A 144,179-nucleotide genomic window follows, 5' to 3' on the forward strand; every position below is an offset into this window, starting at 1 on the left:
CTACAGAGATGTAATCAAAGTAAAACACCTGTGTGAGTTTGCAGGCCTTTTAATTAGCTAAATTAAGTATTCACAAGCTTAAATGTTTACTGTAAAGCATTAGATTAGTATGCATTTACTGTGTGTAGGCTCACATTTACACCTTTGCAGGCCGTATATTGTTGTTGATCTGTTGAAATGTGAAACGTGCATGTAAATACAATACTGCTATATTGCACTTTCAAATACTATATTTATTTTCTCTTCTGGGATGAACAGTCTGATATATGAATCTACAGTAAGGCTTAACATTACATTTTCAGCATAATATTTCTCTTTTCATCTAAAAACCAAAACATACAAAAAGAACTGTAGCACCATATGTTATTAATAATATTCATATTGTTCCCAAAAATAGGACATCAGTTTTGCTTTTTTTAAAGAACGGGGATTCCATGAAACAATTTACTTACATTTTATATTCAACAACAACAAAGAAATCTTTCCTTATATGTTCTCAGTTAGAACATAAGCTGTATGAGTACACTTTCATAAAGATGCTACAGATTGTAGCGAATTTGCTTACTGACATTATGCCAACTTTTGGAATACCCCGGATAAATCATATAGTCTAGGGAGTATCCTGATAGATTTGTGAAATACACCAACAAGCTAACACAATCTAGAAATTGATTGAATATAAACAAAGCAATATTTCCCAACACCTTTGATAACAATTTCAAAAATCAGCAGCAATTAATATGACAACCATAGTCGCTTCATTGGAATATCAAATACATTTTCAAACAAAATATTACAGCCAATTCTACAATAACAACAAAAATAGATACACACAGATTAAGGACATATAGATGACAGGAATTTACAACACAGCAATCACATTCTATATAATTTTTTTACCCAAATTCCATTAGCAATAGTACATTTGTGCTCCTGTGCGTTTGCCAAAAAGATGCATTTTATCATCTGCCAGTTTCAGTCTCTCAGAGAAAAGAAAGAAAAAAATCCTAGTGCAGATTGAATCATAGTAAAATTAAAACATACTGTATGCTGAAACCAGTATATTAAAGTATATATACACACAGAGTAAATGTTTTTTTTTTTTTTTTTTGTGAAGGTTGGAAAATCAAAATGGCACCATTAAGAGTTGAGTTCTGCTGTAAACTGTGTGGATTTGAGGTGCTAGCTCTAGAGCATTTTGAGACTGCAAGTTTGCGGGGCACAGGCCCTCTCAGTCAACCGGAAGGCTGCTATCAGAAAGCTAAAAAGTGGACTGCAGTCCACAGTGGTAGCACCTTTTAAATTCAGCACCAGGTTATTAACAGAAATCAAAGAAGGATCAAAAGTAAAAGAAGAAAATGCACCGTTTTATCATCTGAACATACTGCTCCAGTGGTCAAACAGATGGTCATGACACTAAGGTACATACTTAAACCAAGTCAAACACTACAATGACCTGCTGCTACACATTAATGCAGAAATCAGAGGGTTTGTTGTGCAGTTGAGAGCACTTACATGCTAAATGTTGAGGGTCACCTCACAATGACTTTTAAAGGCATGCTGGGAGGTGGTTGGAAAACCAGGAAATGAGGTTATTTAAAAGTGAATCAGTGATTGGGCCTGTTTCATCATTCCATTGTAAGAAAATGCAACATAAGTGATTTTTTTTTTGCGCATTTTGTCATCATTGACTTCCTCCATGTTTTATTCCAACTGCAGGCGTTATTATTTTGGCGAGAGAATGTTTTTTTTTTTCTTCACACGAGACAAAAGACACAAAGTTTACGTCTTGGCACTACAAATCATTCATCATTGCAAGACAGAAGAAGATGTAAAGGCATAGACAAAAGTACAAAACAATCATTGACCAAATCGCTTGGTATCGTGGCTGGCATTTGTTAAGACTATCCATCAAACAGTCCAAAACTAATGCTTTTGAGCTCAGTCCAAACTGCTAATTTGTAACTTGCTGAATCAACTGGGGCTGTTGTGTTTCAGCTTGCTCAAATGTAATAAAGATGAGGAACCCTATGTTCAAGTACAGAAGATGTTCAGTATTGCCTTACTTTTTCCTCCTATGTCTTTGATAGAGCCAATAACTGGGTTTCACACTATACCCACCACTTGGTTCTGTCACACTGTGAAGTTTAGTTGTAACACTGTAACTAGGAAACAGTGCAGTCCTATTGATGACAACTTGGATGAAACGGTAAACTAAATGTTGTTGTCGACTAAGGTGTGAGCTGACAGTATTGAGAACTTGGCTTGATCTGGTTTGAGGAGACCTACAAGAAGAATATTGTTTGGTGTTGTCATCGTCTTGGTGAATGTGGTGGCACATGAAACAAGTAAAGAAATACATTGGCATTGTTGTTTGCGGACCTGGCTGCCATGGCTGGATTAAAGCACCCAAAGTGACAAGGCACAACAAGGACTGAGAAGAACAAGCTTGCTGTTCAAATGCTCTTGCTGTGTGTTGTGGCTGTCGAGGGATGTGGAACTGGGCAGGTAACCTGACAAAAACAATTCTCTGCAGGGGATTTCTTTGTGCCCTTGATTATGGTATAAAGTGTGGCAGCCTTACTACTACACTGTATAGTAACGGCTTTTACTTGCACTCTTGTGTAGCTTAGCTCTTAAAACCCATGTATAATTTTAAGGAAAAATACAAAATCAAAACCCACTTATTAACCAGCTTTTATCTAATGCTTTTTACTAGCTACAGAATGTGGTAAAACTATAATTGTTCTGTAGAAATATGTAAAATATACTGCATGTTTCATAAAAAAATCGGACTTGTAGACTCTTTGCACTGTAAAATTAAAATCAATGAGTGTAACTAACCGCCATTACTACTATTCTAATGACACAGTTAAGCAAGCATAAATACTCTGCGTTTTACCACTAGACGAAATGCAGCCCAGTTGTACATAATCTTGTTTACGATGCTATATAATACCGTTGTCTCACACACACACACACACACACACACACACACACACACACACACACACACACACACACAAATGAATGAATCACAGTGTATTTGCACCTGATTTGGACATGTGTCCACGTCTCGAAAAAGTCAGCAGTGTTTAGAAAGGATGCACCAAATGCCAGGCAGCCAACTACCACAAAAAACGTATAATAATCATTCCCAAGAAAACAAACGTGCAAATCAAAATTTAGTGATACAATCCCAGCCGAGGAGTGGTCCAGGATGCAATATGTTAAGGAAAAAATGGAGACCCTTGAGGACATGCCTGGGGATGAGAACTGCATTGAGACACCCCTGAGTCAGCTGGTTCAGTGGTCTTGTTTGTTGGTCCTGAGGAACCCCTATATTGGCTGTTTTGCTTAGTATTTTTTTTTTAGTTTGACAATACTTATTATTCATTAATTGACTAACTATTAACATGGCTGTTCATTCACTACAACAGAGAGGAACTACTCTGGCTACTATGGTAAACAATGAACAAGTTGGTTGTTTGCATACTCATGTATATCTATACATATGGTGTGATGGATGTTTGCTCCACCCTAGCTGACCCAACAGTTCTCAATTACTCAGGGCTGAACATCGCTTTTAAGCTGAAGGGTGGAAGACCCTGGATGTTGAAGCTCTTGGTTATGGCAGTGTACCTCATTGCATGTTCTCATGTCAGGATCTCCAGTTGTTCAGCCTCAAACCCCATTGTTCAGTTACCAGAGAGTGTGAGAGTGTTTCACGGGAGTGCACCAAGGCCCAGCACCGAAGAGATGGAGAAGAGGGCGGAGCAGCAACCGAGGATGGAGCCGAACAATCGGCGAGAGAACAGAACTGTGGGAAAGGGCTGAGGAGACACACAAGACAAGTATGCGAACACACCACCACCACTCAAGCACAATTGCATCCCCTAATACATACTGTAGGTTGAACAGTATGTGCTAAGAGGTAAACACTCCTAGAGGTAAAGGAATCCTACACATATGCTCCAGTCAAGCCCTTTATCACAATCTGTCCTCCTGTTCTTTTCCACCCCTGGCAAAAACCCCCTCTCACCTTTGACCTGGACTTAACATGGCATCTGCCTTTTACAGTACGATGTTAGCAGGCGCATGTGGCAACAGCTAAGCAGAAAGCCAGTCAGCCAGGAGAAAGAAATCTCTGTTTTGTGTAGGGCTCTTGGGCACCCCTTGTTGGGCGCATTTGTACTAATGCCTCATACTAAAGTCATGGCAAACACTGCAATGTAAAAAACACACATTATATATTTGGATGAATCATTGAGTAAGTAGATAAAATTGGAGTATGAAATGCATTCATTTTTCTCATGAATTGTTCCGTAGCCCTCTCTGGAAATTTAAGTCAAGTGACTTAGAGGGCATGTTTTTGAAATTTGATTTCATTTTTGTCATGAGTGAATACAGTAGTCGTCCCGTGGGTAACCGTAGTGGAGAGCTCCCGCATGTAAATCTGGGAAATGTTTATCTGGCCTATAGATGGCACACGTTTTGCAAGGACTCATTCTATTGGTTCAAGGGGGCAGATAACTTGGAAAGACAGTACTGTTAGATGTGATTTGGCTTTGTTTCAACTGCGCTAGCTGGTGCCAGAACAGTTGCCCTGTACACCCATATAAGAGTATAACCTCTATGAGGGCACACTGATGTTGAGGAGAATAACTTTTAACACTGCACTGCACACATTTTTAGTTATGTAAAAAAGTGTGTGGTCTGGCAAAATATAGTTATGTCAATGACTATAAATGTGGACACACATATGCACTGAAGTATAATAGCATAGAAATATCTTCTCAGAATTGTCTTTTTTTCAAGAACTTATTACAAGGCTTTGCACCCAGTAAGCATATATTAATCAACCTAAAACATTTGTTGATAGGAAAACAAAACAAGGAGGTTGTATTAGGGAGTACTTTCTAGGATACAGAAGGGAATGGTGGAGGATTCCTTGAAGCCTGTCTTTGCACTTCAAACTAAAATGTGTTAACACACATTTTTACCCTCTACCCTTTAATAGACACTTACAATCTTTTAGAAAAAGGCTTTGGAATGTTTTTTTTATCATAATTTTCTACCCATCAATTTAGAAAATGTTGTGCTCATGTCAACTACATTCTACATTTGTTTCATTGTGTTTTTTTTTTTTTTTTTTTAAATCAGGAACTACTGGCAAAAATGACCAAATAAGGTGTGCTCTTACAGCTAGCCTCCACTGGAGGGCAGTATGCACTGTAGAAATTAAATGTGTGGGTGGAACTGATCGAAGGTCAGTGTGCTTCTTTTTTCTTCCATACATGATGCGATTACAATTAAGGATTTTGGACAAAAATAGTACAGCCAGGATACACTTGAGCCACGTAAGCTCACAGAGGGAAAATCCATTTTTGAAATGCTTCTCTAAGACACATCTTTGATTGTGTCCTTTCTGCAATTTACAGTATCACGATAGACATTTCAGTGCTTTGTAATTCATGGGCTAAGGACTTGGTAAACATTATCATACATTTCAATAATTGACATATACAGTGGCAGTAAATGTTGGGATGTGCAAAGACCTGCCCCCTCTGGGACTCTCCTCCATCATTCCCATCAGGCTTTGCGCCGGTCCCATGTCACAGGGACATACAATATGCCCTTCACAAGTATTCACAGGTTGAATCACCAATACAATATAATGCATTAAACACATTTCATAATGAAACATTCATATATTATCTACACACTCATACAGAACCCTCCTCTATCAATGTAGAGGGATTTATATGGTACTTCTGTATACTGTATATCACATCAGATACTGTAGGTTAAAAATTTTCTCTCTCTTTACTGTATGCTTTTTCCAAAAATAAATCATGACTGCGTGTTTAGACTGTCATGACGGACTTTCCTTTGACTAACACACATCTCCTGCAGGGAAATTGAATAATCAGAGTGGAGAGAAGGAGAGAGCTGAGATAATATCTGGAGAGGAGGAAGAGCAGTGTGAAAGAAAGGAAAGGCATGTGCATCATATTGTGTGAGAGGAGGTGACAGAGTTGAGGGAGAAGATGCCTTCAGAGGGAGGATTCGTACTGCAGGAGTTCATAAAGAAGCGGACCGTCCCTATACCTGATGCCCACCGCGTTCGGGCTAATGTACTGCAGCACATTTATGGTCCTACGCAGGCGCCGATCCACAAAGTGTGCATCCCAGGCTGGGTAGCGTTTTCTGGGCATGTCTATCTTGATGAAAGGACCCTCAGGCCGGATTGGCCTGCCAGCTGCATCCACAGGCTCTGTGGACCTCACCTGGAAAACCGGAAGGCAGGTGTCTGTGGCTGTTTCATCTGACTCTTCGTGTTCCCCTGCCAGACCCCGTGTGGGGGTGGCCTGAGAGCCACGTGGCCCTGGTGTAGGAGCCATGGGCTCGGCCTCGGGGGGTAATGGAAGGCCCCACAGAAGCTCAGCACAGCAGGAGCTGGCCAGCACCCTCAGCCGGGGGCCCATGGGGTGTAGAACCCCGTAATAGAGAACCATACAGGCCACACCTGAGGCAAAGCACAGGAAGACGCCACAGAGGGCAAAAGAAGCATAGGCGTCAGTGGTGACTGGGTCACGGTACGCATACCAAAGGAGGCTGAGGATGGCATTCTCTAACAGTACTACTGTGTAATAGGCCACCATTCTGTACCGCGCCCGGCCCGCACGTACATTGAACCAACAGAAGACGTAGACCACGCCCACCACCATGTTGAACAATACCTCCTCCCACTTGGACATGCAGAAGTCGGTGCCGCCATGGATGACCCAGAAAGCCATGGCACACCAATGGAGCACCACAAAAATGCCAAAGTAGATGTGGAAAACCGAGGCAAATAGAGCAAGGGAGAGCACCCGTGAGGAGATGGTAAAAAGGCGCCAGAACAGATGCACCAGGGCACCTCGATAACTCATACTCTTCTTGTCGTCACGTGAATCACGCAGGAGTTTGTGGTAAGACGCTAGCACCCAGGCCAGGGACAGGAGGGAGGACATGGCAGAAACACCTGGGAATATAGACAGAGAGAGAAAGAGTAAAAGAAGAATGAGCGATACTGACAGATGCTGTGAGATGGTTCTAAAAAGAAATAGAAAGAAATATCCAGTTTTCATTTTAAGTATACAGCATAACCCAAAGAATTATAGTTGAATCTTGACTTGGCTGACATTCCACTTACTGTATACAGTGGCTTTTATTTCAGCCACAGCAATCTATCACCTTTTGCAAAGCCATATTATTACCAAGATCATCATAGGTCTCTCAGTCAACACAGTCTCCATTTAGGGCACCATTTCAGTTTCCTTTAGATGTGTATAATAGTAGAGACAGCAGATATGTCAGAGCAGTAACCTGCTGCATGAAAAATGATAGAGGATTATCTGCAGAGCAGCAGCATGGTGCCTCTCAGAAAATGTATTGATGGCATTTCTATAGACACCCAGACAGGGAAGGATATCGCTTGTTATGATTGAATTGCCTTCCTTGGGGAGCTGTATTGCGCTAGGAAACTGGAATTGTAAAAATGGTTTCAATAACAAGAGTGATGAATGTTGGAAATAAGATCCAACAGTGAAGAATATTGCACACTTTAAATAAAGCGATATGTGAACTTCACAGAAAGAGCATCTCAGCATCATGCGATAACCACAGTATGACATAATGTAAAAAAGAAGGATGTGAGAGATGTCTTGAACTACACACAAACAAAATAAGACTAGTGCTGCTCGTTTAGAGCCGTAGGAAAGCCCTTACACTGCAGCCACTCAGCCTTGTTGCTCTGGATCATGATGCAGAGCTGCAGCACCAGCTGAGGGGCGCTTTCTAAGAAGGTCTCTAGCAGTCGCAGCATGTTGACATCGGCATACTCATACATCATAGCCCAGTAAAAACGCCGCTGGTTCTCCTTCTGACGGTGACTTTGTATACCGAGGTACATGGTGCGGATGTACCTGTAGAGAGAGAAAGGACGGACAGTTAGACAATCCATTAAGTATTTCACTGTATTTGACCCTAACGGCACAAGGACACTCGGCATCAATATTACATCTTTGCGACCCAAATAATATGCATAAATTCACTGTTCAGCACACCTGCACATTGAGTTTATACAACACTAGAGGGCATACTTAGCTACACTTTTTAATACACAGTAAAATATAGCACTGCATTCATGGTAAGTTTAAATGTTAAGATTTTTGCAGATGAATAAAGTTGAATAAGTTTTAATGGATTAAACATTTAAAGGATTTGACAAAAATGTGTGGACTGATTGCCACATAAACGTTTGTGAACACAAACACCTTGCAGGAAGCTGTAGTGATAAAATGGAACAAATAAAAAACAGCAATGTAATTATGATAATATAAGAAAAATTGCCCTAAACTTAAATTTAAAAGAAAAATCCTTACAGAAAACTTCACCTCTTCTCTTGCCCATCATTCTACAAAGTACATCCAACTAGAACTAGCTTGCCTAGGCACCAAGTAACTACTTGCAAATTTTAGCAGCTTTACTCCACAGTTTGACTACGTTGTGTAAAGCAGTATTGGCGAAATTAAAAACATTTGACAATCATCCACCTCTGAAGGTGGTTATTAAACTTGTTATAGTGTACATATAGTAAGCATGAAAATGGTCATTCTCTTAAGTGCACCACATGAGCCATATTGTCAGCTGGACTGGCTATTTTCATGACTTATGTGGTTTCATAACGCTGAAGTGAGTTTGGTTAAGCCAGGGAGACGGTAGGTAATGCCGCTGAGAAGTGGCAGCTAATTGAATCAAGCTCCTGTTGCCATCAAAGCTGTACCACTGCTTTGATGGCATTGTGAACTGCTGGGCAAAAATGTAATATGCCCGGGGCTGTGATATAGCTAATTAAGATCATAATCTTCTTTGAATATGGATTTCGAAAAGTAACTGCAGTCGGAGCGACGCTCTTCTGTGCACAAAACCAATTAACGCGCACAGTAGAAGACAACAAATAGCTATGAGGAAAACATTTAGCAGACAGGAACAGGACACGGCAAGCTTGAAAATGCAAGGTAAAAAACATCAATCCATCCAACAAAAGAAAATCAATGCAACAAAAACAAGGAAAACTGCAGTCTTGCTCGCTTTTATTCTCTCCAATCACAACTTTAACTCTTCAAACATGTTAACCCAGAGAGAAAATCACTGAAACCAGTATGCCAGTTATAGTGGTTTATAGTTCTCTTTACACTGGATTCAGCCCTTGCATATTGGGTGGTAGCTGCAGGGCCTATTTGCCTGAGCTGGCAGAGTGGCCAAATAAATCCAGCACTTGATGTGAAGGCAGTCAACCAAGGACAAAAGTGAAGCAATGACAGAAATAGACTAGACAGTAGCACTCCCCAAAACAAATTGAGAGACATTGGATCTAAATTCAGTTTCTAAAAGTGAGGCACAAATTCACTGCAGCATAGCAAACAAAACCAGAAAATGCTTATGAGTGGTTTTCAACATAATTAGCTTCTGCATTAGCTATTGGGGAAGAGATTACTGTTTAATTTGAATTGAGGTTGAGAGCAGTGCACTGTAAAGAATGCATCGTCTAGTAGGGTCTGATTGCTTTTGGTTATTGTTCTGGCTAAGATTTAAGCATTAACCACTTCCTACAATACAACTCCATAGACATTCAGCTAAATGCGATAATGGGATCGTGAAATACATCTGGTACACGTGGAAGGCCTGAGAGAGAATTGCTTCTCACTTTTTTGGTTTACTTGTGCTCACAAAATAGTGAATGATCTCGACATACACTTTGTTTTCCTGGGATCAGAAAACAATTATCTTACAACCACGAGAAAATGTTTTCAAGGTTATTGTTTTTGCAGAGTTTTGCAGAGGACTTCTCTTGTGATCAAATAATGGTTTCATGGCCAAAAAAAACTGCATGTTCTAGTGAGAGATCACACAAAAAAGACGTATAAATGTGACATGTATAAGGAAATGTGACACATCTGAGCACAAACTAGGAAACTAAACCGGATTGGTCTTTTTTTTTTCCCGGCCCACAACAAAGCTCCCTCTGCTTTTCTGACAAAATGTTGGCAAACCTCTATGTGGTCCACTTAGTCAGTCAGTCAATTAGCTAACCTGGAAAGACAGCCAGAGTTCCCCTCAAGGTGTGAAAGAAACTGGAGAAATGGAACAAAAACTTCCACACACAGCAACTGTAGCCACAACATTAGTGTGGACGCTTGATGACTCATGTATAGATGTGGCTGACAAATGTGCAGTGAATCATTCTAGCCAAAATTCACAAGTTTTGTTATACCATGTAGCGCAAACATACAGTTATTATCCATGTAACAAAACATACACAAAATATCTGTTCAGGCATCCTCTACCCACTGAGCCAAGGCTGCTAACACATGGTGTAATTAAAAACAGAGAAAGGTCTGGGTGAGTGAGGGAATTTAGGAGCACCGGGATGGTGGTCTTTCTCAGGACAGTGGACAAGGGGGAACAAGAGAGGGGGAAAAAAATGGACAAAAGTTTTTCGGGATCAATAGCTCTGGGCTGTAAGAGGCACCATTATATCCAGAGTTAAAGGCTGGCATTCCATGACATTTTCAGTTGCACTGGTAAATGTCAGATGGAGCAAGTCAACCCCTCTCCCTCACTAATGACATGCCACAGAGACCTACACAGGCCTTTTGTCTCCATCCCCCAATTTCCATTAGTCTGTGTGTTCCACTGATATGTCTCACTGGTCTGTAGTGCCTCCGTCAGGAACAGTAATCTTCATGAAAAAACAGGTCTCTACAGCCATGTTAGCAGCTCTGTGAGGCTGTACTGGGGCACAGCGGTGCTTTGAGCTAAATCCTAATGGCAGCCTGCTACAATGCTCACAATGGCAAAGCTAACATGTTTAAGGTGTAAAGTACAGCTGAGGCTGATATGTCATTCGTTTTGCAGGTATTTAGTCATAAACTGAAGTATTGGACAAATGAAAATTTGCAATAGAAGACAAGTTGTTAAATTCATCTGGTAGCCTACCTAATTTCATTGGAATGGATCCAACAATTGTTGAGACATCTAACTTAGAACCACAAATGCAAAAGTCATAGTGGCACTAAAGTAAAAGTTGTAGGATCACCAAAGTCATTAGGATACATCCTCTGGGAGCCATGGATGTTTGTACAGAATGTTGCACCATCCATCCAGTAATTTACATCCACAACTTTCCTTTCTGATAGTAAACGTTATTAGTTCATATTCCCTTGGTTTCAGCACAAAAAAAACTTGTACAGTTGAACACTTTGGGATTCACGGCTGTCAGAAAAATCAGAACTCACTCCATTACGTCTCCAACACACACATTGCAAGAATCTCAGACACATCCACCGATTGTGATGCACGCTTTTAACACTCCCACTGTGGCTTTTTCACATGTAGTAACACAAATGGCTCTCTAAAAATAAGCACACACACACACACACATGTGCACAAACATACTTGTCAGCGCTGTAGGTAATAGGGGATTTCCTTTCTGTTCCAGACACACGTTAGATGGATCCCGCTCTGTCTTCCTCCCCTCGCCTCCCGCCCTCGAGATACTTAGGCTGCGGCCCACTTCTTGATGCTTCCCCCCCTCACTGCCCAGCCCACTTCCCTTTTAGCTCCATAGCTCCTCTACAGGGCTCCTCATGAATTATTTGTGGCGAGATCATAGCGATCATTCATGGCTCGTTTAACAGCGTACGCATGGCCTAACAGCTAGACGCTGTGCCCGGGTCATGTTCCAAGCTCAGCGGTCTGCCGTTACTGTCGAAACACAGGCAACCATTACTCACCCCCCCCACACACACACACACACACACACACACACCATCTTCAGAAAAATTTGCCTGCATCAGTAATTGACGATCCAAAGGTAGACGTTGCTGCAAGATACATGAAACTGTAATTACAAGGTTTGCATGAGTAGACATTTTGAGATCTGAAAATGAGCCAGTGAGGGACAGGTGGAAACACACACACACACACACACCATGTGGACGACTTGGCCATGTTGTCCCTCCCTTGTCCCAAAGAAAATTGACCGATGACTCATTCAAACACCCTTACACAAATCCCTTGAGTGGGTGGTTAGAAGTATCTCTCTCACACACAAATACAAACCTAGCCAAGTTTAACAGCATCTGTTTTCTAAGTCATGCTAGTGGGAAGGCTAAGCAGCTCAGACTGCATATATCTTGTCATAAGCTGATTCATAAGAAGATCACTAGTACCATTAGAGCAGCATGAAGCAGTTTATGCATCGTCTGTTAACAGGTGGAATCCGGCAGACTGCTAAGCACAAGGGACACATAACATACACAAGGCCTGAGGGTTTATGAAAAAGTGTGAGCGTGTGTGTGTGAGCTTGTGTGTGTGTGTGTGTGTGTGTGTGTGTGTGTGTGAGCATGTGTGTGTGTGTAAGGTGCAGGCAATGCCAGCTGCAATGAGTCACACCCTGAGTCACTCCGAGCGGCCGCACATTGACTCTCAATAAGGTTTGAACCTCCTTTATCAGGGAGATTTAAATTTCTCTCCCGCTTTTGCTCGATATCTTTGCTTCTCTGTGTCTTTCTCTCCCAAAGACCCCGCCTCGCTTCCAGGACAGAATTCAATTTCTGTGTGCGGAAATTTTTTTTCTTCTTCGATACTGATTTTTTTTCTCTGAGGAAAGCGGTGGAGGGTGTGGGAATGGGGTAGCAGTTACAGCAGCTACTGATTCATGGCTGTTCTGTTTCCTCTCTACATGTACTGTTTGGCTCTGTCTTTTTCATCATTCATTGACCAGTAAGATTATATCAGCAATTATGTCCATCATGAATGCAACTTTAGAAAACACTGTCATGTTCTTTATTTCTGTTGTCTGTTTCCATCCACCATTTGAAAAAAATATTGCCCTTGACTAGATGCTGACATGAAAGTACAGACTCACTGCACAACTGGAGTAACAATTACTGTGAGAACTGAAACATTGAAAAGAGTTGCAAACCATTCTAAGATGCATTACTAGAAACTCAATGTACCTGCATATTAATGCTTGCAACGATTAGTCAATTTATTAATAAGTTAATTGACTGAAAATGAATCTGCAACTACTGTAATAATCAATTCATTGCCAAACATTTGATGTTTCAAGCTTCTAAAATTAGAGAATGTACTGCTTTTCCTTGTTTTGCATTGTAGTAAATTGAACATTTTAGGGTTTTTGGAATGTTGAAGTAATTCGAAAACGTCATTGTCTGTATGAAATTGTAATGGATCATTTTCTAAACTGTTTCAGATGTTTTATAGACAAAACGATTAATTGAAAAAAAATATTGACAGAGAAATCAACAATGAAAACAATCATCCCCACTGCATATTGATCTGGGAGCTCTGGTCAGAAGATTTCTCACGCATTTTGGTCCTACCTGAGTCTCCCTTTTTACATGAAATCCCCCTATTCAAATATCTCTAATCTAGTCGGTTCTCCATGTCCATAACATTCTAGGATTCTAGTGTGTAACTGTTAGTGTAAAGTGTGGAAAAGTGACACGATAAAGATCAATTTATTTCTCAATTCTTCCCTCTAGGTCTGCACAGTCCGCTGCCTGTCTGAAGGAGTCAGTATGCTTTAAACAGAGCAGGTGGCCAGGTGTGCAGGATTAAAAAAGTTTGCAGAATTTAAACTTTTCTTTCTCGCCTTTTAGCTGCTCTAAATTTAAAGGTCCCATGGCATGAAAATGTCACTTTATGAGGTTTTTTAACATTAATATGCGTTCCCTCAGCCTGCCTATGGTCCCCCAGTGGCTAGAAATGGTGATAGGTGTAAACCGAGCCCTGGGTATTCTGCTCTGCCTTTGAGAAAATGAAAGCCCAGATGGGCCGATCTGGAATCTGGTTACCTCCCCTTTCTCTGCTTTGCCCGCCCAGAGAATTTTGTCCACCCATGAGAGAGAGACATCATGGCTTTCAAACGAGCAAAGTGGCAGTTGGTCAAGGCCACACCCCCACCCTCCACCTTGACCCCCCCTCTCTCCTCCTCAATAGCTACAGACACAGAAATGGCACATACTAAGGAAAGTTCATTGTGGGACTGGCTCTAGTGGCTGTAATTCTGTAACCTGACTCCGCCAGATGGATTGCTTCGCATTTGCTCGGCATATCCATCTGGGAACTTTCCGTTGGAGAACTTTTGGGAAGGGGCGGAATACTGGTTATTTGATTGGATGAACCATCTGTCTATCACCTATGTTGGTGATAGATGGGCCAAATCAACAAATCAGATCCACGAAGCGTGTGAAAATACAACCACAAGCCCGCCCCTGCTGCTGCAGGCAAAGCATAGCTCGTTAGCTCAGCATGCAAGCAACATGTCGGTAAAGGATATTTGTCGTTTCTGTAACGAGAATTTAAGAATAAAAGGCACCATTTCAGGTTCCCGGACCATATTCCAAAAGAAGGATCCAAGAGAAAAAAAGCATTAGCGAGCGGCTAACAGAATTAGGGCTACCGCTGGCTGATAATACTGGTCAGCTGATTGGATAAACCATCTGTCTATCACCACCTAACCCACCTCAAAACCAACGCTGATTGGCCCGGTCGTTTGGCTAACGGCTCCAAATTTTCTCTGCCTCAAGATGCCAGACTGATCTGCGAGTGGAAAACTGGAGCTCGCGAGATCAGGACGGTCTCACGAGGCTAGTAATTCGGCACCAAGAATGAATTTCGGGAAAGAGACTTTAAGTTATCCTTCTTTTACTTGAAAATACCAGAATTATGAAGTAGCAATCATTCTCACTTAGAACAAAAAACAGACAATATTGTCCTCTTTTATAATGCTAAGCCTTTATAAACTGCATTTGTGTGAAGCAAAACGTGTTGATGATCAGTGTTGGGAGTAACGCGTTACAAAAGTAACGCAATTACAGTAATGTATTCCTTTTTGCTGTAACGCAGTAATATAACGCATTACTTATTACATTTCGGTAATATTATTACCCGTTACAATCTCAGTAACGCGAGTTACAACGCATTTTAATGCAACATTTTTTAAGAATTTCCCAAAAACCGCTAAGCATTTGTTCACAGGAAAAAAAAAAGCCGTGCGTATTATTTCATAACATCTGTGTCCCAACAGGTGACGGTACGTCAGCTCGGACAGCTGTGTGTCCGAGCCGCTGACAGATTTAAACATTTCGGGAATTAATGTTTAGGTTGTTACACGTAAATCATTGCAGTTTATCAGCCGTGGAGAGTAACTATGCCTGTAGTGGAACTGCTTCGAATGACGACCAAAAGGCTTGACTTTTACTGTGACCATTTACTGTTCAATATGTTACTGTCATGAACGGTAATAATTATTACAGTTGCAGTTTTACAAACAAGAAAGTGAGCAACTTAGCTTGACGGACATGTTGCATCCATAGTTGCATCTCAGTAAGCTAGCAAGAGTACACAACAGACAACTTCCGTGTAGGCTACTTCAAAATAAAAGCACTTCCTGTGACGGTTCGCAGTAAAACTCATGGTAAAACTATATTACTGTAAAAAATAAGGGTGTGGACCTTTTCACATATCAGCTCTAAATCAAGTACTGTAAATAATGTAAATAGTTAGTTTTAATCACACTATAATTGACCATTTCCTTTAGACTGTTTTAAACTAAACAACATGAATTTCTTATTCAAGTGCTTTAAATAAACATTTTACAACAATGCCGTACTTCAATACAACCATAAGATACTTTTAATTGAGTATTTTCATTTTCTCCTATTTGTATATTGTACGTTTTACTTATCTATTTTTTATAGCTTTAGTTACTTTGCATATCCATATTAATTATACAAAATATTATGAATAATCTATGATGTATCAAAGTGGATAAAGAGGAGACTTTATTGATCCGGTGGTGAAATTCCCAAGCTAGCTGCCAAGTCAAACTTCCGCTATTATTTTGGTGAAAGTAACTCAAAGGTAATGCAAAAGTAGTGTAACGCATTACAATTCAGAGACAGTAATATTGTAATGTAACTAATTACTCTCAAATGACAGTAACTAGTAATCTATAATGTATTACATTTTGAAAGTAACTTGCACAACACTGTTGATGATGATGATGATGATGATGATGATGATGATGATGATGATGATGATAGCAATGGGAACACACAGGTTGCTGTCTATAGCTAAATTAGTAGTATTTCTAGTGATTCTGATTTTCCCTCAGCCGTAGTGAAGTCAGCAGTATGGGTCAGCTATAGAAAAGCTGGCAGGGATTCAGTGTCTTGCTCAAGGACACTTCAGCAGGCCGTCTCACAAATCTGCCATTCTTTTGCCATTTCCACTGAATGAAAGTATCACAGCTCCAGCGGGAATTTAACAGTGATGTCAGTGTTGTGTTAATCACCATTCGCAAATGTGTACAGCGCCAAAGAAAACTGTTATATTGAACATCTCTTCAACTCAGCATCTTAGCTTTTATGGGAGAGGAATAGGTAATACAAATGTAACATAGTATGAAAAAAGGCTTACGTTTATGTATGTCAAGACGAGGGATTTTTGCACCAACCAAAAACACTTTGTGGCTCAATGGGCTTCCCCTTTAACAGTGTACCACTGATCCTACATCAAATATGTCTTTATCCTCCTTATGGCGATGAAGAGCCCTGGATGAAAGTCTGGCTGAGTTGGGATCTGAGTCCCACAGGCAAGTCAGATACACTCACATACAAACACACAACGGTCTGTGACCAGTGCCTTTGGGCAATTGCTACGCCGAGAGCTGCTGGAATGTTGAATGGAGACCAGGTTGACATGATGCGAGCTGAAAGCGATGGGGAGCGGCAAGCTGAGATGAGAGATGCTGTGTCAAGTCTGCTCCACCCTGTCAGTTCGTTGAGTGTGTACTGGTTAACCACTTCCGACGTCTTAACTAAATATTATCACTGTAATTATAACACGTCATACACATACATAATTTTGTGTGGCCTATTCGAAGAAGTGATTTGTTTACTTATATTTATTTCACTTTTATTTCTTTGGAAATCATCGAGGAATAATGGGCATTTTTTACAGAAAACATTAGAGCATGTTGCAGTAGGTGAATCACAGGTGCACACACTACAATTAATCATGGCTGAATTCCATTTAGCTGCTTCGGTTTCAGGGCCCTGGTATTGTGTATGCTGTCTCACTGTCACACAGTCATGGCTTGTTTCAGTTAATCAGAATAGGTTTTATTCAGATGGGCTTAATCTTAAAATTGAAGACAAGGCAGGCGGTGTCTACGTCAAATCGTATCAATCATCAAGTTTTTTTTTAGCTAAGTGGGAGAAACCGTTCACGTCAGCCTCCGAGTTGCGATTCCGTGTCCAAGATATTCACCTTATTCCGCCCATTTTTAAAATGTATTGTCTTCCGCTTTGTCTTTAAACTTCCGTTCGGCTAGCTACGGCTAGTTAGCTATGTGGAAAAATCCGGCGAATTAGGATGGAGAGGCTAACGTGGGAAGAGACGAAAAGCAACATTGAAAGGTCGGATGGAGGGATTATATTTCGCCACCCGAGGCTAATGAACTCCACCGAGTGGGTAGATGACATGCAGCGGTGGCCTCAGGTGTCATATGGGGATATTTTTAATTATTTAGTGCTATTGATGGGCGTTGATGGGGCAGCCATTAAGAATTATAAGAGCATGGAGGCTTATCAATATCTAAAAATTAATGAAAAATGAAAAGAACAGACGTAGGACTTTTTCGGAGGTTTCTTCAAGTTTAGCGCCTTCAGCCACATACACCAGTCCTCATCGCTGGATGGTGGAGGATAAAGATTAAAAGCTGCCCCACAACATTCTGCCCTGGTTTTCCCATGGACAACACAGTATTGTTGCAAAGATATTCGTCTTTTAATCCAATTGTTGTGACAGCCTCGCACCGACAACATAATGCTGGACATCTTCACTAAAATAGCTAATGTGCCAATGTACTGCAATGGACAGAGTTGCTCAACCGGAAGTTTGAAGACAAAACGGAACAACCATGGCGCCCCCCTTGTTGACACGTGGAATAAGGTGAATTGGAAGCTACAATATTTCCTACTTGTTGAAAAGAACTACAAAAGTGTCATCAAACCTACGGCAATTGGATGCAAGCCACCATTGCTAGCAGTTACAAAATAAAAGGCAATTTTAACATTAATACAATCACTTCAGCTCATTTACAAAAAACTATACACTGCTGTGTTGTATATTGGATGTACAGTATCTGGTTACACTTGCTAATGCTACACATATGTAACACAACAAAAGTAGCTAATTTTGGCTATTCAAATGATTTGACTACAATGCTAGCAGTGGGGGTAACGATCTTGGAATAATATGTCAACACTCCCAAAACGAAAGAAAAAGAGGTTTGGTTGTTTTTTCCCCATTTCTCCTACATTGTGTAGCACTAAAACTATTATCGTTTGACAAAACAAATGTTGGGCGGCAATCTGGAACGTGTTTGCGCTATTAGCTATTAGCTCAGTTAACCTAATGTTAGTCTGGCTCAACGGAAGTACATTTCCAGGATTAAACCAGATGTCAGGTTTTGCCCCTCACTTTCCGCTCTCTGTGAGTTGCCGTTCTCCAAATCCCTTCACTGTAGGAAACAACAACAACCTTCGAGCAAGCTACACGCTAAAAATGGCATGTTTTGAAGAAAATGTGGATCTTGCAATAAGGCAGGACTGCTTGGTTCTTACAAGGAATATGTTTGCGGTACTGTCTAACTGGAACATTTTGGGACCAATTGGCGTGGATTGCTATGGACGAAGTACACGCTCTGGTAAGAGAAAATTATGTTAAACAACGTATCCGGCTAATTTAAATAGCTCACGTTACTTTCTTGTGTGAACAGTTAACTTTGCGCCGCCCAAGACAATTGTGATTGGTTTAAAGTAATGCAAAACAACCCACAGTTTTTTTCTCCTATCCTAGAATGACGTGTGAAAAACATTCTGTTTCTGTGCACTGAGCACAAACACTGACCCCGTGCATGTTTAGTAGCTCGCCTCTCTTTCTCTTTTCCTCTGTGCACAGCCAGTCATTTGTCACCATTAGCAACGGTCCTCAGGTACCCCAACTCATTGCACTGTGATCACGTGACATTGTTTCACTACTAAGACAACTGGGAAGCAGTGAGAAGAGGGTAAAAAGAAATAGAGAGCATACGATGATGTTGGACAAGGGAGGAGGAGAAGAAAGAGGAAGAATACTGTAGAAAGGATAAGAGAAAGTAAAGAAGAAGAGGAGTGGACAATGTAAACGAGTCACATGATCAAGGCCTCTGCCTTTAGATGGACGATAGCCAGAGATTCAGGCTGATCTAAGATAATTTGGAGTCATTCTCCAATAATGGACTAAAGCATGATGCGGATAAGGAGGTGCAGATTCTGTATCAGTGCTAAAGAGAAGGGTAGTTGCCTTTCAGATACAGAATGCTATTGATCACTTCAGCTGCCTGGGCATTAGCAGCTATCAACAGCGATGGGGCTGCACTCTCCAATATCCAGATGGGTAATCAAATGCAGGACAGGCTTAATTAAATGATTGATTTGATTCAACAGTTACAATTAAAACTACATAATGTGCCTCCGACCAACAGATTACACAGAGATTGAAAATATACCCTAAATCTGCCGTTACCTTGGCCTGAACTCTAAATATAAGATAATTAAGAAGTAGATCTAGCTATGGATCAGATATCACCTGGTTTTGCACGTCTAAATCTATTTTCAGTGAGAGAACATGAATTTCTGTAAAAAACATTTACTGTAAAAAAAATCACTTTTAACAAACACTGATAAACAAATGATAACTTCCATTAACAATTAATCTGCTGAATATTGTTTTGATAAATAAATAGATTTTTTGGTCTATAAAAATACCCATAACAGTTTGCTAAACCACTGGGCATTTACATCTATTAGGATGCCCAAGAATATATTGATAAATAATGTTTTATTTTTGTGGATTATGATTCTCTATCTTTCACTATGGTGTTTGACAATCAGTCCAACACCTACAAATATTCAATTTAATAACACGTAAAAATAAAGCAGCAAATCCTTACAATTGAGAAGCTAACTAGGAAATATTTAGCATTTTGTCTAAAAAATGAATTGATTCTTAAAATAGTTGCAGATTAACTGACAGACTGAATTGGTTCAGCATTAAAACACAGAAAATGAAATGTTACTTGATGTAAAATGAACAATTCAAAATGCTTCTCACCCACTGCATGCTGGGATAACCTTCACTCTCGTATTCATTCCTTTTGATGTGAGTTTTTTCGAGAAATTGGCGGGCAATAGCTTTTTGATTTGTTTTTTTAAAGGTTAACGTGTCAGTTGCAGTGATATTTCTAAATTACATTCTCAAACACACAGCACATTATATCAAATGTACTGTAGACATTTTACTAGAGGCACACGCACACACACACTACAGGTCATTATGACATCCCCTGCCACTGAAACAAAGCCTAAATATTAGGATAAGTGATTATTACATGTTACACAGCAATATATTACTCTGTGGCCTTCTGCTTCCTAAAATGCTTTCTTTGGAGGGAAATACCCAGATAGCCTGAAGGAGCATCCTCTGTCTCTCTCCCTTTCCTTGCTATCTGTCTGTCACCCTCCATCTCCCCACCCCCCCTGCACTGTTTTTGTGGCTGCTTCAACTCGAGTAAGGGCCAGATTATGTACGGATTATGAAGAAAAGGCTTGACCCACTTGCTTTTCAAAGAACACCAAACCAAAAAGGGCTGTGGAGGCTGGCTTCCATTCAGTGTCAGCACTTCTGTTGTACTACGAGACACTTGAAGCTCACGTTTATTGCTCTTAAGACTATAATTAGCAGGGCTGGTTTATGGTGTTAAAATGCTTTCCTGATTTACTGACTGATTGAAAGTTATCTGTGTAAATCTCCTTTGTGCCTGTGAGTTTTTAGCGCCACTATAACCAAAAAATACATAACCACCTCACTGCATTTTTTTTTCAAGGTTTGATGCTTGCATGCAGTTTAGGTGGCATTATGCATTTTTCAAGCCCAGAAGATAACACAAGAATAGAGGCGAGAGCCAAGTCAGCATACAAGAAGGAAAAGAAGGTGGGGTGGGTGGGGGGTGAGGCAGAGATAGAAAAGGGAGACAGTGGAGATAACTGCCAAGAAAGTGAAGGAGAGCAGGCGAGAGGAGGAGAGAATAGAGAGAAGTGACAGTGTGATCTAGTGACACAGGAAGTGGAAGGAGGCGAGAGGCAGCGAAAGTGGCAAGACAAAGACACAAGGAAAAGCTACTAGAGGTAGAAAAGAACCTGGGGAGTGAGAGAAGGGGAGTGAGAGAGAATGAAACCCAGGAGGTAAACTAATCACCGAGCACGCAATGCAATTTTCTGGCTCTGTGCCTCCACTCCACCACACTCCTCCCTCCTTCGAACACCGCTCCCTTCCTCCCACCATGCACCCCTCCCCTCCTCTTCTCGTGGCTCTTTTTACTATTCCACTCACACACACTGTCTCTTGCTCCTCTCCTCTATCTATCAGGCTGTACCATATTGGTGCTCCCCTCCCCTCACTATTACTGCCCAGTAATCCCCGCTTGCTCCCAAAAATGGATTGAGCCACTCTGGCCATCAGCAATCCAAAAAATATTCTGTAGATGAAGGAAAAGAACATTTTTATCATTATCATTTAGTGCTTGATGTTTCTTCAGGTGTTCTTATATTACTGTATATGTTTTATGATGGGGTGACAAAGTGAATGATGGGAAAATACAGTCAAAAAGGATATTAAACAGAATTGTTTGCATCTGTGCATGCGTGTGTGTGTACTGTGCCTTTCCCCCGAGGTGACGGCATTTAGGAAACGTTTGATAACGCTGCAGTAAAGGTTTGAAAGTGTGTTCAGTCTCTCTCCCGAGAGCGGCGGCGGCGCCTGCCTGCCTCGCTGTTTTGCAGCCCCTTGATGATGATGATAGATGTTCGCTCCAGACATGCAAATAAAGGAGGCGGCTCCCTAGAACTGTGCACATGCTCTCACTCACAAACGCACACACACACCAGCACATGTGTATGTTTGACTATGATCAAGTCATCCATTGATATATTAATCTTCCTCTTTAGGGAATATACCCCCGGGAAAATGTGGAAAGCTCCCACACACAGCAGCTTCAACACTACCCTATTTTCACACTGCGCACTGACTGAAGAGGAAGATTTGTCACATGGCGTGCTAATTGGAAAGATAGGAGCTCTTCTCCTCTAAGAGGAAGGAGTGAATGTATGAGAGGAAAGCAAGCTAGCTCATTATTGACATGCGGTATATGTCACGTCATCCATCATAAGTGACACTGCTGTCGCTATTGAGGCTTTTCAGGACACACAAATACACACGCACGCACGCACACACACACACACACACACACACACACACACACACACACACACACACACACAGTAAAACAGTGAAACACAGGTACAGACTAAAGGATCAATTTCAATAAGCTTATCAAATTTTCAATCTTACACAATAGTATCAGTGCACAATATCTCTGTCACACACACACACACACACACACACACACACACACACACACACACACACATAAAATGTGTGCACAAACGCAACCATATTAGGCTTTAGCACAGACCAACATGTCAATTCCCAAAGCATGTCATGAATATGACTGCTGTGCTGAATACACATAAAACACCTTTACTAAAGACACTTGCACACAGACGTGTCTTTCCCATTCAAGTAAAACAAATGACATGCACACACATGCGCGCGCGCACGCACACACACACACACACACACACACACACACACAATCAGATTTTTACACTAGGCTTCACACCATCAGACAGTGTCACTATGGGAAAGCCCTGATCCCTTTGCTAACCTGAGGGGATCCAATGACACAAAGCATATGTGTGAGCCCCCAACAGCGAGTAACTGACAGGCCCACTGAGCAAAACCTGTTGTGACAGATCAAAATGTCAGCCTGGCAGGCGCAGGGAATGGGAGTTAGAGACAGACAGAGAGAAGAGAAAGCACATTAAGTGGTCACCATAACGACTAATCCAGAGCTACTTTAGCTCTGTGCAGGGTACTTTAAGGTCACATACATGCACTAGTGATGTATAGGGCTGAGAGATATAGTTACTGAACTTGAGGAAAAAAATTAAGAGTCATCATAGTTTGCTTGAGGAACACACACACACACACACACACACACACACACACACACACACACACACACACACACACACACACACACACACACACACACACACACACAAAGCTGTGGTGGAAAGAAATATCTCTCCTGCCCATTACAGCATTTTCAGCCCCATAAACAGCTTCCTCCCATCACCCAAACACCGGCTAACACAATATGATATAAATCCTCTGAGACAGCAGCCTGGATTCATGGTGTCAGCTTTTCCAACTCTTAAAAACGCACACACACACACACACACACACACACACACACACACACACACACACACACACACACACACACACACACACACACACACACACACACACACACACAGACACAACACACATGTACACACTCAGCTAGGATGAGAACTCCTGGGTCTGCTCTACCTTTCTGGGTTGGGGGATGGTTAGATGGAGGATGGAAGGAAAAAGGGATGGGGGGGCAATCGATAGAGGTATCCTGGGAACCCTTCCTTTGTTACATGAATCTATGAAGATCGGATGCTGACAGGGCAAAGCCCCCCACCAGACACTGGATCAAGGCCTCTGCCCCATCTGAGGGGACTCCATCAGCGCAAGGAGGAGTAAATGATTGGCTGTTTGAGCAGACAGAAACATAACTCATGCAGTCATACTTGTCGTATCGATAAAATAAGTGTGTATGATAGCAGCTAAGCTATATCTCCTTTGCTGTGCCTCAGGGTAAAAAGAAAGGGCTGTGATGTGTGATAAGATACACTGTGTATTGAAAAGACAGTAGTATGTATGATGTATTGACAACCTGACAGGAGGGATGTGTGTGTTTTCATAGAATAGTTTAAAGATAGTAGTGTAATCTTGACGGGATGTCAAAAAATACACTGTCTGGGGGCGACCTCTAGCTCACCTGGTAGAGAGTCCTTTGCAGCCGTCTGGGTTTCGAATCTGACCTGCGGCCCTTTGCTGCGTGTCATCTCCTCTCTCTTTAAGCAAGATTCAATTGTCAAAACATCACTGGCATCAGTCAGAAGATACCAGAAACACCTCACAACATCCATGCTTTCTGGCTCTCTACTCTCATGTCTGTCCGTTAAATGTGAAGCTACAGCCAGTAGTCAGTTAGCTTAGTGTAGCTTAGCATAAAGAGTCACTGCTCCTGGCCAAGAAATAGTCCAGTGCTAAACTAAAAACACAACTTGATGATTTTACGCTTAGCTTTTTATACAGAATGAACGGACAAAGTAATTAGTGAGCTTCATAGGTGCTGGTAGGGGGATTCATTTACCTTCAGACAGAGCCAGGCTAGCTTTGTGCTTTCTCCACCTGTTTCCAGACTTTATGCTAAGCTAAGCAAACTGCCTCCTAACTGTAACTTCATAGCTTCATCTTTAAGTTTTCATTAAGTTCTAAATTCATGTGTTGTAATTTTACCTTTGCCAGTTATTGCTGTTATCAGTCTGAACAGATGCTTTTTATTTTTATTTATGTCTAAACCTCCTAAACCTGGCTATTATCCAATCATAACTGAGGATTTCAGAGTGGCACCTAATCTGTTTTGTGGGATGACAAAGACCACCCTTTGCCATCTCCAAGACAGACCTCTGCACGAGTCACCTAGTTTTCTAACTGCAGTCCGGTTAAGTGGAAAGCTTTAAATAGAGTTCAATATTTTGTTCAGCTATTATGTTACAGTATCACTATCGTTTCACTCATTCCAAATTATGCATAACTTCCTACCTAAAAGAACTAGTACACGTGTAAACCTGAATGGAGCCATGTTTCTCTCCATTAAGGCTTGTTCCATCATGCGACATGCTGAAACACAGTTTGGCCATTACCGCTACAGTGCACTTTAAGTTCAGTGGGTGGACGGAGAGAGATAGGAAGAAAGAAGAGAGGGTCTGTGGTTGTTAGGATGAGAGTTTAAAAGATGTTGTGAGAGAGCAAAAGAGAGAGAGAGAGAGTGTGTGTGTGTGTGTGTGTGTGTGTGTGTGTGTGTGTTTGTGTGTGTGTGTGTTTGCCTGTAAATGTGGGTTGAGTAAGTGAATGAGAAGAAGCAGTAAGTAATGGTCAAAGTGGAAAAGATTCATTTGATAGAATTGATTTCTTTTATGTATTTCTATAGCCAAAAATATAGAGTACACATCATGAAAACATTATTTGATTACATGTATTTCTTTATTTTCTGATTCAGAAAAAAACTGCTGCTGTGATACTTGATAGGTGAAAGAAAATGACACCATTATAGTTAGTAAATATACTGTATATCAGCATTACCTCACATAATGCATTGCAGTTAACACTATGAAGTAACTTATGCATATGGCATCCTAAATTATATATAAACAATATATAATTTATTTTACAACTTTTGTATTAACTCCATGATGTTACTATGGCACTAAACCTTTAGTATTATAATATAAAATATACAAACACACATGACTAAACAGAACATACAGATAGTGCAACACTGTGTTTTAACAATCATTTAAAGCTTATTTGAATTTAATTGAGACAAAGAGACAGCGGGAGAGATGGAGAGAGAGTGAGCAATAGAGCATCAGAGAGACTCCTGGGAGTTGCTAAGTGATGGTAACTGGACTCCAACATGTTGCAGTCTGGGAAGTCTCCTGATGAATAGGAGGGAGAGAGGGCAGAGGAGGAGGGATGGGAAGGACGACAGGAGAAAACTTAGCTGCGTAATGTACAGGCACACGGCCAAGGCGTCCATTTCATTCACAAAACTCTTGAGCATGTCAAGGCTGAACAATCTGCTCCTACTCAGCCCAGGGGAAAAGGGCCTCCTTTCATCCTCTTCGGTTTCTCCTCCATGTTCGGTTGTTGTTGTTTTTGTGCTATTTTTCTTTATTAGGCTTTCCCTTGCCTTTTTATTTTCCTAAAATGTTAACTTTTTTATGCAGCATCCCTATGGATGTGCCAAGACCAATCAGCCAAACCAATGTTGTTTTGGGACTCCCACACTGAGTTTATTCAAATCTTTTCCAAGTGTGAAATTAGTCATTTTGCATGGAACATATTACATTTTCTCTTTCATTTTTAAATAAAAAATAAATGAATATTAATTGTACTTAAAAGACTGACCATCAGCAGTCTGGGCTGTGTCACTGCTGTACTTAGCTGAACCAAATTACTGAGGTCTGTGTGCCAACATTGCATCCCACTAAGGTTACAGCAGATTCTCAAAAATGGAAAAATGTGGTTTTAAATTTTTCATAAAAAGCATCCCTTCCCACATGTAGTAGCTCAACTCACCCTGACCCTGTGGTAATTTGAGACAGTTGAGTTGCTTCAGCCTGTCTGATCATCATTTGCACACACAAACAACAGCACACACAGAAATATGTGCCTGTAGAAGGTGATCTGAAACTATAACTTAAATCACTTTGGTTGAGATAATGAAGAACTTTTATTCATAAACACAACCCACACAGAGAAAGTGTACAGCTTGCAACTGCCCCAGTGACATGTTGAACGTAACGCAATCACAGCACATGAGAGCAAACTCTTTCAAATTGCTCCTTTAAATTAAAGGGGGCCACAGCCATGATACTCACAACAAGCAAACGTGTGTTTATGTACATGTCTGAGGGTGTGCATGTAGGTGTTTTGGAAAAGAAATCTAAACAATTTATTATGTCCTGTGTACATGTGGATGCATGTGTACTGTAAATGTGGATATTTTTTTTACACATGGTAAAAATGCTGCTGATCGTCTTGTAGGATAAGAACTTATGGGTTTGGTGGACAACCAACAGGGGTTTTGTAAGGAAAAAAGGCGCAAGGACAAATAAGAAAAAAATGTGCATTCAGCGTGATTTTGTGATTCTTAAGCAGCAGCCTGGAGCATGACTTTAGGAACGGGTGGGGAGTAAGGGAGAGAGGAAGACCTGGAGAAGGAGTAGGAGGAGAGGACGAGAAAGTAGGACAGAGATGTGTGGGCCTGGCTCTGGAAGGACAGTGGCTCTAATCAGGACTGAGCAGCTGCTATTACTCCAGCGCTCTCTCAGGGAGGGGAGGCAAAACCCTACTCATGCTTTAACATCAAGGAGGGAAATATAAAGCACACAGGCTCCTGTTGGAAGCTATGTAAAAAACTGGATTTTCCCCTGTCTGAGAGAATTATTTGGTAGAATTGATGTGCAGATGAAAAGGATCAAGGTGGAATTGATGAGAAACCTTCTGTGAACTTCACTCATTTGGACACTGTCTATTTCACCCAAATAGCAGTGATTCATCAAGCTAAACCCCTCACGGAAGGCCTGTCAAGCTTTGGATTTCTCAACATGCCAAAGCTGCATGCCTGGGAGTAAGAGTGATACTCTGCATTAAATGAGTTTGGGGAACTTTTTTTTCCTTTCCGAACCCAAAAACACAAGAGCAAACATGTAAGGAAAATGTAAAAAATGTAATTAACTGCATCAATTTGTGGGGTTACAAGTTAAGTTTCAAAAAGCTCCGTCCACACATCCACTATGTAGTATTTACCCACTGTGTGGAAGTTGGTTCTGGATGCTATCAGAGTTTAGGCTAACATTAGCAGCTTTGTCCTGCTAATATTGGATTTGGTGAAGTAGGCCTATGAACTTCAGCCAGCCCAGCCAACGTTGCCCGAGGCAGAGTTATGTTTGCAGACGCAACAGTCCTCATCCAAGAAGCCTTTTTTCTCTTGGAAGGTAAAAAATAAAAACATTGTTTTAACATACAAACAAATATGTAAGCTAAGCAGCTGAGTAGGCTAACGTTATAACAAAATAACAAACTGATTTTATATTTTTTTCTTGTAATACAAGGGCTAATTAGTTTTACTACACTGCAGTACAGTAAGAACAATGCTGTTCCTATGTTTACGTCTTGTGCTGTACATAGATCTTTTGGACTTGGATGTGCAGCTCTAGCCTCAGTATAGCAACATATCTTGTACTCAGCTATCAAGTGCATATAGAGAGCCGAAGTCAAAAATGTCAATGACGTCATACGCATATACGGCCAGAGATACTGCTTTACGGCAAGCTCTAAGTCGCTTCCTTTGTTCTCTCGAGGCATCAACAACACAGCTGACAGGTAAGGCTCTCCCGGTCAATACAAGAGAGGTTTGCTAATGTTTTAAAGACCACGCCAAAATATTCACGCTGACATTCTGGTTCTGCTTTGGATGCCGTCAAGCAGAGATGGGAGTAAGTCACACATGGGCAAGTCACAAGCAAGTCTCAAGTCTTAACCTTCAAGTCTCAAGCAAGTCCAAGTCATTTTTTGTGACAATCAAGCAAGTCAAGTCATAGTTTTGGTCAAGCAAGTCACAAGTCAAGTCATACCAAAGTTTCCATTTTTAAACAAGCTAAAGACAGTGATTATGAACTGCTGGAGTTTTATTTGCATTTTTTCTTACTCAATATTCAAAAGACATTGTGTCCACATACATCTGAAGAGTTTAAATTAACACAGATAAAAAAGCACAGCCTATAACTGATATTAGGTAAACAATAAATCAACGTTGTTCAATATGCCTCAAACATGACATCAAATCATGAAATTCCTTCAAACAATTCAAGTATAATGGTTCCTAAGTCAAATAATATTCTTCAAACATGCCTTACTTTTATGGGACAGAAACACATCCTTTAACCTTTCCTTCTCTTAAAGAACAAAACATATTCTTTAAGAGTAGCTGAATTCCACCACCTTCGCTTATCACATGGAATGGAAAGTATATGTTGATATTTGTCAGTGTATTTGTGAGTGAATGTGTTTGAGAGAGAGTAATGGCGTTTTTCCATTACATGGTACCTGCTCGACTCGCCTCAACTCTACTCGACTCTACTCGCCTCGACTCGCTGTGCGTCCGTTTTCCATTGCAGATTTTAGTATCGCCTCAGCTGGCTGGTCGTCATAGTGACTGCCGTGGGCGTGGCTTAGTAGCTTGCTTTTCCCATTGACATATCCCCGACGCATTTCCTGGTTCTCCGTCTCCGTAAACAACATGATATCAAAGAGATAGTTAACGTTTACTGCTCCAGATTTCCCACCGTCGTCACATATATATGACTCTAGAGTCGCTACTCGCTGCGGAGATAATCGCTGTCACTCTCTCACTTCTCCTTCGCTCACTAGCTCCCCACACACACACATACGGTGACTCGACACACACACATCACACATGCACACACCAGCGCACCAGTATAACCATCAGGCCACTTGTATGGTACGGAGAAAGCTCTGCGTGGAGCCTCCGGCAGCAAAAAAACTAAACTAAACTAAACTATTTAAAAATGCCGTCTCTCGCTAGCAATGCAGTGATCAGTGACGCTTCTTTCCGACCAATCAGCAGCCTGCAGGGTTTCACGTCACCTTCTCGGCTCGCCTCAGCTCGCTTGGAACCTCGACTGAGCAGGTACTAAAAAAAGTACCTGTTAGCAGGTACCAGGTACTTTTTTTCGTAATGGAAAACCAAAAAAGGCGAGTAGAGTCGAGGCGAGTAGGTACCATGTAATGGAAAAGCGCCATAAGTGAACAGTTCTTAATATTGGTGAGTGAATGTTCTTGTGCGTGTGTGTGAGAGTGCAGAGTGTGTTGTATGTATGCCTAGCTTTATTCACATACTAGAGAGAGAGCAGTTTGTGTTGTGTGTGTATGTGTGCATAGTTTTATTCGCTCTTACCGCCACCTTGAACAAAGAGAGGAGGGTGTTCGTTTCTTCTTTGCCTGGTCAGATGTGTAATCTTATAGCCAAACTTTATTATTTTCAGTTCAGAGGGTTCCATGACGTTAAATTACTAGCAGTAGCCAGTCTTGTTTACTGCAGGTCTGCCGCGTCATCATATCAACAGGTTCCTCCCCATGCAACAGCACTAAAATTGTAGTCTTTTATGAATGTCTATCAAGCAAGTCTCAAGTCCTAAAATTTGGGTCCCCCATGTCTGCCGTCAAGCGGAATCTCCGATCGTGATCAGTCCTTCACTGACCAATCAGCATTAATTAGCAGAATGCTAGCGTGTTATGGGCAACAACGACTCAACCTGTAAGAAATCCACATAAGTACTCGTTCATTCAACTTTCGACCTATAATCCATATTGAACTTGCAAAAACTACAATCAACTCAGGCGAAAGAGACAAATTTAGCCGTCCAGCTCCATAGAGTCCCATTCATTTTGCAATGGACCGCGATCACCCCCAGTGGAATTGCAACCAAATTCAGTAAAATGGGGCTGAATAGGGAGTGGAAAGGCTTTCCGTAGACCGGCTTTGTTAAAACACATCAGGTAAGATAACGTTACATGTGTTGTGGAACAGAGCTAAGCTGCCTAGCGAGCAAGTTGAGCATCAAGCTAGGTGATGTAAATTGTGTGAGACGAGAGATGTAGTTCACTGAGCAGTTTCACACAAAACTAAGTGGTACTACGACAAACCTACGGCTAAGTGACTTTCTTCGGTTTAAAAATTATCTTTTAAATTGACAAACATCATATTTGTAATCCATGGCTCAATTCAAACGAGATCAAAAAATGATTTGCCTCTCCCCGTTCACTAGGCCTACTGCTCATATTTTTTCCAAGTTAAGGTCCCATGAGGTCCACCGGAAAGGGGCGTGACTTTGGCTCTCTATTTAAGAAACTTAAGGTTCTCATTTTAAAATGAATCAGTTGTAAACATTAAAAAGTCAGCCAGAGATTGTGTTTTCAACCAACTCATGGAGCTAATATTAGCTTAATTAGCTAGCTTGTTAGCGCTGATAAAATCTGCTTGCCACGATCAGAAACTGTTCCTGTTTTTGTCTACTTCTGTCTTAAATCAATGTTTCAAAAATTACTACAAATGTCCAAGTGTCATATGGGCTTGACAGACATAGCAACAGTAACCATGGGGGGCAGGGAATGCAAACAGTCAATAAGTTGTCAAACCTAGAGCTGCAGTAGTTTAAATGAAAATGCAATTCTTGATTTAAAAAAAGACATTGTGTCCCAACTCTCATCAAAAAGGTATCTTTCATTCAAACTTTTTCACATCAGCTTTTATACAGCAGGCAAAAGGTTTTTCATGCAAGTCACCAAAGCCCCAATCCCTGAAGCAGACCCTGTAGCAACAACACCACAAAACACTTCACACTGAAATATTAAATAGCAAATGGGAAGCGACAATCACTTGAAAACTTAGCACTTTGTAGGGAAAAACAAGCTGTTAGTATCTGCACCCTTGAAGCACACGGAACTTGAAAGAGACAGACTAACAGTTACAGAGATTGAGGAACAGAGAGGAGACATTGACATCTCCCTCACTGTGGGCTAGGGTGCTCGTCTCTGACAAGGGAATGTCAATCTATATCTCAAGTGGAAAGCTGAACCAAAAGAGCTACAGTGTGTTGGTACCTGTGTTCGCCCAGGAAGCCAAGCAAGGTGAAAATCCTACAAAACTCTTTGCTCCTCTAGCTTGCTACGCTTAAAAGATTTGAAGTGTGAAAGTGGTTGACGGTGAAGTTTTGAAGCCATTACATTTTTAACATGGCTGTTTTGCAAGATTTTCTACCTACCAAGAGGAAAATACACTGTACATCCACAGGATATGTAGAGTAAATCAACATCCACACACTGTGTTGTTTAAAATATGTATCTACAGACAATTGTGTGTATTCATTTGCAATCGTAATACAGCCATCTGTTATGTGCCAGACAACTGTTTGTATGTGTCAGACATTGAAGAAATGATATGCTCTAATTAATTCATAAGGTTTTTGTTTGGCAAAAGTGATCACAAGAAAATTCGGTGAATTTAATAACACATACTACCGATTCTGCATCTGAAAAGCCAGTTTTCAAAGTGAGATAATATAACTATTATTATAAGACTCCTACACTTGCCTTGTAGGTGGTGTGCCTACATGGCAAGCTGCAGTGTGATTGATGCAGATATAAATGGACAAAAGAAGAATTTTGACATGGACCATCACATTAGTTCAGTCTTCAGCTGATTAATTCATGTTTCACAACAACTACTGGCTCATTCATCAGCTGCTTGGTTACCAGCTGACTAGTAATGTCCAATCATTCATTTATTTATGTATATATAATGTATGTATATATATATATATATATATATATATATTAGGGCTGTCAATCGGTTAAAAAAAATTAACTGCACAATTTGCTGTAATTAATCGCGATTAATCGCTTTTTTAAATTGAGACTGAAGCTTATAATAATGGATATTTAAATGCTAAATCATTTAACTTTGCAAATATGAAGAAAAAAACAAACAAGGAAAGGTTCTGCTAAGTTCAGAATGTTTAATATCTTTCAGAACAACAGCAGCAACAATTTGGCTTATTTAGTCCTGCTGAAGGCTCCTGGAAACGGCTAGAAACTGTCTGACTTGAGAGCAGATTTTTGTCACCGTCCCCGGCTGCTGTCGCCTGCTCTTGTCTACTTTACAGGCGAGGCGCAGTTCATCTCCAACCAGCCTATGTTCAGTCGGCAGCAGGGCAGTTGGGACTCACCCGGAAATGGCGAGCGGAGTGAGGTGACGTGACTAGTCTCTCAAAATCTGACGAAAATCTTTTAAAATGACCTTTGTTGACCTGAAATGAAGACAGATTCAGCATATTTCTCGCTTAAAATGTTTTCAGAAACATGTTTCAGTGAACTATCTTAGTACAATATGAGATTGTATTCTGAACGGATGCCATGACAGTCTGGCTCTCAATATCCGGAGAAAACAAACCCATGTGACGCGTTCGTCCAATCAGCTGCCGGTTTTCATTACTTGGGCAACAATACAGAGTAGCGCCGCCGGCTGTTATGGAGACGTATTACGTTTCTCAGCCGCCACATGAAGTAAACAAACACAGCTGCGTTAATTTCGTTAATTTTTTTTAACGAGTTAAATATAAAAAAATTAATGCAAAAATTAACGCGTTAATTTTGACAGCCCTAATATATATATACCGGATATGGCCCATAATCTTTTACCTTAGTCTGCAGAGACAGATGTGCCACACCTGAGCTGGAATCGGCCCAAATGTGGTTGCTGTGTTGCATATTCCTACATTGTGTTTAATCAAATTAGCACATAGCAAACATGAGGCCAGCTAGTGTTCTAAACTTTAGAAGAAGGAACAGGAGGGTTAAGAGGGGCCCAAGCTAATTCTTGTTACCTTATTTCCTTGTTGGTGTCTCATTATATGAATTCCCACTGTGCCAGAGTTGCAACACATCCCAAAACTAAACATCTGCGGGTGTATAATTAGCTAGTGTGTGCATGCATGCTTATCTGTGTTTGCACCCAGGTCACCTCTCCAAATCACATCAGACCACATCAAACGGCTGCATCTCAAAAATCTGTGACACACTTCCATCAAAGGCAGCACACAAGAGAGAGAAATGTCTTCAGAAAGGCTCAATATGTTACGGTCGGGTTGCGCTCCTAAAGCAGGTCGGGATATAAGCAGCACTAAAAAGCACACACCATGGCCCACAAACAGGCACACGCACACGCACACACACACACACACACACACACACACACACACACACACACACACACACACACACACACACACACACACACACACAATGCTGTAAATGGAACCAAATATGAAAGAAAAGACACCCTCAAGCTGTATTCAGTAGACATACACAAAAACTTGACTGTATACAAAATAATGCGACACAGTACAGTTGAAGGCTATAGCTCAAAATATAGTCTTTTTCAAGGAGAATTCTCCCTATACACCAGCTATATGACACAACATTCAGCTTAAAGATTTCTGTACAACTTCAGATGCTTGCGTTATCTTGGCTTCCCCTATTTTTTACTGTATTCTGCACAGTGTCTGCCTTTGTCAGAGAGTGCAAGACAAGGCAGAGTTGACTTCAGACAGTCTTGTCCCATCGAACAACACATCACAGCCCTGCCATCTCTACCTTTGAAGCACCCTGGATGGAGCATGCTCAGTGGCGCCTGGTCAATAAGTCATTAGTGGAGGCTTTAATGGCAGTTGCTCACCTTGTGAGGCTGTGCACTGACCCAGAGTCAGACCAAGGACTACCGGCGTACCACCCTTACATATCCAAAGGACAAACAGGTATGAGAAATGTGGAGGATACATTGAAGTATTGGTCTTCTATAGTATCGTCTTCTGCGTCTGTTGTTTTCTTAAAGCTGAGATCAATTTATTTTTGGCTAAGCAACATTAGTGGTGCCTTCATATTAACCATAGAGACACGAGAGTGGTATCAAAATTCAAGTCTGGGATGTCGGGCACTTTCCCATCAAGTAGGTCAAGCTATTAAAATCAGTGTAAAGATCAACATCATAACCCACAGAAGCATTCATATTAAAAGAATTGACAAATCCTTAACCAGTATTACTATTACTGTATCTAACTTTGCAATACTGAATTTGCTCCTGTGAAGTCCTCACTATCTCACAAGAGCAATTTAAGGCTAGAAATGGAACGAATACATAAAGAAATACCTCATACTACAACCATGACAGGAATAGCTTTAACCAGGTCAAGTCACACTGTGTAGACATTGTAAAAAGATGTGATGGCAGAAATAAAAAGCAAAAACGCACAGCAAGATCAGTAGGCATTCATGAGGCCTGGAGACTGAGATCAAAACCTCTATGCATAGTGCATGGGCAGAGACACTTTAGAAAGTCTCTTTCATGGCTCCTCTAGTTGTAACCCACTCTGAACCCATGTGTTTTTACTGTCAATTCCTACTTTCTTTGCTTTCCACTCTCAGTCCTTTTAGCCAACTTTATCAAGGCCCTTCTTTACTTGATGTTTTCTTAATGTGGAAAAAGCAATGTAACAGCATGCAGATCTTTTTTCTTCATTACGGAATTAACATAAACAGTGCACTTTATTGTGTATCAACAAATAGTGACATCCCTGTAATGTTAAAGAGTTCAAGTCTTTCACCATTACTCAAATGTTTTATGGGCCCACTACATCAGGAAAATATGTTTAATCACAGCCTTGTCTTGTGCAGTATGTACTTTTATTCTTTCTTGTGTACTGTACAATTGTGTCCTGTGTTAAATTTATATAATACAGTCATTGTGAGAATGTAGAAGAATGCATAGCTTTCATACACTTTCCAGTTTATGTGGACAATAAGACTCTCTCCCACAGTTGAGTCACTCTTAATTAGCGCTTCAAACATAAGAGGGTCTGGTAAAGGGACATCTCGCCTTTAGTAAATTCTGTTAAATGGAGCAACAATGGCACACATCTGAGGCCTTTTTTTCTTACAATAATGAGATGCATTGGCTTATATCCCTCCTTACTTTGGCAGTCAGATGAGATATTACTGTGCTGACAGCCAATGTGTTTCTAGGCTACTCAACCCAAGTGTAGTTTAGCCAAGAAGCTAATGCTTGATTTATGTGTTTTATTCTTAATTTGTATCAGTAACCTTTTAAAAGAAGTTAAACTCTTCAAATTAATCACATTTATCAAAAAGATTATAAGGCTGCAAAAGTGTTACGTTGAAGGTACAGTGCACATAACAGCAGTTGCTGTGATGAGCTGCAGAGCCTTTTGCTATTGTGACTTGAATTAATAACAATTTCAGCTTCACCCCTGATGTGTGTCTCAGCCTCACTGATTCAGTAAAAGTGTTGTTTTTCCCTTAAAAAAATGGTAACAAGACTCTTTTTGCCTGTTTTATTTGTGCATATGTGCTGTTTGTTGGTGCAACATTTATCTTTACATGTTGACTTTATACATGTTAACTTTGCAACCTTTTTACTGATGAATGTAGTAATAAAAGAGAGAGTTATCAACAAACTTAAGGGGTCAGTGGGTCACAAGAAGGCTGTACTGTATTAGTAGTGCTTGAGCTAAATGCCAATGTCACTATGCCAACATGCTCACAATGACAATGCTAACAAGCTAATGCTTAGCAGGTATAATGTTTGTGATGTTCACCTTTTTAGCTTACCGTATCAAAATGCTAACATTTGCTTATTAGCACTAAATGCAAACTACAGATGAGACTACTATATACATACTTTGGTAAGTATATAGTCATAATTACTGTAATCAAAGTATCGGATAAATTAAGATTTTGACCTGATGGTGGCGGTACAGGAGAAGTCAGAGGATCACCAAAGTAGTCACAAATCATCCTGAGGACATGAAAGTCTGTACCAAATTCCAAGACAATTTATTTTTCACTTTCATTTAGCAATCTATGCACAAGTTGTCCAGACCTTGAGTCAAAACCACAGATGTCAACTTCATGGTGGATCACCAAGGCACAAGAACATGTCCTCGACCAGGTATGTTATGCACAACATTGCATAACAGTCAATCCAATTGTTGTTGAGATATTTCAGTCCGGTCCAAAGTGATGGACTGACCAACCGACCGACATTGCTATTTATAAAGCTACGTCACTAGCATGGCTAAAAAGCAAAATACTGTAATACTATAAATGTATATCAGAACTACATGTGAATCTTTAGTTGTTTTACTCCTAGTATCAGCACCACACTACCTATTTTATATTTTATATCACTACCATAAAGTACTGCATCAGTGTAGTAATAGGAAATGCAATTTCACACTGATGTGGCTAAACCAACTAAGCTGGGTTCACTATCAAATAAAACATGTACATCTGTCCACCATCATCCCTCTAACCCCAGATTCTTCTGTCCCTTGTCAATCTCCTCTGTCTCCACCAGGCTGCGTGTGAGTTAGTGACTGTTGAGAGAAACTGTAATTTCCAGAGAGAAGCAGAGAACTGGCTCAGTAACAGCACAGCCTCAAGCCTTACACACAACTCCTTTACCCAATCCTCAGAGGAACTGCCTGTAACCAGAACGATACCTGACAGGCGAAAATAAAAAGAGAGGCCATGGAGTGGTGGGTGGAGCCCAGTCACAAGATATTCACATGTAGGCCTACCCTCCACACTTGAGTTCTGGTTGCAGTGTACTCTAGGAGGTAAAACTAGAATAAGACTGAGCTGCTGGGATGTGTTTTATAGGTCATTAATGCAGCCTATCATCCTCTGTGCATTGATCCAGAGGAGGCACATCATTAAGAGGCCATCGTCTCCACTTAAAATGTCAAATATTACACCAAACCCAACGTGCATTATGCCTCTTCATGATTTTTTTTTATCTCCCTGCCATCTTTCTTACACTTTCACAATTCAGTGGAGCTGAAGGGGGGAGCTTTAACATTTGATAACTTGGGTAAGTCTTTCCTACAGCTAAAATATAACCAAATAACCCATCTGTTATCTTTGATGTCAGATTAAAATAGAGGTGTTTTAATGAGAATTATTAACACCAAAACGGGATTAACCTTATTAGCGATCTGACATCGCCAGACCAAATTGCAAATGGGAGTTAGTCTGGAACCTCTTGGTTCATTTTCGATCTCCAAGGGTTGTTCACATCACCTGCAGCCATCTTGGTTGTTTTCAAAAACGACTCAACGGCGCTCCTCTTAACTAAGGTTTACGCTCACCATAGTGTCCCCGGCATGAGGGTGCACGAGCCAAGAATGACATCATCAGGTATTTCGTATAAAGCGTGAAGGCTCTATAAGTTGTCAGTCATCGTCTGAAACCCACCCCACATGAGATCAACGGTTGTGATTGGCCCGACCAGGGTCTGGTTGGCTGTAAATCTGAATGAACAGGAGGGGGACCAGACACATCTGCCAAAGAAAATAAAACATGAGTTTGCAGATTCATCTGGTTACTAGGCTACATTGTTAGTGCTACTAGTTTCAATTAATGCACATCAATCCCAAAATTATCTTCCTGGATCCTTTTGCAGTTCTCAGTCAAAAATGTCTGAAAAAAAGCTGCATTTCAGTGGTATTCTCCTTTAATATCACTACAGTAGTACTCTTTTATTTGAATGTACTATACAAAAGAGAATCACCACATACCATGTGGTGTGTAACAAATGTGGTAGAGTCCATAAAAACTAGCTGACATGACGTTATTGTCCAGAGCAGATATGCCCCCTCAGAGCAGCTCTGTGGGAGGCTTTTGCCTCTCATCACCCTGCAGAATAAGCAGACTAAGACAAAAAAAAAACATGTTGTCCAAAACAGCGACCCAAGAATCCGCCCACCCTGACTCTCCAATAAGTTAAATCGACCCCTGCTAGTTGGTGCGTTGGAAGGACACCGTCTGCAAAGGGCTCGAAACGCCCCCACACTTGGACCTCAGCAGGGGGGTTTGTACTCACAAGTGGATGCTATGGTAACTAGATGTAACTGTGTGAGTTTTTGAACACCCGTATCCACTGATACCTGCAGATAAAAGTGGAGTGGGATAGTGTGGGTGAGAGATGCTGGTCTGCACACAGCAGATATTGATAACAAACGCTGCGTTACATTTCAGATTCCTAGGCATTCCCCGTCCTCCCGCCCACCCGCCCGCCCGCCTTTCCCTCTTATTCCGGTTTCCATCCACAAAAGTGAGAGTGACGGCTCATATCGCTGTTTGCTCAACAGTTCACACTGATTCCACACTTTATTCAAAGCATGCAAGGAGAAAAGTGTCTCAGAGTGGAGAGAGAAACTGAGAGACATTGACAAGGGGGGGAAGGCAGAGGTACAGGCAATGGGAGATGGTGGGATGAGTCAACACTGTACAGAGTCAGATCGCAACACTAAGACAAACACCATCTGGAGGCCAGAAAGTGTCGCCATCATCGTGCTGTTCCTCTGAACCTCAGATCTACCACAGAACCTTGTAATCAACACAATGCTGCTGGTTGCCGACGTCTAGCTGAGAGAGAAAAAAAGAATAGCGATGGAGCTTCACACCCAAAATGCTGCTACAGCCAGGATCATCTTACACTTAATCATGACTCACTGCTCCATTTGAATAGCGGGCAACAGCTGGCTAGTGAGGGGTTGGGGGGGGGGCATCTGCATAGGGTTGGGTTTGGAGAGGGTAAGGGTGGAAAGCAGTGGAAAAATGGCAATGGTGAGGCTCACTTAGAAAGTCCTCAGTCTCCTTCTTTCTCACAACCTGGTGACTAAAAGCTCTCAGGGGAGCAGTCACTCTCAGCCCACTCGTTGCCATGGCGATTAAATGTCAATCAAGAGATGGCGGGGCCCTCTACATTAGATTTTACTCCCACATGCGCTGGCACTCAGTCTCACACTTCCCTTATTCAAGCTGAAAGGACTATGGCAAATAAACATAAACATATGTAGCTGGAGTTCACTGATCGGGTCATGAAAATCATCCGTAGAAAGGATTTGATTTTCTATTTAATTTTATAAAGCAGGAAATTACTGCCCTCTTCTTTATCCTTCTCTCTCCATATATACCGTATATCCATATATATTCCCATCTCCTATCTCCGTTTTTCAATATTTTCCATTTACTACCCCCTCATCTTCCTCTGTCTTTGTTTCTGTGGCTCAGACAGTGCTGTTGAGTCTCAGTGGGGCTGAGCGCAAGTGACCTCGCAATCGACTGCTAATACAACTGTCAGCGCCTGCTGCCCGCCAAGGCCCACTGGGGTAGGTCTGGGAAAAGAAGCAGAGGAACGGGAGATAGAGAGAGAAAGAAAAGGTGACTGTATGAGCAGAAATGCGAGAGATGAGAGAGAGAGAAAAGAAATAGAGGCCCTGGACGAGAGAAAGCTGTAAAAATGTGAAGAATAAGACTGAGCGTGGAGAACGAACAGAAGGATAGCAGACACGCACAGTGAGACAAAACTTATGTCGGTGGGTGAGCAGGAGCAGAGTGGGTTGCAGAGGCAGACTGCTCAGACTGCAATGAGTCAGCGAGGTCATCCTGTGACAAGGCTGCACACTGTAGCATCACGGTCAGCAGGTCAGACAGGTGGATGGCTGTGAGCAGACAATGTTTTCTACCTCACTGGACACAACAGGGTGCACATGGGTGCCCCTGCCAGTGCATTGTAAAAAAAAAAAAAGTGCAATACAAGTTCGATACAAGTGCCATTTGATTTGTGGGATGCTCCTGTCCTATTTTCACTTGGGCCTACTTTTAATGAGGATGCCTCTTATTGAGTCTAATCGCCAACGTTTAACTTCAATAAATACTGCTATACACTTCCACTGACTAATTTCTGTTGAAACACTTTTTGATGAAACACATGGCCAGAGAGAGTTGGAGACATCCGCAGGGGTTGTGCTTTTGGTTCTTCATTTGTCCACGCATGGCTGGAGCTGAGTGTGTTTCAGATGAAAGCAGAGCGCTGCCAATGGTCTGACTGGTCAGTGCTGGACTCTACTATACAGCAAATCTAGGTCACAGTTTGTAGCAGGGCATTACCTCATTAACAGTTCTCGATACACACAACCCTCTGACTACAGGCCATAAAACCAAAAATGGAGGAAAGGAGGAAACTTCTATTGCAATAAGAGGTTCTAAAACGTACACATTTTGAATGTGAATGATTTGACTAGACACATAGTTGCAGACATAACTTTTAATTTGTTCCGTCTTCCATTGTAGGAATATATGGGAACCGGAGGAAATGAAACTTCAATCAGGAAGACTATCTTTCACACTCCCTCTCTTAATTACATTTCACCCTTTTCTGCTGCCAACTCATCAGCTGACTGAGGGCGTATACAATCTTCACCTAAACCAATCAGATTTTGCCAAGACCTATGCTGTCGGCTGTCATTTCAGTGACCGATTGATGCAATCCACGTCCACCTCCAGTTTTCATCAGAATCAGCTGTAGCAATGGGTCCTTCCAGTGAGCTCATCAGGAATCCCGCTCCAGATCACATCCACTCAGATTTTCAGCTAGGCTTGTTGTTTATGTGTCACCACCACCAGTGTCTAGACTTCCCTCGTCAAAAGATAACTACTAATAAAAACTGTACCATTACAGGTATGTATACCATACCATGTTCATATGATTTAGAGAGTATATATTTTACAAAACACAATAAGCTGTAAATCCCTAAAAATAGTCCAGAAACTTTATCTAAACAGCTTTATTTAGGGATAATATGCTCTCCACCAGCACCGCCATGATACATTCCCCAACAGTTCTGACAATTGGAAAATGAAGTGTCAGATTTCTTTTGTTATAATTCTGATGGGCAGATGCTGTGCAAAGAGCTAATTAAAACTGCACAGGGAGTTCAGCAGCGAATAATTAATTGCTTTATTACTATAATGTCAGATGATCTATTTAATAACTCTCACTGTAGAACAAATGAATTCAGAGTCTCTCTCAAAAAACAGCAGACAAAGCATTTTCACAACCTTATAATCAAATTTCAAGGCAGTACTTTACTATGATCTCTTCGTCCTTTCTCTGTCTTTGTCTTTGTCTCCTTCAATCACCGCACGTATTTTGCTCTGCTCTGGTATTTCCTCTTTATTGCACACAGATTTAGAAAACAAAATCCACAAGCTTTGATGTGAGGCATGTTAATGACTGGTTGGACACACAGGTGTAAATGAAACCTGACACATTAAATCATCATCAACAGGGACGTGCGCACACACACACACACACACACACATACAAACACACACAGTCAGCTGAAGTCTAAAAATGACTGTATAGCATTAACAGCATTTGGCTTGGTATATTAATGTAACAGTTACGTGCAACTAAACAGATGGTGGAGTCATAAAGGTCAAAAGACTCATTATTATTCAGGAGATTATTATGAGTCATGTAATGATATACAATGTAATGTAATATGTAATATAATGATATAATTACAACCGTTTAAATGACACTCGGTTAAAGTGTGACTATAGCTTTTGTAAGTGAGTCTTTCTAAATGTCCAAAATGCCCATTTTAGCTGTTCAAACAACCATTTCTTTGATATGTGCTTTAATACAGTAATACAATAATAATAATAATACATGGCCAAAGACTAGTCTCTATAGGCAGGAAAGAATCATTTGGCGTAGTTAACGATTTACAAAGGTTTATATTTTTCATGAAATACAGCATTGTAATATAAATAAATCATATTCATTAATGACTAATATAAAGATTTTTATTCTAACAGGCAGACTTCAAGGCTAACTTCCAACTGTTTGTCATCGAATCAGAAGCAAACTACAGCTAAATGTTACATCGTTCTTGGTTACACACAGGGAGTTCAAGCAAATTTTATTGGTGGAAAACATCAGGCTATATATAATTATGTAATACTGAGTTCAAAGATAATTGTCACATATCTGATTACAGTAATAAGTAAAGTTAATGTTTGTCAAAACAATGTCACACATCACTTAAAGGATTTTGCATCCATGTTTGCTTAAAAGGTGACATTGCAAGTTAATTAACATTGGAAACCACAACTTTTAAAGGCATACATTACATAAAATAATTTTTTTTCATAAGAAAAACAATTGACAAACTGGTGAAATTGACATATTCATATCATGTTTACTGATACACACTAAACTAATATTTGCCAGTATTGGTCTAGCTTAAATAAAAACCAAAGAATCAATGCCTAATAAGGACACAGAGTTATGGATGAGGATTTCAGAAACACTACAGTGTTCACACAAAACCCAAAACTCTGAGGTGTGATAAGGCAAAAAAATAAAGATTGTAATGGTTTATGGTCAACTTCAGTAGCTATACTGACAAATTAGTTCAAATACATTTGTGCTGAGGCGCACAGACGTTTAAATAAGAGCACCCTGTTAGGACACACCTGTCCCAGTCGGTGATCGATCCTCTGCACTAATGTCTTGATGAGAAATTGCCTAAAAGTCTCATTTGGGGTAAGAATAGTCCAGTTGCACACTGAACATATAGGAGCATAAACCCATCACTGTGCAGATGATATTGCTGCTGTCAGCTTGTGGTGCCTGACAGTGCTGCATATCGCTCCATGTTTTGTTACATTCACTTGTATTCAAAGACTAGAGATTTGTGCCCAGTGGGGAGGTGAGACAGAGGAGAGCTCGACCATGCCAGAAAAGACAAAGACCAGTCTGAAATCTCTTGTGGCAGTGAGGGGGAAATGCCAGAGAGGACAAAAAAAAAATAATAAACAACCTTCTCTGTTGGACATAAATGGTTTGGGAAAAGCCTCAAAGTCCTGCACAGTAAACACAATATCAAAAAAGTCCCAAATAAATCAATAAACAGACACTCAAACATTTGATAGGGCTTTTGTATTCCCCAGGACCTCTCTCGCCGGTACAGACAAAAATAATTCCTGTGCTGTTTATTTTTTTATTTATTTTTTTCTCGCCTAGCACTCGGATAAATGTTAAGCTTATTTCAAAAGGCTCCATGATTAAACATTCCGCTAATCTTGGCGCATTCTATATAAAACTCCATAGAGCATAAATCCATTTATTGCAAAATGTGAGGGGAGGCAAACATAGAAATATGTGTTGCCATCAAGGCAACTTTATAAAGACAGGAAGTGTGAGGAGACGTGTTGCCCTGTCCCTACTCATTGAGGTTAAAAACTCGTAGCCATATTGCTAATCAGGAGTGCTGCATGTGTGGGTGAGAAAGAGACAGGGAACGGAGGGAAAAAAGACTGTATATTAAGTGAGGTTGTTTGGTCTGTGTGTCCTTGTCCAAATATGAGCAGTCTAAGAAATACTGTAAAATACATTATAGCAAATAGTCTTAATTAAAGATTAGATGCTTTGATGTTTGCGTTCTATACATAAATTATAATAGCTAAATGTGTTTAAGTAAATAAAATCAACAGCTCTAGCTTTGAAAGACATATTTATGGTCTGCTTTTTTCTTGTTTCATCCAAACCTGTAATCCATATGGAGGCAAGGGAGTTGCAGTGTCAGTTTTTAAACTGTTTTGTCCCTTAAAGGAATACTGGACTAATCCAATCAGACACGGTCGCTGGAAATATCTCACTGACTCCATTTCATCCTGAAACCACTGCAGACAAAATATAAAGTATAACAATGGCCATCCACATCATCTATGATGTATAAATATGCCTTGCATTCTAGAAATCCATAATAATGTAGTATCATTGAGTAAATTGCAGTAAACGGGATATGTCTGTGTATGCATGCGCTTAGACATGTGTGGCACCTGCACTGAATGCCAGCAATCAAGGTTGTGTGTGCACAAACATAACATTTATTTGTATTTATTTATTTCTATACTTACTACAGTATATACTATATACTAGAAGGTCAACACTGAAAACTACTCAAGACTGAAAACTACAGGTGGTCGTGCATTTGCTGTTTTTGCTCCCCGAGTCTGGAACAAACTCTGATGTACGATTTGTCTTTCAAAATAACCTCCACTGATGAGGATCTGAATCTGTAAGAATCTGATTAACAACATTACACCATGTCTTACTGCAGAGCCGAACTGTGCGTCGCAGCATCAGATGTTTATCACTATACCATACGAGACGAGTCAAGTGCTTCTTAACACTCATCGTAGCATACGGCAGAAGAACATTCACACCTACTATGCATGCACTCGCACTCACCCATTTGCATGCATACATTTGCATTCACACGTATAGTGAGAGACAGGTGGCTCAAGTCTTGTGTGTGTATGTATATGAGGGGTAGTGACATCACTAAGCTCTTGTTGCTTTTGCACACAAGCATACAGACCATAGTGTATTTCAATAAACTCCAGGGCCCGAAGCATAAATGCTGTTGTTAATATGTAATTCACTCTGTCGGCAAACAGACAGGGAGCTAGGATGCAGTGGAAACAAAACAAGAGATAAGGGAAGAAAAAGATTGATGGTGGCAAAGATGGCGGAGAAGTGGGAAATAAAAAGTAGGGAAAGAGCAAATATAAACAGAAACAGAGACAGACAAAGGGACATGGAGAGGTGCATTAGTCAGAAAAAATAACCAGGAAGCAAAGAAAAGAGGTCTGAGTTTCAACATCTGAAGTACACTTGGTGTGGACCCATGGCCTGTCAGGCCTGAAGAGGTGGTGATATGTGACATCCAACTGATCACTGTTGGACTCCTGAGCTGATGACCTCTCTACTGTGATGCTCTCAGGTCCCCCTCAAGAACCCAATTTAGCTCTCCTGGCTCGCCACGGTCACCTGAAGAAAGGAAAAAGCCACCCAGCCACACTGATAAGGAAGAGAGGAAGAAAGGACATAGGAAGGACATAGGAAGGACATAGGAAGGACAGTGATGGACTGCTGAGCTGGAGGCCTGAAAACGGGCTGTCCTAAATATGACGAGGCACCTAACATTATGTGGGCCAGAACATATTTTTCTTACAGGACATTAAACCAGTGTAAACCAACATGAATTCAAAGGACAAGAATGCAAGCTGGTTTACATACACTATAAAAACATTAAAGGAATAGTTCAACATTTGGCAAATATACTTATTCACTTTGTTGCCAAGAGTCAGACAAGAAGATTGATACCACTCTCATATTTGTCTGTTACTGTAACTATAAAACTGAAGCCAGGAGATGGTTAGCTTAGCTTGGCATAAAAACTGATAACTCAGGGAAACAGCTAGCCTGATTCTTTCCAAAGGTTAAAAAAAATCTGCCTACTAGCATCTCTAAATGTCACAAATTAACATGTTATATCTTCTTTGTTTAATCCGTAAAATGCTAAGCTAACTGTCTCCTGGCTTTAGCTTTGTCTTGAACAGACAGAAATGATCGTGTCAGTCGTATCAATCTTCTCATCTAACTCTCTGCAAGTAAGCAAATAAGTGTATTCCAAAAATTTTCAAACATTCCTTTTCTGTACTGTCAAATACATTTCTATACATGAAACAAATATTCATATGAAATAATATGGCACACTTTGAATTCACATCTGATTTTTTTAAGGAATGAAAACAAATGTTTTTAGCTATAGGCAACATATTGTTTCATTCAAACACTCACAAGTACAGTATAAGTGGAGTGACTTGCTGCATGAATGCTGTTACCCACAAAACACCAAATTTAAATAGAAAATGTAATTTATATGAATGTTATGTGTTTTTATCTAATAAACTGTTGAGGCTGTTCCTTACGATAGAAGTTCTGGTGCACTTTTCTAAGGTAATTGTAATTTATTCTTAAATTCAAAGCCAGCTGTAACGACCTGGTGTGTGTTTATGTTTGCGTTGTTAACAAATTTCTGAAAACATCTACAGCAGTGTACTTGATTCAGTTCTCTCACTGTCACGGTGTTTGCATGGTTTTGTCATAATTTCTTCTTAGTCTCATATTTGCATGGTGACACCCTGCTTAGTGAGCTGAGACAGCACGCACACTGCACAACAGCACTGATTTTGTGAAAGGAGTGTCTTCATATTGCTCATTTCTCAGTGAGTGTAACAGCTCACTAAGCAGGGTATCGCCATGCAGATATGAGACTGAGAAGCGACAACAGTGAAAATCATCCTGTGACACTGTGAGAGACTAACGGGGCTGTTCAATTATTTATAAGCAGAGATTGTCTGTTTATCAAACTGACGCCTGGAGCGTCGACCATGATTAGACTCAAACAATGGTGGTCTTCTCTGAGCACTACTGATGCAGCTTCCAAGGTACAGCCCAGATATTAATGAAATACAGACAGCATCAAAAAGAGCTGTGTGTGTGTGTGTGTGTGTGTGTGTGTGTGTGTGTGTCAGCAGATCCAGATTTTGAGAAATCTGACATCTGCGTGCAGCTTTCCATAGTTGTATGTAAACCAACATTGTTTTGGCTTGAGCTGAAAAGTGGCTGACAGCTGCATGGCACTGCATCGTGGGGCTGATTCTCAGTGGGATCTGGAGTACTAGCAACCCTTTCACAATAAAGGAGTAATTTGAGCCTATCAAATCATATTTAATGCACCTTTATAACCCTTCAAACGTTGATTATAACCTCTCCCTTTTTTGCAGCATTCTGTATTGATTCACTCTTTTGTGTCTAGTCTTTTCAACAGACCATAAATAAGTACCTGTGAAAAGCTGACACCAAACAAATGGCATGCAGTGTGAGAGGAGAGCCATTAAGCCACAGGTTGACTCATGAACCAAGGTCTAACAGTTTCCTGCAGAAATGAGACGTTTTGTCAGGTAGAGGGAGCAGAAGTGAGAACTAAAAAGGATGGCGGAATGTGGGAGATCTGCAAATGGGCTCTGTAGGGAGTAAAAGATGGGTGGTATGGAAGGATAAGGGAGGGAGGAGGTGTTGAGTTGTAATGGGGCAGGAGCCAGATGATCCAGTTTCCTTTACAGAAATGGAGGTCAAGTGCAGCTTTATGTGAAGGCAACACGGGGAGAGAGGCATAGACATAAAGAGAAAGATGGAGGGGAGGGAGGTACCATGATGACTTTAACTAGTGGTAAGGGACACAGCATTTGAGCTCAGAGTGTAGAAAGCCCGGTCCCTTTAACTACAGCAAATAAGGAGAGGATAAGAGGAACACACAGTGTGGTGTCTCCTTCCAGGATGGATGGAGGAGGATAAAAGGCTTATGAGGATCCTAAGAACATTAATAGGTGTAAGTGATAGGGAGGGATAAAAATAAAAACATATGTTAACTTTGCAGGGAGGACAGATGGTAGTGTGGTGGCTTGAGCTTATGAAGAGCACTAATGGATAGAGAGAGTGTACAGGGAGAACACATGATGATCTCAAATAGTACGTTGGGGAGTGTAGGCCTCACCTTTTTCCAGAGAAAGGGAAGGATAAATATAAGGTAGTGATTTTCTCTGAGCAGAATATGCAGCAGACTAATGTGAAAAAATATATATCACACACCATGCAGGATGTGTTTGTTGTGAGCGCTTCTGAGCGAGCTCAAAGGAAAAGTTGCAACGGGGCAGATTTAGATTTTGGAGAATGGAAATAATAGACAGCTGCAGGGAGGATTGAGAATTGAACCGATGCAGCCAATATAATTGCCAAACAGAACTAGGAACACACCACAATGAACAAACAACAGACTTCAAAGTCAATAAACCCTACATCATCGTGAGCCAAGTTTCACAAGCATGCAAGCTACAACTGTAGCAAGCAGAAACGAAGAGTGTAGACATGTTAACACACACAGAAGCAAATAGAAAAATACTCTGAATCTGGAAAGTATGAGTCAAAATTAAAGGCTTTGTCTCTTAATACTTTCTAACTACCCTGCTCTGTCTGTGCACTCAGCCCCAAGCTCATTGGTTTGTGCTGAAGACTGAACTCTTTAAAGAAATATATGAAATATTTAAAAAAATAAGTTTAGTATTTTCATAAAAGTGCTGGGCACTGTAGTTTTTAGCAAACATTAATCAAACAGGAGTAAACATTTCATTTATTGGGAACTACTTTCAGCTGTGGATTAATACACATTTAATGCTCTTGTGAGTATTTCTGGCAGCAAACCGGTGTTTGTGGGATTGAATCAAAATTAACTCCAGTGCCTATGTTTATTATAATGAACAAACATGTCACCTGCACTGGTGTGGCTCACTGATGTGTTTTAATAGTTTTAATTTGTGTGCTCTGAGGGAAAGTGTGGAGGAGATGACTTTTAGTTAGAGGGGAGAGCCAGGGGAGGGTGGGAGGAGTCCACTGTCCTCAGACTGCACTACCTATCTCTGATCTAAGTGCCTAAATAAACAGGACAAGGAAATTTCTAAATCTGCCAAGGTGTGTGTGTTTGTGTGTCCGTAACAAAGAGAGAGGCCACGATGTGAGACTGCATATAAGGAGGTATATAAAAAAAGAGCTACTCTCAACTCCCCTGAGGTGTGGTTTGTGTATGTGCGCGTACACATATGTATGTGACCTGCATACAAATCTCTGTCTGGTAACCCATCTGCCTGTGTGCTTAATATTCCTTCAAGAGTGCCAGCCTTTGTCTGTCTGTTGACCGGTGTTGAGAGGCAGCAAGGATGTAACATCAGGGCCTTTAGGCTTCTACTACAAAATATTGTTTTGCTCTGGAGGCAGGCCTGAGACGGTGAAATCAAGCATCATCACAGGCTCTTTATCCCCAGTTATTCTACCGGCATTGAACTTGCTCTCTGCAGTAACAGCCGGTGGCATCGCTTGTGGAAATGGGATTGCAATCAGCTTACATGTTAGCTACTCATTTATTTAGGGGTTTACCCTTACATACAGAAGGTAATGTCACCAACGACATTATGTTATGATGTTCATGATCAAATGTTCAAATTGCATCTCTCTGTTAAAAGAAGTGAAACATTTGCTGAATCAAACATTTTCCAGCAATACTCTCTGATTCAACAGCTCAGCTTGAACTCTAATTCTGATGAAACTGAACCAAAAGAGCAATTGAATTGCTTTTTCACATCCCTCTCTCTTCCCCTGCTACTTGAAAAACTGAAGCACATATTTCAATATCATTTACGGCTTTCTGTCTTTTACCCCCAGCTGCGAAACATTCCCAAGAGAGCCAGCTTTTATTGCATGTTGATAGGGGTTTTCTTGGAGTGCTGGCTTTAAAGGTTTGTCCCATGTTATCAGTGCTAATGAGAAAATGAGTAGTATTACACTGATATGCAATGGAAGTTTAATGTGCTGTCTGTAAATAATACACAGCACAGTAAGATGTGTACCTTAATAAAAACAAGTGCTTTTTGTCTGTCTGTGGCTGTGTTTATCTTTTGTAGATTAAAATGCGTTTGAGGGACTGGTATTCTAAGTATTTTAATGTGTTTCTTATAAAGTGTGCAAACATCAAGACATTCACATTAGGAGGAACAAGATGTTCCCATCTTTCGCCATTTTAAACTCAATACATAGTTATATGGATTGACACCAATTTATCCAAGCCATCATTTTTTTTTCTCTTTCACCCCGTCAGCTGTTTTTTTTTCCTTGACAGGGCAGCTGGTTGCATTGTATCATCTCGACGTCTCGCCTCACTGCGTGTACAAACCTTTCTGGCAACTACAAGCAACCCAGCCAGCCAAGAAAGGCTTTTGTCGACTCCTTCCCAGACTGTATTAATATTTACCAGGCTAGGAAACAGAGGCAGATGTCAACCATGAGGCAAATTCTTCGTGTTGCCCGGTTCTGGATTAAAGCGTAATCCAAGCATCAGATGTGTGGTGTTAAAACATGTTGTACAATTGCAAGGGGGAGAGGGGGGGGGAGGATTCCCAACATATTTGGCTTCTGCAGAACTGGAGAGTTCCTTTATAGCCAAACTGAATGTACAGTTTCAGTAATACAATAATAAGAAGGTATTTACCAGAAAATGTATCATTTTCATTGTGGTCTAATTTAACCCCTACATATATGAAAGATTAGTAATCTAGTAGTCTGAAGTGCATTGCATTTTGGCACTTAACTGGAATAAATTGTGTTTTTATACACTGTCAAACAAGCAATAACATAACCCACACACTCTATCATGGACACAGTGTTGCATCATGAATAACAACAGGAATTATCATACCATCATATCACACATCTTTCCCAGTAGCCCTTCTGAAACCTGACTACCCACTCCGTTCATTTTAATGGACATCATTACAGTACTTAAATGACACAAACTTGAACTTACATGGCCAACATTTCAGCACTGTTTAATACAGCTGACAAATACACTGTCAATAAGTAAGTCTAGGTTTAATATGAATCCAAAGTCTGTTCCACCCTTCAGTATACACAAGTCCAAATGTGGACTGAATACAATATTAAGCCTAATATCTAATATGAGAATGTCAAAACATGACCCATATCTTTTTAGATATCATCATCATTGTAGTTAGGATGCTGTGCAACACAGTGTTGTATTTGTCTGGGGAACTGGGTATGACAGCCAATGAGACAATATGAATGAATACACAATCTCATGTACACACCCTACAACATACAGTGTGTTTAATTTGGTACAAGGCTGTGTGAAGTTAGAAATGGCAATACAATGCATTAAAACCTATCCCTGTGATTGAGTCCGTATTTCAGCACTGGACAGCTCCTGAGCCTTGTTTAATGCATCGTATCTGTTAAGTACTTAAACCAACAAGAACTGGGTAAACTAAGGATGACTACCTCACCCAGTTCTAAAGTGGTCTATAATACTTTCTTAATGAGACGACTTGCTGAAGTCTTATTCAAAAGATATCTAAATGGTTCTAGATGTCCAGGCTGAAAAGAGGCAACAAGGTTTAAAAGGTTAAATGGACAGGGATATCTTAGTCAAACTATGTGTTGTTCGAATTACATTCTCTGATGCATATATTGAGAATTAACAGGTGTTTAAAGGGGCTTCAATAAAGTTGGGGGACTAATAAGAGATTATAGATAATTAAAAAAATAAAATAAAAGCATGGTCAAAATCAAAGCTGCAGAGGAAGAGATATCTTGACCTTTAGTCTCTAGTATTGGTCAAGCTCCAAAAATGCTGGATCCACCATTTTCCATAATGCACTCCCATAATATATTTCCATAGCAGCCTTCATTAGACCTCCCTGCCTCCTAAATGTCCACTTCTTTCAATACCTCTAATTTATAATGTCCACTTTCTATTAAATATCTTCTCAAGCTCAAGCCAATGATATCATCATGGTAATGGATTTTACTCCTCCAGAGCCACAGAAGACATTACACAGCTGTTTTCCATATGTTGTACTCCCTGTGATAAGTAAACTAATATGAGTGGAGTGCCCCTTTAAATATGTAAAAATGTAACCACATTAAAATATGTAGTTACCTATTGTATTTAGAGGTTGAAACTGAATGGCAAAGTCCCTTTTTAAATCTGAGAAATATATAAGGGCTGTAGAAGAGATGTGATGTTGAAATGCTTACTGCTCAGTGGTTAGTGGAGTCTTCAGTTTGTGAGAAGCTACTGAAAATTGCCTATTATACAATATTTTACCCCAACCGTGACAAATTAAAAGGGAAGAAGAAGACGATACTCCGCCCAATTCTGCTGGGATTTCCCAACAACAGAGAGCTTCCAAAACTTTCTACATGGATTTCCTCAGGCGGCAAAGATGGATGCAGTTTTTTTTCAGTCAGACGCTAATTTGGGTTTACACTGATTAAGCTGTCCATCGTACTGCCAGCAGACCTCTGTGTATGTGTGATCCACTGTGTGCCTGGGCGTATGTGAGCGGAATTTCTAAAGCTTAAGGGGACACCGTCAGCAGCACCGGTGATTCACAGGGAGGACGACATGACAGAGCTGTGGAGAGCCAGTGACAGAGTGGGATTACAGATGGCAGGGGGATCCTCCCTGTCCTGTCAACAATTATCAAGGAGATAACTGCAAAACAAGCTTGGTGATTCTGTCATTGGCTCGGGTCCTCAAGTGCATGGAAGGATGGCAGCGAAATTGAATGTAGAAATAAAAAATAGGATTGACTAATGAGACATGATGAGGCAGTGTTTTTTTTTTTTTATTCCTGTCAGCACTTGTTTTGTCATATTAATGAAGTCAAAACATTTCACAAATTGATACTGTAGCATATTGTTAAGAATGCTGAAGAATGGCAGTTTCTTTGAAATTCTGTAATGGAAAATGATTATATATTCCCCACATGGTGACAAAATATGATACGTTCTGACACTGAATTGCACCATATGATGGAACTAAAACCTAAAAAAAGAAAGCACAGTACTGTTTCATGTATATTCACGCCCCCTTATACAATGTAACATATGCTACCTATTGGCAGTTTGGCCTCTCACAGTGGCTAATGATCTCCATATCAAGTGTTAGCCCTGCGGGTCTTAGGTTTTGAACTCCCACTAAGTTGACAAGAGCAGCTTTTGACCCTCAACCCCAAACCAGCAACCAGGCGGATCATGTCCAAAGGGAGACAGTGGCCTGACAATGATCCCTCGCCCCAGTCTTTGTGCTGTCACAACATACACACCAACACATTTTGTTTACTTAAGTTCCTTATAAGCAAGTTTAAATCCTCTAGTTTCTTTTTTTTTTTTTTTTTTTTTACTTTAGTTTAGTTTAGGTTCGGTTTAGCTTAGGTTGATTTTCACTACTGTACCTGTAGAGCTGAAGCTAGTCCAAATCTTGTACTGTGGTTCCATTGTACTAATGTCCCTGAAAACATTATCACTGTAGATAGGAAGTGATTTTTATAAAACAAATCAGATATAGCATGTTAATTAGTGAGCTTCAGAGGTGTTATTTTTTATTTGTTACTACTGGACAAAGCCAGGCTAGGTTTTACATAGTATGTCTCCATTTTTTTGCAGCTAAAATAAGGTAAGCTGCCCTTGGCTGTAGCTTCATATATCATTTAATTCTCTGCCAGAAAGCAAATACACATATTTCACAGACTGTTTAACTATTCCTATGTCATATTTAACCCAATTTGAAGACATGAAGTACATTATGCATACAAGAAATGTGAGACATGACCAAACATCTAATGTGCTAATTACATTATGTGACTCAAGTGCAATTTATTTCCCTAAAAACTGCTGCATCCTGTCCAGTGACACCACAGAAAGCTGTCTCTTATTTGTGCAACAGAGGTTAGACATTGCTCTCACTTTACATTCAACCACTATAATCACCAACACAACCATTGACTTTGACTGTGCAACCGTTCCCAGCATTCTCCAAATCTTCTTGACACTACAGATATGAGCAACATAAGCAATTGAATCACACTAGAGTAAATAAACCCGAGCAACTACAGTACAACTGCATCTAATCAATATAATAGCCTTCAGGTGCAGCTCAAAATGAGTCTGATGAATGCAGAGTGGATTGTCTCATTCTTTGAAAACCCACCTAGACAGGGGATTTTACCAGCATCATGCACTAAATGAAACATAAAAGTCTTTTCAGCAACATGGAAAGGAAATTAGGTTTATTTTTAGACTATATTGTCAGGGGGGGTAGGTAAAACTGGTAGAAAAGGTATCCCATTTACGGCTTGTGGCATTTTTTTCTTCCAAAAAGGTCAGTGAGTTTCAGTTCAGATTTTACTCTTAGTCTACACATGTGAGTAATTTAGCCTGTAGCACCAATGTTCTCATGCATTAGACTACAACACAATCACGGCATATAAAATCCATTCGCCTGAGGAGCGGAGGCAGCTGACAAACAGATACAACAGAATCAGTGGTCAGTCAGTATGTGATGCTGCACAAAAACACTACAAATGTCGACTGAAAAGCTGAAAGTAAGGATGAAACGATGTGACCCGTTTCTCTGAGTCTCACGGTGTGCTGTTTTCAAAAGAATTTAGCTGCTTCCTGGCAGTCCGTTCAGAGCAGCCATCATGCGTTACTTTTTTCCATTAAATGCCAGCCACTGCGTCTGTCTGCACCAAAAACAACTCGCTGCTCAGAAGCTCTGACTGAACAGCCCAAATGGAGTAGATTAGCTGCGCGCACCAGTGTCACATTTTACTACTACTGTATCCGCTACATGTCACAGATTACGCGCAGACACGTACACCTTCAGTATCTCCGCGGTCCCCAGACGCATCAATTTGTATGGCCCAAAAGCGGATTTGGGGACCAAAGATGTCGAGCGTCGCAGAGGAATCGATGACATCATGTCTGTGGGGGGAAGATTTAGTTTTGTGAGCCGTAAGAACAGATGCTCGTCTGGCCTCTAGTTGCAGAGTTGGAGTATTTGATGCGGGGAGGGAGAGGGGGTGAATTGAGGCGACCGTGTGCACTGTGATGTGAACGGCGCGCCTGACACACACACATACATACACACGCACACGCGCGCGCGCGCTTTCGGCTACTACCTGTCCGTCTTTGAACAAATAGCCCTCTTCCCTCCCCACACGAGCGCAATGGCGCACTGTGATGAAATAATCACAGCGGTGCAATTTCTGTGCAGCTGTAGCAGTTTGCTCCGGACACATTTGGCTGAGGGCATGGAATGTTTTGCAAAATGTTTCAAATCTATTGAATATTTTGAATATGCAAACACAGGCATGTGTGACACCACAAAGTGGAGACTGTGATGCAAGCGTAATGGCATCACCACGGTTCTGATTTTCACCCCAGTCATGTAGGCTACACAGCTACGGGTTATACCAGGTGACAGTCAAGAGGAGGTTAGAAGGCTAAGTGAATGTAGGGAGTGAGAGCAGCTGGAAACACTGTGCTTTGGAGGTTTTAACTGATTCTTTAAAACGCAAAACTTGAAGTTTGTCTTACCTCCACACTTGTCCCAACTGAAAGATGTGTATGATGGTCTGCCAGACCCAGACAGAGAGGCGACAGCACCTGTCTCTTTGCAGACTGGCTGCTCTACGACTACTCAGCCCCTCCACGGAGCCCAGTCCGCCCCCAGTGTAATCCTGCACAAACCACCTGAAGCTCAGGATCTGGACCAGAACCGAGGGCACCAGCACGAAGAACAGGGTCAGGCCTGACCACAGAAAGTCCTGCTTGTGGTAATAGTCGATGGCCAGCCACAAATCGGTCCCCACGTCCCAGAAAAAGACCAGCATTGCCAGGATGATCCACAGGCAGTCCAGCCAGAGGCGCTCCTCCTGCGGTGGTCGCGCCGCATCTTTCCCCTTCCCCTTCCCCCGGAGGTAATGCAGGCAGGCGCTCCGGCAGCCCCAGTAGCACGACGAGGTGTTGCAGCAGTGGCAGATGTGGAATGAGCTGCTGTTCCGATTGTCGTCCTCTCCCGTCCCCACCACCTCATCCAGGTTGTGCAGCTGGGCGAAACCGGTGACGACCCCGCGACCATCGGATTTCGCTGCCATTTTTCCCTCTGATGTTCCCACCTCCTCCGGCTTCCGGGGTTCGTGACGACACTTCCCTGACACCTGTTTTGCACCCCAAATGTTGGAGCCATCTAAAAGCGGGGTGTCAGTGCGTCTCCGTCGCTCACTCTGTCCCCGGATAGCGCACCAGTGGCGCCATGGACGCAGCACATCTTGTCTTGTTTTCCCTCTACTGCAGATCGATTCCCTCCTGGTAACAATAATCTAATCTACAAGTTCAAACAATTTAATATGTAACTCATGCATCCATCTGTGGTCGACCAATTGTTACCTGTGCATTAATCTCATTTCCCGCTGCGCAGTTGTTTTCCCTCTCTGCAGCTCTCCTCCAGCTGCAAGCTGAGTGCCAAGAGCAGACCGTCCCTTCACTGTCCCACCCCCGACGTTATTCATCCCCCACCTCTCCCCTCCTTCCTCTTCTCTCTCTCTCTCTCTCTCTCTCTCTCTCTCTCTCTCTCTCTCTCTCTCTCTTCTCTCTCACACACACACACACACACACACACACACACACACACACACACTCACACACTCAAAAACACACACACACACACACACACAAACACACACACACACACACACACACACACACACACACACACACACACACACACACACACACACACACACACACACACACACACACACACACACACACACACACACACTGTCTCTCCCTCTCAACGTGGTTGCCATCTAGTGTCTCTTTTGAAGCCCCAAAATTTGCAGGAGAGGACTGCATGATATAATGCAGCATGCCTCATCACCACCAAAGGAAGTCTTTCCTGTTGTTTGAACATTTGAATCAGTCACAGTGACACAGTGTGGGGTCATTTTTGTAGGATAAAGGCGGAACAAAAACTCAGGCCTTCCTATTGATGAAAAACAAGCATCCCACAACGATTTTATTGCTCTATAAAGAGTTTATAGTGGCCTTACTGTGCTTTTTAGTATTTGTATCACCTGGTATAAGTGTAATGGCCCTCTATGATATTGTCAGTATGCTTGTAAAATTATACTATACGTATATTTTTTGAAAGAGAATAGGCATTTCTACCTGCATCAACAAACAATTGGAAGTTAAAATTGGAAGTTTTTCTGTATACAGTAGTAATGGCATTACAAAAGAGCAAGCTATAGGCAGCTTTTTCACACCATGTCCTCCGGGTAAAAGACCTAATGGACCCATGTCTAGAATGGTTGCTAAGAGACATGTTGGGGTTTCTCTCCTTTATGCAGCATTTTATTTCGTAAACATTTGCTGAAAAGTGAAGTTTCCCCCTTCGGTAGCACGTGCGAGCAAAGAGCTGGTGAGTCTGCTGCATGCTCAATAACAACGTGATTAGACTGAACCCACAGAGCTGCCATGCAGGGTCATATCCAGTGTGAGATTGATTGGATCATGTCTGTTTTCACCCACTACTGCTCTGCTCACTTGTTTGGATGCTGGATTTGATGGGAGCTGTCCAGTGCTGAAAAAGTGCTGAACCCACACACTCTCTTTTTCTCCCTATCGATCTCTCTCTGAGGACCCTCATTGATACATTTAATTACATTTAATTTATAATGTCAAATCACAACAGGAGTTATCTCAGGACACTTTACAGATAGAGTAGGTCTAGACCACATTCTATAATTTACAAAGACCCAACAATTTCCCCCCCAAGTGCAAGCATTTGGGGCGACAGTGGCGAGGAAGAACTTCCTTTAAACAGGCAGAAACCTCGGACCGACCTTGACTCTTGGTGGGCAGTCATCTGCCGCTGCCAGTTGAGACACAGAAACACTGTAACAGGTGTACAGAGATGGAGAAATATGATTCATAATAATATAGCAGTTTGTATGATGAGTACCGATAAAGATAATATAACTATGACTAGAAGTAATAGTAGTAGCAGTGCAGGGAATAGCAGGGCATCGAGCAGGACCACGGCAGTAGCTGCAACCACCACGATTTAGATGGAAAACTGTGAGGCGAGAAAACATAGGGACTCTGGGGAATAAGTTAGTAACAAGCATTACTGGGACATGTATGCACACACATGGAAATGGAATGCATTCCCTAAACCTCCAAGTGAAGTAACATGGAGCAAAACACATTTTTGAGAGGAGTGAGACTTTAATATTTTCATCATGTTCACCTCTGCTGGTCTTGTGACTAATGACAAATCACATTGGATCAAAATGTCAACACATTACGGAGAGGAAAAGCATGACTAGTTTGCAGGCTTTTCTCTCTCTCTGTGTACTGCCAGGGTATGAGATGCCATTGGACCAGTGAGACGGAGCCCAGAGCTACATTAACTCACTTAATTATTTCTGATTGGGTTCATTGGACCAGGTCTTGTCTGGTTTCACACTAAAACACCCATATGTTTACTCACATTCATTACCTTACAAGCCATCAAAAACATTTTTTGTGTGTACTTAATATGATCCGTTAAAATAAATATTTTTATTTTATAATATATATATATATATATTATTTTTTATATCTTTTTTTCTTTTTAGTTATTGTTAAAAGCTATCACAGAAATTACCACAATCTACATACATGTGTTATGTCCTAGCATGTATGATACAAATACATTCTCTAAGATTAGATAGTTTTCAGTTTAAGGCTACTACCTGTCATGGTGAATTGTTACTATCTATCAAGATAACTGTATAGCTGTTGCTCCGGGCCAGATAACCAGGGGAAAAAAATATTTGCACACATGAGAGTAAGGTATCATCGAATCTGTCTCACCTGAGTAGCCTTCCTTTCTTCTCCTTCCTCAGGTCTGTTAGGTCTCTTCACAATTCCCTTTTGAGCAGCACACCAGATGCACACTCAGCTCTAATATCCACAGGAGATGGTAGGCAGTTTAATGCAACAAAGGCCTTGCAGCAATAAAAAACAATCAAATCAGATGACATCAGTTCAAATTATAAAGCACTTTTTAACCAATTTGTCACAAACTGCATTACAGGGCAACAAACAGGCATTAGTCATTTTAAATAAAAAAAATAAAAAAAACGGCAAACAGGCCTCACATGAGTGTGTGTGAGACAGAGCGAGTGGGTAAAAATAAAAGCAGAAAAACTCAGATACCTCTCGAGGAAGAGATCAGGATGAACGATGGTCAGGGCGGCGTAGGCTAAATAAATCAGACAATGTTTGTGTGATTTCCACATATGGAACAGGGATCCGCAGAGGAAGGGAGCAGTAATACTTTCTAGCCAGCTATACTTCAACTGTAAATCTAGCATCCTGTGAGCAAAATATTCAGGTGGAGAAAATCAATGATGCATTGTGCGCAAGGCTGTTTTATGTTTTGTACTTCAGATGTGTGACTGTGTAATCAATACAAGTAGCAATAAAAGGCTGATGACAAGTCTGTGGTTGTTTTTTTCCAGTTTGTCTGAGTGTCCCTTCTGCTGAGGCTTATTTGTTCAGGTCAGTATGTCATACAAAGACTTACCACAACACAAATGTATAAAACAAGCAATGTATTGTGTGCTCACTTCTGTGTAGAGTCATGTCAAAGAGGGGCGGCAATGCTGTACTATATAACATTTATCAGGTTAGTGCTCATGTGAAATCTCATCAGAGAGAGTACAAATTTACATTTGTGCATCTACAAGTGATACATTGAATGATTTTAACCCAATGAATTATGAAGTGAGTATATTGCAAAAGACTAAAAACTAACTAGGCTTTTGAAAAACAAACACTTAATGCACTTTTCAATATAGTGCAAGACATCCTAAAGATTTTTATCCAGAGAAAAATAACAAATAACTACTAACAGTAAGCAAGGTATAGCTGGGGGCTATAGTTATCAGTTTAATCTCAGTTCTTTTATTTGAATGTGCAAATCTAAGGCAGCAAATAGGTACCCTGCTCTTTTTTTTATAAATGCTGTCTGCATATAAAATACTATGAACAAGGGGTGTTTCTTGAAAAGACAGAAAGAAAGAAAGAAAGAAACAAAGGAATAAATAAAAAAGGACAAAAGGTAAAAAAGGAAAAAATGAAAGGTGCCGTAGGTAGGATTGTGAAGATCCAGGACTTAGCCAAAGAATTTGAACATCAACAACTTCTCAGTCCCTCCCCCCCTTTCTGCTGAAGCCTAAATGGTCTCCTAAGCCCCTCCCCCCACAAGGGAGAATGAATGCGTTTGCATGAGCAGTGATTGACACCCAGTTAGACACCCCCCCTGGCCTGGATCTGAACAGGGAGTGGTGGATTTTTGCAAATCGCACTACAGGCTGTAGGTGGTGCCAGATGATACAGATTTTTTTTTTTTTAATTACCTGCTTAATGTAGTTCTACTTAAACATAGGGTCAGTTTCAGCAAATATGACAGAAAGTTAGTTTTATAAGTCTTACCTACTGCATATTTAACATGACATGAAAAGAAACTAGCTCACAAAACATATGAAAATTTGATGAAAGCTAACAGGAAAGCATGTTGTTCATGCTTACAAGGTTATCAGCAGCATACATGTGCCATATGTAGTAAATAATGCAAATAAGTAAGTAAGTAAGTAAGTAATTAGTGATGAATCCTTCATGAGCTTTTACACCTTTTCACAGTTTTTTTCTCTTTTAGGTGTGAGATGATAATTGTAGCCTGTAGTACATGTACATGTCTTAATGCAAATCTCCTTCAGGTGACTCAGACAACAAACCTGGCCTAGCAATGACTTAAATTGACAACACAAAAAGAAAAGTATTACCAGTTCCACAGTCAATACAGCTACATTCAAATAAAAATCTGAACAAAAACAAACAAATATTATTGTTACTATTCATTTCATTAGCTTGACAAGATATAAAATACCATTTCTAAACTTTCAGCAGCAGTAGGGCTATTGATGGAGCTATGAGTAATAAATCAAAACGTTTCTCACAGAGTTTACACAACTAATTTTGGTAATAGACTGTGCACCCACGTTTAAGACATCATTATCTGCCATGACACGCCATTTTGATTCACTTGATAAGCTCAAAATACCATCACAAAACAGAACAAACACCAAGCATTTAGAACAGAAGGTTGGATGAGACATTGTCTTTATGGTGAGTAATGGTGTAGGTTTGTGTTGGCACAAACTGTTAATCCCTAAAATTTGCCAGACAATGTTCCATAATGCTCAGAGCACGTCAAGAAATGTCCAAATCTGATCTGTGTGACGTAAGTGAGCATTCAGGTTTGGAAACAATGTGATCACAGTTTGACAGTTACTGGTTGTAGTTACTCATACAGCTCAATCAATCCGTCCAGTCCTTTTAATGGAACATTTAGTTTTGTGTTTGATATATTTATTAAATATTTTTCCGTAAATTCCTCCAAGGCACAGTGAGCAAAGTGTGTTTCATCAAGTGTTATGTCTTCAAAAATTAATCTGCTGACATAAAAGTTAACATATTATGACTGAACCTTTTATAACAGATGCTAAAGTAAATCATCTCCTCCTGCACCAACACATTTGTCTAAGCATCCTGTTAAATAAAACATAGAGGTTAGGCTTCTCTATTGTATCCTGCATAGGGCTGTGAAGTGAATATTTGCTTTGAAAGCTATTTTTTATCAGCCCATCTTCTTTTAAAAAAAAAAAAAGCCACAGCAAAGCATCTTTTCCTCAGAGGAGGAGAAGTTATTTGGTTTGTAAAGCAACACCAGGTTTCACTTTCAATTGAGCTTTGGCATCTGTACAATGCATTCTCTATGATGTGGGCTGGAAAGGCCCAGAGCAAACCATCTATTGTGAAGCACAGACAGGCTGCAACTGAAGCAAATACTGTGCTGATTTACAATACATCTCACACACACACACACACACACACACACACACACACACACACACACACACACACACACACACACACACACACACACACACACACACACATACTGACAAAGATGCATTTGAAACAAACAGGCCCACTCTAGCCTTTGAAAAGCCATCTGCTCAAAGAGGCAAGAGTGACCCCACTACTTAAAAAACCAACACTCGACTCGTCTGAGATAAATAACTACAGACCTGTCTCCCTTCTTCCATTTCTATCCAAAACTCTTGCGCGTGCCATTTATAATCAACTCTCTACCTATCTCCATCGAACAACCTTCTTGATCCCCACCAGTCTGGCTTCAAGGCCGGCAACTCAACAGAAACTGCCGTCCTTGCTGTCACTGAGCAGCTTCACATCACTAGAGCAACCTCTCTCTCTTCCGTCATCATCCTTCTGGACCTTTCTGCTGCCTTTGACACAGTAAACCACCAGATCCCCATTTCGATACTCCAGGATCTGGGTGTCTCAGGCTCTGCGCTCTCTTTGCTCAAATCTTACCTGACAGACCGAACCTACCGGGTAACTTGGAAAGGATATACCTCAGAACCTTGCCCACTCAAAACTGGGATTCCTCAGGTATCAGTCCTGGGTCCCCTCCTCTTTTCTCTGTACACAAACTCTCTTGGGTCTGTCATTCAGTCACACAGCTTTTCTTATCACAGCTATGCAGGTGACACCCAGTGTTGCCACAGTTACTTCGAAAAAGTAACTTAGTTACTTTACAGATTACTTGATTTTAAAAGTAACGAAGTTACTTTACAGATTACTTGATTTTAAAAGTAACGAAGTTAGATTACAAGTTACTTTATTAGTTACATTCAGCCACTGCCGATAAAATGACAACCGGTTTACTGTGAGGCAGCTCGGCATTGCCAGTAGTAAGGATCTTATTTATTACGGCACCAAAGAGAGCGAGTTTAAGGTCAGCATTTCCTCTACAACATACTGCCCGACCAACTTCTTCAACTCTCCCCCACTTACTGGTTTTGCACCGAAGTCCAGCTTTTGTTGTTTGGGTGGTGGGGGACCTCCTTCTCTCTGCTTTGCACCACCTGGTGGGACTTGCTCTGTAAGTTTGACCGCAGTGCTGCGACTCCAAATGTTTCTTCAAATTTGACGTAGTGTTTTAGTAGTTTTTGTAGCTAGATAGCACAGAGTGTACAACGAACCTTAATATTGCCGTCTTTAGCTAACACAAACTCAAAATAGTGACTGTATTTCCAGCTAGAAAACACGCATCTCTCTCGTCCCTCCATTGTTGTTTACGTCTGTGCCCCCACCCACACTGCAACTACCCAATCGTGTAGATACATGCTGCAAAACATCAGAAGAATACGTCCCCTTCTAACGCAGAAGGTGGCTCAGGTTCTGGTTCAGGCTCTAGTCATCTCACATCTAGACTACTGCAACTCCCTCCTGATTGGCCTGCCTGCATGTGCCATCCAGCCCCTGCAGCTCATTCAGAACGCAGAAGCTCGACTTGTCTTAAACCTCCCCAAGTTCTCTCACACTACACTGCTCCTCCACTCTCTTCGCTGGCTACCAATTGCTGCCCGCATCCGCTTCGAGACACTAGTACTTGCTTACAGGGCCACGAACGGATATGAAAGCACTTAATTGGAAGTCGCTTTGGATAAAAGCGTCAGCTAAATGACATGTAATGTAATGTAATGTAAAAATCTTAACGCAAATTGTTCTTATTATCTCTTTTCTATAGATTTTATTTTTTACCTGAGATTGATCCAATAATTACTTGGGTTTCTATAATGCAGAGAAGTGCCATTTACACTAAGCCCTGTCAGTAGCTAGGCAATAGTGGAGTCTAGTTGATGGCGCGCATGGTCCCGCTGTTGGGATCCTACATGATTCACTGCTAAGATCATTCTTCTTCCTTCCTTCCTGGGCATATGTGTGTCAGGATACTAGCCAGTCTGCTCTGTCTGGTCAGCCATTGTGTTAGGTTTTGGGTCTAGGATTCTGTACTTCATCATGTCCTCCATCTTTCAAGTTATCCTGCCCTCTGCCTCACCAAACTGCCGCTTCTGTCATCCTCCAAGGGATTCCATCCACTGACCTCCCGCTTAACCCCACACTACACCACCCTGGCACCGTCTGCTTGGAACAATGTGAAGAGCGGACACTGGACTTGTTTCATCTGACTTATTTTATTGGACATCTTTATAGTAGTTACAACTGTTAAAACTCTGTTAATTTCATCCCCAGCCATTCAAGAAGGGATGGGTCTCTCTTTGAAGTCTCCCTCAAGGTTTGTTTCTTTTCCCCCCTTATGTTGCTCTGCAATTGCTTGTTAGTCTAGTAATACTGTAAATACACTAGATGGCAATTTATTTTTCCTTTTATTATATTGTCAAAGTAGCCTGATGTTATTGCCTTCTAGTGTCCAGTCTGTTCATGTACCTGGATGCTGTTTTTATTATATTTAGGCCGCCTGGTTTGCTGTTATTTACAGGTCACCATCACCAGGTAGCCAGTCTGATTGACCAAACAGAGCTTTTAAATCACCCAGTCTGTGTTTTGAGTCTGGGGCCTATTTACTCTCCTTATAATCTATGATTTGTTATCAAAGCAACACACACACACACACACACACACACACACACACACACACACACACACACACACACACACACACACACACACACACACACACACACACACACTTTTCTTACTATAGGCCTTTAACAATCATTTATTTTTCATGATCATGCAGAATGCCCCTTTAAGGCATCTCAAATCTATGTTATTGAAGTATGGGTCCATGCAGATAAGTATCACAATGTCTTTCAAATCTCTTTCATTGTCACCACCTAGTGTCCCTTTTTGATATTGTTAGGTGTTCCATACAACGGGATGAATAGATGATACATGGATGAGCCCTAAAAAAAATAAAAGCAGCTTCACATACAACATGAATGTGGAAAATGTGCCAATGCCATGGAAGAATGTAGACCTAGGCTAGTTTTTCATTTTATTTCATAGCAAATCTTAAACAAATATTTTCTTACACTGAAGTAACTCTCTGAAATGAATAAGTTACCAGATTATTGATGAAAAGTATTCAACTCTTTAAGTAAGTCCAGTGGGTAGTTTCATTTTGACTTTACGTATGCCTACCACCAGGATGAATGACATGAACCTTTATTATAGGCCTACATTTATATGTAATCCCATATTTTGTGTCCCAAGTTGGCGTTATAAAGTCACATTTAACTGTAAAGTTAATGTTCAATATCATTAGAAAGTACAGAATAAATTATTTTTCATTTTCAAAGAAGAAAATGGTAATTTTCTATGCAAAAAGTCCTGAGCCGAATTTCACAAGTCAGTTGTTTCCAGTCGGCTTGTTTATGTGAACGTACCAGTCTCGCCCAACAACAAATAAAACGGAAATATAATCAGGTAATTGTACGATAAATAATTTTATGTCAATGAAAAACGTAAATTTTTGTTCTGTACTTTTACAGTATGTATTATGTTAATATATTGACGTAGATGTTAAAATGACGGACAGTTTATACGGCTTGTCACAGTTATCTTGCTAGCTAACGTTAGCCACTTCATTTCCTGAGTCAAGCTAACTTTAGCTAGCTGACATATTGTTGCAGCATTTATTGGTTTCAAGGTAATCGACTTGCACGATATCTTTATTTAAAAGCAGCATTGCAGGGCTTCAGTTACTCTGTCTTAGCAGTAGCGCTTTAGCTAACCAGCAGCGTTGTCCATATTCTTTCTCCTGCATCTGGGCTATTTGTTGTCTTTTTCTTCAAGTCAGGTCAGGTCATGGAGTTTGCAGAGTTGATAAAGACACCCAGGGTGGACGGAGTTGTCCTACATCGGCCTTTCATGCCCACTGTGGAAGGGACCCTGTGTTTGACTGGTCATCACCTGATTCTCTCCTCCAGACAGGATAACACAGAGGAACTGTGGCTGCTTCACTCAAACATTGACTCTATAGAGAAAAGGTGATTACTGTTATGGGGGATTTTACACCTCTTTTCCTTTGTCGTTTTTCAAGTCAGTGTCACTGTCACTTTGCAGTTTCTTTAGTTATGTTAAAAATACAATGACACATGAAAAGGGTGTGTTGTGCAGTGTATTTTTGCATTGGGTGCCCTTTTTATGAAACTTATTATGAACATAGAGGCAGATCAGCAGGATGTGTGTTTGGTGAAATAATTTTGAGGTGAAATCATTTAGAATATCAAGGGAGGAAACACACAGTTACGGTAGAGTTGTGTTTGATTGTGGTTACACAATGTCTTTTCATTGCACGTCTGTGATTGCATGCAACGGATTTGAGCATTTCACTGCTATTATTTTCTTTAGTATGCTTTCGCCTGACTTTTACAGTTGAGTGAGGATCTGAAACTACTGCGACAGAAAGTCACACAGTGTTTTCCACAGGTTGAGCATTTATTTTGTGTGGTTGAGAAGGGTGGTGAGCTGTAAACAGCATTGAGGATTAAACCTTGGCTGTAAAAAAAAAATCACAAGCAAACAAACCAATATTTGCACATGAATGCCCTCGGCACAAAGTAAGTGTTAGGTAAAACTCAGGAGCACCTTGACTCTGTACATGTACAGGACTTTGATGACTTGCACAAAAGCATTTAATAAATCACAATCAAGGAGATTTAGGATTAAGCAGTTTACAGTTTAACGACAATGTTGTGTCATGTCGTGCCATCCCAACTCTGAGGATTTCTGGCTTACCACTGAGTATTTAACTCATGCTGGAGGTGTTCAGTTGAGCTGTTTACCGAATACGCGCTTTCTCCAACATTCAATTCAAACAAAGTTATTACTGGTGGCGTAAACACATTTGCTTACCTAAACCATGTTTCCAAACACTTCAGCATGGACTTAAAACAATGTCAGCCTGACCATACTGCAGTAGAGCCTAGTGTGTGCAATCTCTCAACTGTGTCTTTCCTGTGTGTGTTGGCGTTATCTAATTCCAGGGACCTTGGGAGACAGACACACAGGCCCAAGCATTTTGTTATTCAGCTGCTCAGTGTTTTTGGAACATGTTGGGTTTTAACCTGTAACTTGAATGTGACCTGGAGTAATACTTTTCAGCAGAGCTTTTGGCTGATTACTTACCCATTACCCATTTCCTTGTCCTTTTGTTGTTTCTTTTAGTTTTAATACTTTTTTTCTCCCTAGCACTTATCCGTTATTTCTTATGTAGCTCTTTGAGATTTGTTTAAATATAAAGTGCATTACAAATACAATGTATTTATAATTACTAGTCTCAATTTAGCACTATGAGTGTGTAAGCTCTAAAACAGTTAGCCCAGACTTATTGTGGATATTTTTTCTTAGCATTTTCCCATCATAACTAAGTAGCAGCTACTGGGGTTAAACTCTGTAATTTGGTCAAATGCAGGCAGGAGTATTCCTAATAGCTAACATGTACTGTATGTATTTTAATATGGGTACATTCAGAGTGCTCGGAGGAAACCCAACACAAGGAGAACATTCAAGTTCCACACAGTTAGCCCCAGAGTATTTCACACAGGGGCATTGAGCCGTTGTGTCTTTCCTATGCTAGTCATTCTGTCTACTGTGCTTACATTTTGAATAAAATCTTCCACTTCCTGTGGCTGGGTTGGATCTGTGGATAGAGCAGGCACACATATACTTGGAGGTTTATGCCTCTACGCAGAGGTGTAGGGTTCAAATCCGACCTGTGACAATTTCCTGCATGTCTTCCCCCTCTCTCTCTCCCCTTTCTCACCTAGCTGTCCTATCAAAAAATAAAGGCTGAAAAGCCTAAAAAAATAATCCTGAAAAAAAAATTCTTCCACTTCCTTCTCAGATTTGTGGGATCTCTGGGAAGCATCATAGTCAAATGCAAAGACCTGAGGGTGATCCAGCTCGACATCCCTGGCATGGAGGAGTGTCTCAACATTGCCAGCTCTATTGAGGTAAAAAAGAAAAGGAAAAAAAGAAGTCAAATAGCCTACACTTAACTGATTTTAACGGCAAAATGTTCCCTTTTACCATCAGAAAGGTTGTCCTATTTTTTATGTCAAATGAAATCTACATATGATTTACTAATACATATACTTTATTCCTCTCTAGGCTCTGTCCACGCTTGATTCGCTCTCCCTGATGTACCCTTTCTTTTACCGGCCCATGTTTGAAGTCATAGAAGATGGCTGGAATTCATTTCTTCCAGAGGATGCCTTTAAAGATTTGGAGTCCATGGTATGGACTTGATTACTGACAAATAACGATGCCACTTAATATTCTCCCAGCCCTCTGTTGTACATGCCTAACACCCCTCTTTTAACATGTCACCATCCCTTTTATCAGACAGATGAGTGGAGACTGAGTGAAGTCAACAAGGACTTCAGTGTGTGTCCATCATACCCACCTCTAGTGGCAGTGCCCAAATATGTTGATGATGACACGCTGAGGAAAGCCGCTACCTTCCGTCACGGTGGTCGTTTTCCAGTACTTAGCTACTACCACAAGAAGAATGGCATGGTGATTACCTGGGGAATGGAGTTTATATGATATATGCTGCAGAATATTCTTTGTATAGATTTACTGTCTGTTTGTAGGCAGTGGTTTAGTTTTATTTAAATGGAATGTTTATTTTTAGAAAATCCAACAACCCCTTCCACTTTCAGGTGATGATGCGAGCAGGGCAGCCACTGACAGGCACCAATGGGCGCCGGTGTAAGGAAGACGAGAAGCTGATCAATGCCACCCTGCGACCAGGCAAACGTGGCTACATCATCGACACACGCACTATCAATGTTGCCCAGCAGGCCAAAGCTCGAGGAGGAGGATTTGAGTCTGAAGCTAACTACCCCCAGTGGAGGAGGATCCACAAGGCAATCGAAAGGTGAGTGGTCAGTAAGGGCTTCGGTGGATCCATAATGCAATAACTAATCTTTGTGCTATCTTTTGATAGAATGTAATACCGATACTATTGTCAGAAGCTTTGTTTTTCAACTTGTATTTGTATGAATGAAATGCATACTCAATATATATGAATAAATCCGAATAATTTTTTTGTTTGTGTTGTAACAAATCTGTCATTTCCAGGGCAAACATCCTCCAGGAGAGCCTGATAAAGCTGGTAGAGGCGTGTAACGACCAGTCGCACAGTATGGACCGCTGGTTAAGCAAGCTAGAGGCTTCCAACTGGCAGACTCATGTCAAGGAGATCCTCACCACTGCCTGCCTGGCTGCCCAGTGTATCGACAGGTCAGGGAGCAATGTTTGATTTGCTTGTTATACTAATCCTGGATCAGTACATAATAAGCAATAAAAGCAATACGTTCACAATTCATCTGCTCAGTACATACTGCTTTAATTAAATGACAGTGTTCACAGTGGATCTATGTTACTTGTCTGTGTACAGTAGAGTAGCTGGTGACACACTGACAAATTGTAATCATGTGTGTTTGTCTCAGGGAGGGAGCGTCGGTGCTTGTTCACGGTACAGAAGGGACAGACTCCACCCTGCAGGTGACCTCGTTGGCTCAGATCATCCTTGATCCGGCCTGCAGGACCATCAGAGGCTTCCAGGGCCTGGTGGAGCGAGAGTGGCTCCAGGTAAGCTTCTCTAACCTTTGAAGCACAGTCTTATGCTGTGTCCCACTTGCACTTGCAAACTTACGCTTGCTAGTTTGAGTACATAGTGCGTTCACACTGACGAAGTGTGGCCACATGCACTGCACTACGAGTACCTGGATGCTGCATTCAAAGCAGTCCAAATGGTGAGTGTATAGCTGGATGCTACTCGCACTCAGCGGTCGCCATCTTTGCTATGGAGCGGAAGCAGACAGGTCCACCAACGTATTTTCAAACTTGTGAATGTGGCACGAACACAAACTATACAAATGTAATATGTGTTTTTTTACGATAAGTACCGCTATACTGCTGCCAGTTAGTGAGAAAACCGGTATATGTTTTGGCGGATGACAATAGGTGGCGGTAATGCTCACCCCGACTTCAATTTTCCAATTAAACAAAAGAAGAAGAGTCATTTCCGGTCAGTGCATAACAGCTGTGCGCGATTTGAGACACTACCTTGTAGAAATGTACGCATTACACAAGTGAATGCATAGTGTACACAGTGTACTACATGTCGGTGTACTCACGGAAGTATCCAAATTAAGACACCCCTTATCTTTTTCACCCTTTTGATAAAATGAATTGCCGAGAATATTTATCTATATAATGTCTCATTTTAAAAGTTTGAAATAAAAGACACTTTGTGTTTAACATACAGTTAAGTATTTATATGTTGGTCATGCAAGGAACAATGTGGACACAAATTAGGTTACAAAAACATTTATAACCTCATATTAGCTGATGTTAATAATGTTTCCATGCAGGTACAGTTATCAGTTCCAGTAAGCATTTCAATATAATGATGGACATGGTCTTTACATTTCTCCTCATGACACCTCTCACATCTTTGACCATCTGTCCCAGGCAGGTCACCCGTTCCAGCAGCGCTGCGCCCAGTCAGCTTACTCCAACAGCAAGCCTCGTCAAGAGGCTCCTTCCTTCCTGCTCTTCTTGGACTGTGTGTGGCAGATCCTTCGCCAGTTTCCATGCTCCTTTGAATTCAGCGAGGGCTTCCTGGTGCTGGTCTTTGAACACGCCTATGCTTCTCAGTTTGGTACATTTTTGGGCAACAGTACAGCTGAGAGGTGAGTCTGAAGTCTGATTGTTGATTTTGTTTTGCGTTGGTCTGTAATACACACGTATCATGTACAGTTATATAATATAATACAATCAAATACAATATCCCTACAATACAGTGACTACATTTACAAGCTGTCAATTTCCAGGTTATGGTCGGGTTAAGGTCACTATTCGGGTTTCTGAAACATTCGGAATAACCCTCACATGCGTGAGCAGAGAGAGTTACTCCTGTATACGTGGAATTTGTAATCAATTGGCAATATCCTGATGTAAACAGCGACGCACGGTTAGCGTCTGGACGTACGGACAACCTTAAGACGCAATAACTTTTCGGTCACCTTCTTATAAATCTCACTATCTCGGTACTTTCTGCCGTCAACAAAAGACATTATATTCATGGTTTTCACCACACTAATAAAGAAATTGCTTTCCTCCTCGCTCCAAAAGTGTGGTGCTGTGCTGCGTCTCGCCATGTTTACCTCTACTTCTTGTTAGAAGATTATTATTATTATTATTATAGTATATAATTATTATTATAACTATGTTTTCTGGCGCATACAAGAAGTTCCTCTACTCAAAAGACCAAGATTCCTTGCGAATAGAACATGCGCAGAACACAAATCAATGTTCCTTTTGATGGGGATATGCCGATACCCGTTTACATGACCAAAATTTCGGGTTAGAAAAGCGGTAAACCAGGTAGCATATTCAGGTTTTTAAAAACCGGAATATGAGCATATTCGGGTTTTTGCCGGTGTTTACATGGCCGTGCGCGACCGGCTTATTGCTAATATTTCGGTTTTGAACGGGTTATTGGCTGCATGTAAACGTAGTGAGTGTTCATAAACGTTTTTATAGTATGCCATTGCCTGGTATTAGTATGGTAATGACTTTGTTGTCAAGAGTTCCAAATGTATTGAGAGAAAAAATATTTTCACCAAGAAGATTTTCCTTGTTTATTCAGCAAGTGTGTCATTTTACAAATTACAAGTCCACTTTGACAAACAATGTTAGGCAACCACTGTTTTTATTGGATAACCTTACACACTTGTACCCTTTTGATAGAGCCAAACTGTCTCTACCTGAGAAGACTGTGTCCCTTTGGTCATGGGTGAATCGGCCCCAAGAACTGGAACGTCTGACCAACCCGCTCTACGAGGCTAACAGTCTTGTGATCTGGCCCTCCGTTGCCCCTCAGAGTCTGCTGCTGTGGGAAGGTAAGAAACTAACACAAAGACATGCAGTGACTGAGATTATATACAGTAGGTGACCTGAAAGGTTCTGTCTATTGGAGAGAAGCTAATGTCAGTCCATTACATTTGTAACACCCCGCAATAAACAGTGTGTCTCTCTACACTGAATATAATTTTACAAAGCAACCACATTGGGTTTGTGTCATACTGGATAAGGAAAGTAAACTGTTAGCAGTACATTGAAGAACAGACTTAACTTGTCTTTGTAATGAAAATGTTGAATACTGATCACAATAATCCCATAATGTCACACATATTTGATAGATGAGCAAACCTAGAAGTGAAAACACCCACAAAGGTTTTAGGTAGAAACTGGCAGCAGGTCACACGGCTTAAGCTTTTGTCACCTTTGCATGACAAAAAAAAGGTGTTGTTGGGTTAAATGGTAAATGTGTGCCAAGACTAGGAGTAGGCTACGCTTCTTGTATTCTTGTTTGACACGGAAAGCCAGTTTCTGTGTGCATTGATACTGCAATCACAGCATTAGCATTCATGACAATGTTGGTTTGACTTATGCTGTTGTTAAATGCTCTGGCTGAAGACCAAAAACCTTGGTCGATAACCAAGTTTGACTAAGATAACAGCTGAAACCCATGACTAAAGCCTAAAACAGGTGCTACTGTTGTAGCCTGCAGCTGCCATAAATTGTTCAGTTTCCTCCCTTGTAACATTTTTACTCACAGACATTCTGTAATCCCACCAGAAGGGGGCGCCGTTGATTTCACTTTTTGCACCGCTGATAAACTGAGTGACCGTGTGAGCCACTAGTCAATACATTATTGCAGGCATGCATACATTATATTTTAAAGGGGAATCTGTCACAGCCACATGAGATGCAATTATCAACACGACAAGCCATGATATTCCTCTTGTCCAATTACAGGACCTTTTGACACGATATGACATAACTACTGGAAACACCTCCCTTTGTGAAAATAAACATTCAGTAAATAACATACTTTATCTACAATTCAAGTAATATTGTAAAGTACAAAGCTATAATAAAATAATGTGCATATGAAAACAACTTTTAAAAAATAAAAATGTGGTAGTTAGTCTGAAATACTGTGCAACCAAACCTTTCAACATGACCTCTCAGCAGTGAAGGTCCACCTCAGATAACCCGCCTTATGAACCATGTTACACGAAGAGGTCAAACTCTGCATGTGGCCGTTAAGCTCATATGACTTTTTCTCCCTCATTTAGCTTTCAGCACAACACATTTCCGACATCTCTCAGATTGCTTCGCAGGCATCTGGATGATGTGTGCGGCTTGCATGTTTGTCTTATTATAGGTGGCGCAGAAGGTACACTCACTGACATTTGAGCGCAGTGACACCGGACAGTGGCGGTCAGTGGTGGAATGTAACTAAGTACATTCACTCAAGTACTTAAGTACATATTTAAGGGTACTGTACTTAAGTATTTTCTTTTCATGCCACTTTCTACTTCTACTCCACTACATTTCAGAGAGAAATATTGTAATTTTTACTCCACTACATTAATCTGACAGCTTTAGTTATTTTACAAATTAAGAATTTTGCTCACAAAACACATGTAGTTACATGTAGTATAAAATAGATGTTTTATTAAAACTTAAACTACCCAACAATATATAGGCCCACAAGTACAGCTGAAATGATAAGACAATTAAACAGTCGATGACAGAACTGTCTTGATTGTTTCCAGTTTCTAAAATGTTAGACTTTTTCTGCATTGAGTTTACTTTTTATACTTTAAGTACATTTTCCTGATGATACTAACATACTTTTACTTAAGTCACATTTATACTGCAGGACTTTGACTTGTAACAGAGTATTTTCACAGTGTGGTGTTAGTACTTTACTTAAGTAAAAGGTCTTAATACTTCTTCCACCTCTAGTGGCGGTTTACTACTACGGAGTTATCAATTAGCAGTCACATGCACACTAATCCACTCACTTTTCTACTTGTCTGTAGCAACAATCTCAAATAGTTCATTTATGAATTTAAGGCTTTTATTGCACCAAAAAATATCAATTAGAATGACTTGTTAACTGATTTCAGAATGTTACAGATACTGCATAAAACTACTTGATCCCTTATTCATTTGAACAGATTAAGAAGCTTTTTTTTATTTAAACTACTACTTTGATGTCTGAATTATTTTTTAAACACTTCTGCCACCTTGTTAACTTTGTTACGTTTCAAAGCACCAAATGAGCAGTGATACAGTGTTGCTTAAGAAAATGTGTGTGGGTGCAGTGAATCCATTCTGCTCTTTTCTCTCTCAGTGCCCTTGAGCTTGAAACTTAACCTCCGTGTAACTGGATCAAGCTGCTGTCTTTCCCAAACAGAGCCACTCTCTAAAGACTTGAGATTGTTTTCTTGTGATTTATGGTCATTGTGAATCAAGGATTAAATGGAATAAATTAGATGCCACCTTAAGTATCCATTGCTGAAAATGCATTTTCATTAATTTAGGGATACAAAATGATTTTGTTACATGCAACAAACATGTTAAATAATTCAGAATGAGTAAGTACCTTTTCTTTCTAAGTGACAATATTTTAAGGAGCTTGGTTTGGAATATGGTAGTTTTTTTTTCCCCAGCACAAACTTAATGATGGGGATAAAAATGTATTTGTTTTTCTTTTAAATTGTTTTAAATAACAAGGATTAAGTTGATTTCAATAATTATGGGTTCAGTATCGTAAACTCCAAAAATGTCCCAGGTAGGTCCATGCTTAAAATTGCTGAATCTCGAATCTGCTCAAAGCGAACGCCATTCATGAAGAAAGTACGGGGAGGGGTCTATAGACAGATGAGGGGTCAGTAGGTTCAGGCGAACCTGTTTGAGGGGCCCCTTTCCTGACTAAGGCCTCAGAGCCACTCCCTCGTTCTATATGAGAACTACTGAAGCACGTGAAATGCAACAGACATTTTGCTTACTCATCCCTTTTATAGAGAATCAGGCGCACTCCTGGGCCAACTTAAAAAGACCCCATGGATGTGCAAATCTGTAGCTATTGTAGAAAATGTAAAAAATATTTGGGGGACAATTTTTACTTTCTAAAAAATTGGGGTATTTACATAATATGCTGTTTTTATGTAAAATGATTGCAGCTATAAAAAGCATATACTATTGCTATTATCAGTGCATTTATATATAATAATGCTATTTGTGTCCATGTATGTTGGAGAAGGAAATGGAAATTAAATGAATGAAAATACAATGATGGCTTAATGTAGGATTATGATATTGGCCTACATTGGTAAATATCATTTGTTTTTTAAATCTTGAGGGCAGTTTTTGCCCTTGGATTAGGGCTGGGCGATATGGACCAAAAGTCATATCCCGATATATTTTGGCTGAATATCGATATACGATATATATCCAAAAGTGAGAGCAGTTAAGTCAAAGCCAAATATGACATGTCACAAGTAGTTTCATAGAAACCGGCTATTTCAGTTAACAGTTGCAAAATCAAATGAATAAATAATAAACAGATTATATATATCTATACAAAATATCTTCACACTTAGATTTTTGATAAATAATCATCAGTAATTTGGATATAATGACTAAGTGGGTAAAGGCAAATAATAGAACAGTTACAACAGTCTGATAAATTCAGAAAATGACAATTTCACTGTAATGCAGCCTTTAAAACCAAGAAAAGACACTTATGGTCATATCACGATATTACGATATCCAAAATATAAGACGATATCTAGTCTCATATCACGATATCGATATAATATCGATATATCGCCCAGCCCTACCTTGGATGATGCTTTTTCGGGGCATTCTAAGATTTCTTTGGGCAGTGTTGCCCTCTGCCCCCCTTAATTTTTGACACTGTCTGTAGCTCGTCATGTTGACACTAGCAGGTACTGATGTGCTTCGTATCTTTTGTAGGAAGGAGGATTACTATTTCTGACCTGTTGGGTTACATTCCTTTTCGGTTGTCTCCTAATGGGTTTAGATACTTGGGAATAATTATAATATTATTATAATAATAATATCTGTTGTAATTTCGATGATATGGTAAAAATGAATTTAGACCCAGAGGTGAAGGAAATTCTCAAAAATCTTTAAAGATGGAGCCCTTTGTTAATGTCATTACTTGGCAGAGTTGCCATCATTAAGATGAATGTCTTACCCAGGCTATTATATCCATTGCAGATGCTACCCAATTATGTTCCAGTTAAGTTTTTTAAATCACTACATAGTTTGATAAGTAAATTTATATGGAAAAGGGCAAGCTCCCAAGATTTAAATTGGAGAAACTGCAGCTACCAAGGGACAAAGGGGGGTTAGCAATATAATGTATTATCACTGGGCCTCACAAATAAGATATATTACTGAATGGTTAAATAATGATGCTAATTCCACATTTCTGGATTTGGAAAATATTGGATGTGAACTGGTTTTGTCAGATATGCCCTTCATAAATAATGCAATCTCACTACAGGGAATGAAAGATAATGTTATTGTTAGAAATACCCTTAAAACATGGAATCAAGTACGTAGACACTTTGGGATTAAAAATCAACTCTGTTCTGGTGCCTATTGTTTGCAATTCTGATTTTAAATTGTCTTGTTTAGATGTGGGTTTTAAAACATTGACCGATGCTGGTATCTTTCAAATACAAGATCTCTTCTCTGATGGGATTCTAAAATCTTTCTCTCAACTCAGAACTGAATTTGAGCTCCCTCAAACACAATGTTTCTGTTATTTACAGCTTAGGAGCTACAGTACAGGCCAAAAGTTTGGACACACCTTCTCATTCAATGCGTTTTCTTTATTTTCATGACTATTTACATCTTAGATTCTCACTCACAAGAGTGTGAAAAGCAGTAATTAGAGCAAAGGGTGGCTACTTTGAAGAAACTAGAATATAAGACATGTTTTCAGTTATTTCACACCTTTTTGTTAAGTACATAATTCCATATGTGTTCATTCATAGTTTTGATGCCTTCAGTGAGAATCTACAATGTAAATAGTCATGAAAATAAAGGAAACACATTGAATGAGAAGGTGTGTCCAAACTTTTGGCCTGTACTGTATATCCATTCTATACCAATATATAGGAGGGGCTTGAGTAAGAATCCGCTTGAAAATATACTATTAAAGGCTTCTTCCTTAAAGAAGAAAGTTTTAAGTTATATTTACTCTCAAATATTTGTCAACACACCTGCGATTAATAGTAAAACTTCCTGGGGTGAAGATGTTGGATCCCAACTGGATGAGGGGATGTGGAAAAGGATCTTGTTGAATGCAAAGAAAATTACATGTTCTAATAAATCCTATGAGACTCAATATAAGATTATCCACAGACTGCATGTTACCCCTGCTATTCGATGTAAATATGACCCTATGTGCTAATCTTTATGTGGGAAATGTAAAAATAGCTGTGGCACTAATGTGGTCATGTCCAAAAATCTCAAGTTTCTGGCTATCTGTCCAAAACAAGATTAAGAACATTTTTAGGTTTGATATTCCACTAAATCCTTACCATTTTGTATTGGGACTGGATGCTAATTGTGATCGTAGGTACAGGTACATTCTTAGAGTTGCTTTGTATGCTGCACGCCTCACAATACTACATAAATGGTTAGACGAAGATCCTCCTAATATTACAATGTGGTATGAAAAATATATGTCCATCTTGCCATTGGAGGGACTATCACATGTACTAAGAAATACGCTTGATGTTTTTGTAAGGGAATGGTCCCCATTAGAATTATACCTAAAAGAAGAATGGTCTAGAGTAATATGTATAGGGGTAGAAATATGAGTTTGAAAAGTGATTGAATAACCATATGAAATATTTAATTTTGCACTGCAACTGCTAGTTTTATTTTACCTTACTCTTATTTATTTCCTTTATGTGACTGTCTGTCTTGTATCACTTATGGTTTCTTGTATTGTCTCACATTAAAATACAATTGAAAAAAAAGTACTCTTAAAAGTACTCTGGGTGACCGCTTGATACACAGAAGGTTAAGCTTAAGTTATCAAAAAAGTTTAGGCTTTATATGTCATAAAAGTGAATTGTTTAAAGGTTGCAAGAACCCAACCCTGCGTGTGTGTATGTGGCAACAGAAGATTCTTTTTTTGGTTTTGGTAACCATACGTCCTATCAATGAATATGCGAGAGTAATTGAATTCAGATATCTCGGCCTTTGGGCCTGTGTCTTTTTCGCCGAAATTCCCTTTCTTCACTTTATAGAACACCAATTACATACTATTTCTGAGGGCACACTTGCTGTGCTTCAACATAAGTTTTTGTGTCATTTGTTTAGATTTGGAATAAAGTTTGATGAGTTTTTACTAAAAATGCAGAGCAGTGTTGCCCATGTTGAGCAGTGCTCCATGCTCTAGTCATGGGATTTTTAAACTGCGATTGTCTATTACTCAGTATTTACTGTGTAATCCGACCGAAAAAAGTCATTATGACCGGCAAGTCCCCTCCTTCCTGTGTTGTACATTCCAGTCACACAGCTTATCTCTGTGGTCACACTTCTGTTTCCAGTGTATCAGCTCCACAAGTTCATCTACAGTACCAAAGTCCCCCACCTCCATCACAGAGGAAGTATAGGAGAGGAAGGTTTTGCAGTCAGCTTACGAATCAGTGCTCTGCTTTGAGTCTACTGAGCCTCAAGAACGTCTCTGTGTTTATTACTCACTGCCAACATGCTAAACCATAATAGTGAACATGGTAAATGTTATACATGGTAAACATCAGCATGTTAGTTTTGTGGCTGTGATCATTTTAGCATTTAGCTCAAAACCTTGCTGTGCCTCAGTTTCATAGAGCCACTAGTAGGCTGTAGACTGTTGTTAGAGCATAAAAGGAAAAACCGCTTCCTTGTAATATGTTTTGTTCCATATAGATTACTCACAGTGTTCTACCCCATCTTCTATTACAGGAGTGTTCCTTCGTTGGAACCGCTCCTCCAAGTGTTTGGACGAGGCCTATGAGGAAATGGTACATATAATTGCTTACAACAAGGAGCTTCAGAACAAAGTAAACAGCCTGCGCAGGCAGCTGGCCCAGCTGGAAACTGAAGATCCTCTGCTGCAGACGCCATAGAGAGAGAGAGACGTGAAAGGAAGCAAGATGGAAGAAAGAGGTAGAAAATGTGAAAAAATACATAACTAAATACAAAAACAAATTAATGTCAACTCAGTTTTAGGCTTCGGTTAGGTTTAAATTCCTTTCAGATGTTTGAGAATATATGATTCTAACAATTATAATTTGGGATTTTGGAATGACCCATTTTTGAAGATAAAAATTTAAATAGAATGGCCCTAAGCGCAGAACAACTTTAAAGTCAGCCTCTCTTCGATGTTCCATTCACGCAGTTGTCTTTCACACAGTTTACATGACCGAATGGACTAAAACAGTGATAGCAATGCCATGTTGTCATTGAAACTAAGCAGGAGTGAGAGGGAAAGATACAGGAAAAAAAGAAAAAAACTGCTACTTATTTCTCAGAGTGCTGCTAAAACCCAACACTTACTCAACGCAACATCTCATAGTTCTCCAGTATAGATCGTCCAAAATATAATTGACAGTGATGTACATAATTCAATTAATCAATTATTTAGCTAATTTTTCAAGCAAATATGCCATACATTTGCTGGTTCCTCTCTCTCATGTGAAAATGTGCTACTTTTCTTTATGATAAATCACTGTAGATTTAATATCTTTGTGTTCTGGGACTGTTGGCCAGACAAAACGACCAATTTTAAAATGTCCCCTTGAGCTATTGGACATTAGGATGGACGTTTTTTCACAATTTTTTTAATTTCATAAACTGAACAATTAAAAATAGTCGTCACATTAAATGATCATTCAAGTAATTGTTAATTGCATCCTTGTTATAGTATTAGTGTGCACGTGTGTGCAGAAAGAAAACTGTTCAGTTCCTCAAATTACACTTTGGCTCTTCAACTGATTTCACAGCTGCAAAGCCTCATCAAACCCCCGCGTCTCAAACTCGCTGACTCTCATTTACATACGCAGATATCTAACCATGCAGTGAGAGAGTCCATTTTCATGTATTTTTGGGCATTGATCTTGTTCGCGAGGGAATATTGGATGTTCATTTACTATAGGGTACCCGTTTTCACCAATCATCCTGCTGAATGTATATATACCACTGAAGCACTGCAGAGTAACTATGGCAACATATAGGCTACTATAAGGCAGCATGTGACTTTGCTGCACATTGAGATGATATAATAAGCGTAGGTAGGGTCAGCACCTACTGTACTGTACAATGAGAGGGGAGGCTTGTCTAATGGGGATCTGACCAAAATATCTTGTATGTTTATTACTTGACATTCCAGTGAGGAGGTATTAAGAAAGACTTATTTAACAAAACTTTACAAAATGTTAGCTTGCCTCATTATGTTTGGTCAGTATTTATTTTTCATACTCATTATGAATAATATTAAAGTAATCCAATATGTTTCAGTGTATGATGCAGAAAAAAATAGGGTCTTGTTGCTACAGTAATGTTGGCCATGTAATTATTAGACTTTACAGAGTTGATGGAGGTTTGAAAATAGAATGTTAATTTAAAGACCAATATAAATTTTGGTTATTAAACTTGTATAATAACTGTTGTTCAAGTACATTATGAAACAAAAAGCATATCTGCTGTTGCAGTTTAAGGTCCAAAACTAATGCACTGAAAGGAATATACAATATCAGAAACATATAATTATAATTCTTGTAATAAGCATAATGTTGTCAGTACTCACCAGCTGTCTTCATATTAGACGATAAATGTCTTGATATTAAATGGGAAAACATGCCGATTTATCAACAAACGTAAAGCTATTAGACTTAATGCTGTGCAGGTGACACAGATGTTTTTGTCATGAGGACATTCACTTTAGATCATTTTCTCACCAATGCAGGACTCATGTAGTAAGTCCATTACCAGGAAGGTCACAAAAACCATTACAAACCTTTAATTGCACTTCATGTTGTTAAGGAAGCAGCTAAATGTGTTTAATACAACATGACCTAAATTCAGTTGGCATAGTGACATTGAAGCTCATCTTTCAATGCTATTCATGGGCAAAGGTAGCTTCCATTAGCATAATATTGTAAAGAAAGCTTAATGCTGCACTTTAAATACAAAAAGAAATGGTAGTTGTGGGGTTAAATTAAATCTGTGGTGGTCATCCATGGCCAGTTTTGTTTGTTTTGCCAGTAGGAAATGGCATTTTCTCTGCTTGTGTCCATGTCGTCTTCATACATTGAATCTATTTTACTTCAAGAATGATGTAATAATCACACTAAACTCAACTGATTCCAGCCACTACATTAAACTGCTTTATTAAGGGAAAGTTGTTTATAGCTGCACTATATACACGTTTTCCTTTGCAAGAAACACCTTACCAAGCGTTGCTTTGTGTTTGCATGAATGGAACAATCCATTCAATCAAGGTAATGGTGTGATTTACAATTGTGCAAATGTCCTATACTGGCATTATGAATAATGTTATCCATAAAATGAAAGTTGCTTTGTCAAAGTCAACAAAACTCTGTGTTCTGAATTCAAAATAATCATTGTACTTTTATCCCTGCTGATCAGATGTTTGTAAAATTATTATTATTGTTCAAAATATTAAATGTTTTTTTAAGTTTTCAAGCCATTAAAATGTATAGCACAGAAGATGTTTGATTTTGTAATTATTTAATGAGGTTTTGTTCTTACAAGAAGATTTGTGTAAGTCCCAGTTTGATTTTTTTTTTTTTTCAGTCTTAACATTTCATCAACTATAAACACATTATTAGATTTACTTTGCTAATGTTATAGTGTCAAAACCCCTAACTTACTTGTTTTAACCCAGTTTCTATTCGCAGCATGCAGCTGTTCTTATGATAAAGCTCTAAAAAAATCACGCTACCTGCCCAGCACCAAGCGGCAGCAGACAGTTAGTGATTAGCTGGTGAAACATTGTGGAGCATTTCACAGCTAATGAGCTAGATATGCTAAAACCTTCATCATAACAACTCTATATAAGGTGCTGATATGTCTATAACTTCAAATTTGATTTCTCATACCATCCCCTTGTCCAAGAATTGTTAAACAGCAATCCAACCACCTCACTAAATATGTTGCCATCGCTGTGACAAAATGATCATCTGATGAGGCGACGGGGGGAATAAATAGGCAAGGATCAGCTGCTTCGTGGAGGCATGTGATGGCAGCCAGTGTTTACAGTGCTACTGTCCAGCCGTCACTCTTCTTTCCATATCAATGTGGCCTTGGGTCTGTCTCCACTCTAATTTCATGGTTGAAAGCCTTGGCAACCTCTTAGGACAAAGGTGTCAAGTGGAACCCATGTGTTTTGTTTTTTTTGTCTTTGCTGCCCAGATGTTCTTAGCCGGGGTTTGGCCTTACACCATACTAACACTAAAAACAAACAAACTGTGTCATCTCACAGACATCAGGTATCATTTCCTTCTCCTGTTCCCTGGGAATGAAGAGTTTTGTTTTTAGCAAAAGTGTGTCCGTTTACACATTAGCTTGTTTGTCTTCCTGGTGATGACAGGCGTGGGGGTGTGCACCTGTCAACCACTCGCATGCCAGCACAGATCTAAATCCCACCCATCGCTCGCTCCCCTAGGAGACATTGTCAACCTCTTTGGCCCTCCTCTTTCTACTGCAAACACAAAGTCAAACAGACTGTGTGTACACATCATATCTATCTGAAATTATTAGTCAATTGATTTGTAAATCGACAGAAAATAAATCTACAGTCGTTTTAATAATCGACTTTTTGCACATTCTGTCAACCTGAACAAACTATATTAAAATAAAACAACATCAATAATATCTGATGTGATAGGATGTCGAATTCCTGCTGACCCGATTGTTTGGTTACTTTTGACGACTCTAAATGCACTTGCTTGGGAGACAAAAGAAAGTTTGGCTAGCTGGCTCAACCGCGACCAAGAAAATGATAGCTCAGTGCTGGCTCCCCCCCCCCTTCATTGTGTAAAACAGTGGTTGGCATATTTTCTAGAAATAGTTATGCTTGAGCTCTCTACAGCAAGAATTAACAAGGCCAAATCATCGTCTATAGACCTATGGAAAAACGCAGCAGCACAAATATCAGACCTAATGACCTCAGCATCACAAGAACTACAGGAGAGTGACTAGGCAAGGTGTGATTTCTGTTTTTGTTTATTTGTTTGTTTTTATTTTCCTTGAGACCGTGGAGGGTGGGACAGGGTTTTTGTTCTAGTTCAGTTGTATTTATATGTTCTAAATATATATGTTATATCTGTTCTAAATCTAAAAAAAAATAAAAATAAAATAAAAAATGGATCTAAAATGCAATACATTCTTTGCATTCAGCATGACAAATGTGAACATTTGCTGGTTTTCTAGTATAGGAAACTGTTTGGGTTTTAGACGGCTGATCTGATTAAACAAGCTATTTAAATAGGTATATTTGGGCTCTGGGAAATTGTGACGTCACTTTTTCCTGACATAGGCTAATAATCGAAAAAGTAAAGGGGCGGCTGAATAATGAACTAATCAATCATATATCATAGAATATAGCCTAACTTAATCCTCTCCCTCTCCACCAGTTTTATATCAGGGTATATATCACTGATTAACCTACACTAAGTGCAAATCACTGCGCTCACATGTCTCCACATGTGTAGTGTTTGGAGACATTGCGTAAAACAGCACTCGTGGCCTCAGACATGACCGCCAGTGAATGGATGCACAAAAAGGATTTGCAGCCATGCTGAGGGCGGGGTCTGTGAGGGGGACCGCACCTTCGGGGCTCCACCAATCAGAGAGAAAGCCGGCATCCCCTGAAACCAGATGGTCGCTGATATATAGCTTGAAGACGAAGCTGATGCAACACGGGCCGGAGTTAACACGGGCATCGCGTCAGAGCGCTGAAGCTCAAAGGAGGACGCTGCATCTTATTTTATTCTCAGAAAGCCAGTCAGACAGGAGTTTGTGCAGTTTATAGTCCTGAAGATTAACTGGTAAGTAAACTGCTTCCATTGAACTGTATATATTAGCCTTGTCCGCTCAGATTTAGAAACTGAAATGTGTTTAAATAATTTGAATCGGGGTTATTAATATGTAGCCTACAATCCTGTATTTAATTTGTCTACTGCGTCAACGCATTGTCTCTATTATTGTGCTTCTTTTATATAAATACAATGTGCTTTTCTGGTCAAAGCAAAGACCCCTTCTTAATTATATTGTCAGGCTATTGAAACAGTGACGTATTGAGCTAAAGGCCGTGGGCCAAGAGACGGCTTCACTCCGGCGCACTGGCCTGGTTTCATTTGTCTGGATGGCTGACTGCGTCTCACTGATCCCCATTTATAAAGATATGTTATATCTAAAGTAGTACAGTAGACTGCTCACCACCACCAGAGTCCACGTGGAAAAGCAGCCACACTAAATGTAGATCAGCAACCCTTTCCTCAAGGAATTAAATTATAAGATCCACCACAACGCGCCGCAGCAGGTGCCAGAGAGGGGGACAGCTCTGAGCCCCCTGTTACACAACTGCCTTACAGGCACGTAACCATGTTGGCACAACAGTGGATAACCCATGCTGTGAGTGGGGCAAAGGGTCAGTGCCACATGCAAGATGGAACAAGAGCGCACGTTTTTTTTTTTCACCGCGAAAAATAGTCCAAAACTTCAGCTGTTAATAATGCTTACTCTATGATCGCCCTTTAAATAAGAATACTCTTCAAATGAGAATTAAAAAGATCCCTCAAGTTCCAAAGATATTTAAATGCTGCCCCATTAGCGGTCGACCTGTTCTTGGCACTAGTTGTTTTCGTCTGCTTCTGTACGCCCTCTTTCCCTCATTGGCTCTCACTGAAGGCAGGGTCGTATAAATACTCTCAAGTTGCGCTCTTCCTTCCTTTTTTTTGAAAGCTCGCAGCTGTCTCGGTAAGTAGGCTACACTTCTGAAATGATGCGTTACGCTAAAGTCGAGGCGACGAATCAACAAAGGCTGCTTTTCATTAGATTAATCCTGCTGCGCTGTTAACTTCTTTAAATGATGCACATGCCGTTTTGAGAGCTGCTTTCATTGTGCTGACTCAGTTTTCCATCTTTTGTGTAGTCGTGTGCGTTTCTACATAATGAAATGCATGATGGAATATATATCTAGAGTAATGTCCCAAAAAAATTAAATGTAAAAGCTAACAGGCTGTGAGTGGGGTTGCTAAGCGCTCGAGTGCGCCGTTGCGCCTCTTTGGAAACAGCCTGCCGTTATCATTTGCATTTAGCTGAAGCCTACGTGTCTTCTGTGCTGGCACATTTTCTTGCGTCTCAGACCGTTTTTCAGTGTTATTTTTCTGTAGATGTGTAACTCTTGCGAGTACCACCATTTGGCCGCAGGTACATTTATAAGAGTAAATTAAATCGTCTCCCTCAGTGCCAGTTTTGTCGTCTAGTCCTCAGACTGTCTGTCTCTCGGCGCCTGGGGTCTGGAGAGGAGCCAGAATCTCTTGACACAGAACTTAATGCCTTGGCCAAAAAATGTAGTGAAAGAGGCCACCAGATGATGGCAGTCAAACATATTAAAAATATATATCTAAAGTGGCTTTCTATAGATAAAAAAAAAGGCAAATTTCCCTGCTCTTTAAAGAAAAAAAAGAAAAAAAAACTCATGACACATTGAATTTCACTCATGCCTGTGGAATTTGACAGATTTTACCTTAACATGTGATCATACTTTTTTTCCTCCGCAGGTACCAGCATGCCTGTCATCAGAACCCTCAGTAAGGTGGCCAAGCAGGCCCTGCTCAGCACCCCTGGGTGCAGCTGCCAGCCCCTAACGGTGGCTGTACGCAACATCAGCTTCTCCCCCCGGCAGGTGACTTCTGATGCCAGCTTCCACTCAGTGTCCTTCTCAGAAACAGACCACCCCAAGGTGCTTATCACAGGTACGCAGCATCTGATTTTTGGTATTTAACAACCCTGTTAAACAAAGTAGAGCACAGTCCTTTTTGACAAAAAACATTTTTTTAGAAAAGTTGTGAGCTGGTAAAGATTCAAAGCCAGTAGGATTTTTAACACGTTTGGCAATGAAAGCAGAATGGGATGACAGTTAAAAAGTGTAGGCGTTAAGTGCTATGAACTTTTTTTTTCTTATGGCGCACTCTCCTTCTTAGTTACTTCAGTCTCCATGGAAACGGGTACTGATGATTATTAACTGCTGCTGATTTGCTGAAGTGTGCAGAGTCCTCTGATGACACCTAGTGCTTCTGTCTCTCTCTCTGTCTAATGCAGGTGGCCTTGGGCAGCTCGGGGTGGGGCTCGCCAAATTGTTGAGGTAAGATTTCGAATTACAGTTTGTCAACTGTTTTGATACAGTGCAACAATGTGAGAACTGGTATTATTCAAGTTGTATAACATTGACTTCTTTCTTCACAGAAAGAGGTTTGGAAAGAACAATGTCATTCTGTCTGACATCAGGAAACCTCCAAGCAACGTTTTCCACAGCGGTGAGTGGACTAATATACTGTACTGTATAAGAACTGAGTTCAGCAGTCTGGAATTATTCAGATTCTGACTTTTCAGATTCTGAAATTTCGGGAAAGAGACTTCAGATACAGTTTTAGGGGACCACTAAGGCCTATATAAAAGCATCCAAAAAGCACCATGTCATAGGACCTTTAAAAATTCAGACATTTGGCAATGAAGGTTGTTAATGTGTTACAAATGTACCACAGCTGTATTGCCAAATAGAACAACAGTGTTATCAAATAAAGCCTATATAGTTGTTATTGATTATATTTCATTGAAGCGCAAGAGGAAGACACATTTTCCTGACAATGTTGGTAATAAATTACGCCGAATCAATATGTGACGCACGGTGACGCATGTTCTGCCAATGTCCAGTAATGAGCTGTCCAAAGACATAATGAATGTAACAGCTTTGCGTTGCAAACAAAATTAAACTGGAATACATGTAACAGGAAAGAAACATACATACATACAACAAATTAAGAGCTAGTTAACTGCTGTTTGAAGAAAGGGGAAGGACAGATAATCAGTTTATTACAAGCCTGTATTGAACCTGAGACACAGATGAATTGAGCAGTTGATTTATAAAATCTTGAATCCTCTCTTTCACCATCAGGCCCCTTCATCTACTCAGACATCCTGGACTACAAGAACCTACGGGAAATTGTGGTGAACAACCGCATCACTTGGCTGGTTCACTACAGCGCCCTCCTCAGTGCTGTTGGAGAGGCTAACGTGGCCCTGGCGCGCTCTGTAAACATCAACGGTGAGCACTTGCTAACTTTATCTTATTGGGTCTAAAGATCGACGTCCCCTCAAATTTGGGTGAAGTGTGGTGTCCTAATAGTATGGATCTTTGTTTCTTAGGGCTTCACAACATCTTAGACATCGCCGCAGAGCACGGATTGCGTCTGTTTGTCCCGAGCACCATCGGTGCCTTTGGTCCCACTTCTCCCCGCAACCCTACGCCAGATCTCTGTGTGCAGAGACCTCGCACCATCTATGGTGTTTCAAAAGTCCATGCTGAGCTGATGGGAGAGGTTAGAGTTCAGATTTCTTTCTTTTTGTCATTCCAAAACCAGACCCCACATAAACCATACACTGGATATATTGGCAGTTTAACATTACATTATTCTTCTCTTCTTATATTTAAGTTGTAATATGTAAAGTAGCATATTGGTATAGGCTATAAAAACCCATTGACATTTTTCAATGTGTTATCAATAATGGATATCCTATCTTTGGCAGTACTACCACCATCGTTATGGCCTGGACTTCCGCTGCCTCCGCTACCCTGGAATCATTTCGGCTGACTCCATGCCCGGGGGTGGCACAACAGGTGAGAGAGATAAAATTCAGATCATATACCAGCACAAGGTTTCAATTTTAATGGACATCTATTCCTGTACCGCTCCTGTCATGTAACAAGTTTGTTATGTAACTGAATTACTGCGAGTTGTCGTGGCCTGTTGTATTTTTAGGCCAGCAGATAACTCAATGCAATATTGCCATGTTTTCACTTGTCTAAAAAGCTAACACACCCAAAATCACTGTCATAACAGCAGTTTTGTTGAACATTTTGAAATTTAAATACTTCTGCAGTGTTGCACTTGTTCCTTTTTTTATTTTATAGTTAATCAGAAGGGCTTATTTCAGAATTTGTTGAACCATAATGTTTTTATTTCTGCCTCTGACCAGACTATGCTGTCCAGATTTTCCACGATGCAATCAAAAGTGGCAAGTTTGAGTGCAACTTGAGACCCGACACACGGCTGCCCATGATGTACATTGACGACTGCCTGCGTGCCACGCTGGAGGTGATGGAGGCGCCAGTTGACACGCTGAGCATGAGGACCTACAACATCAACGCCATGAGCTTCACCCCCGAGGAACTGGCCCAGGAGCTCCAGAAGCAGATGCCCGAGCTGGAGGTCACGTATGACGTTGACCACGTACGGCAGGCCATTGGTAAGTCCCCTTTTTGATGCATACTGACCGATGTGGCCACAACTGCTAAATACTAGACAATTAAACATTTTTACCTTGATTTCCTAAGATTCTCTTGAGTCAGCCGCTTTAAAGACATCATCGTTTGTTATCTGACATGCTAGAATATAGAGAACGAAGTTAACCATAAGCAAGTGAGCTTATGAGGGTGTATTAAGCTGAGCAAGGGTGCATTTTATTTCTCATAAATTCTTGTGTTCATTTGCAAGAGGAAGATTGAGTTGTTTCTTATTTCAAAAGTTGCATAGTCTTGCTTTAAGGCTATTGGCAAACACAGATCTGAAGTTAGTTAACTTTTTAAGTTAAATTCTGTGTCTCGCTTTTGTGTTTCTTACCAGCTGACAGTTGGCCAATGAACTTCGACGACTCCAATGCACGGAAGGACTGGGGCTGGAAGCACGATTATGATCTTCCAGAGCTCGTCCAGACGATGCTTAACTTCTTCGGCGCCGAGACGCTCATGGCTCGAGCTAACTGATGGCGGACAGCGTGTGTTCTTTGTACATAATGTAAAGACTGACCAAAGAGAATAGAGTAACATGGCCTGTACATAGTCGTTCTCTCACTACTCTGTAAAATAAGAAGGGCTGTCCTTGCCTGGCATAAGGCTACCATTTCTCCAGAATGTAAAGGTCAGTGCAGGCTAGAAAATCCTCCCTGCTCCTGTCTATCTACCCCTGCTTTGCTCTTTTTGCTCATCCTTCTGCTTGGAGATTTGGGCAAAGAGCAGTCAATGGAAGGCTGTCAGCAGTATCGGGGATAACAAGTGGCCTGTGAAAACTTGTTTGGATGTAATACAAGATGACTTGCATGTTGATCAATTGTGCACTGTTGCTAAAATGATTTTAACAAAGTAAGAATGTTGCATTGTGTATTTGTGACCAGTTTTCCTTTGGAGATCCAAATTGTTCAGGGTTTTGTTTTCTGCTACATTTCAAAAGGTTGTCTGATACGGCGCATCTGTATTTCGAGCAGTGCGGAGCGATAATTCTTAAAAATTGTTCTTCTGTTTATTCCACGTTAACATTATTTATTCTGTCTGTTGGTGTTAAAACATGTGGGAGCTTCATCAAGTGAAAGCATTTCTTAACACTTTTGTTTCTAAGCGTTCCTCTCCACTTTTATGTTATTTTATTTTTTCATCAACTCTAGTGGGATTATTTTAACACAAAAGGGAAATGTGAAGCTGTATGCCACATTTATGTTTGGCCACATTTGGTGGTTTCTGTATTTCAACATTTTGTATAAGAAATGCTGAAAGTGGTTTCTATGTGAAAGTCTGTCTGTTCTTCAATCACATAATAAGCTTTGACAATAAAATATTTTCCACATACCTCTGCCAGTTTCTGTTGTCCTTTTCACACCCTCACAACATGAAGAGAATTTAATCATGCAGACTCTCTTTCATTAATATACCTCATAGCAAGTCACCTTAGTTGTTACCCTTTGAGTGGTGGAGAACGCATCGTGGCAAATATTTGAGTACAAAATGTCCTCACTGTAGACACTTCACTCCTGTTAACAGGGGTCTGTCTGTCTTCACTTAAAGAGTTACATTTGTAACATTTTGAAAGAATGAACTTCCATTTGTTTTAAAGCATAGTATAGCGAAGCCAAGCAGTCTTTCCGGGTTGTGAGTTACGCAAGCTTTCGAGCATTAGCTAGATATCGCTTACAGCATTACTGGCAGTGTGTAACCCACAGCAGATAATATGCAGAGCATGCATTTAGTAACTTGATGGGCATTCTGTAGAGTAAAGCTTACATGTAGTGCCATGCAGGATCCCTCTAATATGTGATACCGCATCTAATGCGAAAATACCATGTTTCGCAAAGTGAACACGCTTTCCTTGTCTTTCTCTTAAACTGTGCGGCTGTAAATATACACGTACTGCCATTTAGGTTAAAGCTTTGTCTTGTGCAATTTTACAGTTGGCCTCAAACTGAAATTGCTATTTTGTGAAACATCAATACTCAGAATCACTGTGTAGCTGCAGCCATAATTGTGACTGTGTTGTTGAGTACAGATTAAATTACGTTGGCGATTTTAATGATATATTGTGGACTGTTTTAGCATGGAGTGTAAAAATTAAAGTTCATGTTTTAATACTGGATGTGGATGAACCGTGAATATGATTAACAATATTTATAGGGTACACCATACAACACTGGGTAAAACAAATCTTACCCTATGCATATTTCATATTTACAACAAAGTGAGGCGCACATGAGCGGTAAGACAGACTGAAAATGTAGCATGAAGTTTCACTGAACTGTCTGCTTTTGGTTTATATTTTCTCCAGTGTGTGTCTAACTGATACAAATATCCAAATGTATTTCCCCAAAACAATTTAGTAGAGGGCAGTAGGGTTAATATTGCAGGCATACTGATATTCAACCATACTCTAGTTAAACTAACCCAGATGAGAAAAGTGTCCTTCTAAGCACATCAATAAATGCACTAAAGCGAAGCGGTTTTATTTTCTTCACTGAATGGGATCATAAACTGTAACCCTGAGGACAGCAATGTCCTTCACTACACGCTTGATAGCCTTTCTTCAATTTCTCTGTGTCAGTAATTGGAGCTGTTCCGGGTGACCTTGGTTGGTTTTGTTATGCAGTTGTGCTGCAGAGAGAAAAGACCACAGCGGGAAGATAGACTGAGTGCAACGAGATTTGCTTCATTCAGCTGAAATAAATGATTAAGTAAGGTGAGGTGCATTTTTTCATTTGGTCTCAATCGTGAACAACTCAGACTGAAGAGCACTCAGGCTTTCATTTCTACCAAACATTACACAAACTCTCATCAATAATTAGCACCTCTCCTCTGTGAATGTGGGTCAATAAAACTGCAGGTGTGCTCTCCGGTTTGGATTGAAAAATTATCATTTTTTTCATAATTATTAACGTGTATGCAGACATTTATTTTCACACCTCCTTGTAAGTAGGAATGATTTCACACAGTTCTCACATCCAACAGAAGTTCTACAAATAATATTATCTTTGTTTTCCTAAGATTTTGCAGCTCGTATAACAGGGGAAGACAAAACCGTGTTAACACATCATGGAATTGGACTGCAAAGTATCTCAATCATACTTACTGGCATGCCTACAAAAGTGCATCCTCTTCCTTTGAATGCAAAATAGCAGCATTTCTTTTGTTTTTGTAGTTTTTTTTTCAATCATAAAAGGGATTAAGTTCGCAAAGAAAGATGAGACAACAAACAGGGAACTTATTTAGCCATTCCAAATGTTAAAGTCCTTTTTAAATAAGACTATGTAATTTCTGTCCTCCCTCATATTAAAGATTGCAATTAGTATACCTTCAGGAGTTTAGTAGCTATGTTCCAATGTACTGCTATATTTCAATTTCTGCCATCAGCAACAGAGTGTCTTTTTCCGGACATAATAGCGTAGAGTGTGGGATGGTCTTTAAGAACTGAGAGTAGCCTACAGTGGACTAATGCAGGAAAATAAACATAAATCTTTCAGGATTTACAGCACACACAGGCACATGTGCAAGCAAATGTAATGCATACGTGCAGACCTGTTTCAGAGGAAACACATTCCTACATGCAAACTTTGTTTGTTTTGCAAGCCTGTGAATGTGACTCAACATGCGTGCCTCCCAGACAGAGCTTTCCATTGGAGGGTGGTGGAGGAAGGTGTTTTGAAACAGAAATAAAGAGGCACTTGTAGGCACATTCTACTGTTTGTTCTCTTTCTAGTAAGGGAAACCAGCATCTTATAGCCTGGCTGACACCAGACCCTTCTCAGCAGAGCAAATATCAAATTTGCCGGAAGTTTGTCAGGGTTTACCCAGGCTAAGCATCTTATGTAACAGTCTCCCTGGGTGTGCACATACACTGGCAGGCCCACCTCCCGCCAGCCAATCAGGAGGTTTCCTCGGTCCCCCGGGCCCCTCAGTGTTTTTTTGGTTATCAGTTTAATACGATTCACACAGTATAGCATCTATTGTTGGACCGGAGCAGAACGTGAAGGACAAAAACATAAAGAAGGCCAGGGGAGGGAGCTGCTGGGCAGTGGGCCAGAAACGCCATAACACTCTGTGCCACAGCTGTTATTCCACATTGAGACCTGTTGCCATGGTAATGAGCCCAAGGCCCCGCCATCACCACCACCTTCCTCTCTCCCTCTCTCCCTCTCTCCTTCTCTCCTTCTCTCCCTCTCTCCCTCTAGCCTCGAGAGAAATGTCTACTGTATGACAGGCTTTTAGTCAGCTGAGTCAAAAAAGTTGCGTACAGTCTTGTGGCTTCTTTGTTTCTCATTTGTGACAATGTTTCACAATTACAGACGGACAGAAGTGACTTCATCAAGAAGCAAAAATCTTTTGGCACTTATTACAGTCTCACTGGGTTTTATGCTCTTTATGTTTATCATTTTGTGTTTTTATGCTGCCTTGATACGAAAAAGATCATCCTTGTGTGAGACAATAAAGAACTGAACTTCTTTTTTGTTGTAGAGGAAATGTGTTTGCGAACCATTTTAATGGCTGTTTCTCTGCTCCAGCAGTCTGGAACAGGACTACGATGGTCAGAAAATCAATTTTGACAATGGGATCATGGTCACATTTATGCGCTCTATGATTCAATGATCCCTGAACTGTACATTTTGAATGACGTTTCTGACCTGATATGACCTTTTCATAGCGAGTGCCAGAGTGATAGAGAAATGGCTCTGGCTAGTGCATAGTAAAGTGTTTTGTTATCCTTTTAAATCAGGACAAAATGGCTGTAACATACACAGAACTTTCTCAGGGTTTGTTGAAAAAAGAAGGAAAAAAACAGGAATGACAAGGTCAAATGCAGCGATATCGCACGGTATCAGGATTCCTTTTGTCAGCTTCTTTGTAGCACACAGTCAGGTTGACAATATTCACTGTCACTGACCCCTTTCAGGCTTCTCACCCTGTTACATAACCACACCTTAATCCCATGCTTCAAGTGGTAATTTTAACCACAGATATGGGGGCAGATTAGAGTTTCACAGTACTAAACAAACTAATTATGTCTGTCAAACTGTCTGACTCTTGCGCAACAGCTGATATGATCTTGTTCACTTTATTAAACATGTACAATAGGATGAGATGCTGTGGCATTTAAGATTGTCATTCCCATGGAACTAAAAGTTAGTTTAGTAACATAAACATTTTAAACAGTGGTTCCTTCCTGAGGAAAACAACTCCTGGAGGTGACCCAAGTTGACCCTTTTTCAAAGAACTACACACACAACTTATTCCTGGGGATTCTAAGTATGAATACATATTATGCATATGTGTTGTGTCCTTAGGCTCACAAGATATGTAAACACACCCTCATATCAAAACTAAAGCTTTTCCCTTTGACAGGGCTGATAAGTGTTACCAGAAAGCTTTTATAACCCAGAAGTTGCTCAAGGGCACTCAGTGTTTAATGGTAATCAGTTAACTTTAACACATTATAACATCCTAACAGCTACTTTAAGGTGAGACTAAAGCAACCACCCAGTAACATCCACTACCACTATCCACTTATGATTCTGATGCTACTATCTGGTAGCTATAGCTTTCTACTAATGCCTTGGTTACTGGTTGTTTATTTAGGTTAGTATGTTGTCTTATATCAGAAGGCAAGTGTTTTTGTTGGCAGTAAAAGAAGATTTAGTTCAAATGAGTATTTGGAGTTGTGTTCAGAGAGGACAAACTGATGCTTGTCTACTTATTTGTTCCCTTCAAAGCAGCTTCATAGCTTTTTGCACTGTATTGAGATGTTCATACTCGCGTGTCATTGTGATACTTGTCTCAGTACAAAAAGAAGCTCAAACACTGTGATCTTGTACAGCTGAGACTTACGTACATCACATGCATCAGCAAAAACATTACGACATTGGCTGTTGTAGCAAGAACACGTTAAGCAATGGTTTGTTTGAGTTGGGCAGATCATAGCTATGTTTTGGGTGGAGCTTGCAAATAAATTAGTGGACTGATATCAGCTGATTGGCTGATCAAAAATACATATGTTGGTATTGCATATTGAAAGATATGTTAATATTGTTTCAAGGATAATATATGTTTATTTTATACAATGTTATTTTGAATTGTTACATTTCTGTTGAATGCTAAAATTATATTTTCAATATAATATACTGTATGTACAGTAATATTATTGGGCTGTCGTTTTGGGTTCATTGAACTTGCGTGACCCAGCACACGTAGCATGTTTTATGCTGTGGCTGTGGCTGTGGCGCTCTCTGTTGGCGAAGATAATCATTTGCAGTGATATAACTTTAATAATAATTGTTAGAATAATATACAAATCAACATACTTTCATCCGTATGGATTACGACACAGGAAAATATTTTATAGGGATATGTTTACGACATACACAACCAGCGTGGTCATATTGCATGTTATCTATCAGGCATCTTCTGGGAAACCCTACGCGACTTGCGTCAAGCTGTTTAAGGACCACAGAATGTCCATGCTTGCTGAACGTACGTACATTTCTTTTAGAGTTTTGACGGATATTTCCCTGTTTTTTTCACTGTAACAATGTTAATTTATATGTTCGGTGTTCGATAAAACCCGCCGCAACGAGTTATCCAGAGGCTTTCTTCCGAAAGTATTCCGTATTTCGTACGTATTAAACTATTCGGGTAGCTAGCATTAGCATTGATACAGCAGTCTGCGTAAACACGTGCTTTCTCTGCAGCTCACTGCAGTAACGTTTCATTAGCTCAGTTTAGCTAACTTTATTGTGCTTAATTGCCTAACATTTGTATTTATGTATTTACTATTTTTAAATACATTTGATGTAAGCTATGACATATTGTTCTCGGTTGTTCTCCGCAATGAGTTTAAAACATTGCTTCTGCTCTGATTTCCGTAATATTGACAGTTGTCAGCCATTGTTTTTACATGCACACGACACCTCATTGTCATGTGCACCCCGATGTTTTGACCAAGTGACCTTATCACTATACTGTAAGGTTTTGAAATATGTGTATTTAAATGATTAAATGGTTAGGACAGTACCTCACTGTGATAGGGCTATAGGTGATAGTTATCTCTGATATCTGTGTGTTATAAAATAAGTTTCATAAACTCATTATCTGTCATCTCGATACTGCGTTGTAACAAGTTGTGTGTGTACACAAGGTCTAGTCGGCGTCGCGTTGAAGTGCGAGTTGCTTGTCCTGCTTGTTTATGTAATGTTTTGTTGGCTGACTTTTATGTTATGATGTTGCTGCTCTCTATCCAGCCCGGAGGAAACAGAAGTGGTCTGTTGACCCCAGGAACAGCGCCTGGAGTAAGGATGACTCCAAATTCGGTCAGAAGATGCTGGAGCGAATGGGCTGGTCCAAGGGCAAGGTGAGCTGGATCTTCCTGGTTGGGTCAACAGTGTATGAATGAGTTGGTGAACATCTGTGTCAATGTTATGTCTTTTCTTTTCATGTTAAGGGCCTGGGCAGAAGTGAGCAAGGCTCCACTGATCATATCAAAGTAAAACTTAAAAACAACAACTATGGTCTTGGAACCAGTGCCAGCTATGAGGTGAGCACACACTTTGTAACTTAACACTAACATTCAACATCATTTTGTGTCTCTCTTCATTTTTTTCCCACAATTTGTTAATTTTAAAGGGTAACTGTGTGTAAGTGACTGATAGGAACAACCATCTTTGAAATTGGTCCATTGGCAAATGTGCATCGTCAATTTGGTATAGAGCTGGGCAATATATCGAGATTATATTGATATCGTGATATGAGGCTAGATATCGTCTTAGATTTTGAATATCGTAATATGACAAAAGTGTTGTCTTTTCCTGGTTTTAAAGGCTGCATTACAGTAAAGTGATGTACTTTTCTGAACTTCCCACACTGTTGTAACTGTTCTATTATTTGCCTTTATCCACTTAGTCATTATATCCACATTACAGATGATTATTTATCAAAAATCTCATTGTGTAAATATGTGAAAGCACCAAAAGTCAACACTACAATATCGTTGCTGTACCGATATCGAGGTATTTGGTCTAAAATATCGTGATATTTGATTTTCTCATATCGCCCAGCCCTAATTTGGTCCACTAAAAATAGGGCTGGGACGATTCGTCGATGTAATCAATTACGTAAATGCGTTGACACAAATAATTTGCGTTTAGAAATCTAAAAATAACATGGATTCCTCGCAAGTTCAACAACACGTTGACAAAAGGGCTCGCACACAGTTCTTCTAAAGAGTATTTTACTCTTAATGCCAACAGCAACGTGGTAGTCTTTAGACTTTGTAAAATGCATCCCTGAGTCAGGATAACAGCAGGAAAACGCCGTAAGTTCTGCTCACCTTTTTGTCCCTTTCCTTCCCAAGTAGAGTTTAGATTCTCTGCCCGATCCCAAACTTGACCCACGGGCCGGGTCGGGCCGATATTTCCCACCACTATCCTCGGCCCGAGCCTGACACTTGATCAAGCATTTGTGTTTTTTTAATCATTACTTTATTAGCCTAATTGGGTGGGGAGAAAGCTATGCCTCTCCAGCTTCTCTCGTAGCTCTGGGTATATGTCCTGCACTGACTTGAGTGTGAGGTAAACTGTGCTAAATTGTGTCTCCACCATCTGTAGCACTGTCTTTGATAATTGCGCAACCAGGCCAGATTGTTTCAGATATCTCACGAGTCCTTTATAACATCAGTTATAATGGCCCATGCATTAAAAAAATTTCGGTTTAAATCGGGCTCGGGCTCATAATTCCAGTTAATGTGTCGGGCCGGGCTTGGACACAGTGTTTTTTTGGGCCTAATCTAAGCTTTACTCCCAAGCATGTGCGATTTTCAACATAGTGACATGGAATGTGTTCCCAGTAGTAGCCCAATGGTACGTTAGTCCGTTGATTCTTTTTAATTATGATTAATGGTTTACTGTTTTTGTGCACAATATAATCTATTAAATGGTATCCAGGGTGACATGTTTTTTATTTTTTTTTATTTTTTAATTAGAGGTACAATAGTCAAGAGTAAATTCCTGACATTTTCATCTTGTGATGTTTAAAGATATTAGTGAAGTAATGCTATGATTTAACATTAAGCATTATCAAATGCTGTCAGTCGGCAGTGTTATTTTTTTGGTTTACCATCATCATGAGTTCATCAATCGATTAAAGACTGTTAAATTAGACACTCTTCAACTTATGTTGGATTTATTGGATACATCTGATTTCATATGTTGCTAAAATTGCACTTTTTTTACTATAAGATTAAAGGGACAAGAGCTTGGATGTTAAACAAGAGCTTATTCATTATTTTACCTACTACTGTTAAAAAAAGCAAATACAGGCTACTTTTTGCAATTGTTCTGTTTACTTTAAGTTTTTATTTTTGTATTCCTCCTGAAAGTGACTTTATTTTGTTGTTGGATTGATAGCCTACATCGGACTTCAGGTTGCACTACAAATTCATTTTACTTGAACAGTGTAGTGTTACAGCTTTACATAGTTGTATTTTGTTTCTGTCGACTTTGAATGAAGTGTATTTTACGATGCTACAAACGCAATTTTGCGGATGTTTTTATGTTTAAAAAAAGGATCTTACCCTTTAACAGAAAGGTTGTCCTCCTTAGAAATCCTTTCCATAATGTTGTCAGACACTTAGAATATTAATCTGAGCCTGTCAATGGCAAAACAAGCCCTTTTTGTGAACGTAAATACAAGCTGCACAATTGCTTACATTGCAGCTTGTTTTTGCCGCTGCCAACTGCAGCAATCTTGCTTAATACTGGACCAATGTCAAAGATTGTTGTTCCCATCGGTCACTTAGACACAAAAACATAGGAAGATCGTGTCCAGGTTGAAAAAAACAGTTAGCCTTTAACACGTACAAAAAAACAAGTCTCTTTTTGAGTGATTTTTCCAAGAGAACCTAAATGTTATTAGAAGAAAAGATGTTATTAGATCATTTGTAGATGTAGGTTTCAATGCATGGGAGCAGTGTATTTTTATGTGCTTTGAGGGTGTTTATTTAAACTACTTTAATTTATCTTTCTTGAGGAATATTAGTCTCTAAAATTACATTTATTTCAGTTTAAATTTAAATGACTACACAAATACTTAGACTAACTCCTTAATACTGGAAAAAAACACTATAGTATATAATAGTATTGCATTATACAGAGGTATGTTTCTGCTATAAAACTACCTTCTTTCATATAAATGGGCTGTAAAAAATAATAAACACCTGTCAGTATTACATTCTCCAAAATGGTCATACAGTTAAAATAACACCTAAACCATTGTATTAGATTGCATTAGTTTTAGCTAGGTGTACCTAATAAACTGGCAACTGAGTATACAATAACAATACAATTATCTCCTGTATTACTTTTGAAGTTAATTGCCAGTTCTGTTGTGTTGACATCTGGTGTGTTCACAGGATAACTGGATCGCCCACCAAGATGATTTTAATGAGCTGCTTGCTCAACTGAACAACTGCCATGGTCAAAACAGCGGCACTGGTATGTACTGTGTTTATAATTAGAGATGTTCCGATACTGCCTAAAACACTGGACCGATCCAATACCACGTAATAAAGCCCTAAAGAAAATCTACGTTAAAGTAGTTTATTTGTTCTTTTTCCGTTATAACTGACTGTCAAACTGGATAATAAAAGAAAGTTCTGTGGCATTCATTGTTTGTGTTTGTTCATGGTTTACAAAGAGTTTAACCTGAGCCAGACAGTAGGGTTGTGCCGATGGACTACGACATCGTCCATCGTGATGTCGCCATCACGATGGAGAGCCACCATTGTGATGCACCCCCCACCCTGTCAGACACACTAATCCTAGTCGCCGGCGCTGGATGGGAAATTGAGAACTGCGTCAGTCTTAAACTAGCAAAGACACTTGCGTTGGGCTTTGCGCTGCACATGGTGCAAGATAGGACCCCTTAAGTGGAAGCTACTTTTCCCGCCTTACGTGCAACCTATTTGTGAATCATCGAACCATCGCTTTGAGCAGACTGGATTGGCTGTAGTGATACAGTCTCTCTCTCTTTCTCTCTCTCTCTCTCTCTCTCTCTCTCTCTCTCTCTCTCTCTCTCTCTCTCTCTCTCTCTCTCTCTCTCCCTCTCTCCCTCTCCCTCCCTGTCAGTTGTAGCTTGCTCTACCTTCTAGTAACATTGGATGCAGCGGTCTCGAGTGAGAGAAAAAAAGCGTTAACGTGGAACACTCACACTTTCCTTTCTCCCCTCAAGTTTGTGGACACTAATGTGTGCGTGCATCAATAAGTAAGTCTGAGGTCCTGTAGGTACGGGATGATGTTATACAGGATTTATGAATGTACGTTAGCAACAGTAGGCTAATTCACGAGGGTTCTATTTTATGTGTGAGCTAGGGGTGGGAGATATTGACAAAAATGAATATCTCGATATTTTTTTTCGATATCTATATTCAGACAATATTTTTGAAATCCTTCTAGAAGTTAAAAGAAGCCCTGTTCGGAGGCTATTTCAGTGGTTCTCTTGGGAAAATGTACAAGCAAGATGAAATCATAACCATAAACAAAGGGCTCTGTTCTGTAACATATTGCACACAACCATGTTCTAATTGGAAGCAGTCCTGGAGCTGGGAAAGGGCCGGGTCAGACTAGGTTCTGATAGTCCTTCTACTTGGCTGTATAGTCCTTCTGACCGGGACTTATGCTGGGATCAGGAGTTGGATGTGATCTGACTGGCCCAGGTGAGGGAGAGGTGCAGTTCTGTGTGCTTTTTTGATGTTAGAGTATACATGGTCTAGTGTGTTCTTCCCTCTAGTAACACAATCTACATGCTGGGAGAAAGCTGGAGGGGAACAGACTTTTAGGACGCCTTGTTAAAGTCCCCTGTATCCGTATCCAGGTGATCGCGCTGCAGTTTGTTCACTATGGTTAGCAGTGAACCAAACTTGTGCTAACGTTAGCATCGGGGGCTATGTAGACGGCAGTGTCCTGTTTTCGTAGTAAATAAAATGGTCAGTATATTACCGACAGGGCTCCAGGTCAGGTGAGCCGTGCTGGGCAACGATCCTGCAGTTGGTACTCCATTCATTCTGCACAAAAATGCAGTCCTCCGCCTCTGGTCGTGCCAGAGTTATTTTCTCATCCTGCCGGTAGAGAGCTAGCTCGGCGTGCTAGCGCCGACAACAACCTGGAGGGCTCGGTCAGGCTATTTCCTCCGGGATGTTATGAGCCGCCTGGAAGGCTCTCGTAACGGCTGTGTTGTATCATGGTCCTGTATTGATTAGTTCAGTGTGGCTGTATGTACTTGTATAAATATACACCGACAGGAGAGCCACTGCACAATCGCGCGCCGCCATCTTTGTTGACATGAGTGAACGTCATAACGCGCAAGGTAAGAACTAGTAGCAGCTTACTCTCGTGCGGGACAATCGTGATTTTGTACAAAAAATACAGTAAACAAACCCCTACAGTATTAACATCGCTACATATAATTGTTTAGAAGGTTATAGTGTGCGTTATTTGTTTTCTCTTTAACTTCCTTCAATATAACTTCTAAACGATATATCGCCCACCTCTAGTGTGAGCTTATATTGCGCATCTGTTCATGCGTAAACATCGTCAACTGCCAATTTAGGGGACATCGCCCAACCTTACCAGACAGACAACAAAGATAGAAATAATATCACATCCATACAGGGATAGTAGTATACAGTTGTTTAGAACATTATAAAATATATGACACACTGGGATCGGATCGGTACTCTGTATCGGCCGATGCGCAAGTTCAGGACAAGTGACACTGTTCGAACCAGTGTCACTTGTTCTTCGCGTACCAATTACATTAAAGAAATGTTTTAATTTTTAATTTAATTGATTTCAGTATGAAACCAAAAACAAGCTCCTTAAAGGAATACGCCACCGTTTGTTGAAATAGTGCTTATCACGGTCTACCCTGGCTGTAGATAGGTGGGCCAATGCATTTTTTGTCTCAGTGCAAGTAATTAGGTTGTTTTCTTGTCTTTTGTTGACTCACTTTTACTCACAACATGCTAACCGGCAACATAGGATTCCATTCACTACGCTAAGCTAACTAGCGACGGCGCTGCCAGTGTAAAACAATGCATGCACAAAAAATGCGTTGGCCCACCTATCTAGAGCTAGGGGAGACCGTGATAAGTCCTATTTCAACAAACGGTGGCGTATCCCTTTTAAAGTTTACTGCCCCTGCAACACCACAATGTAATCATGCACTTTGTTGGCTCTGGTTATGTAAAAATGTGACTATAAATAGTTGATTAGATCTGGCCAAAGAATATTGCCTATTTTATATGTATTTGTGATTCTATTTCTCTTCAACTAGTGGGTAGTAAATATAGAAATGTATGTACTGAAACTGACATGTGATACATACATATATGACTGACACTATATTATCTAAAGTTGATACATCATTGTATACTTAACTCCAGCAAGCATTGAATGACCCATCACGTGTAATATGCAATATATCTATACTCTTCTATACTTACTTTCAGTAGTAACCTTCCCAACACTGTTGCTCTTTATTAAACTACACAACTACACCAAATTACAGTGCAGTTATTTCTGGTTGGTTGGTCCATCTATTGGACAGTAGAGGGTGCTGCACTGCAACATTTAGAAGAGAAAACAGTCACTGTCATACAATAAACATCTTTATCACTGTTCTGGGAAACCAAGCATATATAGAATACTGTTTTATTCGAGTTGGTAAAGATGTGCAATAATGTTGAACGTGAATTGGTAATTACACGTGGCCATATTTTCTTTGGTATTTTTTTTTGTAATTATCTATAGAACCTCCACCACCAGAGGAGCCAAAAGGATTCAGCTTGGAAGAGAAGTCCAAGACCTCCAAAAAGAGGGTCCATTACATGAAGTTCACTAAGGGTGAGTTTCTTTACAGCAGGAGATCAGAGGGGATAAACCTAGCTCAGGACAAATATGCACGCATGGTTTTCTTTTCTCATTCTCAACAGTCATTACATTGATTAACTTTAGTATCATGTAATAAACTCAGCCATACTGAATTACATGTTCAGCGTGTAGCCAAAATGTTCTCCTGAAAAATGTATCTATGTTTTAGATAAAATAGTTTCAAGGCAACCGTGTACTAATTTAGGCTCAGCACATTTCAGCTCCCCCCCAGCAACAACTTAAAGTAACACCAAAGATTATTTTGTACCTTTTAAAATAATATTTCCAAAATCATTTCAGTGGTTCCTCAACTTGTAACAGGGTGAACGGCACTTCTGCATTCGCTTTGCGGCCCTCTATGTGCTACAACCAGACTTTACTGTGAGGTCACACTATTGATATCTTCCATTGTATTTTTGTAGTATGTGTGCGTGGATGTCATATGTCTGTGTGCCTATGTGTATGTATGTTGTGTATAAGCTATTGGACACCTTAATTTCCTTCGGGATAAATAAAGTATCTCTATCTAAAACAAGTGCAAGTTTGCCAGATCGGGTAGCCGATCTGTAGTTTGAATGAGAATGGTAATGGAAAATTCAACTTCCAACCTGTAGGGCGACCGAAGAGGAAAAGTACTTTGGTGTTGCTTTAAGTGCGTGCCTCTACTTTTTTAGTTTTCTACCTTTCATACAATCAACCCAGACAGACACACAGCCTCCTTAACCCCTCGTTGAGCCTTGTGCACTTGGCTCAGACCACAGATGCTGATCAGAGCTCTGTCAGCCCGTGCTGGGTCAGTTGGCCCGGTCAGTTCTCGGGGAGGTTATTAATAACTCTTCTTTCTACTTTCATTACTCCTTTACACGTCAGGAAGTCAAGATTTGCTGGTCAAGGCCAGTACACTGATAGGCACGAGGAGGAATTTGGTGTTCAGGACCACTGGAAACCAAAATGAATAACCAGTAGCCCATACTTTACTGCTGAACTGCTTTACTTGAGCATGGGGCATAGTTGAGCGATACACAATTTCTTAAGATTAAGAAAATTGTCAGTTTTCATTAATAATTAGTGCTTTGTGTCATATTTGCAAACTTGCAATACGTAGTAATATTAGTTAATGTGAGTTCTTTTTATTACAGTAATTCCGAATGCAAGAATATAGGTGCAAGCTCATCAAATATTGTGTTAAAGTAATTCATATATAATGGTTTTTGTTATTGGGTTCAGATGTACTTCATTAGGTCAACATACATGGGAAAACAAAATATCTCAACTTTTGCCTCACCTGGAAGAGCCTTTTATATTTTACGTCATTCAATAGCAACTTCCTGTTTCCTGTTTGGGGCATCTGGCATGTCCATTTACTGGCCCCCAAAAACACCTCCCAGAGGCTGTGTGACCCATTAGATGACCCTGCCAGATAAAACCTGGCCTCAGTCTCTTCCCCAGACCCTCTCACCCTGTTTTTGTGATCTTTATTTGGCAGAAGCCAGAAAAAGTCTAAAAAAAAATGTCCCCGATGGATCAGATGCACCGTACAAGGCGCACTTAAGACGTGAAGCAGGGACATTAGGGGTGTGATGATTATCCTCCAGATGCTCTCCTTTCTGCCCTCACTCTCTATACATACTTTATTGAAGTCATACAACTTGGTGTAACAGCGAATTTGTGCAAAAGTTGAGACTTTTCTGACTCGTGCGGAGGAACGTTTGCCTCAGTTGATGTCCCGTATTGGGAGTCGGCATATGTTTGCTGCTTTGATTATGAATGCATCCCTTATGAATGCATCCCTGCCCTCTCTAACTATCACTAGTTTATAGTTTCTTAATGACAGATTAGCATAATGAGAATGTAAGATGTATTATTAGCATTTTGCACTGAAATCTTTTTAGTAACATTTCATCAATATCTCTAGTACTGTGAATCCCACCAAACTGTGAGCCTATTGAAATGCTACACTATTTGGACCTCTGTATTCTTACAGCTATAACACCTGAGCTATACCTTGCTCAGGTGTTCTTTATCAGTGGACATTAGTGTTGACTCTGAACTTGGGAGTCTTTTCAGAAACACCCCAACTTGTCTTCATCTAATAAAGTCTGATCCCATATGACTTTAAGTTCTAATCCATTTGAGAAAATCCTTTCCATTATCACCACCATCTGTTTATAAATGTCATGGGGAAGCTAAAGAGCAGGTAGCACCTGACACTGCTACGGTTTGTTACATTAAGACATTTGACACCCATTCTCTTTCACTATCTTTATTTTCTCAGGCTGTCAGAAAACAGCAGGAGGCAGATTAGGGCAAAGTGTGTTTACACTGGAATTCAATCTTGAGCCAGTTTGTGGCTCTGTAGGTAGTAGACCCGTTTTTGGCAACTTAACACCACTTATACTCAAAAGAAGCGGCAACCGTTGTCGTGCAACAGACGGGACGCTGACACTACTTGTTTGTCCATAAACGATTCATAACTTGAGAGTTGAGTGCTCCTCCTGCCTAAAGTGGTCTGACAGGCATCATAAACTGCGCGTTGACTGTTAAACTGTCAGTTTTAAAATGGATGTCTATATGCAGGAAATATGTATGGTCCTCTCGCCATGATATTGGACAGCTACAATCTTGTTTTATTAATTAATTTTTACTTTTTCTAATCATCTCCTTCTGTTGGCATTGCCTTGTGGTCTGGATTGGCATGGGCAACCAAATGGTTACCTGGCAACATATAACCAGCCACGCCTGTTTGCATGCTTCCACTGACTGCTTCGATGCCGGCTCCCCTCCCTGCGAAGCTGTTGCCAAGTTAAGGCTTAGTAATAGATTTAGTGTTGCTAAGCATGTTACGTGAGAGGTTGAAATGTCAGATACTACTTATAGTTCTGGATGTGCAGAGATCAGGCAAAGGTCAACCATTGAATTTCCTTTTTTCTTTTTTTTTTTAAACCTGATTTCATATCCAGTCATAACAAATATAAGATACATAATTAGCTTAGTCTATAATTTGTTACTAAATTCCATGCATTCCTGCTTAAGTAATAGTCTTGTCTAGTAATTTATTATTAATTGATTAGTATATTTGATATATCTGTAAAATCATCGCTGCAAAAAATGCTGTGGCCACATAAGCATCTAAGAACCTCCCAAACATCTCCCTTTCCGTCTCAGCGTAAGGCCTCCTCCGTACTCTCTCCTACTTTTTTATTGATATGCTGTTCAGGCTGGTTCCCTCACTGCCAGCGCTGAGGATTGATGTCCTTTGTTTGTGGGGAAAGGCACCAAAATTTCCACTGCTGAGGTCTGGGGCCCACAGCATAAACCGGTAACCCAGTTTTAATTGCTACCTCCATCTATCCCCTGTCACGGCAGCAAGTGTGGTTGATGCAGAATTTAACTACAGCTCTCCATCCGTTGCTCTGTGTAGTTGGCTTTAACGTAGTTTTTGGGCTTTTAACAAAACAAATATTCGCATTTCAGACAGTATGGGTCTGAAAGGTTTGAGGAAAAAATGACCGACCATATGAACTACAGCATATCATCAGGCTAAAGAGCTAAGGGCCACAGGTAGTAAGTTGTGTTATTTGTTTCCTTAGAAACATCACATGTACCTCCAGTACATGACTGGACGCCATCAATCAATTTTATTTTTTAAGTTTGTGGATTTCTCTGTAGAGCCTCAGTGATCTGTTGGTCTGGTTTGACTAGTTATCTGTACTGACAGTTGTTGCCATTTCAACCTCCTTGTGTCCTTGGAAACCAGCATGTATTCACTAACACTTTCCAATGCACCACAGCAGTGCACATGCTTCATCCTGCGTAATGGCATTTAGCCACCTTTCAATGTTTTAACTCCTTTTTTATCAGAACATTGTTATTTGCACTTTCACCTAAAAGCCTGAGAATTTTGACAGGTACTTCCTCATCCAAACAGCAAAAGGTCAGATTGGGCATAATTTTACATTTGACCTGAGTTCACCAGATGACAAACAGCACTTGCACCCCCCCTTCCCCCCTTTCATTTATTTTAGTTTTCAACATACTTTCTTGGTTTTACTTCTTAGACCTGCATATGCAGTGACTTTCAAAGCTAAGAGTAGGGGAGATAGAGGTTTAAAAGCAATAAATAACCAAATGTTATCGGAGCCCCGCTGAAGGAAGAGGATGCAGCTGTACGAACAGGACCTGGTCTTGAGACAGACGACTGTGTGCTCCAGGAGTCTTTGAGGCCCGGCTTGAAAATGGGAATCCGGAGGTGTGGCGTGGCAGACCTTGTCGTCTATTTATTTTTCTTTACCGTTTTATCCCTGGAGCAAAAAGCAAACAACGCAAATCTCCCCTGTCTTTGCTCAAGAGACCACCTCTCCCTAACTTTTAGCCCCAACACACACACACAGATTTAGATGTCTGCATTTTTAAATAAATCATTTTGCAAATGTAAAAACCCACTAGTTTATGTCGTTAATGCTTTGCCTTGTGAATTGGTGATTGTGTCATTTTGTCTTGTTTTATTTAGTCTTGTTTTATATATGCCAAACATTTCTATAGTTTTAATGATTTTTAAATTGCTGTATGATTTTGAAATTTTTTTTCCCCCCTTTTTAGGAAAGGACCTGTCCTCCCGCAGTGAAACAGACCTTAACTGTATCTTTGGGAAGAGAGGAAGATCTGCCAATGACAAAGAGCAGGTAAGAGGCATCAAATTTACTTACATTATCCACACTGAGAAAGAAAATCCTGTCTGGCCTTATAATTTAGGCAGATATTTCCTCTTTTCTTTTGACATGATTACATTTTTATTTATTTTTTAAGATTTTTTTTGTGTCATTTTTGGCCTTTTATAGGACAGCTTAAGACTTGAAAAGGGGGAAGAGAGGGGGGGAATGACAAGCAGCAAAGGCCGCGGGTGGGAATTGAACCCATGGCCGCTGCGGCAAGGGCTGAGTTGCTGTACATGGGGGCGCACACTCAACCAGGTGAGCTAACCAGGTGCCCCAACATAATTTAATTTATCCTGAAAACAAAGTTGCGAACAACCATTTTTAAAAATCCAAACAAAAGCCTGTCGATCACTTTACAACTTCGGAATTAATGTTTGGTTTGGCTTGCTTTCATTCTGTCATAAAACAACCTAGATATAAAACGTCCAAATATTCACCAAAAAAACATGTATCCAAAATGAAACATGGACCCACAGAAACACAAAACAAACTATAAACAGCATAAACAAGTGCAAGTAGTGCATATAATTGAAGGATGACACATAAATAAAATGAAAGTGAAAATAGCTTATTTCCATAGTTCCAAAGAGTGTTCAAGTGATTGACTTTCATCGTCTTTCACAGGCAGTTTATGATCAGATGCACTTGTCTCTAGGACTTTCTTGTGTAGTAATTATATCCAAAGTAGGAAATATGACATGACTAATGCCTGTAATATATGATTATTCATTAGATCCAGTAAGTCTCTTAAGTGCACAATATCCAGGTTCAAATGATCAGTAGAGAATACTCCTAATCCAACCTGTAAATTACTATTTTTGCAATGAATCTAGTTTTCTAAACCAAGGCCTGTGATCTCTCTTAACCCAGTCAATGTCAAGTATGTACTGGGGGAGGAGATGGCATACCTCTGGCCAGGTGGCTCGAGCTTATCCGCCTCTGTCTTGGTAATTAAGGGTGACCACTGGTGCTGATGCCTCCATCAGTCGCTGCAGTATCATGTGATCCTTGTGCTTCTACAGCGCCAAGTTCCTGAGCAGCCTGTGGCCCTAGATTACCAATGTCACATCGTGCAGCTTTAACACTGCCAACAGGCCACTGATGCCGGCAAGAGCACCTAAATCCAGTTAAAGGATTTGCACTCTTACCCCCTACTCCTCTCTCTGCACTTCCCCTCTTCTCTACTTCTGTCTTGGAGCACTCACATCAGGTAGTTATAATGCCAGGGGGCATTATTAAAGGCAAATCAAAATTGGGGTGATGTGTGCAGAAATCTGAAATAATGACGCTTGCAAAAAAGTTTTTTTTTTTGCTTCTGGCATTGGTGTTAGGTCACATCAAACGTCACTTTGCCATTTGGCGTTATGCTGGCTCTCGTGCTTTTTTGAAATGTAGCTTACAGGCTTAGACAGGTGCAAATTGCATTTCAGTCCTAGTAAGTTCCTTTGGTTTATTTATCAAAAACAAAACCTTAAATACATTTTCAGATATTAGATGTTTTGGATACTAACAAATGGGACTTTCCATGAACATAAACTGTGATTGTCATTGTAAAAACATGAGTAGTGACACAGGCAGACCCAGAACTTTCAAGTCTTTTGTTATAAATTAATAAATCTTCATTCAATAAACTGGTACTTTTCGTTCTGCTGACTCCATACAGAGCCAAAAGGACAATGACAAGTGTAGCTTTTGGACTCAGACAGAGAAAAGCCTCTTGTTGGCTTCCACCTGTTTATCTCAAGCATTTGGCTTGAAGAAATTGGCATCTTAAAATCCATAAATTGCACAAGAAAAACCTTTTCTATTCCCCCGCAGGTGTCGAGCCATAACATCACAATGGTTACTGCTCCCTGGCTGATTAACATTGCAAATGCAAGCAATACACACCATCATTTTCTCCCTAATCGTTTGGTTATGGGTTGTTATTTTTCAGCCAGGAGGGACACCATTGACCATATTGAAAACACTGAACACAATTACAATGGCATCCCATGAGGCCTTGTGTTGAAGCCCAGCAACATCTGAGGTTACTGGGAAGAGGTAAAGAGGGTGATGGACCAATCAAGCTCTAGGCATTGTGCAGAATCTCCTGTGAGTGTGTCAGTGACACTGCAAGTGACCCTCAGCGCACCCTGATCTGTGCTTACAGTAGTCCACCATCACTATTACAGCACAAATTATGCTCTACGGTGTACACTCATAGAATAATCTCAGCACCCTAAAGGGTTATACTCCTAACTAGTGACTATTTGAACATTAGGGGCTTTGGTTTAGTGGTGAGGCCAGGGAACCCAACCAAATCTGGATCGGCTAATCCAGAACTGCCCTCCTTCCCACTCATGAGTCTTCCAGTACCTCACCCACCACCTACTGCTGTCTCTCCAGCCTCCCTTCCACCAGTCCCCCACTGCTGGGGTTTTCCTTCCTCTGCAGTGATGTGCTTCCTGCTCGCCTCTTATCGCTGCTCACAACGCTCCCTGAAACGCAGACACACACACACACACACACACACACACACACACACACACACACACACACACACACACACACACACACACGCACTCACGCACTCAAACTGTCCCTGTTCGTCAAAGGCAGGACTAGATGTGTTAAAAAGACCAAATGAGCACATTGACTAATGATTAACTCCCTTCATAATAATTGGTTGTGTTCAACTAGCCATCTGTGTTCAGTTTCAACTGTCTTTTTAAATTATGTTTTTGTTTAATCATCTGCCCTGACAGAGTTGTTTTTTGGGTTAAAATCACCCTCTTTTTGTGTTTTTTTTTTTTTTTTTTTTTACTTTCAAATTTGTAAAATGTTTTCATGATTTATTTTGTATAAAAATATATTTGGGTGTTAAAACTAAAATGTAGAAAGAGAGCTTTTGATGTTCTTCAAACAACCACAGATGCACAAGGGGAAAAAAATGTCAAAGACCACAGTACACAACAAAACAAGTCCGCGTCCCATAAGTCCTCGAAAGGCTTACATTTATTTTTAAGGCATTTATTGAGAACATTTTTAGGATGTCATCATTAGATATCTGATAAGATAGAATAATTGAACAAGCCTAAGAAAGCGTATCACTGTCAACTTTAGATAATTTACACTTTTTAATAATCAATGATAGACAAATTTCAGACTTTATTTAAAATGTATTGAGGTTCAATATCCAACCCTACTTAAAAATGGAAGAGTAGGTACTGAAGTAGTAAAAGCATACCAAGCATACACTTAGTGTCCACTTTAGTAGGTACTCCTGTACAATCTAATGCAATCCAAAACAACTGTTCTGCCATAATGTTTACTTTTATGATGCCTATCTATCATGTTCAGTTTTTTCTTGAAACTTGTCATAGACGTGTTAAGTACGACACAACCACTATGACCTTAGTGATAAACATAATTGTACATAAATGACACGTTTTTAAATACAAACCATGATCTACAGGATAAATGGATGACCACCATTTCACCCACAACCTCAGTCCACCTTACTGCGTAGCCACCTGCAAATGTATGTTTAAAACCCTTATTTACACTCCCTGACCAGTGAGGGTTTATCAAGTTGTTGTGGAGCACCTGTCCATCTACGTGGCTCTCGGTTATCCATCACCCATCCCACGCTTTCAAGCCCCCTCCATCTCCTGCTTCCTCTTGCGCCCCTCAACACAATTACTCACAGTATGACAAACGACAGGCTCTCTCTGCCGAGATATCAAAAAGCCCCGGCCACTTCTAAATGAAGGCACTTTGGCAGCCCTGTGCTCCCCATGCTTATCGGCGGGCGAGCAGTGCCCCTGGCCGTCCTGCGTCCCCATCTCCTTCCTCCTCCTTCTCCACCACTGTGCCCTTCTCAGGGGGTTTAGTTAGGGGAGCCACATGGAGGGCCAGCCCGGCTTGATTTATCTCCCTTGCCCCTCTGCCTGGCCACTCAGGCAGGCCGAAAGAGCCGACGAGGCTCCAACGGGCCTCAGCTCGAAAGCCCGGCATTAGCTGAAATAAACCATTCTGCCGCCCAGTGAAAAATGTCCTCTGATTGGCTAATTAATCAGTCAAAGGGAGCGACGCGGCTTGTGACTTGAGGGACCCAAGCGGGCGACCGCAAAGGGCCTGCTGATAAATAGACTCCTCGCCGATTCATACATCAACAAAAGTTAGTCATTTTTTAAAGCTGCCAGCTCAGATGAAAGGTGGAAACAAGCCATAGTTTTTATTTTTCCACCTACATTTACTGTGTTTCTTTTAGGGAGTGGGGGTGTTTATAAAAAAAAAAAAGAGACAAAATTCAGTTCTTATCTTTTTTTTGTTTTTCTTACTTTTACTGCTATTTAAAATTAAAACTATTTCTAATAAAGTATATTGACTATAAAATGGCCATGCCTTAGGTACAGACAGAGGTGTCAATTCCAGGTCCAGAAAGTAAAAGTCCTGCCATGTGTTTATTCCACCAATGAACTCAGCCAGCTGATTTCACTAATTAGCAGCTGATTTCACTAATTAGTAGTGAAATCAGCTGGCTGAGTTCATTGGTGGAATAAACACATGGCAGGACTTTTACTTTCTGGACCTGGAATTGACACCTCTGGGTACAGACATTTAAACTGTAATTATAATAAATGTTAAAAAAAATGTTAGATTTCAGTATTTCAGTTTTTTGATTTAATCTACCAGATATTGATTTTGTAAAGAATCCCAGGCGTCATTTTATAATCAGCAAAATTTTATTTTAAGCTTACTGATTCAGCCTCTTAATCCGTACAGTGGAACGATTAAATTCATATCTATAAAGAATTAAGTTTTACAGTCGTCAGATACAACAATATTAGAAGCATCGAAATTGTTACATCAACCCGTTCGTTAGTTCTGTACTCCCTAAAAATGTCAGGGAAGAATAATGGTTGAGTATAATTTGGTACAAGGCTTGTTTTGACGTCTGAACCCTCCAGTCAGAAAGTTGGTATGGCTCACCCCGCTCTCGGGTCAGCATGACCCCTGCGGCCTCTCCCACTCCCACTACTGCTCAGGCACAAAGGGCCGAGGAAAAGGCTCATCGGGTGGCACCTGTTGCAAGTTTTGCCTGCCCACGCGTCTTCCACATGAAAGATCGCACGTCAGCGGGTGCTCCCCTGATACCACCGTCTTAAGGAATATGGAGCAGGGGCGCCGCGGGTTGGGGGCTCGAGCGTTTGGCAGATGCGTCTGCAAGGCGCCAGGGAGTCGATGGGCGGAGTCGGCAGTGAAACTTTGCTGACTGCGCAGAGCCAAAATCTCTTTTCAGTACAGAAATGGTCTTCAACTCTAGAAAGTGTTTCACAAGTTGCTGCTGAGGTCTGTGAACAGTGAAGTGATGTAGCGGTGAATTGTTATTTTGAAAGTTTAAAATTATTAGTAACTGGGCTGGTTTGTCGTAGATGAGGCAATGGTTCCATTAACATATCTTTAGTTGCTATGATCATTTGACTAAAACATCTGTTTTATTACATCTTGACTTCATGCGAGTAAGCAGTCTGACTTTTTTTTATTTATCTTCCATTACTGTTAATTTAAGTATCTGTTTCATCATTGGGTCGTAAACTAGTAAAGTCTGGCTTAGATGGCTTTACACATGGCAAGTACTATATGTATTTGAGTATGTTTGTATCAAGCAGTTTTATTATTAACTTCTATTCTTCACAGAGTTAAGTATCTGACCTGTTGGTTTACACTTACAGGAGTATTCTTTACTTACTGCTGAGTTCCCCTGCATTGTATAATTGACAGTGTGAATAGGAATACGGCACTAAAGCAGAGATTTTCTTTTTTGCTCAGTTGTCACATCAACCTCAGCATTGATCTGTTGAAAGGGGATGCCGGGGACGTGCGTTGTCGCAGTTTGAATGGGCCAGTGCACTCATGCAGGGAGCTGAGCTTATTGTGAAGCCGAAGAGCTCTAATTCGTTCTCAGATAACATCTAATTGCCTCAAGCAAAAGCTCTCCCTTTCTTGAGCATGTTTGTTGACGGGCCCGTTTGCTTCTACCGCTGAAAATATCGAGACCCGCCAAGCAACCCCCCTCGCTCCAGCCCCTGCTACACACACACACACACACACACACACACACACACACACACACACACACACACACACACACACACTTACCACCTACCTCCCTGGCAGTTCTGTGGACTGCTCCCTCCTGGCCATGCCAGCTCGCTGACACTTACAGATTAGCACAGAGAAAAAAGAAAAAGAGGGTGTCCGTCTCTTAGTTACGGGCCTAAGCTAGAATACATGGGGCCGCGGTAATTACCGCCTGGTGAAGCTAACCGCCCAAAGATTTCCAGCCCTCTCGGCTGTTTACAGCAGCCGACTACCGTTTAATCACTGACTCTTAAATCTAATAAATCACAGCTGGAGAAAAAAATAATCACTGTATCTTCCCTCTCTGGGGTTGGGGTGAGGGGACCCTATGCTCTTGAGGGGGGCATTGTCGGCAAGCGTTTGCAATGTTGAACAAGCACAAGGCAGTCATGCTGCATGCATAATGTTGTCTTCATTTGTTACTTATGATAAACGTTCTCGCACTGGGCACAAAGTGCAATTTTTCAAATCCCATTTTTTTTGTTTTGTCTTAACTACACACAAAAAGTGTGCCTTTAGCAAAAGTATTGCTTTATGGAAGCTTCCATGTGTGGTGTTTAATGTACTTACAGTACACCATTTTATAGTTTTGAACTGTTGCCTTGTGTAAATATAATTTCTGCAGAAAAGGAGAAATATTTTACGATCACATTGGAGGCAGTGACATTACTTAAAAAAATTGATGTTCAACCGAAGGGTTTGCTTATTTACCAGGGAATAAGGTATCCACCTGTTTTTCTGTCCGCCCACATCATGCTCATGAAGGATGGCCTGCTCGACCTGTGTGCTCATCAGGGAGAGACAGCTGGCTAATCAGGGCCTGATCCATAGACCTTGAGTATCGCCAAATTTATTATTGTGGCAGGACAATGAGGGCACACTCATGCAATTACAGACCCAACCAGTATTGGCTAGAAATTATTGGAAAAACGGCAAATAATGCAAACAGGCAGTTTTAAGAAAATAAATGGGCAACTGCAGCTTTGCCAAATGCTAATTAACATTTGGGCCAGAAGGTGACTTTATACCCTTTTTGAAAAGCTGATCAGTAAGACATATTTGTTTTCATAACTTTTAATAAATACAATGGAACTTAGCACCACTAGTCACCATTTTTTATAATTGTTTTAGAGGGTCTAAAAGGGCTGGTTGTGCGAGGAAAGGCTGGCCTGGTTACGGTTTGTTTTGGAGCTACCATGAAATGGCCAATTAAAAAAAAAAAAGGTCAACGAGAAGTATCACCTTGTTTTAATCTGGTGGGGGTATTAGCCAGGTTTTAATATGAAATGTTAACCATTTAATTATTTGACTTATTTTCCCTTCAAGGGTTAACAAAACATGTTTTACGTGCAAGTTGGCTTATGCATAAAAACATTACATGTCATTTAGCTGACGCTTTTATCCAAAGCGACTTCCAATTAATTGCTTTCAACCTTGAAGGTGCAAACTACAGACAACAAGTAGTAAGTGCAAGTACATTAGCTTTAAATAAGTAAAACTACAAAGAGCCATATGAAAGTGCAGCTTTAAGAATATATATATATATATTTTTTTTTTATCTGAGGTGCAGTCGGAAGAGATGTGATTTTAGCCTTCGGCGGAAGATGCGTATGCTTTTGGCCGTCCTGATGTCAATGGGGAGCTCATTCCACCATTTAGGAGCCAGGACAGCAAACCGTTAGGATTTCGTTGAATGATTAGTAGGGTTTGACCATGTCCTGGATGTAAGCTGGGGCTCATCCGTTCGTGGCCGTTTGCAAGTAGAAGTGTCTTGAAGCAGATGCCGGCAGCAATTGGTAGCCAGTGAAGAGAGCGGAAGAGCGGTGTAGTGTGAGAGAATTTGGGGAGGTTGAAGACAAGTCGAGCTTCTGCCTTCTGAATGAGCTGCAGGGGCCGGATGGCACATGCAGGCAGGCCAATCAGGAGGGAGTTGCAGTAGTCTAGATGTGAGATGACTAGAGCCTGAACCAGAACCTGAGCTGCCTTCTGCGTTAGAAGGGGACGTATTCTTCTGATGTTATGCAGCATGTATCTACACAATCGGGTGGTTGCAGCAATGTTGATAGTGAAGAAGAGTTGGTCGTCAAGAGTCACAACCAGGTTTCTAGTAGTCTGGGTGGGGATTAGCACAATGTTGTCAGTTGTTATAGTAAGGTCCTGGGTAGGAGAGCCCTTCTCTGGAAGGAAAAGGAGCTCAGTCTTGTCAAGGTTGAGGTAGGTCAAAACCTACTGCAACAACATTCACTGGTTTGAATTGTTTCATCATGGAAACAGAGGTGCCAAATGACCTTTGTGGTCATAACAATTGGAAGGAGTGTGATTGTTAAATTGGTAATACCTAGAGCTGCAACTAACCATGTAGTCCATAAAAGTCATGACAAATGCTTATCATGACTAAGATGGGTGTCTTCAGATTCCCTATTTTGTCGCAAAACGCAGATACATAATGTGATTTGTAATTAACCCTTTGAAAAGCTGTAACCAGCAAATGTTTAATGTTGAGCCGATATAACGTCCACTCGTTAGCATTAAGTATAGGGCAAATGAAAATATGAGGCATGTCCTGTGCTGATCCACAGAAGCAGCCACCGTGAAATCCACCCTAACTGCGAGGGTCACTAAGTTGTTATATTTTGCTATATTTCAGGAACATGTTGCAGGTAAACTCCTGTCCAAACAATCCTGCCACAAGGGCTCCATACCAGTGCTTATCTCTACAGATAATATATGAAACTATAGAAACACTATAGGAATCTACTCAGTGGCGATGTTTTCTAAATGCAGAGCAGTTAAGCTGTCCCAAAATCCGAATTGTCTACTGATTTACTACTTAGATAGGACTACTTTCATGTAGTCTAGTACTTAATTGTGCCCTATGCAAGGTTATTTTGTTTTGCATTTTTCATTAGTTTTTATTTTTGACTTTTCTTTTCAAATTCAGTTTAGTTTTAATTAGTTTTTAAAGCTGGTTTGATAGTTTAGTTTTAATTTAATATTTTTTTTTATTTTATTATAATATAATAACAGTCTACACAAGATGCCGCAGTAAGTGAAAAATGTGTTAGTAACTGTGCCAGGAAAAAACCTAAATAGCCAACAGACTAAAGAAGACATACATCAACAGGTGTTTTGAACTTTGGTTTGAGTAACGTGGCAAACCTTTTTGAAGTCAATCGACTCACACAGTTGTGTAGACATCCCAGTATCAATCCACGTATTAACCCACGCTAACCCCCGCTTGTGTTCCTGCGTATTTACTAACCAGCAGCCATCGGGTCGCCGGTGAAAGCCCTCCTGTAGTGTTCTCTATCCTGCGTTTGTCTCCGTCATGCTGCCTGGCCCTGTACCCATACACCAATGCCCTGTACCGGGGTTAGCTTCTGTTTCAGGGGAAGGGGGCTTTGCGTTCTCCTTTACCTTGCTAACCTAAGCTAGGTTAGCCTCCTTTTGTGCGCTTCTCAAATGTACTTTCAAATTCATGGGATTTTTCCCTGTAATAAATTGTCCACCTATTTTACCACCTTCCACTGCAAGACACTTTCTTTTATCTGACACAGCCATAATCAAATAGGACTCTGCCGCATTCTTCCAACTTTAGGTACTGCCATGATGCCATGCGAGGGGCATGGACTAAGTTGTGTTTAATTCAACATGGAATGTCGGAATTTCTGGGTTCTCAGTCGGAAACTATATACGTCTACGGCATAGACTGAATAAAAAAGGTCTATGGTCGGAAATGTCACCTCTGAAAGATATAACATTGTTTGCTCTGTGAAAGGCATCAACAAAGACGAAAACTAAGGACATTTATTTGATTGTTTTATTTAGGTAGTTTTGCAAACAGACATTACAGTTTTAGTTATCATTCTTTTGTAATGCCTTGTTTTATTTTTATTTCAGTTAACGACGTTTTGTTCGTTTTTGTTAACTATTATTACCTTGGCCCTATGTAGTTCAACAGTGTATGGGGAAGATTAATAGAATATTGCTCTGTATTAGCAAAGTCTGTTAAAAAACATTAGGACATGCCTAAAATTATTGATAATGGTTTCTCTGCTGATCTTGTTGGGTCAAAAAAGTTTCACATGCGCTCTAGTGAATCTTTTCCACCATCCCTCTGCTGGCTTAATTGACTCTCCTCCTGAATATGTTGGCCTCAGTATCTTGGCACCTTGGCACATGTCTTACTGTTGGCTTTCCATGGGTTACATTAGCAGGGAGAGATAGAACTGGAGTGTCTTGAAGGAGGCGGCCTGTTGAATGTCTTCCCACCCTCTCCTTTTCTCTGGGACCCTCTGCGGGGCCCTCCCTGTGTTCCCTGCCCAGCCCCAGCCCCCGCCAGGGGAGAGCGCGGAGCAGGAAGGGCCCGATAGCCAGCCAGACCGCTGCTCTGCCGAAGGAGCCTTATCTCAGAACTGCACACAGTGCACTGAGCGCATCCTTTTCCTGGGGTTCTGGGTCGAGGAGGAGGAGGAGGAGGAGGAGGAGGAGTAGACACGGCTAGATATAGGTGTGTTCTCCAACCCCACTGTGTTGTAGCCTGGGACTGCCTTTTTCAATCATTCTTCTCTAGTTCCACCAATTATGTTAACTGCTTTTATAAATTATAAACTGGTTGTGTCCCTTCTTGAGCTGGAGCTGTTGGTTTCATGCAAATTCCTTTTTTGCATTTGCTATTATAGGACAAAAATTCTAAATTTGGTTGAGCGTTTAAATAGCAAAACGCATTGTTAAATTTTAAAAATGTTACTGGTCTTGAGGAAAAGTGTACATTTTTGTTATCTGTTAATACTGCACACACAAAAAAATCATTTTTGTAATGACAGGTTTAGAAAGGAAATTAGGAATCTTAAAGTTGTGATACAGCAGTGCTTACATTTTGGTATTATCAATTTGACTGGCCTTGTGTGATTGCTATTTTGTGTCGTTAAAATATTTTATGATAAAGCTTGTACATGTATTCTGGTTTGAGGGTTTGTTTCATGCTGTACACGATATACTATGGCATTAATAGAAATTGTGACTGATAATAACCAGAGAAAATACACACTCCTGGAAATAGGGAAAGAAGATCTCAAACATTACTGCCGAGTCGTTTCTTAGTAACATGTTGCCCTCAACACTCGCCAACAAAAATCTCCAGGGCTGCCAGTAATGCTGACTGGATCTGGTTTATATCCATACTGTACACATGTGTGTCCTGTCGGATCAGGCTCTAATGGAAATCCCCAGGCAGTGAGGACGAACCACGGACCAAGTTCCAGCCACTTCCCTGATGAAGGAGATGTTTCTCTCTCAGTCACTCTCCTCTCTTTTTTTTTCCCCTCGCTCATTCTCCCATTCCCTCTCTTGAGAGTAATTTCACAGGCAGTTCTAAAGTGGCCCCCAGCCATCTTCCCAAATCCCAGTTACATGTTGTTTGGCGCTGTCAGCTCTAAGCCCCATCTCCTCTCTCCCAAGCAGAGAGGATGCCATTGTGCAGTAACAGGGAGTATAGATTTTCTCTTGGAAGTAGGAAAGTTTTGTTTAATGGCACCTCACCTGAAGTTGTTAGAAGTTGGGGTTCTTGCTGCTCTAGGTCTGAGGTGACGGAAAACTTTGTAGTCCGTTTAAACACCTGCCTTGTCATATAGCCTCAATCATGTGCTTCATGACTTTGTGAAGCTTCTGAATCCATCCTTTTTAGAAGGAGTATGGTCAACAGAATATGCAGTAACTCATGTTAAATGATTTTACATGTATGTCATTTATACAATTTAGAACCTTAAAAAAAGTATTGAACCAGGGGTATATTTACGGAGCAATCATTTCTTATATTAATCAATATTTTAGGCCACAAAACAATGCCCTTATGAAAATATATCATGAAGAGCCTTTTAGCGGGTTAAGACTAATAGCTTGTTGGGTTTCACTGAAGTCCCCGGTGGCTAGTTTGGCACTTTTGGTAATCCTAAGAAACCAAATATAGATACAATGTACAAGGAAGCCTTCACATTTTTAGGTCCCACAAGACCTGTTTGGATCTACATTAATATTGTTTTACCAGCCTATCAGTTAGGTTGTCTATCTCAATCAGTGTTAAGGGTCAAATAATTGTAATCTGAATGTAAAAGCTTTAAGGCCAAACCATGAGATGGCTCGACACAACACTGTGTTTTCAATTCATCTCTAATCTGTAGGGTTTGAAAAATGCCGTCCACTTCACCATCTCTGAGGCAGGTAATACACAGAGCTGCATTGTTTAGTGTGATTCTCAAGAGGAGCTCCTGTATTCTTCTGGACAAATCATTATGCATTGAGTAGGCCATTAGGAAAATGAAGACGAATGGGTGGCAGGGGTGAGGTGACAAATTGTTCATGCTGTAGTGTTAAAAACTAGACCGTGTTGTACCTCACAGTTGTAAAGTAGTCCCCGTTTAATAATGTCAGTGACCAGGCTGACTCACGTCCCCAAATTGGAAACATTTGAACCTAAACAAATAAAGGAGTACTGCTCTTTTCTCCTTTTTATAACTATTTTCAGTGTTTTTATAGCAAAGGGATCACCTTCTATCACTGCCTCTCTGGAATAAGTTGAAGCCTTTTTTGCTCCGAGCCAACATGGCATCATGACTTTGCGTAAACATGCACGCCACTTTCCTAAAGCCAAATGGCGTGTTATCTGTACACATTTTGAGCTATCCACGTGTATGTCTATGCTGTATACAGCGGATGTAAACATACACACCGTGTGGGTCGCGAGAATGTGCCGTGCTATTGCGACATTGTAAAGGCTTTAGTAACAAAAAAACACGATGTGACCAACGTCACACGCTCAGGAAAACAAACGGTTGGGTTTAGGAAAGAAACATTAAGGGAAGGCTTAAAAAAAATGAACAAAAAAAAGTTGAAAAACGCCACACGTGGGACGCGATCCCGGTTCTCCTAGGCAAAAGTCCTGTGCGTCTTTATAACACGCCAAAATGGCATACGAATTGGCGTGTCATACATACGCCACTTTATGAGATCAGTCTGTCCGAGCAGCTTCCACTTTGATCCCAAAATGGGTCGTTCTCTGACAGAAATCTGTGTATCTGATGCTGCTATACTTTTTGACAGACGCACGTCGAGGAGATTCACAAATTAATAAACACCTGCCTACATTGTTGCAAACATTGCACGGTTATGTCATGTTGCAGGGGGGAAAAGTCTTGTCTCAGGATCAAGATGACATTATGCCAAACACCAGAAACCTGCATTAGCCAAGAATAGTGGTCACAGATACTGTAAATCAGGCGTCCGCAACCTTAGGCACGTGTGCCACCATGGGCACGCGGGACCTTAACTAATGGCACGCTGGCAATATGTGTGCAAGAGAGTTATTGATGTGTTGAAATTGAATTGAATGTGGTTGAAATGCTGAATCACTCTCTCATCCGCATGCCAAATTACAACGTTCACAGTTGCGCAACCTGTTATTTACGGTAGTTTGACTCATATATCTGACTGGGAACAATACAAAGAGGATTACCAATGGCCGCTGGGGCAGATGAACTAACGCTAGTCTCATTACTGTAAGTAGGCTACATTGAAACCTTCGTGAGTTAAAAGTCAATACTTATCAATGCACTCACCTGTGTAGACCGGCATAAACATGTAGAAAGCGATATTTCAATCTGCTCCGTACACTCTTGTCCACCGCGCTGTTTTACACAAACACAGCTCTACTCTGCAAATAGCAAATTTTTACAAAAAAAGCTAAAACAAAAGCTGTCTGTTTGTAGTCTGTTTATCTTAGTTTGCAGGGAATCTTGAAATTTGGACAAATTCTTAAACTTAAGCGGTCTGAAGAAACCATCCTCTCCGCTGGAGCGGTAAATATGGACGCATTATAAGACCAAAAATAATACATGTGGCTACTTAATATGCACGTGAATAACGCAATCGTTATCTTCGTGTACTTCATTCTTGACAATGATGCTGGTTGTGTTATTATTTTTGCCATAGCATCGTTTCATTGAAAATGAGGCATACAGGACCTGCTTATTCCCATGCTTATACCATTCATCATTAAAGCTGGGCTTTTCCACTTAGCTTTTTGTTTCAGGCTCTTTGACAGTGATATTTTTGTCAGCCTATTTTCCACCAGTCAGGACGCTGCATACTAAAACCATGTTTCCATAATCATAATAATGATATACAATAATAATAATTACAAGGTCCTGATTATGAGATATAAATGTTATCAAATGTTGTTATGGAATAAAATTACAGATTACCTGGATATTACATTTTGATGTGATGTCATAATTAAGACATTTTGAAAAGGGCACTTCATATCAAAAAGGTTGCCGACCCCTTCTGTAAATTATTGCCACAGTTGCCTGACAGATATTTAACAACTTAACAACTCTACAAAAACAGTGTCCTGGCTTCCTAGGGTTTATTATCGCACGTCCTACCGTCTCTTGCTCTGTACATTTTCTGTCTGTATCTACAGTGCCACTGTCTATACAGGCAGAATGCCAAAAAAGTGATCTTTTAGAGAGAGAAAAATTAACATTGAATTAAATCAACACCTGACAGTTTCATCAGAAACTAAAATCACCAGAGCTATTAACTGCACATTTATTGTATATTGTGTAATTACATTTTAATGTGAAAGAAGCGTAGTTACTTCAAGCTTACTAAAAGCATGTCTAAGTACGTGATGTAACTGTCTGATTTTATAAAAAGCAGCTTTAAGTCACATTTTACAGCTTTGATTCATACATTGAACTTGCAATGTAAATATTTCTTAACCATGTAAAATGATTTCCGAAAGTGGTAGCTTTATATAGGGCTGGGCGATATATCGATATTAATATCGATATCGTGATATGAGACTAGATATCGTCTTAGATTTTGAATATCGTAATATCGTGATAGGACATAAGTGTCTTCTTTCCTGGTTTTAAAGGCTGCATTACAGTGAAGTGATGTACCTTTCTGAACTTACCAGATGTTCTAGCTGTTCTATTATTAATGATTATTTATCTAAAATCTAAGTGTGAAGATATTTTGCGAGAGCACCAACTGTCAACTCTAGAATATATCGTCGCAATATCAATAGAGGTATTTGGTCAAGAATATCATATTATCTGATTTTCTCTATATCGCCCAGCCCTATATTAGAAAACATGGGACGTAGAAATAAGCGCTGAAAATGTGTAGAAGAAAAATTTTAACAATATAAAACGTTGGAAAAAAACTAAAACAAACTGAAAAAAAGGCGTCAAAAATATTGACGGGAAGACAACACAAGGGTTAATCAGAATTTATGTTTACATTTTATTGTTATTTGAACAGCTGAGCATTGAACCAGGTGAAGAAACCTGTTTATTATTTATTCATTTGATTTTGCAACTGTTCACTGAAATAGCCAGTTTCTATGAAACTACTTGTGACATGTCATATTTGGCTTTGACTTTGACTGAACATTTGCTCTCACTTTGCGGAAAACATATCGGGATATATATCGTATATCGATATTAAGCCAAATATATATCGGGAAATGACTTTCGGTCCATATCGCCCAGCCCTAGCTTTATATTTGATGTGAACGCAGTTCTATAGTGTTGCAATGTGAACTGAAAAAATACATCCTGTACACTGTCAACCCTTAATGGTTTATTTATTAAAGAAGGTATGTTTTGGGTCAGGCTGAGAGATGGCTGTTAAGGACCTGATTGTGCAAGGACACACAGCTGGATGTGTGGAGCTACATTGTGTTGTAAGAAGATGATGATAAATGTCACATGTGTGACAATTGGGTCCAGTGATGCTTATTTTAAGATGATCCTTTAACACCTATTGTTACCGCAACATCCTATTTGGGGCTCTTTTCACTCACTAAATCTTAAAAAATCTGCCTGGTTAATCTCTGCACGATGATTGACGATCACTTAAGCTCCTCAGTCCACCATTGTGTGTCTGTCTATTTCTGTGTAGATCCCCTAAATGCTGCATTATATCCTAACTGTGTTTTCTCATGTGTGTTTTTGGTCCAGGAGAGCAACGGCACTGATTCTCAGGGTGAGACGGAGAGTTTTACTCCTGCTGCCTTTGAACTGGATACAGAGTCAATCACCAATACTGTGAAAAGTACTCTCACTATGCAGGAGTATTTTGCACAGCGAATGGCTCAGTTGAAAAAGGCTCGTGGACAGGACCAGAGTACAGCACCCTCAGTGGAGCCCAACGAGTCATCGGGTCCATCTGAGGAACCCAGTCCCATCCTCATCAGCGACAATGATTCGGAAGAGTCCAAAAAGAAAAAGAAGAAAAAAAAGAAGAGCAAAAAGTCATCGTATGAGCTGGAAGTGATTGAAGAGAACAGTACTGCTGCTCCTATCATAATAGTGGATGATGAGGACCAACAGCAGGAGCGTTCGGGGAAAAAGAAGAAAAAGAGGAATATTGTAGAAAGCGAAGGAGCTACAAATGAGAACTGTAGCTCCACCTCTGGTGTGGAGCAGAACTGTGAGGAGCTGCCTCCATCGAAGAAGAAGAAGAAGCTTAAAAAACACCATAAGGAAACTGAGCTTCTAAATGGACACAGGCCAGCTGAGGATCAAACTGTAGAATCTGAGGTTGTTCACAAAAAGAAGAAGAAACGAGAGAAGGTGAACGATGTAGTTAAAGAAAATGAGGAGGAGCTGGTACAGAAAAAATTCAAAAAGGACAAGAAAAAGAAAAAGAAATGTCATGAATAGGATGAAATTAATAGAATGGCATCTAATGCCACCCATGATCATGGGGGCACATGTGTACCAAGTGATTGCCTTAAATGTCTTGTATAGATACAGTCTAATAACCTTAGACATTTGATCACATAAAAAAAAACTGTCTACAATGTATTCATACAGACATAAGTTGGCATTCTTTTTTAAATGAGTCCATTTCCATGAAATTTAGAAATAATTGGATGAGTGCTGCCATGTGTCTCTTAATGAATAAAATGTATCCAAATTGCTTAATTATTTTTGTTGTTTTGAAAACTATGTATTTTTTTTTCTTCAAATGCCATCATTTATGTCTTACCACCTTATATGCATCATCATTACTATTTATTTAGCATTCAAAGTGGATTTTACTTTCTTGCCAGCAATTAGTTTAACCATCTTATTCCAGTTCTTCAGACAATGGATATCTCCTTTAATGAAAGTGACCCAGAGACAGTTTTTATTAATTTTGCAAAAACAACAGAAGCACACAGACATTAGTGATCTTCTTGATGCGATAAGACTTGACAAATATGAACAGATGTAATTTGTTTGTCAGACAAATTTATGAGCTGTTTGAAAACTGATAAACTTTGGTGCTTTAACAGGATCAAATACTTTTTTTTTTTTTTTTTTTTTTTAATAAATCCAAAATTCCAATGCATGCATGTTTGTTGTTTTTTCCCTTCATATGTAGGTTAATTTATAAGGAAAACAAGAGTGTTGAGGAGAAATAGGTTTACCTTTGTTGAGCAGTAAGTACCGAGTCTGAGCTGTAAAAGTAATTTTAAAAACGTATACTGATTTATGCCTTCAAAAATTGATCGCTTTCACAACAGTCACCTTTTCCACTTCTAAGGTTATGAAATCTTTTCTTTGATCTAACAAATGAACTCTCAACAAGCCAGTTTTGGTCAGCGACGTGGCATGAGGAAAAAGGAAACTACAGATGTTACACCGTAACGCCTCAATGCAACATAGCATTCCTCGTAACTATTTGGGGTTTGTAAGTTACGAGAAAACTGCAATTTGATTAGTCATTTGTAATACTATGATGTAAACAGAATCTGCCTAATACTGTAGGTATGATGCACAGGTGTGTCTTTTTTTTCTTCAGTCTGCTTTTACTGTAAAATAATGAGACTAAATTAAGTTTATTACAAAGCCCATTAGTCTATACAGTTCAAATTTCTTTTTTAAATTAAGATACCTTGTTACAATTTTTTTTTTTGGCTATAACAGATGAGGCTATCATGTTTTATGTTAAATAAAACAATGTATTTCCTTTTTAAAAGTCACATCAGTCACTATGAATATATTGTAGTTGTTCAACCACCATTTACTGACACTTTTGCACATAATACTAAGTAAAATGTATTTATAACGTGCCTTTCGCAGACATAAGTCACAATGCTTTAAAGGGGCAAACACAAGAAACCGATTGAGAACACGATACAAAATTGGTATTACACTATAATGAAAGTGTAAACTGGTCAACCAAACGCCTATCTCAACAATTTTCTCTTATCTGATTTTTTTTTTAAAGAATCCACTGAAATGGCAGACCGCAAGAGAGTAGGCAGAGCATTCCATAGTTTAGGTGCTATGGACTTAAAAGCTCTATCACCTCAGATCTTAAGCCAGGTTCGTGGGACAGACAGTACATTTAGCATATTAGACCTAAATGAGCTAGCTGATAAATAAGGGTGAAGTAGCTAAGCCACGTGCAGGAGAGGACAGTGCAATGCTCTGCACATAAGCGTAAGAATTTTAAACTGAATTCTATATGCAACAGGGAGCCAGTGAAAAAACTTAAGTACCAAGGTAATATGAGATTATCTACTTGAGTTAGTGAGTAGTCTTGCAGCAGCATTCTAGATTGACTAAAGACAATCCAGAGCAGACATACAAAGTGAGGAGAAAAGTGGGTAACACTTTACTTGAAGGTATAACAGCGACACTGTCATGATACAGTCATGACACATGAACCCTAACCCTAACCATAACCATAACTTGTCATGACAAAAATTGACACTAAAAGAAGCTTTATGTCATAAATGTTTATGACTTCTTTATAATGTTTATGACACGTTCATGACAGTGTCATGTCACTCTTATGTAGATACCTTCAAGGAAAGTGTAACCAAAAAGTGTTAACAGAAGTCATTGTGATATAGGTTGACAGCATGTATAAGCCTCTCAAGTTCGGCAGTCAAAACTACAGATCTCAGTTTACTGATATTTCTTAAGTGGAAAACAAGATGTGGTTTAGCATAAGTGGTCACTTTTATTTTGAAAATGATATTCAAATTATACATTGGAATGTATAACAGCAGGTTATGTTTGACAGAGAGAGATATTAGAAGTGACAAAGGTATAGCCTAATAATGCGTAACACTGGAATTCATTCATAAACTCTTTCACCTGATTTGAATGTGTACTTGCTTATGTTGTCACACATATATAGACAAGCCCCCTCCTCAAATCTTCAGTAGCCACATTGTCTTTTACACTGACAGGGTGAACAACAGCAGGCTGATACAGCTCTCACCCACACCTCCCTTACCACGTAGAGCTATTAGTCATTTCAGAAACCCCTAACTCAGAGTTCCATGTGCTTAAGTACAAATTGCAATTATGATGTAAAACCTTTGTCTTTCACATTACTGTCTGGTTGTACTGTACATGCACTCTCACTCACTTATTTGCCTCCATCAGCTTACACTTTTTATGACTTTTACTGGCACACTGATTTCACATCAATGTGGCCCACGTCAGAACAGCACGGCCCTATATATCACTAATGTGCCTGCTCTATGCACTCACATCTCTATGCACTATCTATGGCTTCAGGTGCCATATCCTGTTCCTGGGGGGGGGGGGCTGACACTTCAATTGGATTGATGGTTGGAGAGGCACGACTGACCAAAAGATGTGTATTACAACTTAAAATACATGTTGCCTGTGGATTAACTCAGTAGGATGGAAGGTAAAGAATAGTTAAAACCAGTAGTATCTGTAGTGAGTTTATCCCTACTCCATAAATACAGTATTACCAACTAATATCCTATCTGACCAGTGGTCAATAGCTGTATTTGGGGTGTGTGTGTGTGTGTGTGTGTGTGTGTGTGTGTGTGTGTGTGTGTGTGTGTGTGGGGGGGGGTTGTGTTTGGGTCCTTGTGTGTGAGTTACTCCATGGCTGCAGCCCAAGAGTATCCTGTCAACAGGAACTCCTGGATTTGATATGCACCCGCTTCTGGCCACAGAAGGAAACTGATTTGTTTGTAGTGTATGTTCAGTGGTTTTATCTCTTCTGTCACCCACAGATGTGCTCAGAGGCCCCACATTGATTTTCAGGGCCTTTTTTTATCCACTGAGGGAATGTAATTTTAATATTGGCATCTGCATTTAGATGTTTAACAGGAAGTCTGTAAAAAATATATTTATAAAGCTAGAACATTTCTGTCAAATGCAGCTGATTATAAAAACATAGGAAAAAAAGTTTTTTTCTTTCTCTTTTAAAAAAAAATAGTAGTGCTTTGATTTGCAATACCCATGACACCCTGGCACACTTAGGAGTTCCGTGGAAATCTAAAAACGCCACTTCAGTTAGTAATGTTGAGGATACTGCCGAACAGGTTAGATGAGTTTGTCAGGTGAGTGTTTCCTTGCTGGCTAGTCACAGCACCATTACAATTTATTACATGTAAAATTTTAGAAATGGGTATTGACAAACTTTGGTCCCAACTGTTAAAAACAAATAATCATAACCTGCACAGTAACTTTTAGAACCATTGTTGATTTAGTTTGTTCGTTATCTGTCAGTGGAAAGTGTTTTTTGTTGTGAGACCAGTTTAAGTAGTTAGTAGTGTTGAAATGCTGCGCTCTCTCTCTCTCTCTCTTTCCTTTCACGGGGCTCAACTTGCAATCGAGGAGGAGCCGAGAGTCCTCCGGGGCTGCTTCTGGAACCTGCTCTTCAAATATAAAGCGCTCCCCCATCCACCAGGAAAGACTGAATCATAACTCACAAGGAGGAGCCGCTGCCTGAGCATATCTGTGCTTTCTCCTAAAACCAGCACTGACATCTGTAGCCTGTAGCTCTAGTAATCTAGTCAGTGTGAACGCCGCGGGGTTTATTAAAAAATATATATGAAAAGTTTCTGTAGTTGTTTAGCTTTTTAATCAGCCTCCAGTGTACCTCCACAGAGAACGCAACTTGTCAGAGAGACAGTGAGAAGCGCATCTTAAGTTTGGAGAGGAGAGAGCGCGCAGATGGCCGCCCTCATCAGCGCGTACTCGTCGTGGCCAGAGTCCTTCGAGTGTCCTCCAGGAGACGGGGACGTGCCCGACGGACATGGCCCGCACAGGACCCCCGTGGACAAGGCGCCGGAGCCGCGGATCAGACGGCCCATGAACGCGTTCATGGTGTGGGCCAAAGATGAGCGTAAACGGCTGGCCGTTCAAAATCCAGACCTGCACAATGCCGAGCTCAGCAAAATGTTGGGTGAGATTAAGTTATTTAAAGTTTTATTCATTTTATTTCTTTAATAGCCTATATTTTATTATTATTATTAGTATTATTATTGTTATTATTAGTGCTACGTTTTAACTGTCCACACACTTATAATCCCCCCAGGCCTCGGCTGTTTTACTAAAGTTTTAGGTTGTTTCCGACACCAAAATGAGTGTAAAGTAAGTAAATTAAATTAAAAAAAAACGGCTGAAGGTATTAAAGAAAAGACAACAAATCAATGTGTTTAATCGCTATTGGTCATAAATTAGACCAAGTAAATTACTCACGTATTTTCACAGCCATTTTAGTAATAGTCTATGAAGCGCGTCGCCAGAATACCCTGAATTTAAAAGTTGATGTCTCTGTAAAACCGTAAAGTTCGTTAAGACTATGGACAGAATGTATGATTTTGCGTTGCATTTAGGCTACTTGGATTAGTGCTTAATGTTAAGCTCAAAATCTGGCACTCTCGCACACGGGAATCATCTTAAGCCAGTTTCAGAAGAACAAAACCTCATGTAAAATATGCTTTAATAAATAAAGATAAAATTGGCCCTTGTGTTTATCTTAAAATAGGGTGTGCATTAATTGAAAGAAAGACCCTTAAAACAAATACAAACTTGAAAGGAAGCCAGTGAAAGTTTTAATATACGGTAGATGTTTTTCTTTCATTTAAAAAAAAGCTACCTCGCACCTGATAAGTAAATGCCATTATGAGTTGTTTTAAAGTAAAGAAAGACTTATTTTATTATTCCTCTGAAGACTTTTTTATAGTGCTATTTATTTAACTTTTGTTTAATTTTGGAAAACATGTTGTATTCCCATTATTATCATTATTACCATTATTAACATGAATTCAATATCTTAATTATCCACTAAAGGAGTATACGCCATACGTCTAAAACTGATTGAGAACATATGGACATTTTACAAATTGTACAAATTGCTAGTGTGTGAAAAAATACATTCAATCATTTTAATATTGTATAGTTTTAACAGACTTTAAACATGAAATAAATTACAAACTAATTTGTTGAAGCCTATGATTTGTAGTTAAAATTAAAAAAAAACAAATCTGTCTTTTCTTTGCAGGAAAGTCATGGAAGGCCCTAACTCCCCCTGATAAGAGGCCCTATGTGGAGGAAGCAGAAAGGCTTCGGGTGCAGCACATGCAGGACTACCCCAACTATAAGTATCGGCCTCGCCGCAAGAAACAGCTGAAACGCATCTGCAAACGAGTGGACCCTGGCTTCCTCCTGAGCGGGCTGGCCCCTGATCAGAACGCCCTGCCCGAACAGCGAGTCCTCTGTCACCCCCTCGACAAAGACGAGGGCAGCCCTAATGGTATCAGAAGTGGCTTCTCCAGCCCCAGCCCTGCTCTGCCCAGCGTCAGAAGCTTCAGAGACCCAGCCGGTTCCAACAGCAGCTTTGACACCTACCCCTACGGCCTGCCCACTCCCCCTGAGATGTCCCCATTAGATGCCATGGACCACGAGCATGTACCCCCCTCTTATTATTCAACATCTGGTAGCTCCTCCTGCTCTTCCTCCTGCCCAGATGAGCACCACCAGAATCAGACACACATGGGCAGCCCACCCCCTTACCACACTGACTACACTCAGACCCAAATCCACTGTGGGGGCGCACACATAGGTCACATTTCTCACATGTCCCAAACTGGTGGCGCCGGACTGATCCATGGCCCTCCGATGTCTTACTACAGTACCTCATCTTTCCACCAGATTCACCACGGGCTCCACCATGGCCACCTGGGTCAGCTGTCCCCCCCACCAGAGACACAGGGTCACCTGGAGACTCTAGACCAGCTGAGCCAGGCAGAGCTTCTGGGTGAGGTGGACCGCGATGAGTTTGACCAGTACCTGAACTCCACTGGGACTGGGTTCCACCCTGAGCAGGGCAGCAGTATGACCGTTACAGGACACATCCAGGTGGCGTCGGCCGCCACTGCTTCTGCCGCTGCCTGTCCCACTGCCTCTCCCACTGCCTGTCCCAGCAGCACCACAGAAAACAGCCTCATTTCTGTGCTAGCGGACGCAACGGCGGCCTACTACAACAACTATGGCATCTCGTAAGCTTGGTCACAGCACCCGTTACACTTGTGGCTGATCAGAGACACTACAGGGGTTAAAATAGGTGAAGAAATTTGGGATAATTTTGCATTTGGGTGCCAGTAAGGGAAAGATTTCTGTGCTCTCATCTGTAATTTTTAAAATCTCGTATTAGCATCTATGAGCAACATCATCCCACCATGATTAAAACCTGAACTGATTACGGAGCAATGTGATTGTCTGGAGCCGAGGAAAAAACAAAGAGCAATTGGAGGAATATGAAGAAAGGGAGATGGACACCTCAGGGATGCAGACACAAATACTATAGTATGCCACCTCCAGTTGACATGACGTTTCTAAACCAGAAGAACAATCGTAAAGACTTGTTGTCCACTTGTAAATGTCACCAGTTACTGTTGCCACTGCGGCATGTACAGATGCTCTTTAGAAACTAATTTAAGTCCTTTGATGTTTCGCATAAATGCTAACTGTAATGCTATTATCGACGCTTTCCATTCGAATGTTTGTATTCTATGTTCTCACTCTCATTAGCTTGGGAGTCTTACCTCAGTAGTTGTAATTGAATGAGGTTTTAGTTGGACATTTCTTATGCAAATTAACAAAACGGTGTATAATGAAGAAAAAAGGCGTTTATACTTCTTCTCAAGTACTTAATAATATATAATCATAACCTCTACGATGAAAATAATAATGGTAACTATAACTGTATGCTGATTTAGGTTTGTGAAAGACAATAATTTAAAATAAAGTTCAATTTTTATATTAACGCAGTTGCTACTTAATGTGCCCACAGACAACATACCACAACAAAAGAATTATGGAGTATGAGGTATTGGTAATAACTGATACACTTAAAGCTATTGTGAAGTAGAGTTTCACATTTCTACTTATCTATACATACCATCTAATTATTATAATCAGATTCCTGAATTAAAACAATAAAAGAAATAAGGACTCCACTACAAGTGTTCATACGCCAATGGGAGAAAATGGTGTGTGCTATTTGTCCATCTTTGAATTGAGTGTCGCGCCACATGTTCTTCTATTTATGGGCTCTGTCTAGCTGTTGTACTGCATGTGGCCCATTCTGACACCCACTCCCCTGCTTGCTTTTTCCACCCTCCATCACATCATCCTTCTCCATCCGTCTCCTCTCGCTTTCATTTCATCCCGGTTCAGAGGATTAGTGTACAACAGGCACAGCCGCCTCCATCTCAACCATCCTTTGTTTTCCCGGAGTCTTATTCTGGGTGCCATTCTTAGGCACTCCGGACCCCACGTCCACCCCCACCCCTCACCCCGTGTTCTATCTTGCTGATGCAGACCTTTCGTAATCTGTGCAGAATAAATAAAAAAATAAATCCCAGGGCTATGTTGACTGTTTTACACCCTCCTCATTTTTTTTTACCCCCCTCTCCCCAACACTCTTCCCCTCTCTGTTGTCTTGAATTTTTCTTTTTTTTTCTTTTTAAAGGAATTCAGGGGGCTTTTGACAAATCCTGGAGTCTGGCTGGTGTTCCTGCATTTTTTTGGGAATGGTTGAGTCGTGCTTCTTGTAAAGAGGATGTGGCAGAGGAGCGGTGTTTCCTGACTGATAAGGGAAAAGCCTCTCTCTGTCAGGATGTTTGGACCTGGCTGGGCCCGGCATTAAAGAGCCAGAGAGAGGGAAGGGAACCCGCTGTTCAGCAAGTGGGAGGAAACACTGCCGTGCTGATTAGCATCTTACTTACTCGTCTTTACTTACCCGCCATTTTTCAGGAGAGGCTTGGTCAACCTGGTACCTTGGCCACAGACACACCACAAACATCCACATAGCAATGAGCAGTTTTCTTACTCTGAAAAAAACCAGAAAACAACACTTGTGGTGAACATATGTACCTAAAATGACATTTTTCTGTACCCATATTCAACTATGATCATGTGGTTTTGACACACTTTGCTGAGAATATGATTAAACAGACCAGAATGACAACATTCATCAAGCACCAGTGTTTGCAGCTGGCCGATGTCGTGTTCATTTCTTTGGGGTTAGATCATTACCCTTTGTGCCTGCAGGGGTTCAAAACTCTGCGGAGGGTCCATTTTAGTGCGACCATATTTTGGATGTGGGAGCCAGACGGGTGGTGCCCCAGGCATACGGGGTGAGAAAGTAGTAGTCTTTGGTGCGCCATCAGTCCCAGAGTTGTCAGGGTCAGGCCAGCTCTGGGTGCTGCTGCAGACTCCCTTGGTAAAGATGCCCTGCAATGTCTCAACAATCACATCCACCACCTCAGGGTAGGACAGTGTAACACAGACAAGGACAAAGACTTGAGCGTCAACAAAGCATCAACACATTAGATTATAGTGCACACAAGAAGACGGTACTTGAGCATAAATTGCAGAATAAAGCAGTACTTACATCATTATATCATATTGTTCCCATACGCTTTGATATTTTAATACTGTTTCACGTCCAAATAACTCTAATAAAAAAATAATAAAAAAACTCTAACTAAATCACTGAAGCCTCTACAGAGATTTAGAAGAGAAATACAAATATGAACAAGATAAACTAAGAAACATAGTCCTCCTGTTTTCAGCTTGCTATAGCTTTGCATTTTCCAAATAATCCAATGTTCCTTTTTAACGTTTTTTTTTTTTTTTTTTTAGCTGATGGAGGAGAAGTATTTTCTAAAAACTGTAAAGGAACACTTACATTTTCAAAATCAAAATTAGAGGTAGATTTGGTTTTCACTGGAAAGCAGGGCCTCAAATTTAAATGTTACACATTTACACAGTGGCTACTATAATAAGCTATTATATATGCATTTCCTACTAACATTATATATAATGGTGGTTGTCTTTTAAAAGTAAATGTGATCAACATGCAGGTGCCTTTGCAGTGATGAGTAATCAATATTTTGAGTCTAACCCAACAAATACATAGTTTCCAATGGAACAAAGCACTGACTGCTTCATATCTCTTGTAGATAAAAAACACTTATCTTCGATTAATTATTACACCAACATCCCTTCTGGGAAATCCCCAGAAGAGATCTACAGGAGTTTTTAACCAAGATATGTAGAAACTGTGACTTTTAAATTTTCAGGAAGTGAGGGCAAAACACTCAACTTGTCAGCCACAATCTTTTCCTCCTTAGAAGTAGACTCATTGTGATTGTAACCTTTAGTCAGAAGCTTCTGCTGAAAACCTGAGACAGCCATTGATGCTGTTTTAGGTGCAATAAATCAACAGGAAAGAAAAGAGCAAATAACGTGTCAGCAAACACTGGCATGACATTGTTGTGAACAGCATAAACTTTACACTTTATACACATTGGCAATTGCAGGAATTATCTGTAAAGACCCTCCTTCTGTGAGAATGATCTGTTTAATTTCACTAATTGGATCTTTCACACATTTGCAGGATCACAAGATTTACAATATTTGTTAATATAAGGATAAAGGCTGAACAAACAAAAGCGCCTCTTCTTGTTATTTCTCTCTGATTGCTGACTGGCTCAGTTCCAGTCTCAGGTCAAGCCTGTGGAATGAGTCTGTCAGGTAGTCTGTTATGTTTCCTATTTCCTCCTCTGCCGTCATGTCACTTCCCTGGGCAAACAAACAACTCGGCGGTCTAACTTAAAACCAACTGTCAAGGTAACAACATAGGGCTCGGTGTGTGTGGACGGGGCGCAGAGCTTGCACAGCTGTGTAAAGTATTATCCATCTGCTGGGACCAAGGTAAGCAGTGATCACTTTAAATATCGTGTCCTCCGGAGGCACAGAGGAGGCTCACTGTCTGGTTGGTCCAGCATCCATTGTGTAGCCGGCGAGGGAACGTCCAATCACGTCACATTTGGAGGTCAACCATTTATGCTATATGACGTTATTGGCGTATGAACTGTTGGTCAAAAGGAAGTGGCTGATTTGAACTACGTGACTAAGGCATATCAATGTTCGAGACTGAGATGGCCTTTAAACCTACATACTATAATTCTGTATGTTATGCTGTGTCTGAGTTGCTTTTGTATTGTCGCTGCATGAAGAGAGTGGGCTTACTTTATTATTATAAAACCTCATATGCAGCTGCACATATCAAAAGTAGTTATTTGCATTTGAAGCTAAACTATTATTCCAAGGGATTCTGGGGTGATAGTCATGTCTTTCCTGTTAAGCCTTTCAAATAGAAAACAACAAACCCATTGTAACATAATCATCACAGTAAATGCAGTGAACTTTACACCAAATCAAACTACTCTGTGCGACGGATAAAGACACACCTTACATCAGTAAACACTAAATGTTGTCGGAGTGCATTTCCAGTTGGAGTGTGTTACAGCAGCATAATAACCTGTTTACAATTTGTTCTTGGCCCTAAATCTGGCCAAAGGAGGAAAAAAAAACAACACACACACACACACATACACACATCTCACTGCAAGGGATTATGGGTGCAGCTATTCTTCATCTCATTGTGGCTCAACAACAGGCAGAGTGTGGGGTGGCAGGCAGGCGTGTACGTCGCCGGACGAAGAATGGACCAGACTCGTCGAGGGACAGGTGCCATGTGGCAGAGGATGCGCAGGGACACAGATGGGGACCCCTGGAAAACTTGGGGGACTGTACGAGCAGCCAAGGGCCTCCCACCCGTACCTGTGCTGTGAATGCTGCAGCTGAACGGGATCCGGCACCTGTTCTAAGCAGATACAGGCGACCAGCAAAAGCACAGAGGGAGGCCAGCACATGGCTGCCAACCCAGGGAAGGAGAAGGCTAGATTTCCATTTACCCATAAACGTGGCCTGATTACCACATCGGTATAGGCGGTAAAGCTTGTGCAGGATGTACAAAAAAGGATTGAGAAATGTCTTCCAAAACTATGTGCATTTAAGTAAACTCCACACTTTAATAAGAGCTTTGTGGTTGTGTATTAAAACGTTTCACTCAAAGTAGAATCAGCATTTTTAAGTCAAGAGGTTTAAAAATGTATACAATACTAGCACATACAGTATGTAATATTTTTTTAAACAAGTGATGCAAAATTGCAGTGTATGTCCTATTTTTACCACTTGGCCCGCATTGGTCTCTCTCTCTCTCTCTCTCTCTCTCTCTCTCTCTCATGGCTTGCACTGGTGTATGTATGCTGCTGCGCTATCTGGCTTGTTTTTGACTGCTGCAGATTCTCCCAGGGGTGGTGTAACTCTTCACCTCAATGTGGAGGAGGATGTTCCTATTGTGCTTCCTAATTGCAATGTGGTTGTTCCATTTAAGAGATAGAACATCCTTATCTGTTCCGTGTGTGATCCTGTATTGTGGGAATAACTGGAAGAGGCATTACATATTTTTGATTCATGTTTTAATTGGGATAATTATAATATTTTGTGCAGTGTTTTCATTTTCTGACAACTTTGTTTAATCAAGACTGCGATGAGACATACAGTTAAACTGTAAGGGGTATGGCTAATTCCTGCAAAGTTTTGGTCATCGTTTGAAATGTTGCTGTTTTCTCTTTACATATTTCACAGTTAACATAAGCTAATACCATGTCCTGTCATGAAGGGAATTTGGACATTGCTCTTGTAAAGGGCAAGGACTACATGGCTTTGATCTTAAGTCACTCCCCATCTTTTCCACTTTAGTGGAACACATGCTGCCATCATGGCTCTGGCCCCGTCGTCCTGCACCAGCAGAGTTTACTCAGCGTGCATCCTGAAAGGCAGACGCACTAATGATTTAGATGAGTGATGTTATAAGTCCGGCGGTGTGAGAGAGACCTTTTTAACAGCTACTGTGGAGGACAGACAAAGCAAACCACCGGGCTGCCTGATGACAGCTTGTGAGAAATTCCAAGAGCCGTTAAGTTTGAAATATTTCAGCAAATATCATTCATAAATTTTGCAGTTATATCAGATTGTGAAGCAGATGTGATCAGTCTCTATAAGAGTTGAATTGAATTGAATAACTTTATTGTCTTACAGTGAAATAGATTTGCATTGCAGCTGGCTGATTAAGTCAACAGCTGGTAACGGCCAAGAGCAGGCCGGTGGTGAGATGGTGGTGGAGATTGTAGTCATTCCCTGGATCATACCCCTCCTATGCTTGAGCTATTCAGAACAGATAAAGAACATGTTGGGGTAATGCTGATCATGTAATGTTGGGGGTTTTATGTGGATGGCGTAGAGGAGAGGAGATGTGTGTCTGTTATGTTTGATAATGTTACTGTCTGGATTTTTTGGAGCTTCTTTTATTTTCATCCTCCTCATCCCTTTCCCTCTTCCTGGATACTCCTGGAAAAGGGTCCTCCTCTTCCTCCTCTGTGACTAAATCATCACCATTACGGTCCTCACTATCAAAGCAGCTGTCACAGTCGCTGTCTGCCAATTCATCCCACCATCTAAATCTTTTACTTCTACTCTCCTCATCCTCATCATCTTCTTCTCGAGACCACTGCCCCGATCCACCAGGCAGTGGGTCGTCTTTTTGTTCCACATGCCGGTTGATTCCTCTGTCAACCTCAGCAGCTGGACCAGCATCCTCAACATCATGGTCGTTCATGTTGTCATTATTGCCATTACAATCAAGATGATCTAGATTCCTCCCAGGGAGGTGTAAATCAGTTTTTTGTTTGCTGTGTCTGTTTTTGTGATTCTGTGTAACTTGTGTACTGTTGCTCCAGGGCTCCCTTGTAAAAGAGATTTGACTATCTCAGTGGGACATCACCTGGTAAAATAAAGGATAAATAAAAATTTTTTTTAAAAATTTAAAAATGCCATCTGGCATAACTACTCCGAATACCAGCTGCCTGAAGTAGATGAAGATGTTTTGCGGCGGGCGCCCGTCACCCTGTTTGTTCATCTTGATTGGTTAGCTGTTGTGTATAGAGTGAACACAAGAGAGCTGGTCTGTAAAACTGCAGAGCAGTTGTGCAGTTGTGGTTATGAAAGAAAGTTTTTCTTAAATATGTCTCTACTTGGAAAATGTACTGACGCTGAAGTGTGTTTTTTATCTGGTTGTAATCTTAGTGAGTACAGAGTAACTTAAACAGTCTTACTGTCTCCGTGATTTCTATTGTGATGTCATCAGAACTGTTAGAATTCTAACAGAGAGTTTCATTTCAAATGGAACTTTTCAAATTCACATAATAATAAGCTTAATTAGCATGAACACCCTCAAAAATGCAACACTGGGGCGGCCTCTAGCTCACCCAGTAAGAGCATTTGCCCCATGTTTGCTGAGTCCTGCAGCAGTGCAGTGTTCAAATCGGACCTGCTGCGTGTCATCCCCCATCTCTCTCTCCCTTTCATGTCTATCCACTTTTAAAAATAAAGGGAAAAGCCCCCAAAAATGATCTTTAAAAATGCAACACTGACGGACCACTGCTCACTTTAGAATGCTCAGTGACATACAGTTAGTATGTTCAGAGCTAACCAGCCATGAGAAGCTAGTGTCTGATTTCACTTGTATTCAGTATTAGGCAAATTGTTTCAGTGGTTTATTTTTCTTGGTGGACCTTTGCACTGTAAGGGTTTTAGTGTCACTGGTGTATTACTGTATGCAGACCTTAGAATGTTTTTTTGGGGGGGAGGGGAAGAAATGCTTTCATTGCAGACAAGAAAATCAATTTGAAGATGTCTTAGATGTGTTTTCCTGTAAGCAGGTTAATCACAAGTGAAAATGATTATAAGCCCTAATTAATATTTATTAGGATTCATCAGTACAGAAAGAAGCAAGTGCTATATATACAAAGACATCCTGCCCACATCTCTAAAATTCTAATTAAGTCTCCATCACCCAGGGGCCTGAAAACTGTAAGTAAGTATAAGAGTCATGTAAGATGACTGATCAGTGATGCAAGTTCCTACATACAGGAACAACAAACCATTACAGCTGCTTATTCAGAGATAAAGTACGTCAGTCATGACACATAGCATTTCCGCTGCTTTGATGTGTGCTGTTTACACTTAGAAATTCTGGGTAAGAAAGCTCCTGACTGACCTTGACAACGGGTCACTCTGGGATCATTTCCATGCTCACTCCCATTCCTCCGACCTTACGTTATGGGTGTAATATTTGGGATGTTGTTGATGTCTGAGCTCGGAGGAATCCTTTCCTGCTGGATGCTCAGCCCTGTTTCCTTAAAGACTCAACATCAAAAATGAGACACATGGAAATGACTCACTCACTTGTCCCCAGAGTTCAGACACTTCAGCTGAAGTACCATGTTGACAGGTTCAAAACAGGATATGAGCTGTATAGCTCTGTTTATTACACATGTTGAAATACTTAAGAGTAGTGATAGCTGAAAGCTCTGATAAGCAAATAAAGCAGTTACAGTCACGTATCCAGTGTGACCTTCAAGTGGGTACTAACGACTGAACTCACTAACCATTGGTCGCAACTTCTGAGTACTATTCATTTTCCAACACAGAAGCTACCAAATATACTATATAATATAAATACACAGGACTCATTCATACATATAATATATAGGCTACAGTCATTTCATGTTTAGGTTCCCTGGACACTTCAAATGCTTCACTCCAAAAACAGCAGCACATGTGGATAAATAAGCCATTTTTCACAATCACAAATCTTTAAAGCACACTGTACTAACCGCAAGACTTGACCCTGCAGTTTGGTGAATTGTGCTTCTACAAAATATTACACAGTTGGCACTTTCACAAAGCAGTTTTCCCAAGGTGTTTGGAACTAAGATCACTAAAAACCCATTAATTACAATAGCCCATGACCTTATAGGCTAACTTCAGGCTAACCAATTTCTGCTTACTAGTGGGATAATAATTCTGCAGACAAGAGTGCCTCTCAGACATATAAATTAAACATTACCATATACAACATCTACCTGGCCCGATGTTAGGGAAGGGCCTCCAATACAGGACGATACATGCACGCCTCACAAGACTGAAAAAAAGCTTCTTCCCTAAAGCTGTCAAATTGCTGAACATGGCCTGACATCCACCCCCCCCACCCACACACACACACACACACACACACACACACACACACACACACACACACACACAGTACAACCATTTTCCCAACTGACTGAATTCTCTTTCAATATGTCCATCTGCTATACTTGTTTATATTCCCTTTTTTAGTATTATTGCATCGTAGTACAACCACCATAAATGACATGTGTACAAGGGATGAAATTATTCTCTAACTGGCTTCTCTAGCTGTAATTACTGTAAGATAGATAGATAGAAATGATTTGTCTGGAAATGTTGCTTAGCTACAGCTGCAAATTGATTTGTCTGACATGAGAAACGGACTACCTGGTTATAGGATTGATAGAGAAGTTAAAGGCTTCTTCAATTGAATTTACATTGTTTTCTGGGAGTTAGCATCTAGTGGCCATAAGAGAAGTTGCAGCCTAGAGCCCTTTTGATGTTACATCACATGACATAAAGCTACTGGCATATGTTGCTGACTTTCTCCCAAGGTGTTCAGGTCACAGTCTGCTCCGGAGGTGTGGGTTTGAATCCCACTTCTGACAGACATGCTGTATGCCATAGACCCAACACAGCACATACATGGAGAAATGTATCACCCACCTCACTAACAGTGGGGTTAAACATTTAACAGCCACCTCATTAATAGTGGGTTCAAGAAAAATAATCAAACCATGTTCTAAACAAACAAATTACAAAAAATATTTGCATTTTGGAACATAAATTTACTACTACATAGAACTACTCAGTCCAGCACTAGGCATGATAGGAATGATGTGATGTCATGTTGGGCCATCACTACTGTACATAGGCCTCGTTTTGATCCGCTCCCGTCTGCCATTTGTGTTTTTGTGTGTTGAGTGGGATCATAGATTGCAAAAAGAAGCGGTAGGATTACATTGACAAAGACAAAGTGGTTGGCACGTTTTAAAAAGAGACCGTGATATGTACAAAATGTTTGTTTGGGGGTAAGCGTACCCCTAGGTGGGTCTTTAGAATGCTGCAGGGGGTACGTAAGAATTCTTATAAATGGTAATTAAAATGTATATATGAATATATGTACTATGACTTTTTATGACATTTTTATGACTTTTCAGGACATGCTATACTATGACTTTTTTATTACATACTATACCATGACTTTTCATGACATACTATGCAATGACTTCATTTTTACTTTTTATGACTTACTATAACTATTTTATAGTTTTAATTTTATGACATATATAATATGGCTTTTTATGATTTTTGTGATATACTATACTATCATTGTTATTACTTTTTATGACATACTATACTAAGACTTTCTACTACTGTGATATTCTATAGGCTACTATGATTTTTTATTACTTTTTACTACATACCATACTATGGCTTTTTATGACATATTATATATGACTTTTTATGACATACTATACTATGACTATTTATGACTTTTTAGAACATACTATACCATGGCTTTTTATGACATACTATACTTTGACTTTTTATGACATACTATACTATGACTTTTTTTGACTTTTATGAAATACTATACTATGACTTTTTTATGAATTTTAATGACATACTATACTGTGACATTTTATGAAATACTACACTATGACTTTTCATGACTTTTTATGACATACTATGCAGATGTTTTATGACATACTATACTATGATTGTTTTATGACTTTTAATACGACATGACATTTTATCACATACTAAGCATTTTTTATGACATACTATAGAAAGACTTTTTATGAATTTTTTATGACGTACCATACTTTGACTTGTTATGGCATACTATATTATGCTTTTACTTTTACATTACTTTTTATGAATTTTTATACTATGATTTTTTATGACATATTATGCAATGCATTTTTTATGACATACTATACAATGACTTTTTTATGAATTTTTATGATATACTATACTTTGACTTTTTATGACATGCTATACTATTAATTTTTGATGAATTTGTATTACATACTATACTATGACATTTTATGACTTTTTTATGACATACTATACTAGCAAATGTAAAACCTAAGCATCACGGTGGACCAATGGTTACCACCATGGCCTCACAGCAACAAGATACCGGGTTCAAAACCTGGTCTTCCCCTACCTTTCTTTGTGGAGTTTACGTGTTATTTCCGTGGTTTAACTAAACGTTCCCTAGGTCACCAAATTGGGTGCTATTATATATATTCTATGACCATCAAACTATAATATTACCTTCTTATGACTTTTTTATGACATGTCTTTTTATGATCATTTATGACGTACTATACTATGACTTTTGACATACTATATTATGACTTTTTAATGACTTTTTATGACATACTATACTGACTTCAAATACCATACTATGACTTTTATGACATACTATACTATGACTTTTTTTGACATACAACACTATGACTTTTTCAGGATTTTTTCAACATACTTTACTATGACTTTTTCAACATGCTATACTATAACTACTGTATTTTGACATACTATACTTTGACTTTTTCATGACTTTTTTTCGACACTATACCATGACTTTTTTTGACATACTGTACTATTACTTTTTTCAACATACTATACTTTGACTTTTTATGGCTATTTTTCAACATACTATACTATTGCTTTTATCGACATACTATATTATGACTTTTTTCGACATACTATACTATGACTTTATTCGACATACTATACTATGACTTTTTTTATTACTTTTTTAGTAGCTAATACTATACTATGACTTTTTTCAAAACTTTACTATGACTCACTTTTTCCACATCATAGACTACAGTACTGTGGCTCAGTGGTATGCACGGTTGCCCCATTGCGAGTTGCCATTTAAAAGTTTCTGGTTTGGTTCCCAGTCTGACTTTTTTATCACTTTTTTTGACATACTATACTAGGACTTTTTCATGCTATAATATGATTTTTTTCAACATGCTATATTATGAGTTATTTTTGACTATTTTCGACATACTAAATCATGATTTGTTTTGACTTTTTTCGAAATACTGTACTATGATTTTTTAAGACTTTTTTCAACATACTTTACTATGACTTTTTCAACATGCTATACTATAACTATTTTGACATACTATACTTTGACTTTTTAATGACTATTTTTCGACATACTACACAATGAATTTTTCATGACTTTTTTTCAACACTATACCATGACTTTTTTTGACATACTGTACTATTACTTTTTTCAACATACTATACTTTGACTTTTTATGGCTATTTTTCAAAATACTATACTATTGCTTTTATCGACATACTATATTATGACTTTTTTCGACATACTATACTATGACTTTATTCGACATACTATACTATGACTTTTTTCAAAACTTTACTATGACTCACTTTTTCCACATCATAGACTACAGTACTGTGGCTCAGTGGTATGCACAGTTGCCTCATTGCGAGTTGCCATTTCAAAGTTTCTGGTTTGGTTCCCAGTCTGACTTTTTTATCACTTTTTTTGACATACTATACTAGGACTTTTTCATGCTATAATATAATTTTTTTCAACATGCTATATTATGAGTTATTTTTGACTATTTTCGACATACTAAACCATGATTTGTTTTGACTTTTTTTGAAATACTGTACTATGATTTTTTAAGACTTTTTTCAACATACTATACCATTACTTTTTTATGACTTTTTTGAACATACAATACTATGACTTTTTTGGACATACTATACTAGCATTTTTTTTTACTTTTTTTGACATACTTTACTATGACTTTTTGCTGACTTTTTTTGACATACTATACTATGACTTTTTTTATTACTTTTTTTGAAATACTATACTATGACTTTTTTGTCACTTTTTCCACATCATATACAACAGTACTGGGGCTCAGTGGTAAGCACTGTTACCCCATTGAGAGTTGACATTTCAAAGTTCTTTGTTTGGTTCCCAGGCAGGGCATGGTGTAGTATAAATTATTATTATTATTAAATTTTTATCACTTTTTTCGACATACTATATTATGACTTTTTTATCACTTTTTTTGACATACTTTACTATGACTTTTTGCTGACTTTTTTGACATACTATACTATGACTTTTTTATGACTTTTTTTGAAATACTATACTATGACTTTTTTCGAACGTATACTATGACTCTTTTGTCACTTTTTCCGCATCATATACAACAGTACTGGGGCTCAGTGGTAAGCACCGTTACCCCATTGAGAGTTGACGTTTCAAAGTTCCTGGTTTGGTTCCCAGTCAGGGCATGGTGTTAGTATGTGGAGTTTTTGTGGGTCTCCTCCCACTACAAAGACATGCATACTAGTTTTGTCATACTATGACTTTTTTATAATTTTCTTCTACATGCTATACTGTGACTTATTACAACTTTTTTCGACATATTATACTATGACTTTTTTAAGACTTTTATCGACATACTATACTATGACTTTTTTTGACATAGTATACAGTTACTTTTTTCATGACTTTTTTTTGACATACTATAATGTGACTTTTTTTGAGATGCTATACTATGATTTTTTTATCACTTTTTTTGACATACTATACTATTACTTTTTTATCACTTTTTTTAATATACTATACTATGAATTTTTATCACTTTTTCAGCATGTTATATTATGACTTTTTATCACTTTATACTAAACATTGTAATTTCCCTATAGTATAAATTATTATTTTTATTATTATTATTAAATTGTTATCACTTTTTTCGACATACTATATTACGACTTTTTTATCACTTTTTTTGACATACTTTACTATGACTTTTTGCTGACTTTTTTTGACATACTATACTATGACTTTTTTTATTAATCTTTTTG

At 40.0% G+C, this 144,179-nt stretch overlaps 5 protein-coding genes and 1 long non-coding RNA gene across 9 annotated transcripts; 4 read left to right on the plus strand and 2 right to left on the minus strand.

Annotated features, from left to right (window-relative positions):
• Window positions 1-251: 251 nt before the first annotated feature.
• Window positions 252-55,914, minus strand: xkr6b (XK, Kell blood group complex subunit-related family, member 6b). The gene is made up of 3 exons (XM_028604623.1): window positions 55,355-55,914; window positions 7,774-7,970; window positions 252-7,027 (listed from the first exon to the last, which is right to left on the minus strand). Exons 1-3 carry the CDS (start codon window positions 55,912-55,914, stop codon window positions 6,057-6,059), a joined length of 1,728 nt encoding a protein of 575 aa, XP_028460424.1. The 3' UTR covers window positions 252-6,056.
• A 9,212-nt stretch (window positions 55,915-65,126) lies between these two features.
• On the plus strand, window positions 65,127-81,409 carry mtmr9 (myotubularin related protein 9). 3 transcript variants are annotated; one of them, XM_028606032.1, is made up of 11 exons: window positions 65,127-65,194; window positions 65,564-65,757; window positions 67,617-67,725; window positions 67,883-68,008; window positions 68,117-68,290; window positions 68,437-68,654; window positions 68,858-69,019; window positions 69,229-69,370; window positions 70,256-70,476; window positions 71,537-71,688; window positions 78,644-81,409. In XM_028606032.1, the coding sequence occupies exons 2-11, from the start codon at window positions 65,576-65,578 to the stop codon at window positions 78,805-78,807; spliced, it is 1,650 nt and encodes a 549-aa protein (XP_028461833.1). In that variant the 5' UTR covers window positions 65,127-65,194; window positions 65,564-65,575; the 3' UTR covers window positions 78,808-81,409. The 3 variants fall into 3 exon arrangements, with proteins under 3 accessions (XP_028461833.1, XP_028461835.1, XP_028461834.1); XM_028606034.1 differs by lacking the exon at window positions 78,644-81,409 and adding an exon at window positions 73,998-74,228; XM_028606033.1 differs by lacking the exon at window positions 65,127-65,194 and adding an exon at window positions 65,261-65,417.
• LOC114573721 (uncharacterized) lies at window positions 70,096-72,860 on the minus strand. The gene is made up of 3 exons (XR_003694930.1): window positions 72,804-72,860; window positions 71,554-71,696; window positions 70,096-70,517 (listed from the first exon to the last, which is right to left on the minus strand). It is a non-coding gene; the product is annotated as an uncharacterized LOC114573721 (long non-coding RNA).
• A 2,188-nt stretch (window positions 81,410-83,597) lies between the features above and the next one.
• tdh (L-threonine dehydrogenase) lies at window positions 83,598-89,606 on the plus strand. 2 transcript variants are annotated; one of them, XM_028605798.1, is made up of 9 exons: window positions 83,598-83,751; window positions 85,489-85,683; window positions 86,030-86,072; window positions 86,174-86,244; window positions 86,883-87,032; window positions 87,134-87,306; window positions 87,515-87,605; window positions 87,965-88,234; window positions 88,612-89,606. In XM_028605798.1, the coding sequence occupies exons 2-9, from the start codon at window positions 85,497-85,499 to the stop codon at window positions 88,749-88,751; spliced, it is 1,125 nt and encodes a 374-aa protein (XP_028461599.1). In that variant the 5' UTR covers window positions 83,598-83,751; window positions 85,489-85,496; the 3' UTR covers window positions 88,752-89,606. The 2 variants fall into 2 exon arrangements, with proteins under 2 accessions (XP_028461599.1, XP_028461600.1); XM_028605799.1 differs by lacking the exon at window positions 83,598-83,751 and adding an exon at window positions 84,586-84,682.
• Window positions 89,607-94,536: 4,930 nt separating this feature from the next.
• pinx1 (PIN2 (TERF1) interacting telomerase inhibitor 1) lies at window positions 94,537-124,410 on the plus strand. The gene is made up of 7 exons (XM_028605224.1): window positions 94,537-94,766; window positions 95,534-95,643; window positions 95,734-95,826; window positions 98,698-98,779; window positions 102,095-102,187; window positions 106,814-106,896; window positions 123,087-124,410. Exons 1-7 carry the CDS (start codon window positions 94,643-94,645, stop codon window positions 123,789-123,791), a joined length of 1,290 nt encoding a protein of 429 aa, XP_028461025.1. The 5' UTR covers window positions 94,537-94,642; the 3' UTR covers window positions 123,792-124,410.
• Window positions 124,411-127,715: 3,305 nt separating this feature from the next.
• On the plus strand, window positions 127,716-131,676 carry sox7 (SRY-box transcription factor 7). The gene is made up of 2 exons (XM_028605302.1): window positions 127,716-128,304; window positions 129,406-131,676. The coding sequence occupies exons 1-2, from the start codon at window positions 128,073-128,075 to the stop codon at window positions 130,404-130,406; spliced, it is 1,233 nt and encodes a 410-aa protein (XP_028461103.1). The 5' UTR covers window positions 127,716-128,072; the 3' UTR covers window positions 130,407-131,676.
• The last annotated feature ends 12,503 nt before the right edge of the window (window positions 131,677-144,179 follow it).

Source organism: Perca flavescens, chromosome 18, assembly GCF_004354835.1.
Source record: "Perca flavescens isolate YP-PL-M2 chromosome 18, PFLA_1.0, whole genome shotgun sequence".
Lineage (NCBI taxonomy): Eukaryota > Metazoa > Chordata > Actinopteri > Perciformes > Percidae > Perca > Perca flavescens.

What these genes read in the sequence shown, in the direction of transcription:
- xkr6b (XM_028604623.1), bottom strand. Translation starts at nt 55,914, where the DNA reads ATGGCAGCGAAATCCGATGGTCGCGGGGTCGTCACCGGTTTCGCCCAG. An exon ending in CAGTTGGGACAAGTGTGGAG is followed by an intron (nt 7,971 to 55,354) that starts GTAAGACAAACT and finishes CTCTCTCTACAG; the next exon opens with GTACATCCGCACCATGTACC. An exon ending in CAAGGCTGAGTGGCTGCAGT is followed by an intron (nt 7,028 to 7,773) that starts GTAAGGGCTTTC and finishes CTATATTCCCAG; the next exon opens with GTGTTTCTGCCATGTCCTCC.
- mtmr9 (XM_028606032.1), top strand. Translation starts at nt 65,576, where the DNA reads ATGGAGTTTGCAGAGTTGATAAAGACACCCAGGGTGGACGGAGTTGTC. An exon ending in ATTGACTCTATAGAGAAAAG is followed by an intron (nt 65,758 to 67,616) that starts GTGATTACTGTT and finishes CTTCCTTCTCAG; the next exon opens with ATTTGTGGGATCTCTGGGAA. An exon ending in ACATTGCCAGCTCTATTGAG is followed by an intron (nt 67,726 to 67,882) that starts GTAAAAAAGAAA and finishes ATTCCTCTCTAG; the next exon opens with GCTCTGTCCACGCTTGATTC.
- tdh (XM_028605798.1), top strand. Translation starts at nt 85,497, where the DNA reads ATGCCTGTCATCAGAACCCTCAGTAAGGTGGCCAAGCAGGCCCTGCTC. An exon ending in AAGCAACGTTTTCCACAGCG is followed by an intron (nt 86,245 to 86,882) that starts GTGAGTGGACTA and finishes TTTCACCATCAG; the next exon opens with GCCCCTTCATCTACTCAGAC. An exon ending in GCGCTCTGTAAACATCAACG is followed by an intron (nt 87,033 to 87,133) that starts GTGAGCACTTGC and finishes TTTGTTTCTTAG; the next exon opens with GGCTTCACAACATCTTAGAC.
- pinx1 (XM_028605224.1), top strand. Translation starts at nt 94,643, where the DNA reads ATGTTTACGACATACACAACCAGCGTGGTCATATTGCATGTTATCTAT. An exon ending in AATGTCCATGCTTGCTGAAC is followed by an intron (nt 94,767 to 95,533) that starts GTACGTACATTT and finishes CTCTCTATCCAG; the next exon opens with CCCGGAGGAAACAGAAGTGG. An exon ending in TGGTCAAAACAGCGGCACTG is followed by an intron (nt 98,780 to 102,094) that starts GTATGTACTGTG and finishes AATTATCTATAG; the next exon opens with AACCTCCACCACCAGAGGAG.
- sox7 (XM_028605302.1), top strand. Translation starts at nt 128,073, where the DNA reads ATGGCCGCCCTCATCAGCGCGTACTCGTCGTGGCCAGAGTCCTTCGAG. An exon ending in CGAGCTCAGCAAAATGTTGG is followed by an intron (nt 128,305 to 129,405) that starts GTGAGATTAAGT and finishes TTTTCTTTGCAG; the next exon opens with GAAAGTCATGGAAGGCCCTA.